Raw genomic sequence first — 144,179 nt, forward strand, 5'->3', positions numbered from 1 at the left:
TAATTAGACTTTTCTCTGCTACAGTGAAGGAAATAAGTATTTGATCCCTTGCTGATTTTGTAAGTTTGCCCACTGTCAAAGTCATGAACAGTCTAGAATTTTTAGGCTAGGTTAATTTTACCAGTGAGAGATAGATTATATATATATAAAAATAAAAAAAAAATCACATATTCAAAATTATATATATTTATTTGCATTGTGCACAGAGAAATAAGTATTTGATCCCCTACCAACCATTAAGAGTTCAGCCTCCTCCAGACCAGTTACACGCTCCAAATCAACTTGGTGCCTGCATTAAAGACAGCTGTCTTAAATGGTCACCTGTATAAAGGACTCCTATCCACAGACTCAATTAATCAGTCTGACTCTAACCTCTACAACATGGGCAAGACCAAAGAGCTTTCTAAGGATGTCAGGGACAAGATCATAGACCTGCACAAGGCTGGAATGGGCTACAAAACTATAAGTAAGACGCTGGGTGAGAAGGAGACAACTGTTGGTGCTATAGTAAGAAAATGGAAGACATACAAAATGACTGTCAATCGACATCGATCTGGGGCTCCATGCAAAATCTCTCCTCGTGGGGTATCCTTGATCCTGAGGAAGGTGAGAGCTCAGCCGAAAACTACACGGGGGGAACTTGTTAATGATCTCAAGGCAGCTGGGACCACAGTCACCAAGAAAACCATTGGTAACACATTACGCCGTAATGGATTAAAATCCTGCAGTGCCCACAAGGTCCCCCTGCTCAAGAAGGCACATGTACAGGCCCATCTGAAGTTTGCAAATGAACATCTGGATGATTCTGAGAGTGATTGGGAGAAGGTGCTGTGGTCAGATGAGACTAAAATTGAGTACTTTGGCATTAACTCAACTCGCCGTGTTTGGAGGAAGAGAAATGCTGCCTATGACCCATAGAACATCGTCCCCACTGTCAAGCATGGAGGTGGAAACATTATGTTTTGGGGGTGTTTCTCTGCTAATGGCACAGGACTACTTCACCGCATCAATAAGGAGAATGGATGGAGCCATGTACCGTCAAATCCTGAGTGACAACCTCCTTCCCTCCATCAGGACATTAAAAATGGCTCGTGGCTGGGCCTTCCAGCACGACAATGACCCGAAACATACAGCCAAGGCAACAAAGGAGTGGCTCAAAAAGAAGCACATTAAGGTCATGGAGTGGCCTAGCCAGTCTCCAGACCTTAATCCCATCGAAAACTTATGGAGGGAGCTGAAGATCCGAGTTGCCAAGCGACAGCCTCGAAATCTTAATGATTTACAGATGATCTGCAAAGAGGAGTGGGCCAAAATTCCATCTAACATGTGTGCAAACCTCATCATCAACTACAAAAAACGTCTGACTGCTGTGCTTGCCAACAAGGGTTTTGCCACCAAGTATTAAGTCTTGTTTGCCAAACGGATCAAATACTTATTTCTCTGTGCACAATGCAAATAAATATATATAATTTTGACAATGTGATTTTCTGTTTTTTTTTTTTTTATATATAATCTATCTCTCACTTGTAAAATTAACCTAGCCTAAAAATTCTAGACTGTTCATGTCTTTGACAGTGGGCAAACTTACAAAATCAGCAAGGGATCAAATACTTATTTCCTTCACTGTATATACTTTTGCAGTTCATCTCTTAGAATACCTTCAAATGTTTTACATACCACAGATGTCAAACTTACTGGACGGTAGTTACTCAGTTCAATCTTCTTAAATATTGGTACAACATCAGCCATCCTCCAATCCTGTGGCATTGATCTTGTTACAAAAGAGTCTAAGAAGATAATACAATGGTCTGTCCATCACTGAGCTAAATTCCCTTAAAACGTAAGGTGTCATGAATTTTTTTTTTTATCATATTGCTTTTAATATGATATTAACATAAATTTTATTTATTTGCGTTCTCGTGTTCTACTTTTTACTTTATTTTACTTCTCTATGGGGCCTGCCATTTTTTTTTCATCTCTGTATATGTCGATTAACGACACATACAGAGATGGAATACGGCACATACAACCCCATAGAGAATGCGAACGGGAGCCGTTCCATTCTCTGCAGCGTAAGCTGTCTGTGTGGGAATGGCGCATGTGCCGCTCCCACACAGACCAAAATGAAGCTCGTTCGCAGAGCGAAATCCGGCGCCATTTTCTTGTGGACCGGAAGCCGCTGCCGGACAGTAAGATGACGACTTCCGGCCGCGGCTTCCGGCCATATGTTCAAGGAAGCGAAGGCGCAAGGAATAGGAGCGGAGGCGGCAGGAGCATGTAATTTATGTTCGTGTATGTGATGTGTGTATTATGTTCGTGTATGTTCGTGCTATACTGTCTGCTGAACACTGTATCTAATCCTCCTACACTGTGCAGCCGCTTAGAAAATGGCGGCACTAGCCAGAATGAGGGAGGGGGGATTGTGTGAGGACACTAGAGAGCATAAAGCAATGAGGTTGCTTTACCACATTGACCATGCTGCAATTTTGGGAACTGCTCCCTCTAGTGGCCAGCACATGGAAATGTTATAAATTAGAATCCAATTTATAATATTTCCTGACTTGTGAAAAAATAAAAAAAATTAAAACAATGAACTAAAAAAATAAAAATTTCTAGCGATGCATTCCCTTTAAAGAGGCTCTGTTACCACATTATAAGTGCCCTACCTTCTACATAAGGAGATGGGCGCTGTAATGTAGATTGCATCAGAATTTTTTATTTAGAAATACTATCTATTTTCACCAAGTTATGAACGATTTTAGCTTTATGCTAATGACTTTCTTATGGACAACTGGGCGTGTTTTTAATTTTGACCAAGTGGGCGTTGTGGAGAGAAGTGTATGATGCTGACCAATCAGCATCATACACTTCTATCCATTCATGTAATTATTGCACAGTGACCCTGCGTTGTTCACTATGTGCTGTCACATACTCACATATTAACGTTACTGAAGTGTCTTGACAGTGAATAGACATTCCTTCCAGCCAGGACGGGATGTCTATTCACAATCCCGAGACTTCGGAAACTTTTGTGTGGTACTTACAGCACAGCAAGCGTGATCTCGCTGTAAGCTGTAATTTTTTCCAGATCCTATGACTCATCAGAGGCATGTCAGTCAAGTTTTGCTGCGGTTAAGGGAGAATCGCTGTACGCCAAGTTGGAGAAGTGCGTGTTTGAGGAAGATGTTCTACCCTTCCTGGGCTACATCGTCTCCAATAGAATTCTCAAGATGGATCCTGAAAAGGTAAAGTTCGTCCTGGAATGGCCACGCCCTCAAGGCTTGAGGGCTATACAGCACTTTCTGGGATGCGCCAATTTTTACAGACAGTTCATCCCAGACTTCTCCTCACTGACATCTCCTATCTCTAACCTCACCAAGAAGAGCATGAACGCCAAGGTGTGGACTCCTGAGGCTGAGTCCGCATTCAATAGATTGAAGAGTGCCTCCACATCAGCCTCTATCCTCCATCATCCAGATGTTTCTCTACAGTTCTCATTCCTCTGTCGGTGCTGGTCCTGTTCCAGAGAGGTTCCAAGGGCAAGTAAATGGTATGTGGATATTTCCAAAGCTCTTCTAAGCTCCTCGCAGAACGCAACTACTCGATTGGGGATCGGGAGTTACTGGCCATCAAATTGGCTCTGGAGGAGTGGAGACATCTACTAGAGGGCGCAGCTCATCCCATCCTAATTTTTATGGACCACAAGACTCTCACCTACCTCCAGACGGCCCAACGGCTGAATCCTCGTCAGGCCAAGTGGTTCTCTACCAGGTTCCAGTTTGAGCTCCATTATCGCCCAGCTGACAAAAATGTGAGGGCCTATGCCTTGTCCAGGTCTTTCGAGACAGAAGACACCATGGAAATTAACATTATTGATCAGTCTTGCATTGTCTCTGTCAACCCCCTGCAAGTTGGGGGCATTCCTCCAGGGAGGACTTTTGTGTGCCTGGCTGACAGCGGGAGAATCCTCCGCTGGGGACACTCCTCTAGACTGGCCGGTCACGAGGGGACCCGTAAGACCCAAACTCTGATTGCCCGTTATTTCTGGTGGCCCGCATTGCCCAAAGACATTATGGACTTTTTTTCTTCCTGCTCAGTGTGTGCAGCTAACAAGGTCGCTCACTCCAGACCTGCTGGCCTGCTCCAGCCATTGCCTGTACCCGTTGCTACATGGCAGCATATAGCTATGGACTTTATTACTGACCTGCCTCTCCCTGCTGGATGCAGTACTGTCTGGGTGGTGGTGGATCGATTTTCGAAGATGGCCCACTTAGTTCATCTGACCGGTCTTCCTTCTGCTCTACAACTGGCCAAGCTTTTCATCAAACACATCTTACGCCTGCACGGCTTGCCACAGCATATTGTGTCTGATTGGAGGTTCAGTTCACCTCGAAGTTCTGGAGAGCCCTCTGCGGACTCCTAGGTGTAAAGTTTGACTTTTCCTCGGCCTACCATCCTCAGCCCAATGGTCAGGTCGAGAGGATCAATCAGATCTTGGAGAACTACCTACGCCACTTCATCTCCAAGCAGCATGATGACTGGGTGCAGTTGCTCCCGTGGGCTGACTTCTCATAAAATAATCACACCAGCGAGTCCACAATGAATACACCGTTCTTTATTGTCTATGGCCAACACCCTTGAATTCCTCTCCCGGTGCATGATACGTCCGAGGTACCAGCAGCTGACACTGCTTTAAGGGACTTTCTGCGGATCTGGCAGCAGACTCGATCCTCGATCCTGCAGGTGGTCGACCGCATGAAATGGACGGCGGAAACAAGGAGAAGAGAACCTCAATGCTCCTACCCTTCTGAAGAAGTTTCCCTCTCGCTCTGGATCCAAGAAGAGGGGGCGTAAGAGGGGGGATACTGTCATGTCCATGGCCGCGGACCGTCAGGCTCACTCACCTCCTGACGGCCGCAGCCATGGGTCTGCGAGAGCTAGCCCCAGGCTCACCTCGGCCGGGTCCCGTATGGTGCGTGCGCACGCTCGTGCCCGCTCTTAAAAGGGGCAGCGAGCGCACCGGACTTTAATGTAAAATTAGCCCATGAGTACCCTGGACTATAAGAAGGGCCCAGCGCCTTCCTCCCATGCCTGAACATTGTTGTCGTACCCAAAGTCTGTCTATGCAAATGGTCTCGTAGTGTTTTCCAGTTCCCAGTGTTCCCCGTACCTGTATCCTGTACTATACTGGTCAAGTGCCGTGCTGTGCTGCATACCACGCCAGTCCTGCTACACCATGCCTATTGTCTGCCTGCTGCCTAGTCCCAGCTGAGCCTGCCTTGCTACTGTCCAAGCTGCCACAGGTACCCTATACGCACTGTAGACTGTTACCTGCGCCCTATTGGCCAGCTGCCATACCGCCAAGGCGGTACAGCCCAGTGGGTCCACGAACCCAGTGTGACAACCATTACATGATCCCAGTCTACGAGACTATGTGCTTTACTCAGCCGACTGAATTTTGCTTTCCTAAAGTTCCCGATTTTTGTAGCTCCCCTTCGTACTGTTTTATTAAACATTGTAGTGCCGACAGCATCTCCCCCATCCCCCAGGATACCGACTGTGTCAGTTACCAGTCGGTATCCTGTAACCTGTGTCCGTTACCAGTCGGTATCCTGTATACGTGACCAGTCGGTATCCTGCATCACATGTCCTGTGTCTGTGACCAGTTGGTGTCCTGTATCCTGTGTCCACTTCCAGTAATCCGGCACCAGCCTGTTTCCAATAATCCGGCACCAGCCTGCTTCTAGTTATCCGGCACCAGCCTGCTTCCAGTAATCTGGCACCAGCCTGCTTCCAGTAATCCGGCACCAGCTTGCTTCCAGTAATCCAACACCAGCCTGCTTCCAGTAATCCGGCACCAGCCTGCTACAAGTAATACTGTAATGGCAGGAAGGAGGTGAAGGGAAAGTGAGCCCTAATCTACCCACCGCCCTGTCCCTGCCTACTTGCAACGACCCGCCCTAGGCGACGGGGTACAACTGGGCGGCGGTCCCTACGCTGTCTAAGTGCACGGGAGAACAAACAGGGAACACGCAAGGGAAGGGGCAGTAGCCCACGGAACGCTGCGAGGAAACGGAGCGGTGAATGAATAGTCAGGACCAGGATGAAGTGGAGTATACCAACGTGAGCACGGAGAAGGAAGCAAGCCAGGGGCAAAGCGAAGCAGGATAAGCGGAACTGCAGCAAGGCAGAAGCACGGCAGAAGCAGGCTGGAGCAAGCAGCAGCGGGGCCAGGAATCCAGAAGAATTACAAGCACTGAGGAAGAGAACACGGCAGGTAATAAAGGACAGGTGGCGGAGCTAACTCCGACTGACCAGGCCGCGATAGGCTCTCCCACTCCTGAGCCTGCCACCCTGGTTGGTGGGAGACGGTGTCAGTCTAACAGGTCTGGCCTCAGGTGTGGATTGATTACTCCCAGGAGTATACCTAGACGTAGTACCTGGCAGATCCCTAACAAATACAATTCCTCCTTCCCTGGGATGCAGGCACACTCCACCTGCTGCTCCTGGGACCCATAGGGTGCGCGGGCACTCTGGCTGTCTCCTAAAGGGCCAGCGTGCAAAGTAATCCGGCACCAGCCTGCTTCTAGTAATCCAGCATCAGCTTGTATCCACTATCTGCTATCTGCCTGTATCCAGCTGCCACCAAGGTTCCATCTACCTGTCACTGTTTGACACCTGTCTGGCCAGCAGTTATTCCGTTCCGGTGGAGTAGCCCAGTGGATCTACAACCCCATTGGACATTACAAATATTATTTTGAAATTTACCATATTATGGTCACGGTTGCCCAATTGCTCCACAACCTCCACATCTAATATTGTATCTGGTCTATTAGACAAGACCAAATCTAGCACATTATCCCCTTAAATGTCTTGAATGGTGGTTAAGACTTACAGCTTTTAGCATATCTAGCGAACTGTATGTCCCAATCAATGTCAGGATAGTTAAAATCCCCCATAATAAGGACCCTATTATTATTTTCGGCCTTTTCTTTTTATTGCACTATTTCATCCTCAGCCTGTTCATCTTTGTTCAGTGACTTTTAACAAACTCCAAAAATCAGTTGACCGTAATTGCCTGCTCAATGAATATTTACCCATAAAGACTCCACACTGTCACAGTCTCCCTCAATGTCTTCATTTAGTACGGTTTTTAGGCTGGATTTTACAAATAGACAAAACCCTCCACCTTTTTTCACTTTCTATCCCTTCTAAACACAGTGGAACACTCCACATTAGTTACCTAGTCATGGTTTATGTAGCTAGGTTTCTGTTATGCCCACTACATCATAACCCATGTCGGTCATTAGAATCTAGCCAGGTTTCTGTTATGCCCACTACATTATTAGCCTTGTCGGTCATTAGAATCCCTAATTCAAGATTTCTTGCATTTGCCACCAGACATTTGATCTTACCAACACCTTTATTTTTCTTAGGTCCATATTTATTCCTAGTCACCTCCCTACTTGGCTTGCTAACCCCAGCCTCAATTAAATCCCCATTAACCCCTGCTGTATCCTACTCCCTACGTACTCTATCTGAACCCACTTTGTATCTCTACCCTCCCCCAATAAAGCTCCTGGGCCCAATACAAAATCTTTTTCATGACCCCTAGCTGTTATGTGCAATTTATAGTACTGCTGTCCTTGTATCTAGCAGAAAAACCTTTTGACAATTTCAAGCACATGGGTGCAAGTGCAAGTGACACCTGTATCTGTGCATCCCAATAGCTACTGTGTGCCACTGAGTACCAATGTGCCTCACCCCATTGTCATATACATTTTTAAAAGTGACATTTTAATTTGCATTCATTTGTTTTTAAATTATTGTGGAATTATAAAGAAACACCACTACACCTTGGCACTGCTTATTTATTTAGGCCACATTCAGAATTGCTGTTGAATTCCGTTGCGGAGAGTTTTCAGTGGAATTCTGCAGCAGTCTTTTTTTTATATTTGTTTCTATACATTTTTAGGAAACTTATTTAAGACGTAGTCAAAAATAACTGTGCGGAAATTAGGCTGTGGTGCAGAATTTCCCCTCCGCAGCATGCATATTATGTTGCAGCGGAATTTCACTCCGGATTTCAGCCTTTGCAATACAAAAACTGAAATTTATGGCAAGTCCGCTTTGATATCTACAACGTCTGAATTACCTGTCAAGTATGCAAATGTTGGTGGAGATTCGTTGCGTAATTGCCCTGAATCTGCACCATTTGTAGCGGAAAAATTCTGCCACGTGTGAACGTGGCATTACTGTCATCCTCTTATTCAACTGTGATTTTTGGAATTTTCAGACACAAGGTCACTTTCTCTCAGTGAATAGCAATAGTAGGCACATCTCCCTGTATGCAGTGGAGTATTAAAACACTGTTAGGATTCAAACCCAGAAAGTCCAGTCTCTCAGGCAGTAAACCTTCTCATTGAGCTACTGGTTATGCTAGACACCTCTAATGCTGTAATGACGGGGTAGGGAGACAGACAGGTGAGCCATAATCTATCTGCCACTCAGTCCCTGCCTATTTGTACGGCCCATCCTAGGCGACGGCGTACAACTGGGCGACGGTCCCTACGCTCAATATGTGCACGACAGACAAACAGACAAGGGTACACAGAAGCTAAGGGAAATGGGGCAGTTGCGAGCAACAGGCGTAGTGAACGAGCCGAGTCAAACCAGGAGTGTATGAGGTACCATACGCAGAGCAGGAGCGTAGTCAGTAAAGCCAGGATCAAAATGAAGCAAGGTCAATAATAATAGCAGGAGCAGCAGAGCCAGGAAATGGGAAAGAATCACAGGCAGAGACAAGCAGGAAATTAAGGTATAAATAGACTGAGGGCGGGAGCTAGAACCGTCTGGCCAGGCTGTGATAGGTTCTCCCACTCAGCCTACCAGCCTGAGTGGTAGCAGATCGAGTCACTCTATCAGACTTAGGAGCAGGTGCAGACTGATTAACCACGGGCGTCAACACAGAAGCTGTGTCTGGCAGATCCTTTACAGTACCCCCCCTTTTATGAGGGGCCACTGGACCCTTTCTAGGTGGACCTGACTTATTGGGGAACCGAAGATGGAACCTCCGGAGCAATACCCCAGCGTGAACATCCCGGGCGGGTACCCAAGTCCTCTCCTCAGGCCCGTATCCTCTCCAATGGACCAGGTACTGGAGGGAGCCTTGTACCATCCTGCTGTCCACAATCTTTGCCACCTCGAATTCTACCCCTAGGGAGCTTAGCTCCTGGTACCAAATCGATTGCGCAATCGTATTCTCTATGAGGAGGTAACACTTCGGAGGCCTTTTTAGAAAAAACATCAGCGAAGTCCTGAATAAACTCAGGTAGAGTGTTCACCTCCTCAGGGAGAGAAATAGAATTAACAGAAAAACATGACGTCATGCATTCATTACCCCATTTGGTAAGATCCCCAGTATTCCAGTTAAACGTGGGATTATGCATCTGCAACCAGGGAAGGCCTAAAACCAAATTGGACCATAATCCCTGCATCACCAGTACAGAGCACTGCTCCAAATGCATGGAGCCAACAAGGAGTTCAAAAACAGGGGTATGCTGCGTAAAATAACCATTAGCAAGTGGAGTGGAGTCGATACCCACTACCGGGACAGGTTTAGGCAAATCAATCAATTGCATAGCTAGAGACATAGCAAATTCCACAGACATAATATTAGCAGAAGACCCTGAATCCACGAAGGCACTGCCAGTAGCAGACCTACTCTCAAAAGAGACCTGAAAGGGAAGCAAGATCTTATTAGGTTTCATATTTACGGGAAATACCTGTGCGCCCAAGTGACCTCCCCGATGGTCACTTAGGCGCGGAAGTTCTTCCGGCTGCTTATTCTTACGCCTAGGACAGTTGTTCACTTGATGCTTGTCATCCCCACAGTAGAAGCAGAGACCATTCTTCCTACGGAGCTCTCTACGTATTTGGGGAGACACGGAGGCCCCGAGTTGCATTGGTTCATCCGAGTTTTCCGTGGAAGAACGAAGCAACAGAACCTCGGGAGCCATCATGGGGGAGCCAGAGGAAAAAGCACAAAAACGTTCAAGTCGTCGTTCCCTGAGACGTCGGTCAAGACGTACCGCTAAAGCCATAACCTGATCTAGAGAGTCTGAAGAGGGATAGCTAACTAACAGGTCTTTCAGGGTGTTCGACAGACCCAATCTAAACTGGCACCTCAAGGCAGGGTAATTCCACCAAGAAGCTACACACCACTTCCTAAAGTCAGAACAGTACTCCTCAACGGGTCTCTTACCCTGACGTAAGTTCACCAGCTGACTCTCGGCAAAGGCAGTCTTGTCAGTCTCGTCATATATGAGCCCGAGAGCAGAAAAAAAAAGATCAACAGAGGAAAGTTCAGGGGCGTCAGGAGTCAAGGAGAAGGCCCATTCTTGGGGCCTGTCCTGAAGCCGGGACATAATTATACCCACTCGCTGGCTCTCAGTACCTGAGGAGTGGGGCCTTAGACAGAAATAGAGCCTACAACTCTCTCGAAAGGAGAAAAAAGTCTTCCGGTCCTCTGAGAACCGGTCAGGCACCTTCAAGAGGTGAGGTGGGGGGCACTACCAGGGTAGCATCACACTGGTTGCCCCTCTGAGCCAGGGCTTGGACCTGTAGGGAGAAGCCCTGCATTTGCTGATCCAGGGTCTCAAGGGGGTCCATAGTTGTGTCAGGGACCAGGGTAGAAAAGGTATATGGGCTTGTGATTATGTAATGACGGGGTAGGGAGACAGACAGGTGAGCCCTAATCTACCCGCCACTCAGTCCCTGCCTACTTGCACGGCCCATCCTAGGCGATGGCGTACAACTGGGCGACGGTCCCTATGCTCAATATGTGCACGACAGACAAACAGAAGCTAAGGGAAATGTACAGGGTACACAGAAGCTAAGGGAAATGGGGCAGTTGCGAGCAACAGGCGTAGTGAACGAGCCAAGTCAAACCAGGAGTGTACGAGGTACCAAACGCAGAGCAGGAGCGTAGTCAGTAAAGCCAGGGTCAAAATGAAGCAAGGTCAATAATAATAGCAGGAGCAGCAGAGCCAGGAAACAGGAAAGAATCACAGGCAGAGACAAGCAGGAAATGAAGGTATAAATAGACCGAGGGCGGGAGCTAGAACCGTCTGGCCAAGCTGTGATAGGTTCTCCCACTCCTCAGCCTACCAGCCTGAGTGGTAGCAGATCGAGTAACTCTATCAGACTTAGGGGAGATTCACACGAACGTTGCGTTTCTGCGCGCGCAAACAACGCAGCGTTTTGCGCGCGTGTCAGCAGCGTGTGCAATGCGTTTTTTAACGATGTATGCGTGTAATACGCGCGTAAGACATGCGTTTTTCCCGCGCGTGTAAAAAACGCACTCAGCTGTTCTGTTTACGCCAGGCTTCAAAAGGGCCATGAATGCAATACCCCTGCTTCATGTGTGCACCTGTGTTAATTCATTTGTGTGCTTTGGATGCAACCCACTGTTTCTACCAGTATTTTAGGGAAGTTTGTCTGCCACACTGCATTGATGCCACCTAGCTCTCTGGCCCGTGTGCTATTAGCATGGATGCTATCCCGGAGGTTTGGGCAACGAGGTAGCCTTCTACGGCCACACCGGCGGAGATCAGGTAGGATGTGGGTTCACCCAATAGTGGCCCAACGCACCTCTAAAGGGCATTTTCATACCCTCTTTGCTGACCTCCGTCGTCACCCTGAGAAATTTCGGGCCTTTTGCCGCCTGTCTGTGCATGCCTTTGATATGCTGCTGGAGCTGGTTCGGCCTGGAATAACCTATCAGAACACAAACATGCGACGCTGTATTTCCCCCGAGGAGCGTCTCCTTCTGACGTTACGGTATGTGCAGTTTTGTGATCCAGGTTACACATTATTTTATGTCCTTAATGTCCTAACTAACATGTTTGCTTTGTGGTTTGCTTGTATGATTTCCTGTAGATTTTTGGCGACCGGCAATAGCTACCATGCCCTTCATTTTGAATTCCTAATTGGAGTCTCCACTATTTCCGGCATTGTCCCAGCAACCTGTGTGGTCCTGTGGCAGAGATTGAAGAGCAGCGTGATCCCTCAGCCTACGGCCCAACACTGGCTTCGCATAGCGCAGCAGTTTGAACGCGACACCCAATTTCCTAACTGTATTGGTGCACTCGATGGGAAGCACATCCGTGTGCAGAAACCGCCCCACTCTGGCTCTCGCTACTTCAATTACAAGCAGTATTTTTCAATAGTCTTGCTTGCCTTGTCGGACTGTAATTTCTGCTTTACCATCGTGGACATCGGGTCCTATGGCAGCTCGGCGGATGCACGCATTTTTCGCTCATCTAGAATGGCCCAGCGTCTAATGTCCAACCAACTTGATGTCCCCGAGCCTAACATCCTCCCTGGCACCAGCGGGCCACCCGTTCCTTATGTTATGGTTGCAGATGAAGGTTTTGCCCTCAGCAGACACGTAATGCGGCCATTTGCGCGGAGGGGCTTGGATAACCGTAGGCGCATTTTCAATCAGCGACTATGCAGAGCACGGAAAGTCGTGGAATGTGCCTTTGGCATCATGACCAGCAAGTGGAGGGTCATGATGACATCAATGCAATTGTCGCCGTCAAATGTCACATGTGTGATCAAAGCCTGTGTTGTGCTGCACAACTTTACCCGCATCCATGATGCCGCTCATGATGGGGAATATATGGGAACATCTGCACCCACCACCAGCCTGGGCCAGGCTGCTCGGCCTGGCCGGGCACCGACATGTGGGCAGCGAGTGCGCCACCAATTTGCAGAGTATTTTGACAGGCAGGCTTGAGATGTAACCTGCCAGAACGCTGCCATTTGAGGTGTGGTGAAGTTAATATTCTTTGAGAGAACGTCTGTTTATCCCTCAAGGCCTTTTTTTTTTGGGGGGTGTGGGGGAGGGTTAGGGACTCGCAAAACTTGAGGCCCCTTGACGTGGGTTGCGAGCTTAAAGCTCGGTAGGTGCTTGGAATACCCTTTTTAGACGGCAAGAATGCATGGACATCACATCCTCTTGTGGAAACTATGTATTTCCTGCTCTATATGTATGTGAGCCTTTCGGGGTGAGTAAAGTTAGTTATGGCCAAACACTAACTATACTAATTACAGCTGAGTTCCTGGTATTCCAAACCCCTTCCGAACAACGAAGACCTCAAAGATGTGGTGGAGAAATATAATACCGTCACAACCTCTAAGGCAACAGCACCTCATAGCGGTAGAGGCAGTAGAAATGGTGCGCAAGGTAACAAAAGGATTGTCCACACAGAAGTTCAAAATATCTAACTTTAGCAGTCATGTTTGTGGCACATACACGCCATATCAGCAAAATACAGAGGCGGGAAAACATACCCGAACTAAAAAGTGCACCAACATGATGCATATACAACAAATACATGTAGGGATTCCTAGCATGTCATCGCTTTCTAACATGTGCCCGTAAAAAAAAAAAGCCCCTAAAGATTATCATAGGCATGGGTCGGCGAGCTGTAACCAGACCGTTCCGCACCACTATGCTGTCCCCGGCCCTGAGGAGCCTGTTCCTGCACAGCATATTGGGGTTGATACTGCGGTGGGTAACCCTGAGGCTGCATGTGAGCCTGTAAACTTGGCCCAGGTATGGAGTATGGAGGAAAGTGATGGACTGGCCCAGGCATTGGGGCAGGGGAGAGGTATCTTGGGGCAGGAGGGTATTGCGCCATCTGCGAGAAGACGGGGGCAGGTTGGGAGGGCCTTGGCACATGGGCACGCGCTGAGGGCATATAGACACTACGCCAGTGCTCAATAGAAGTAAAGCACCGGCCTGGACTTAGCGGGGGTGTCGCACAGTCGATTAGCGACAGCATATTTATTTGCAGCCGCACCAACCTATCCTCTGGTACCCGCCGCATCAAAGGTGCCATGCTCCGACAAAAAAAATCATGCTGGTCCTCATCAGCTGCACGGCGCAGGTACTCAAGAACACGGGCGTCCACCTGTGCAGCTGCGGGTGGGTTAACAGGACGTCTGCGGCGGGGTGCTGCTTGACTAGGTGCCACTTGGTCCGGTTGTCCTGCTTCAGGCGCTGAGGCGACTGGACCAGGATCCTCTCTAGTGGCCTCCGGGGTTAGGGCGACCAGGGGAGCAGCGGATTCTGACGCCTGGCTACACTGGGGCCGTGCCTCCACTTCTGACGCATCCAGAGTGTCGCTAGTTCTATAATATAGGGGACACGTCAGTTGAGGAACCAAATGTCATGTGCAAACACAAAGGTGTTTTGGCGTATGTAACATGTTTGGAAGGTGACGTGGCCACAAAGGGACAACAACGAGTACTTACGGTCGCATGTCCATTATTTCCCGCAGGAACAACAGCTGGTCGTAGTAAATGTAGCGCCGTTTTTGGGGACCACCATCTCCGCTACGGGCGCCGGATCCATGTTCTCGACGGAACTGGTCCCTCGAGCTGCGCCACCGTCTCTTTACATCGTCCACTGTATGATGAATAAAGAACACATCATTGAATAACTCAGCAGATGTGAGTGCGCACACAGACAGTGCATATAAACTGGTGTAAAACACACGTCTACACAAGAACAAACCTAAGTTGATGATACTATATAAAGATGGCACTGAACCGAAACGTTGGCAATGACAGGCAATTATTCAGCAGGGACGCAATATCCAATATGGATGTCATTATACACATCAATGGCGACACACAGATATCCACTCACCAATTTGTTGCCGGTCACGGGTGCGGCTGTCGGCCCACTCCTGCTCAAATAGCGCCTCTGCTATCTGCTCCCATGCTGCCTCCTTCAATGTGCGGTCATGGTACGACTCCGCATGGGTGTTCCAGACCTCCGGCCGCTCCTGAACTAACCTAATGAGCTTCGCCACATCCATCTGCCGAGGCATGCCTGCAAGGTGCTTGTGGTGCTTTTGCAAACGGTGTGGCCTCTTTTGCAAAACCTGCTGTCTAACCAACTTCCTGCTTTTCTGCTGGTTTCAACTAGTTAGTTCAAACTCATTTGCATTGAGACAACGTGTCCTGCGTGAAAAACGCGCGTTCGCAGCTGCTGCCAGCGTATGACATGCGTGATTTTCACGCACCCATTGACTTCAATGGGTGCGTGATGCGTGAAATACGCAGAGTTATTGAACCTGTCGCGTATAGTACGCAGCGAACAAACGCTGCGCAAGAATCACGCACTGTTTGAACTGCCTCATTGACTTCTATAGTGCTGTGCGTGACGCGCAGAAAATACGCGGCCTGCACGCGCGCAAATCGCGCTCGTCTGAATCCCCCCTTAGGAGCAGGTGCAGACTGATTAACCACGGGCATCGACACAGAAGCTGTGTCTGGCAGATCCTTTACAAATGCTGAATCTATTGTCTATGTTCTTCTGCTTCCTGTTTCTTGAGATTCCTTGCCATGGTTACCTATTTAGTCTCACCCTTTTAACTTCCTATATAAACTTCGCCCTTGCTCTCTTTCTCCTTTCCAGACTATTTAGCTTGCTGCCTCTTTTCTAGTTCATTGCTGGCTTACTCTACAAACTATTGATGCTTATTTGTGTAGCAAACTTGGATTGTTCCTTGACTAAATCTCTACCTTACACTACAAACTGTTGCTACTTATCTGTGTACTAAACCTGTACTGTTACTTCACTACTCTTGCTAATATCACCCACATTCCAGATTTTTTTTAGCCACTGTACTCCAACTTTGCATGCGTGAACTTTGAAAACAGTCATATACCCTATATAGACAAAAATATTGGGACACACCTCTTAATTTCATTGAATTCAGGTGTTTGATTCAGTCTCATTGCCACAGGTGTATAAAATCAAGCACATAGGCATGCAGTCTGCTTTTACAAACATTTGTGAAACAATGAGTCATTCTAAGGAGCTCATTGAATTTGAGCGAGGTATTATAATAGAACACCACCATTGCAACCAATCTGTTCGTGAAAATTTCTTCCCTCTTAGATATTCCACAAAAAATGTAAGTGATATTATCAAAAAGTGAAAGCGTTTAGGAACTGTAATGATCTGTGGGTATGCAAACCCACTAGGCTGCACCACCATAGCAGAGTAGCAGCTGGCCAAACAACAGTGTACCAAGTCTATACAAAGTACAAGCACAAGGGTACCTGTGATAGTCCAGACAATAGCAGAGGCTTAGGCTAGAAGGTACTTTGACGGCAAGTGATGCAAAACGTGGCAGGAAGTACCAGACGTGGCAGATGACACCAGACATGGTGTACGACAACAGGCATAGCGGACGGCACAACATGACTCCAACACTAAAGAGGGCACAGGAACAAATACAGCACAGAATACAGGGTACAGGTAGCAGGGCACGGGAAAACTGGGAACAGGATACGACTAAGGGACCATTTTCTAAGAGTAACATAGGAATACAGACAACACTCAGGCAAGGAGTGAAAGGGCAGAGCCCCTTTTATAGTCCAGAATGATTAGTGCACCCTAGAGGCCACAGCAGAGCGAAGCGGAAGTGAGTGCTGGTGTCTCCTAGGAAGGAGATGCCGGCTGGCACTCGGGAGTCTGCAGTCGCGGCCGTCGGTGGTTGAGTAGGCATGACGGGCCGCAGATGTTACAGGAACCACAGCAACTTAGTCTTCCCGAGTTTTTCAAAGACCCTATAAAAGTGTTGGGTCTACTAACTGCTTCCATAGAGGCAGTACCCTGGGTCAAAGCCCATCACAGACCCTTGCAGACAGAGATTTTAAAAGCTTGGAGCAGAGAGTCGGCTGGTCTACTTAAGAAGATTTCTGTATCTCCCAGGACATGAAGTTTGCCCTCAGATGATGGGTGAAGAACAAACATCTTAAGACAGGGAGATCAATTGCTCCTAAAGAATGGATCATGTTAGCCACGGATGCCTCCGACCAAGACTGTGGAGCTCACTTAAACACTTGTGGGATAAACTAGAACGGAGATTACGAGACAGGGTCTCTCACCCATCATCAGTGTCTGACCTCACAAATGCTCTTTTGGATAAATGGGCAAAAATTTCCACATACACATTCCAAAAACTTGTAGAAAGTCACCCCAGAAGAGTGGAAGCTGTTTTAGCTGTAATGGGGGGGGGGGGCGGGGGGCGGGGACTCCACATTATTGCCTATGGATTTAGAATGGGATGTCATAAAAGCTCCTGTAGGTGTAATGTCTAGGTGTCCCACTATTTTTTCCTTATAGTGTACATTTATTCCACTGACTAGGTAGGAATATATAATTCATGGAAGTTAAAAGGAAAACTTCAGTGAAAACTATAGTTTACTATGTAAATTCCCAATTCCCAATCTGTAATCAAGATGTCTGATGCCACTGCTGTCTCTTATAGGTTTCTGAAGAATAAAATACTAGGCAGAATGTGTCTGGGCCGATGAATAGCAACAATGCCTTGGATGACTATTGCAAATCTTCTAAACTCTGTGTGTTCTATGAATTGTAGTAACTAAATCTCCTCCAGGTTGCTTCCTGAAGATAATATATGCATGATGCTACATAGGAGATTATCTGTATCCTCTCCTATCTATTATGCTGTGTTTTAGAGCTGATTTTGTGACTCTTCAGCATCCTACTCACTATTTGCAATGTTTTATATAACTAGTTTTCTTTAGATGTGATCTGGTAGAGGTGGCATGGGAGAAAATAGAAGAATGCTGTTATAATGTGGGCTTGTGGTGGGAATGATTTGGGTATGTTCACATGCAAACTCAAAAACGTCTCAAAATACGGAGCTGTTTTCAAGGGAAAACAGCTCCTGATTTTCAGAAGTTTTTTAAGCCACTCGCGATTTTCGCTGCGTTTTTTACGGCTGTTTTTGGAGCTTTTTTCGAGCACTTCTTTTTCGTGGCCGTTTTTTTACGCATAAAAAAAACGCAGCGAAAAACTCTCCGTCGGAACAGAACACCGTTTTCCCATTGAAATCAATGGGCAGATGTTTGAAGGCGTTCTACTTCTCATTTTTCAGCCGTTTTTCGGGCGTTTACGGCTCGAAAAACTTCAGAAAATAGGCCGTGTGAACATACCCTGATAGGTTGCTTGCTGCTGCACCTACCTGTGGAGCTAATCTCCCTCTCTTTTTTTCACCGATGTTGGGCTTTCGGCACATGCATGACGACCATCATCTTAAAGGGAGAGGCATATGTCAGCTGGTTGGTACTCAGAGAGTAGCTGACCAGCTCTAAATATTTAAATCTGCTCAGGACTGCCACGTCTTGCCTAAGAAATCAGGTTCCTTGGCTCTTGTTGATTGGCAAAGTTACTTGTTGTTTGCTGTTTTGAATGTTTCCATACCTAATCTCAGATTTGTACAACCACACTTCTGTTTTTTTATTCTGGTACCATGTATTTGAAATATTATCTGCTAGAAGTCAGTGGTTGTTATTAGATAGTATGCCAGGTGCACAACCTGGGGTTTCACTGTGCGAAGTCTATACCCCCTTAATCTAAACCCAATCGTGACTTGTGTCTGATGGTAATTCGATTTAATATTTAAGTATTTAATTTTAGGTGCGAAATTCCCCAGTAAATCTAAATATTGATTGCTGTTTTAAATTTTTCCTGGACTGCTTCTTGACTGCACTTGATCGCTCGCAGTGGTGACGTGTCACCGCTGTGCAAAGTTTATACTCTGATAAGGAGCGTTTTAAGGTGACAATCACTACGACACCCCCCCCCCCCCCAGTTTAGCTCTCTATTATATCGACATAGTTGGTCCTTGCTCCTTTCCAGAGACCTAATTGTGACATGTCTCTGATGGAGTTTTTCTTTAGTATTAACATTTTCTACACAGGGCACACCCTATTATTTTACCCCAGTAAATGTACGCAAAAGTGGGCAAGCAGGGAAACAGCAGGTACATTTTTTGTTATATTGACCACAGCATCATTTCCTTGAATTTCTTTTTGTTAATGAGAAATTTCTCAAAAAGAGCATGAAGTGAAAATGTAAATGAATGTAAAAAGTTTGAGACACTGCATTTTGTTCTAAGCAATGATGAGCATTTTATATGCCACTATGAATTTAATTACAGCGAGCTAGTCTCCTTGTTTGACTTCAAGATCTGTTCCGCTAAAACCTAATGCACTGATCAAAGACAATTTAACATTTCAAAAGATTCTGTCACCATCAAATGGACCTCACCTTGCTTCTAGGTGCAATCCAGTTTTTTCAGCTCATATATTAATTCCTTGATAGATCTGACCAATAACAGTTACTCATAATCTCTGCTTTGGTTTATGCCCCACATGTCAAGAAGGTAATATGACAGCTGTTTGTGTGCCTACAAATATGTGGCCTGAGATTTCTGCATCATATGATGTACAACAAAGAGATCTAGTTCTTGAAAAGTTGTAATTAATGTCTACCTACTAAGCTTACGTTCCTTTAACCCATGCAATCAGAAACCATATGGAATGTCATGTCAACAGAGTATTTTTCTATAATTATATTGATCTAAAAATCCCTTTACATGCAATCACTTGCAAAAGACTGACCATGAGGTAACTGTACTCTAGGATTATAGCTCAATTTACACGACAGTTTAGTAAGTAAGTAGAAGCAAGGGCATATGTATGATAAAAGCCGACTATGTGACTTTTATGTGGTCCTTGGAGATGGGGGCCATGCCCTGGTTAGTTCTGTATACTTTGTTAATAAGTATTTGAGCAGAACTCCTCTTTCCACAGGAACTGCATAGTTACCAAACAATAGGGTGGAGAATTGACTCAAAAAGGGTTGAGGGAAAAACAAACGTCTGGCACCATTAGGGCATGGCCAGACGTGGCCGATTTCCTCTTGTATTCCGCAGCGGACACTCCGCAGCGTTAATCTGCAGCGGAGCCGTTTCTCCATTGACTTCCACTTTTACTTAGCAGTGTTCATTTAGACGAGGCTGAAAATTCCGCTGCGGAGCATAGGCTGCGGTGCGGAATTTGGTGTCCGCAGCATGCAATGGATGTTGCGGAGTTGTGGCGGACTGGTTGCGGACTCATGGCGGAATTTCTCCATTGACTTCAATGGAGATTCTAAATTCCGCAATGAAGTCGGCAGCTGTCATGAAAATGTTATATGTGCTGCGGATGCGTCTTGCTTTTTTGACATGACATTTCTTCATTCTGGCTGGACCTATGTATTTCTAGGTCTACAGCCAGACTGAGGAAGTCAATGGGGCTCCCGTAATTACGGGAGCGTTGCTAGGCGACGTCAGTAAATAGTCACTGTCCAGGGTGCTGAAAGAGTTAAGCGATCGGCAGTAACTGTTTCTGCACCCTGGACAGTGACTACCGATCCCAATATACAGCAACCTGTCAAAAAAATAGAAGTTCATACTTACCGAGAACTCCCTGCTTCTGTCTCCAGTCCGGCTTCCCAGGATGACGTTTCAGTCTAAGTGACGGCTGCAGCCAATCACAGGCTGCAGCGGTCACATGGACTGCCGCGTCATTCAGGGAGGTCGGGCTGGATGCCGAAAGAGGGACGCGTCACCAAGACAACGGCCGGTAAGTATGAAATTCGTTTACTTTCACTACTGAAAGTGCTGTCCCTTCTCTCCATCCTGCACTGATAAAGAGAAGGGAAGCACTTTTACCGCAGTCCGCAGCAGCTAGTCCGCATCAATTTACTGCACATTTTGGGCAGATCCGCCGCAGAATCTGCAACGCAGATTCTGTGCGGCATTGATGCAGACAGTTGCGGAGGAAATCCGCCACGTGTGGGCATGCCCTTAAGGCGGACCTATTTATATCATTGCTATGGGGCCCCCTCTCTTCATAAGTACGGTATGCAACATGTCTGAGGGATTTTCGAATTAATGTTTTCACTGGCGTTTTCCCGTAACTGATGAAAAAGGAAATACAAATATATATATATATATATATATATCAAGAAGAAATTCAGCAGCACTCCAACGTAAGCAAAAATAAAGTGATTTATTCAATCAAATGCAGAGATACGACGTTTCTGTCCAGCCTTAGGACCTTTCTCAAGCATTGGTCCTAAGGTTGGACAGAAACGTTACATCTCTGCATTTTATTGAATAAATCACTTTGTTTTTGCTTACATTGGAGTGCTGCTGAATTTCTTCTTGATATACTATACAATCCTTGGTTCGGGATTATCTGCTGTGCACCCGTCTCTATTGTGGGATTTGCTACAGAGTGCTGCTGTTTTCTATCAATATATATATATATATATATATATATATATATATATATATATATATATATATATATATATATATATATATATATATATAAAATCAAGTTTTTATCATATTATGTAGCTATGGTTTTTAAAGGGATCCTGTCATCAACATCTTACCTGTTAAACTCGCCTGACCCCTCAATGGCCGCAGCTGTCCAGAGTGCGTTCCTGTTCTCTTCTTTCCTGAAGTCCTCCTCTGTCTGTAAATATCGTCGTTTAAACTCTTCCCGCCTTTTATGGTAATTATTTTTCCCTCTGGGATGCAGCTTCTTAACCCCGCCCACCGTTGCCACCTGTCTGGCCCTGACTGGCTAAGGAGCTGTCAATCAAAAAGAAGGAGGTGGAGTCCACTCTGAGATGCTGGAGGAATGAAAATCTGACTCTTTTCAGATGAAGATTTGACTCTTTTCTGCTCATTTGCATACGGTGTGGGACCACTGAAAAACGGAATACTAAAGCTACAGAGCTTACTTAGAACATATTTATAGCTTAGATGACAATGATTTTTCACCCACTTTCACCAGGTATTGCTGGCTTTATAGCTAAAATGCTGGTGACAGGTTCCCTTTAACCCCTTCAGGACTGAGCCTGTTTTGGCATTCAGGACGAAGCCGATTTTTCAAATCTGACATGTGTCACTTTATGTGGTAATAACTCCGGAATGCTTTTACCTATCCAAGCGATTCTGAGATTGTTTTCTCGTGACATATTGTACTTTATGTTAGTGAAAAAATTTGGTTGATAAATTCAATATTTATTTGTAAAAAACACCAAGATTTGGAGAAAATTTGCAAAAATTAGCATTTTTCTCAATTTAAATGTATCTGCTTGTGAAACAGATAGTAATACCACACAAAATAGTCACTAGTTAACATCACCCATATGTCTACTTTATGTTTGCATCGTTTTTTGAACATTGTTTTATTTTTCTAGGACGTTACAAGACTTAGAACTTTAGCAGCGATTTCTCATATTTTCAAGAAAATTTCAAAAGGTGATTTTTACAAGGACCAGTTCAGTTCTGAAGTGGCTTTGAGGACCTTATATATTAGAAAGTCCCCATAAATCACCCCATTTTGAAAACTGGACCCCTCAAAGTATTCAAAACAGCATTCAGAAAGTGTATTAACCCTTTAGGCGTTTCACAGGAATTAAAGCAAAGTAGAGGTGAAAGTTACAAATTTCATTTTTTTTTTACAAAATTCATTTGTAATACATTTTTTTCTATACCACAGGAGGTTTTACCCGAGAAATTTAACTTATTATTTATTGCCCAGATTCTGCAGTTTTTAGAAATACCCCACATGTGGCCCTAGTGCGGTCATGGACTGAAACACCGGCCTCAGAAGCAAAGGAGCACCTAGTGGATTTTGGGGCCTCCTTTTTTTTAGCATATATTTTAGGTACCATGTCAGGTTTGAAGAGGTCTTGTGGGGCCAAAACAATAAAGACCCCCAAAAGTGACCTCATTTTGGAAACTACACCCCTCAGGGAATTTATCTAGGGGTATAATTAGCATTTTGAACCCACAGTTTTTTTTGCTAAATTTATTTGAATTAGTTTGTGAAGGTGAAAATCTACTTTTTTTCTGAAAAAACGTAGAAATTTGTAATTTTTTCAAGGAATAAAAGAGAAAAAACACCCCAACATAAGTAAAGCAATTTCTCCTGATTATAGCAATACCCCATATGTGGTAATAAACTGCTGTTTGGACCCACAGCAGGACTCAGAAGGGAAGGAGCACCATTTGGATTTTGAAATTCTGATTTTGCTGGTATAGTTTTCAGTGCCATGTCGCGTTTGAATTGCACTGGAGGGAACAAAATAGTGGAATCCCCCGGAAAGTGACCCCATTTTGGAAACTACACTCATCAAGGAATTTTTCTAGGGGTAAAGTTAGCATTTTGACCACACGGTTGTTTTGCTGAATTCATTGGAATTATTCTGTAAAGGTAAAAAGGCGAAAAAGCACCCAAACATTTCTAAAACCATTTCTCCCGATTATGTAAATACGCCATATGTGGTAATAAAGTGCTGTTTGGACCCACAGCGGGGCTTAGAAGGCAAGGAGCGCTATTTGGCTTTGGGAGCTCAAATTTAGCTGAAATGGTTTTTGGGTGCCATGTCGCATTTGCAAAGCCCCTGAGAGGCCAAAACAGTGGAAACCCACCAAAAGTGAAAATTACACCACTTAAAGAATCTATCTAGGGGTATAGTGGGCATTTAGACCCCACAAGTCTTTTGCAGGATTTATTAGAATTGGGCCATGAAAATGAATATCAACATTTCTTCCACTAAAATGTTGCATTTTTTTCAATTTTACAAAGGATAAAGGGGGTAAAAGCTGCCCAACATTTGTAAAGCAATTTCTCCCGAGTACGGCTATACCCCACGTGTGGTCATAAATGGTTTTTCATTAGAAAGTAATTAACCCTTTCTGGACTGATCCATTTTTTTCTTTTCCTTTTTAGTTTTTTCCTCCCCGCGTTCGAAGAGCCACAACTTTTTTATTTTTCAGTCAATAGAGCGGTATGAGGGCTTATTTATTGAGGGACGAGCGGTCGTTTTTATTGGTACCATTTTTTGGTACATACAACTGTTTGAGCACTTTTTATTACATTTTTAGCTAGAGCGAAGGTGACCAAAAAAAACGATTTTGCCGTTTTAAATTCTTTATTTTTCACGTGAGACGCTCCATACATCACCCCCCACACTAAGACATGCTATGTCGTGGTGCGCGAAGGGGTTAATGCGCAGCGCATGGTGCGGAGTGAAAATTACAATTTTCCACTCATATGCCACTTTAGTGCACTATATGTTATGCCCAGTTTGTGCCACTGAAGACAAATACCTCATAAAATATTAACCGGGTTCTCCCGGGTATGGCGATGCCATATCTGTGGACGTAAACTGGTGTTTGGGCACGCTGCAGGGCTCAGAAGGGAGGGAGCGTCATTTGGCTTTTGGGGCACAGATGTAGCTTGGTAGTTGTTCTGTTTGGGGTTTTACTGGTGTTTCAGTTTGGAATGTGGGGGCGTATGTAATCTGTGCGGGGTACATCAGGGTACATGTTATCTGTGCGGGGTACATCAGGGTACATGTTATCTGTGCGGAGTACATCAGGGTATATGTTATCTGTGCGGGGTACATCAGGGTATAATAAGAGGGTATAATAATGCAGTAAATAAATAATAATCCGCAGATATGTGACCGGTGTCGCACTGGTAAATGGCGCCCAATCTTATCTGCTTTTGGAACACTCCGCACATTTTGCATCGCCATATTCTGAGAGCCAGAACGGTTTTATTTTTTCTCCACCGGAGCTGTGTGAGGGTTTATTCTTTGCGGGACAATCTGTAGTTTTCATTGGTACCATTTTGGGGTACCAGAAATTTTTTTGATCACGTTTTATTCCATTTTTTGGCAAGCAAGGTGACCAAAAACCATCAATTCTGACAATGTTTTTTATTCGTTTTTTTATGGCCTTCACCCTGGGCTATAAATGACCATTATACTTTATTCTGCGGGTCGATACGATTACAGCGATACCAGATGTATATAATTTTGTTATGTTTTGCAGCGTTTGTGCAATAAAATCACTTATTTATAAAATAAATACATTTTTGTGTCACCCTATTCTGAGAGCCATAACGTTTTTATTTTTCAGTCAAAAAAGCGATGTAAGGGCTTGTTTTTTGCGGGACGGGATGTAGTTTGTATTGGTACCATTTTGGCGTACGTGCGACTTTTTGATCACTTTTTATTGTATATTTTGGGAGGGTTGGTAACCAAAAAATTGTGATTCGGGCACTGTTTTTTGTTTATTTTTTTTGCGGTGTTCACCGTGCGGGAAAAATAATATTACAGTTTTATAGTTGGGGTCGTTACGAACGCGGCGATACCAAATATGTGTACTTTTTTTAACGTGTTAATTTTTTTCCTATAATAAAAGACTTATTATAGGAAAAAAAGCATTCTTTGTTTATGTCACTTCTAACTTTTATTTTTACACTTTTTAAAAACATTTTTATTATCTTTTTTTTACTTTTTTTACTTGTCCCACTAGGGGACACTTAGACTGGCAGCTCTGATCGCTGCTGGAACACATTACACTACACACGTAGTGTAATGTGTTCTAACTGTCATTGTGACGTGACAGTCACACTGACAGGAAGCATCGGAGGACCGGCCGGGGGCTGATCCTCCGAGGCTTCCGTACATGGCAACCCGGAGGTCATTGTCTGGCCTCTGGTTGCCATGATAAGGATCGCCAGCCCCCGCAAATACATGTGGGGGGCTGCCGATCCGCTGTAAACCTCTTCGATGTGGTGATCGCAATCGACCACCGCATCGAAGGGGTTAATTGCCGATTTCAGCGGCGACAGGCCGCTGATCGGCAACGGGGAGAGCAGGGCTGACACCCTGCACAGTTAACCGCCGCTGCGGTGTAGCGCCGCGCGGCGGTTAACTGTTAAAGCGCGGACGTAACTGTACGCCAAGGTGCGCAAAGTTACTGCTCACCTGGACGTACAGTTACGTCCAGGTGCGGGAAGGGGTTAAAGCCCTATGCCCTCTGCTAATAGTGCTGTGAGAACTGCACATAATTCTTTAAAATGAAAAAATACTAAACAGCAATTTACTAGAAAAAAATGAGGCAAATTTACTAATTCTGTCTACGAGTTAGACATTTTGGTTGGCTTAATTTGCAACAGTTTATTGCACCAAATTTTCAGCCACCGCCTTCTCGATATACCTTTAAAAAGTGTCTAGTGAGGCACAAAATCTTTTCTTTTTGCCACATTTGCTTCATAAATAGGTCTAAAACTTGATGCAACATTATGCGCCAGACGTTTTATGACAGGGTCTAGGCACAATCACATTAGTAAATCTACCCCAATGTAAATGACTAAACACTTGTCAGATATTTATCAGCAATTGCAGTTGGCTGTAACCGTTGCAACACACTATTATTACCTTACAGCTGCGTGCCAAAAAAAGTGAGTTTACATTTTGCTCATAAAAGTTGGACATTGGTTGTGCAACATTTGAGCTAACTTCTGTTAACGTATAATGCATGAAAGTAAAATCTGTATTGCACAACTTAATTTGCACTACATTCTTATGCTACGTATCATACGACAGAGGTCGCCACCTTGATTTTTAACACTTTTGATTTGCAGCAAATTTTCTAAAGAATTAATAAATTTCTCGATTTTTCTTTTTGTTAGTCTTTCTTGTAATATTCACTATATAAGGTACATATAGTCTAAGGATTACACATACTGGTGAGTAGTGATTCATTTTTATTGTACTCTCTAAGGTCGTTCATTCTAAAAAGCACATTAGTATCCAGGAAGGTTAAGCGCAATCACGTTTTCTTCATATAAATTGTAAATATTTCACAGTTCCCTAACTCCTGACTCTTTCTTACTTTAACTCCCTCAATGCTGGTGCTACATCTTTAAACACTGAAAGAGTGGATTAAGTCGGCAGGGAAGCATCGAGCTCTAATGATGTTTGAGTTGACCCAGTGGCTTTGCAATCAACCCTCTACATGAGTCTTTGGGTTCAATCAGATGCCCACTGGGGAGTCCAAGTGGCTTTCTTTTTGATAATTATATCTAATGGAAAAATAAAATATTGAACTGACAGTTTGAGCTTAGCAGGTTAATTCAATCACTTATCAGGAAAATATGCAGAAGCTTATGAGATAGAATTTAATTTCATAAAACTGTACAGTTCTGTTGGTATGTACTTTGCCTTGTACATTTGCATGTTAAATAAAAGATGCAAATAATACAAATAAACACCTAATGTTACTTATAAACTATGTGTTTTATACTTTCAGAAAAATATTTATATTAACAACAAGCTTTTGTAAAGTTTACATAGAGAGTGGAACGTAACCTTCAGATACTCAACCCTGTCCTCTGCTGAAATAGAACAATAAGTTGAACAGCTTTCAGCATAGCTCTGAGTCCCAGTACAGCTTCAGTAATGTTTCCTGTCACATTGTATCATTCTCTCCCTCTGTCACATGCAGCGAGGAACAATCACATGTACAAACTCAATCCTGAATGTGTTAGGGAGTCGAGAGCAGAACACTTCCAGGGCCAAGTCCTTCTTGTGAAACAGAAGAGTCTTTCCACCCAATTTATCACTGAGATCAATCCCCACCTGAGGCACTAACTTGTGCATGCTATAACATTAACTCAGAAAGATGGCACTGGAAAAAAAGACAGTGATCTGCTATGACATACTGTATATCAGGCCATTTAAGGAATTTGGTCCACAATTACAGTGAAAATGGTTCAGTATAGAAAATTGGATATTTTAATTAAAATAATATATAATTCCGCAGCGTTTCCTGCCTGTGGTAGCGTACCCTTAGGCTAGGATCACACATGGAGTTAATTATGTTTTTGGCTCCGATTTTTTTGCCAAAGCCTGAAGTGAGTCCAATAGGAAGAAATGGTACAAAGAAAAGACTGATGCATGTCTATTCTTTTGTGTACACTTCTGTTTTTGGCTCAAAAAAAAAACTGAGCCAAAAACAGCACCAAAAACTGCATCAAAATTGTGTGTAAGTAATTCTGGCTTTAGGCCTTGTTCACATAGTGCAGATTTCCTGCAGATTTTGCATGCATTTTTTTAAGCCAAAACCAGAATTGGATCCAAAAGAGCAGAAGTAAATGGCCTTCCTTTATATATTCCTTCTGTTTAGCTTCCGTTCCTGGGTTTAGAATAAAAATACATGCAAAATCTCTAGAAAATCAGCACTGTGTGAACAAGGTCTTAGGGTGCCGGCATACCCGGCAAATTTTATTGCAGAAATTTCCTGCGACTGAAAATATGTTCCATTCATGTGAATGGAACATGCAGAAATCCATGTACTTGCTGCCTAAACACTATTCAGATGAATTGAATACATTTTCAGTCAGAAATTTCTACAATAAAATCTGCCATGTGTGACTGCACCCTTATGTTTCTATTGTATGTTTGATTTTGATTAAGGGATTTAGTGGTGCAAATTTTGAAGTTTCTGATTTGAGGTGTTCATTAGATTAGAGCATATTGGCTCATGAAGACAACTCCTTTATAATTGGGCAATCAGTGGATCACCAGCTTCTCTAACCCCTGGCAATCAGCTGTCATCGCTGGTAGAACCTGTGTCTGGCTACACACTTCCCTGCAGTAATCTCTCATAAAAGAGACCTGGTTTAGGTCTACCTGATCGAGTGGGATTATCTGATTCAGTGTGAAGAATCCAAATTAAGGAACAAACCTGAGGCATTCATAGCAGAGAGCAAAGTTCACTGACTGAGAGGTCAAGTAGTGTGTTTCCCCTACAGCTTCTATCAGGATCACCATCTGGTCATCTGTCTTATACATCAGAAAGTTCTGTCTAGTGGAAAGACCTATGCTGCTGCTGTTATTGTTGGCTGCTACAGCAATTTGGGAGGCGCAGTTTCATTAGATAAAGAAAAGATGATTGAGGATTGAATATTTTGGGTTTTCTTGTGATTATGAGATAACACACCATAGATTCAGAAATAACTATGGTATCTTAGCTGTACCCATTAATGTACAGGGTGGGCCATTTATATGGATACACCTAAATAAAATGGGAATGGTTGGTGATATTAACTTCCTGTTTGTGGCACATTAGAATATGGGAGGGGGGAAACTTTTCAAGCTGGGTGTTGACCATGGCGGCCATTTTGAAGTCGGCCATTTTGTATCCAACATTAGTTTTTTCAATGGGAAGAGGGTCATGTGACACATCAAACTTATTGAGAATTTCACAAGAAAAACATTGGTGTGCTTGGTTTTAACGTTACTTTATTCTTTCATGAGTTATTTACAAGTTTATGACCACTTATAAAATGTGTTCAAAGTGCTGCCCATTGTGTTGGATTGTAAATGCAACCCTCTTCTACCACTCTTCACACACTGATAGCAACACCGCAGAAGAAATGCCTCCCGATCTGACCCCCTTAGACTTTTATCTTTGGGGTCATCTGAAGGCAATTGTCTATGCTGTGAAGATACGAGATGTGCAGCAACTGAAACTACGGATACTGGAAGCCTGTGCTAGCATTTCTTCTGCGGTGTTGCTATCAGTGTGTGAAGAGTGGTAGAAGAGGTTTGCATTGACAATCCAACACAATGGGCAGCACTTTGAACACATTTTATAAGTGGTCAGAAACTTGTAAATAACTCATGAAAGAATAAAGTAACGTTAAAACCAAGCACATCATTGTTTTTCTTGTGAAATTATCGATAAGTTTGATGTGTCACATGACCCTCTTCCCATTGAAAAAACTAAAGTTGGATACAAAATGGCCGACTTCAAAATGGCCGCCATGGTCAACACCCAGCTTGAAAAGTTTCCCCCCTCCCATATACTAATGTGTCACAAACAGGAAGTTAATATCACCAACCATTCCCATTTTATTTAGGTGTATCTATATAAATGGCCACCCTGTAGTATCAAATCTAATATTATTAGTTGAAGCTCATGAGTTTAAACTTTATGTTTTGCAGGTAGTTCCTCCCTCAATCAGACATACTTGAGCAACAGAGGCGGACAAACCATGAACAACCTGTGAACTTAAACAGGGGTCCAGCAGGTAGGGGGGCATACTGCCAACAGTGAGGAGGATATTGAATGGAACAGCGGCCCATCATGTCCCCGCCCCACGCTCCATTCAATGTCTATGGGACTAATGGAAACAGTCGACCATTGTAATCGGCTGTTTCCGTCATGTCCATAGACTTTGATTGGAGCAGCAGTGAACATGCTCAACCGAAGCACCATTTAATATCCTCCTCTCTGCAGGGGGTGCAGTGAGGAGGAAAAGAGGGTTCTCGTGATCGGTGGTGTCCTAGCAGTAGGACCCCATTAATCAGACAATTATCACCTATCCAAAGGATAGGTGATAATTGTCGATTCTGGGATTACCCTTATCAAAGCAACCAGAAGAATCCTACGCAGGGCCAGCCTTTGGGGTGTGCGACCTTGGCGCATCACCCCAGCATGAGGAAGGGGGTGCTGCGCTGGCTCCCCTCCCTTTGTGTTTCTGAAGCGCCTGGCAGTTCCGCGGCACCGTAGCTGCTGCTACCGGGCCAGTGGCATAAGGGGCCCCCTAGCCCGGCACATAACATGTATGGGCCGGGTGGACCGATGGCATCAATAGCACTGGAGGGGACCCGGTGCTAGTGACTGCCACATTCACTCGTATCTGCGTCTCCAGGACGCAGATACAATTGAATAGTATAGGTATTGAGTCACTATGTGGTTATGATGTGGAGGTATTATTCAGTAACAGTATGGGGGTATTATTCAGTCACTATGTGGCTATGGTGTGGAGGTGTTATTCAGTAACAGTATGGGGGTATTATTGAGTCACTATGTGGGTATGGTGTGGCAGTATTATTCAGTAACAGTATGGGGGGTATTATTCAATAACTGTATGGGGGTATTATTTAGTCACTATGTGGCTATGGTGTGGAGGTATTCAGTAACAGTATGGGAGTATTATTCAGTCACTATGTGGCTATGGTGTGGAGGTATTATTCAGTAACAGTATGAGAGTATTATTCAGTCACTATGTGGCTATGGTGTAATGGTATTATTCAGTCACTATGTGGCTATGGGTGGTGGTATTATTCAGTAACAGCATGGGGGTATTATTCAGTCACTATGTGGCTATGGTGTGGCAGTATTATTCAGTATCAGTATAGGGGTATTATTCAGTCACTATGTGGTTATGGTGTGGTGGTTTTATTCAGTAACAGTATGGGGGTATTATTCAGTCACTATGTGGTTATGTGTGGGGGTATTATTCAGTAACAGTATGGGGGTATTATTCAGTCACTATGTGCTTATGGTGTGGGGGTATTATTCAGTAACAGTATGGGGGTATTATTCAGTCACTATGTGGTTATGGTGTGGGGGTATTATTCAGTAACAGTATGGGGGTATTATTCAGTCACTATGTGGTTATGGTGTGTGGGTATTATTCAGTAACAGTATGGGGGTATTATTCAGTCACTATGTGGTTATGGTGTGGGGGTATTATTCAGTAACAGTATGGGGGTATTATTCAGTCACTATGTGGTTATGGTGTGGGGGTATTATTCAGTAACAGTATGGGGGTATTATTCAGTCACTATGTGGTTATGGTGTGGGGGTATTATTCAGTAACAGTATGGGGGTATTATGCAGTCACTATGTGATTATGGTGTGGTGGTATTATTCAGTAACAGTATGGGGGTATTATTCAGTCACTATGTGGCTATGGTGTGGCAGTATTATTCAGTATCAGTATGGAGGTATTATTCAGTCACTATGTGGCTATGGTGTGGTGGTATTATTCAGTAACAGTATAGGGGGTATTATGCAGTCACTATGTGGTTATGGTGTGGCAGTATTATTCAGTAACAGTATGGGGGTATTATTCAGTCACTATGTGGCTATGGTGTGGCAGTATTTTTCAGTAATTACAAACACAGGGAAACAACTGTATCACACAAGTGATCAAGCTTTATCACTTACTTACCACCCCTTGTTAATCAGGGGGATTCAATAGGAGACTGAATAGTAATGAGGCAGCATCATGGAACCAACAGCTGAAGAATACCACAATCCCTTTTATCCTAGCTTTGGTATTCAGTCAATTAGTTATCTGATTACCATTAGTATAATCCAACTTCAAGCAAAAACTGGAAATTCATCTTATGGACAGACTAATGAAGCTTTACTTGGGCCCAAAGTTTAATTTACCTAAACAGAGCTGTGTTTGAAATTCTCTGCTGTCCTCTTCTAGACCACAGCTAAACCTGAGCTAACAAGGACAATGATAATTGTTCTTAGTACCGTAGGTGTAAATGCAAAGAAGAGAAAATCCACCTTCTTCCCCTCATGTAAATGTTTTTCATTTGTCTGCTAATCAGTGTGAATTTCTTTGCAATGACATTTTTAGGAGAGAGAAAGATATCAAAAGAGTTAAAAATACCTGTTGGAATAACACTTAAATTTCCCATACTTGATTGTCGGGTAATGTGCTATTAATCAAGAACAATTCTTTAGCATTTACCTTGAGCAGGAAATAACAGTAACACTGAAAACATTGTGATAATAGGGACATTTTATTGCATTTTCTGCCATTCTATGACCTCTGCCGATACCATACTGTTCAAGAACACAGTATCCACAGATTTTTTACCTGAGTAGTTCTAAAGAGCCTTGGTGTTTTCAAATTCAAGGAGTCTATTTGAGCCCTACCCTTCCATTTTCTAATAACAACAATCAGAATAATTAGAATAGGTGATTAAAAATAACTACTATATGCTACAGATGACCGTGATAAGCTGCCACCTTCCTGTGACCACCTCCATTTTAATAAAGAGGTACTACTATGTTTTTCAGTTATTGGTCATACTGTAATTAGTTCTGTGCACAAGCCCCCCCCCCCCCATATAAAATACACTCATAGCTAATGGCCAGGCCTAGAAGGTAAAATGAAGGTTCTTCTAGGTGCATTTAATTTCCAATTTTCATCCCAAGAGTATACTGTTGTTGTCCACTAAGGATGTTTTAATCCTATAAAATAATAGAGGAACCCACATCAACTTTTTCATTTAGACAATAAGGGTATGTTCACACGGCCTATTTACGGACGTAATTCGGGCGTTTTTGCCCCGAATTACGTCTGAAAATAGCGCCTCAATAGCGCTGACAAACATCTGCCCATTGAAAGCAATGGGCAGACGTTTGTCTGTTCACACGAGGCGTATATTTACGCGCCGCTGTCAAATGACGGCGCGTAAATAGACGCCCGCGTAGAAGAAGTGACCGGTCACTTCTTTGGCCGTAATTGGAGCCGCTATTCATTGACTCCAATGAATAGCAGCGCTAATTACGGCCGTAATTGACGCGGCGTTCAAGCGCCTGCACATGCCGGTACGGCTGAATTTACGGGGATGTTTTCAGGCTGAAACATCCACCTAATTTCAGCCGTTACGGACCCCCGCCGTGTGAACATACCCTAACAAATATTTTGATTTCACATATTAAAATGAATTCATTAAAAAAAAAAAAAAGTCACAATTGATGCAAGATGAAGAAGCTATAGTACGAGGGTTACAAGGTATAATACCCAAATTCATATATAATACATACTACCAAAACCATAAACAACCATGTACATTGATTTAAACACCACAAATACGTGATAAAGTGCAAGTTTAGGCCATTGTACAAAACAAAATCCTAAATGCAATCCATATAATATAAATTCTAGCAAATGCTTTTAGCTGAAAGGAACCATTTAACAGTAAAGTGCATAGTGCAAAACCAGCATATATCAGGATATTAAATCACCTGAAGCCCAGGCTGACTCTGAAAACCCAACGCACGTATCGTGTAAGCTTTTTCAAGGGGGATAGGCAAAGATGGTGAGGATTAAACTATAAACACCTTACGAAGTGGTGTCATCACCAGAATTTGTAATTCTAAAGTGGTAACAGTAAGGGTATGTGCACACACACTAATTACGGAATCACGGAAAAAAAAGACCTCCTATAGGATAATCCTAAATGTGAAAAAAGTACAACAGGTGAGATTTATATCTACTTTTCATTTTAGTTTAAAAGAAATTAGGAGATCCCTAGAATAATTTTTCCCGGTAATACTGATGGATAGCACACCCAAGAAATGTTTGACTTCATATCCATCTATTGTATATCTAAGATCAAAAAATGTAAGAGACATGCTTGTACCTAGTCATCATGAAAGTACAACAGTAAGAAATGTATTTGGATCAAGATGGCCAAAAAGGGGTTTCTTTCACTCTGGCCGCTTTATTGCATGTCTAAACATGTAAAGAGGAACCACATTTCACTCTGTTGACACGCAAAGTGAATTTAAGATCACACAACATATCCCCTGCGATACGATAGGAGTGATTTAATGCCCCTGTAAAAAAAATATTTGTCAGTCTGACGATTAGGATTTTAATGGAAAGACTAAGGGAACATGTCAGGGATATTATGAAGGCTCAGGAGATTGAGGTTTGGTCAAACCTAAAACCCATCCCTCAACATTTTAAATTGGCAAACAACTGTGTTGCAAGCGGACTAAGAGTGAGAGGGATTGATAGAGTGCTTATCAGCAATAGAGGAGGGGATTGGGAAAAAAACTAGTACTAGTGAAGTGGATTATGAAGATTGGTTGTCTTACCCCAAAACGTCTCAACAAAGTACTTACATTTTTTTCCATTCCTACGAAGTGATATATGCCCCGTAGTTGAAGATTATATTATTTATATTGTGTATGTAATTATGTAATGTATTTTTTTTTTTTTTAAATATATTGTCTTTAAGATCTGTATACATTTATTTAATGGAGATGGTAATTCTTGTCGGGATGGGATCAATAACGAAAAAAGTGGCTGTATAAAAATATTTTGGAGTTAAAGAGAACAAAGATTTGGAAAAGATAACAAAAAAAAGAAAAAAACTGCTTTTGATTTATCTAAACACATTGTAACATGACTTTGATATGTTGCTATATCTTCTCTTTACTTGCCTTCTACTATGTTCTTGCACCTACCCACTACCTATGACTCACAACGTCATTATGATGATTATAACCATCTCTGTCCCAACAGGAAATTGTTTACTTTATGTTTATTTGCTTTCAAAATCCCCTTTCAAACTCTCCTCCTACCACCCCTCTCACACTTCTATGAGATACAGACATGTAAATCAAACCCATTTCCAAATACCCATGGATGATTGCTCACCATCTTAGTCCTTAATCACATACAATGTAAGGGGCCTGAATTCCCCAGTCAAGAGGACGCAAGTACTTGCCTTCCTGAAAAAAGCGAAAGCTGATATAATCCTACTACAAGAAACACACTTCCTAGCCCACAAATCACCCAGGTTTATTAATGCGTTCTATAACCAATGGTTCCAGGGGTACAATCACCACTGTGAAAAGCCCAACCGTGTATTTAAAAACGTATTAAACAGAATACTCCCAGTCCTAGTTCGTTTGCGAACCCTTAATGACTGGGTATGTAAACAGAGATATCAAAATATGGAATCAGCGTATAACATTGGTAAAGCAATGGTTTGGACCCTCGTTCACACAGGAGCCTGCGTTAACCGCACCAGATTCTCCCAATGTACAGATGCACAACAATGCCACTGCCCCCTACGCAAAATTCCCTCACTTCACCCGACCCTACGCGTTTCTATACTTATCATCAGGGGTCTGTCAGTCTGGCCAGGATGCCAGCGATATATCTTCAGCAGCAGATATTCTACTGCACAACACGGAAGCATGCACGCATAGATGTCAGCGGCATGCTTCACTCTGGGACTCTGAGTCACTATGAACTGAATACTCCGCCCCCTGGCTCCGGCAGCATACATCAAACAGCCAATCACACTGGCCCAGCACATCCATGATGCTAAACCATGTGACTCCCGGCTGTCAGCTGACATACCCGGAAGTAACAATGTAAACAACACAGAGCATGCGGACTCAATGGGAGGCTGTAGAAGTATCTATTTACTACACAAAGCCTCATGCTATTCAAGGATGGAGTATAACACTATAAGGTTGGATATATGTTGCGGATCAGCTCAGGGCCGCAATTGGACTACCACGAAAGGAGCACCTACCCTGAAAATATATAATATATGGATAGAAGAACGACATAATTGTAAACCTCACTTAAAACATTTGACACACTCCTGGACTCAATTGCCATACCTGCTACTTATTGATTGATATATTACAAGTGACTACACTGGGACTAGGAATGCATTACCATACCCCCACCCAGAGGACCAAAAAAGCCCTATGACTTGATATGGATAGTATATTAAATAAAACAGGTATAATTTGTTTGCTCGTTTAAACCTTCAGGATGTACGCAAGCCAGTCTGTAAATCCATTGGGCCTCTTTTTTGATCCAATAATCCAAAAGGGTACTTGGTTAGACAGGCAGATACCGGGTACACACAGATGTGGTAGTTGTAGAGCCTGTGATTTCATTCAAAGTGGAAAAAAATTCAAAAGTGTTACCACCAAGGTTGAGTATGATATCCGAGATTTTGTGAACTGCAAAACGGCTGGAGTTGTCTATTTAATCACATGTCCGTGCCCACTGAATTACGTGGGCAAGACGATATGGCAGTTTCGGCGCCGGATTAGGGAACATGTTGGAGATGTTACAAATGAAAGAGATACTTCCATATCAAAACATGTGCATGCAAAACATCAAGGCAGGGCAGAATGTTTAAAATTTCAGGCAATTGAATTGGTACGTCCTCCTAAACGGGGAGGGGATTGGGATAACCTCATTCTGCGTAAAGAGGCCCAATGGATTTACAGACTGGCTTGCGTACATCCTGAAGGTTTAAACGAGAAAACAAATTATACCAGTTTTATTTAATATACTATCCATATCAAGTCATAGGGCTTTTTTGGTCCTCTGGGTGGGGGTATGGTAATGCATTCCTAGTCCCAGTGTAGTCACTTGTAATATATCAATCAATAAGTAGCAGGTATGGCAATTGAGTCCAGGAGTGTGTCAAATGTTTTAAGTGAGGTTTACAATTACGTCGTTCTTCTATCCATATATTATGTATTTTCAGGGTAGGTGCTCCTATCGTGGTAGTCCAATTGCGGCCCTGAGCTGATCCGCAACATATATCCAACCTTATAGTGTTATACTCCATCCTTGAATAGCATGAGGCTTTGTGTAGTAAATAGATACTTCTACAGCCTCCCATTGAGTCCGCATGCTCTGTGTTGTTTACATTGTTACTTCCGGGTATGTCAGCTGACAGCCGGGAGTCACATGGTTTAGCATCATGGATGTGCTGGGCCAGTGTGATTGCCTGTTTGATGTATGCTGCCGGAGCCAGGGGGCGGAGTATTCAGTTCATAGTGACTCAGAGTCCCAGAGTGAAGCATGCCGCTGACATCTATGCGTGCATGCTTCCGTGTTGTGCAGTAGAATATCTGCTGCTGAAGATATATCGCTGGCATCCTGGCCAGACTGACAGACCCCTGATGATAAGTATAGAAACGCGTAGGGTCGGGTGAAGTGAGGGAATTTTGCATAAGGGGCAGTGGCATTGTTGTGCATCTGTACATTGGGAGAATCTGGTGCGGTTAACGCAGGCTCCTGTGTGAACGAGGGTCCAAACCACTGCTTTACCAATGTTATACGCTGATTCCATATTTTGATATCTCTGTTTACATACCCAGTCATTAAGGGTTCGCAAACGAACTAGGACTGTGAGTATTCTGTTTAATACGTTTTTAAATACACGGTTGGGCTTTTCACAGTGGTGATTGTACCCCTGTTTTTAGATAGCTATGAAATAAAAATTATACATTTTACTCATTTATCACTTCAGTGAATTTCCAAATGTTCATATTTGTGGGAGCACAATATATATCGTTAAAATACAGTGAATTATTACGAATTAGTACAGTTCATTATACAATTTAATATATCTGGGTATGGCAGCCTTTGCACTCTCTGACCTAAATACAGAAGGATGGATGAGTGAGGCAAAAAGCGTCTTCTCTGAGTGTGAACTGGCGTATACAACGCAGGGTGTGTCCCTTAAATCCACTTTTAAAAACCTCACTAGATTACACAAGGATTATACAAGAAGTTGGTGGGAAATCCAGAGTCTAGAGAACTATCTTAAGAACAAAATAGTGCCTAGAGGCCTCAGAGTCCCTATTACCCCAGCCCCCAGATTAAAGACACCTAACATTAAAGAGAGGTGGGAGCAGGAGATTACAGGGAGTTCACTGAGATTTATGCAAATTTTGGTTGAGGAAGAGATTATTCAGTTTGATCACATCAGTGTGGAACTGAAAAAAGAGATTGAGACAGTCAAGACTCTGGTTGATACCCCAGGTTTTGATAAAAAGGATAAAACCTTGCAACAATCCTTAGAGAGGTTTACTTGTCATCTAAAAGAGCGTAAGCACTTCCAGTTCCAGAGAGATCTGCAGGAATTTAGGGAGAAAAAAGCTTATGATTTTGTTAATCAGCAACAACAACAACATCAGCAGCAGGGAAATAGGGGTCAAAGAGAATCTGACCCCTCTACATCTGAGAGTGAAACAACAGACTCTGAAAGAGTAGGCCCATTCTCTGGGACTGGTGGGGGTAGACAAAAATTTAGGGGAGGTGCCAGAGGTAGGAATAGAGGCCGAGCCAGAGCTTCTTCCAACAGTGGCAGTAATAATTTTTTATCCAACAATCCCCCCATTTCCCGCTACATGCTGAGGGGACAAAAGGATTTATAAAGGGAATAGGAACGGATAAGTTACAAATAATTAATTTATCGGAACATATTCTGAGTCCATCTGAGATCATGCTTTTAGAGAAGGGACTTTCATTTGTCCCCACAGTAAAATTTGATTCATTTACCTGGATCAAGGATTTGAATTTGTTTGCTCGTAAATTAAAATGGATTAAGTTTTTCAAACATTACAACAGGAAAAAATGTCTGAAAATGGGTCTAGAGGAATCTGATTTAGAAGGACTAGAAGCACTGGAAGGGTTACTTGAAGAATCAGGTAGAACCCCAGGACTGGGTCCTTTTACTAATCTAAAAACTAGAAGTAGGAAGTTGCCGCCATTGGGAGATTTTACCAACGTAGATCTGTTCGTAGATTTGGTGGGTGAAGAGATCAAAGCTTTGAGTCAGGATATGAGGGGCATTGATAACAATCTGTCTTGGTCTGAACGTGTAGCTCTTACCACTTTGGAAAAAAGACGTAATATCATTCTAAAAGCATCCGATAAGGGTGGGAACATTGTGGTCATGAGTCGAGAAGACTATAAGAAAATGTGTGAGGACATTTTGCTCAATCCTGACTGTTACACCATTCTAAAAGATAACCCCACAGCAGTGTTCAAGAAGGAGCTTTTAGGTATACTGCGGGATGCAAAGAGCAGGTCTTTGATCAGTGCTAGCGAATTCAACTTTCTATTTCCTCAATTTCCTATTATGGCATGCTTTTATAGCCTGCCAAAAATCCAAAAGGGCTATCCTCCCCTACGTGGTAGACCCATTGTATCAGGTATTAATAATCTTACCCAGAATGTGAGTACATATATAGACCAGGTGCTGCGTCCGTTTGTGCTAGGTCTCACATCATATGTACGTGATACCATGGATGTTTTAAAACAAATTGAGGGTATCACTTTGGAACAAAATACATTTCTGGCGAGTTTGGATGTGGAGGCTTTGTATTCCTCCATTCCACATAGACTTGGCTGTGAAGCAGTGGAATACTTTCTAAAATCTAGGGGCACTCAATATGTGGCTCATAACCAGCTTGTTTTGCAATTATTACACTTTGTGTTAGAAAGGAATGTTTTTATCTTTGAAGACCGTATTTTTCATCAGCAACGTGGTACAGCAATGGGGAGTCCCACTGCTCCCACTTATGCAAACTTGTTTCTTGGTTGGTGGGAAGAGACAGTTGTCTTTGGGGATAAATTTGTCAAATGGACTTCATCAATAGGTATCTGGATTAGATATATTGATGACGTGTTGTTGCTCTGGAATTCCACAGTGGAGGAATTCAATAATTTTGTGGCAGCCCTTAATACAAACGATCTAGGGCTCAGGTTCACATGTGAAATCAGTGATCAGGAATTATCTTTTTTAGATCTTAAGATAATTAAAACTAAGGAAGGCACAATACGTACTAAAGTACACCGAAAGGAGACAGCAACCAATAGTTTCCTACAATGGAACAGTTGTCACCCCTATCCCCTCAAACGTGGGATTCCCAGAGGCCAATTCATGAGAGTACGCCGAAATTGTAGTTCAATGGACGATTTTGAGTCACAGGCACATGACCTCACAAACAGATTGAAGGAGAGGGGCTTCCCTAAGGGGGTAATTAGAAAGGCCTATGAGGGAGCGAGGGATGCAGATAGGCAGAGCCTTTTAGTCCCTAGACAACGTCAAGAGGAAAGGGTCACTAGGCTCATAGGTACTTTTGACTCCAAACAATCTGAGATCATGGAAATCCTCAAGAGGTATTGGCGTATCCTTGGAGCCGATGCGGACTTGGCGGATCAGATAACACAATGGCCTTCAGTCACGTTCCGTAGAGGTAAAAACATCAGGGATAGGGTGATGAAGAGCTGTTTTGATCCAATAATCCAAAAGGGTACTTGGTTAGACAGGCAGATACCGGGTACACACAGATGTGGTAGTTGTAGAGCCTGTGATTTCATTCAAAGTGGAAAAAAATTCAAAAGTGTTACCACCAAGGTTGAGTATGATATCCGAGATTTTGTGAACTGCAAAACGGCTGGAGTTGTCTATTTAATCACATGTCCGTGCCCACTCAATTACGTGGGCAAGACGATATGGCAGTTTCGGCGCCGGATTAGGGAACATGTTGGAGATGTTACAAATGAAAGAGATACTTCCATATCAAAACATGTGCATGCAAAACATCAAGGCAGGGCAGAATGTTTAAAATTTCAGGCAATTGAATTGGTACGTCCTCCTAAACGGGGAGGGGATTGGGATAACCTCATTCTGCGTAAAGAGGCCCAATGGATTTACAGACTGGCTTGCGTACATCCTGAAGGTTTAAACGAGAAAACAAATTATACCAGTTTTATTTAATATACTATCCATATCAAGTCATAGGGCTTTTTTGGTCCTCTGGGTGGGGGTATGGTAATGCATTCCTAGTCCCAGTGTAGTCACTTGTAATATATCAATCAATAAGTAGCAGGTATGGCAATTGAGTCCAGGAGTGTGTCAAATGTTTTAAGTGAGGTTTACAATTACGTCGTTCTTCTATCCATATATTATGTATTTTCAGGGTAGGTGCTCCTATCGTGGTAGTCCAATTGCGGCCCTGAGCTGATCCGCAACATATATCCAACCTTATAGTGTTATACTCCATCCTTGAATAGCATGAGGCTTTGTGTAGTAAATAGATACTTCTACAGCCTCCCATTGAGTCCGCATGCTCTGTGTTGTTTACATTGTTACTTCCGGGTATGTCAGCTGACAGCCGGGAGTCACATGGTTTAGCATCATGGATGTGCTGGGCCAGTGTGATTGCCTGTTTGATGTATGCTGCCGGAGCCAGGGGGCGGAGTATTCAGTTCATAGTGACTCAGAGTCCCAGAGTGAAGCATGCCGCTGACATCTATGCGTGCATGCTTCCGTGTTGTGCAGTAGAATATCTGCTGCTGAAGATATATCGCTGGCATCCTGGCCAGACTGACAGACCCCTGATGATAAGTATAGAAACGCGTAGGGTCGGGTGAAGTGAGGGAATTTTGCGTAAGGGGCAGTGGCATTGTTGTGCATCTGTACATTGGGAGAATCTGGTGCGGTTAACGCAGGCTCCTGTGTGAACGAGGGTCCAAACCACTGCTTTACCAATGTTATACGCTGATTCCATATTTTGATATCTCTGTTTACATACCCAGTCATTAAGGGTTCGCAAACGAACTAGGACTGTGAGTATTCTGTTTAATACGTTTTTAAATACACGGTTGGGCTTTTCACAGTGGTGATTGTACCCCTGTTTTTAGATAGCTATGAAATAAAAATTATACATTTTACTCATTTATCACTTCAGTGAATTTCCAAATGTTCATATTTGTGGGAGCACAATATATATCGTTAAAATACAGTGAATTATAACCAATGGTTCCACTCTAAGGGTATGTTAACACATGCACATCCGTTACGGCTGAAATTACGGAGCTGTTTTCAGGCGAAAACAGCTCCTGAATTTCAGACGTAATGGCATGTGCAGGATTTTTTCGCAGCGTCCATTACGGACGTAATTGGAGCTGTTTTTCTATGGAGTCAATGGAAAACGGCTCCAATTAAGTCCCAAGAAGTGACATGCACTTCTTTGACGCGGGCATCTTTTTTACGCGCCGTCTTTTGACAGCGGCGCGTAAAAAAAATGACCGTCTGCACAGTACATCGTAAAACCCATTCAAATGAATGGGCAGATGTTTGCCGACGCTTTCAAGCAGTATTTTCGGCTGTAATTCCAGGCGTAAAACGCCTGAATTACGTCCGTAAATAGTGCGTGTGAACATACCCTTACTCTTCAAACAAGAACTCTAGAGGTGTTGCTATATCTATATCCAAATACGTACCATTGACACTACAAGACTCACTTAAAAATAATGAGGGAAGATATGTCTTTATCAAGGGATTGTTTACTGGGTCCATGGTAAATATTGGAAATTTATATGCACAGAATTCAAACCAGGCCTCCGGGATACATTTAGTTCTACAAGCACATATATGAAAGGACCCTGGGTAGTTGGCGGGCCCTGTATAATAACTAACAACTAATTGCCAGCAGGCAAGAAAGCCCTATTTCCCAAATACCATGTGACTGAATAAATATAAAATTAAATTCTTTAGTAGGCTATATTAAGCAAAAAGACCACACATATAAAATTTAAATTGTCAATGAGTGACGCTAGCTAAAGATCGTAGGTGATTGCTACAATGTGCAGAGGTATATTACACCTATTGATCGGAACAGTACGAGTGCAGTGTGCAGCAGTCAATTCATGGATTAATCCAAGAATGTGCCAAGCAGCCAAGCATAAAATTAAAATTAGAAACCACCCCCCCCCCTCCCGACATGTTTCGCTACTGCTGTAGCGTCCTCAGGGGTTATCTGGACTAATGACGGCGCGCCAAAAAAATCTCCCTATTGTAAGGACTTCAGATGACGTACGTGGGAGGTGTATCGCTGCAGCTGACCAATGACAGCAGGCACGGCAAAACCAGCCCTCATTTACAAAGAGAGACAAGTGAGGCTACGAATGAAATAACGTCAGAGTAAGCCAATAGGAAAAGAAAGTCAGCGCATGCGCATACGCCCAATAAGGGACATAGCGCAAGATCTCATCCGAGCCGGAGAGAAAGGTAAACTTGGCTGAAAAAAAGAGAATCCGCGTATGCGCATACGCCTAATCAGGGACATAGCGCAAGATCTCATCGGAAAAGGGGAAATGTGCATGCTCAGGGACTTAGCCTGAGATTCAACGGATAAGGCAAACTTTTTACTAGTCTCCCTTACCTATCCCTTACCTATGCATCAATGAGATCCCCAGATATATGAAAAGTATACTATCCTAGGTAACTATGAATGTGCCATAGAGATTTCTAAATGATGGATGATAAAATAAGGGAGAAAATGGGGCCGTCAAATATGAGGGGTACTGAAATTAAGTACTGAAATTAAGTATACTATAATATTTGTGATATTAATAAAAGTTAAAATTTATAGCAAGGACAGGACTAAAGTCCAACCTGGTATATTGTAAGGCGGAAAACTTAGAGAAAAGCTGCAAAAGTGAATCCCTCATTTAGACCCAAGGGATTCAGAGTGCTCAGGCGATGAATCTACCGTGCTTCTTCCTGTAGAAGTTTACAGTCTAGATTACTAGCCCTGGGGCCCAATTTGATTTGGGCAACACCCCAAAATTGGAGTGAATGAGTGTTGCCACCATGTAGACCAGGGGTCTCAAGCACACGGCCCCTGGGGCTGTCATCTGCAGCCCGCGGGACACAGAGCCGCTAGTACAGACTCTGCTCTGGGACTCTGGAATTCCCTCACATCGCTTTCTACATATGGATAGCGATGTCTGGGGCTTCCCCAGAGCCGGCGTCCCATGCAGAGCGCTAGTTTAGGCTCTGCTACGGGACTCTGTGGAATTCCCTGACAGACATCGCTGTCCATATATGGACAGTGTGTCAGAGACTTCCCCAGAGCGGAGTCCCGGGCAGAGCGCTAGTATCGGCTCTGCTACGGGACTCTGTGGAATTCCCTGACATCGCTGTCCATATATGGTTAGTGTGTCGGGGTCTTCCCCAGAGCGGAGTCCCGGGCAGAGCGCTAGTATCGGCTCTACTCCGGGACTCTGTGGAATTCCCTGACATCAGTGTCCATGTATGGACAGTAATGTCTGGGGCTTCCCCAGAGCTGGAGTGCCGAGCAGAGCGCTAGTATAGGCTCTGCTCTGGTACTCGGGGGAAGCCTCTGACATCGTTGTCCATACATCGACAGTGATGTCAGGGGTTTCCCCAGAGCAGGAGACCCAGTGATGGTAGAAGCACAGCGGGAGTCCCAGGCAGAGCCTACTAGTGCTCTGCCCGGGAATCCAGCTCTGGGGTTGCCCCTGACATCCATGTCCATATATGGACAGTGATGTCAGGAGCAGAGCTGAAATCCCAGGCAGAGTGCTAGAAGCGGCTCTGCTCCAGGACTCCAGGTCTGGGCAAGCCCCTGACATCACCATCACTGTCCATATATGGACACTGATGTCAATGCCTTCCCCAGAGTTCCGGCGCAGAGCCTATACTAGTGCTCTTCTCCAGAACTCTGACTTTGGGGTTGCCCCTGATATCCCATTCCGGTCCAGGAGGATCCCATTATGTCACTGTGTATGGACAGTGACATCAGGTTCTCCAACAGTAGAGGAATTCCCAGCCAAAGCGTCGGCAATGCTCCGGCTGGGGATTCCACTCCTAGAGGGAGCCCCAATGGAGCTATCTACTTTGGGTGTGTGTGGAATTATCTGCAGTGGCCACTGTGGCAGCATCTGCGGAGGGCACTGTGGCAGCATCTGCGGAGGGCACTGTGGCAGCATCTGCGGAGGGCACTGTGGCAGCATCTGCGGAGGGTACTGTGGCAGAATCTACAGAGGGCACTGTGGCAGCATCCACAGAGGGCACTGTGGCACTATCTAAAAAGGGGCTGCCCAATCTTGACATGTGTGTCTGCCAAACACTGCTAACTGAGCCGCCGGACTGCATTTAGCGAAACTTAAACGGGAAAACTGGATTGTTGAAATAGGCACGTGGAGAAATATCTCAAATTTTAAACCTAGCGCTATTATTATAGTAATGTAGTATTGTTATAGTAATGTAATATTGTTATAGTAATGTAGTATTGTTATATTAATGTAGTATTATTATTATTATAGTAATATAGTGTTATAGTACAGTAGATCAAATAACTAATTGATTAATAATAATTTTGTATTTTATAAAATTTTAAAGTAATGCGGCCCATCAACTTCCCATTTTTCTATATGTGGCCCACTTACCCGGCCGAGTTTGATACCCCTGATGTAGACTATGCATATGTCTCGCTAGAACGGTGTCTTCTTTTTTGTTGATTGTGCTTAGATGTTTGGAAATTCTTCTCCTCAGCTCTTGAATCGTCTTGCCCACGTAAAATTTAGGGCACAGGCATTTGGCTATATAAACCACTCCACTACTTTGACAATTAATAAATTGTTTGATCTTATATGATTTACCATCTACTGGGTTTGTGAAATTCTTGACCGTTGACATAAAGGGGCAGATAGAACATCTGCCACAGAGATGAAATCCCTTGATTGGCGATTTAAGCCAAGTGTGTGGTGGAACAGATTGTGTAGAGTAGTGACTATGCACCAAAAATTCCCGCAGATTTTTCCCCCTCCGGTAAGTAACACTTGGAGCCGCTGAAATCGCGTCATTCTGGTCAGGGTCAGCGGTAAGTATAGGCCAATATTTTTGTAAAATATCAACTACCTGGAAAGAACATACGTCAAAGGTGCCAATACAACAGATGGCACTGGATGCCCAAAAAAAAAAAATGTCCCCAAAAAAATGACCAAATAATGACAAATCACATTTCTGATAATAAAAGTGAAAAACTGAAAGGCAAGTTAAAGTGTATGTTCACAAATGCCAGAAGTCTAGCAAGCAAAATGGGGGAGCTGGAGGCCTTGGTACTGGAAGAAAATATAGATATAGTTGGTGTTGCTGAAACATGGCTGGACTCTTCACATGACTGGGCTGTAAATCTACAGGGTTTTACACTGTTTCGGAAAGACAGGACAAATAGGAAAGGCGGTGGTGTATGTCTGTATGTGAGAAGTGATATGAAGGCGAGTGTGAAAGAGACAATAGTGGGTGAATACTGTGAGGAGGTTGAAACCTTGTGGGTGGAACTAGAAAGGGAGGTAAACACTGAAAAACTTACTTTTGGTGTAATCTATAGACCCCCCAATATAACTGAGGAGATGGAGCTATATAAACAGATGGAGCGGGCTGCACAGGCGGGTACAGTAGTGATAATTGGAGATTTTAATTTCCGAGATATTAATTGGTGTCATGATTCGGCTTCAACTGCAAAGGGGAGACATTTCCTCAACCTGTTGCAGGAAAATTTTATGGGCCAGTTTGTGGAAGACCCGACTAGAGGTGAAGCTCTGTTGGATCTGGTCATTTCTAATAATGCAGATCTTGTTGGGAATGTCAATGTTCGTGAAAACCTTGGTAACAGTGATCACAATATAGTTACATTTTACCTATACTGTAAAAAACAAACACAGGCTGGGGGGGGGGGCAAAAACATTTAATTTTAAGAAAGCCAATTTCCCCAGGATGAAGGCTGCAATTCAGGATATAGACTGGGAAGAACTAATGTCAAATAATGGGACAAATGATAAATGGGAGATTTTCAAATCTACTTTGGGTAATTATAGTGCAAAATTGATTCCTATAGGTAACAAGTATAAACGACTAAAATTAAATCCCACATGGCTTACACCGTCTGTAACAAGGGCAATACATGACAAAAAAAGGGCATTTAGAAAATACAAATCTGAGGGTACATCTGCAACCTTTGTAAAATATAAAGAGCTTAATAAAATCTGTAAAAATTTTATAAAATTAGCAAAAATACAAAATGAAAGGCAGGTGGCCAAGGATCGAAAAACAAATCCACAAAAATTCTTCAAGTATATAAATGCTAAAAAGCCAAGGTCTGAACATGTAGGACGCCTAGATAGTGGTAATGGGGAGTTGGACACAGGGGATCAAGAGAAGGCAGAGTTACTAAATGGGTTCTTTAGCTCTGTATATACAACTGAAGAAAGAGCAGCTGATGTAGCCGGTGCCAGTGTTGTTAATATATGAGTTGATATACTGAATTGGATGAATGTAGATATGGTCCAAGCTAAATTAAATAAAATAGATTTGCATAAGGCCCCGGGACCAGATGGGTTACACCCTAGAATTCTTAAAGAGCTTAGTTCAGTTATTTCTGTCCCCCTTTTCATAATATTCAGAGAATCTCTAGTGACTGGTATAGTGCCAAGGGACTGGCGCAGGGCAAATGTGGTGCCTATTTTCAAAAAGGGCTCTAAGTCTTCCCCAGGTAATTATAGACCAGTAAGCTTAACATCCATCGTGGGGAAAATGTTTGAGGGGCTATTGAGGGACTATATACAGGATTATGTGACAAAAAATAGTATTATAAGTGACAGCCAGCACGGTTTTACTAAGGACAGAAGTTGTCAAACTAACCTAATCTGTGCTGTCACTTTCACTTTCCGTTGCGGGGTTCACCCGACAGAAACCTCAGACGGAACCCCGGAGCGGAAGCGAACGGTGATGTGAACAGGCCCTAACACAAAAGTTTTGTATTTTTTTAAGCTGGTTCACAAAAAAAAATAATTCCAAATTCTACTGGACCAATTGCCTATTTAGAGACCGGCAGCAGCTCCAGGAGCGACATCATAAGGAACACACTAGGCGGATATGCTGAGTAAAAATACACAGCTTATCCGCCCCGGTAGCCGCAGGGAATTCTGCCAGCAAAACCGCACCAAATAGTGGCGCAGGTTTCGTGAGGCGTGTCCGCTGCGGGAATCCTGCAGGGAAAAAAAGTTTAGACTTGCCCCGGCCGTAGTCCTGGTGACGCATCTCTCTCTTCTGAACGTAGCCCCGCCTCCTGGGGTGACGCTGTAGATCATGTGACCACTGCAGCAGTCACATGGGATGAAACGTCATGACAGGAGGCTGGGTTGCGCGAAGAATAGAGGATCACATCACTAGGACTACGGCCGGGGTAAGTCTAAACTTTTTTATAAATTTAAAAAAGTGCTTTTTTTTTTTCTCATTTGTGATTTTTGCGGCAGAACCGCAGCATTTCCGCAACAGAGGAGCAGCGATTCCACAGAATACATTGACATGCTGCGGCTTAAAAAGCCACACTCCATTTTTTTTACAGCGTGTGGATGACATTTGTTCAAATCCCATCCACTCTGCTGCGACTGTAATACGCTGCGGATTATCCACAATAAAATGTGTTGCATAAAATCCGCAGTGTTCATGCCTAGTGTGTTCCTACCCTAAGGCCGGATTTACACGAGCGTGTGCTTTTTGCGCGCGCAAAAACGTGGCGTTTTGCGCATGCAAAAGGTCCATAACAGCTCCGTGTGGCAGCAGCGTATGATGCGTGGCTGCGTGATTTTCGCGCAGCCGCCATCATTATGACACTCTGTTTGTATGTTTGTAGCACGTGGTGCTTCTCTGTTTTCATTCATAGTTTATACGGCTGCGGAAGTGCTGGGCGTGATTTTCATGCACCCATTGACTTCAATGGGTGCGTGATGCGCGAACAATGCACAAATATCGGACATGTCGTGAGTTTTACGCAGCGGACTCACGCTGCGTGAAAATCACTGACAGTCTGCACGGCCCCATAGAGTAACATAGGTCCGTGCGAGGTGCGTGAAAATCACGCGCGTTGCACGGACGTATTACACGTTCGTCTGAATAAGCCCTAACAATAAGGCCCAGTTCACAGAGTTTTTGGGCCTTGATATTGACTCGGACACTGCGTCAGAATCCGCACCAAAAAACTTCCAAAACCGCCTCCCATTGATTTAATCTGAAATCAATGGGAGCCAGTCGCGGAAAAAATAAAAAGCAGGACGTCCTTTCTTGCCGCGGTTCTGCCTCTGGCCTCCCATCTAAATCAATGGGAGGCAGAAAATGCATTTTTCGCTGCGTTTTTTGTCTGCTGTCCTCAATCGCAGCGGGCAAAAAAACGCAGCAAAAAAACGCAGCAAAAAAACGATTTTTTTTTTCTGCCTGCAAAATACTCTGTGTGAACAGCACTTTCAACACTTTACTCACTGTGTCTGAAGAGCTGCTGGCTCCCACTCCAGTCCCACTCCACTCCCACTCCAGTCCTCTTCAGGCGATGTCTTCGGTCCAGACGTCCAGTCCTTCACCTCCAGCCAGGCTCCAGGTAAGTTGTGTCCATGTGTGTGTCCGCGGCTGCGCGCGCTTCGTTCGCAGGTGCGCGCGCTGGCGATCACGGGTGCGCGCTTCCGTGCTTTTGCGGGTGCGCGTGCGGGTGGTCTCGAGTGCGGGCTTTCGTGGGTGCGTGCTCGTGGACGCTCGCGAGTGCGCACGCACGGGAGTTTCCTTGTGCGCGCGGGCGGGCGGTTTGACGGCCCCCATGACGAGAGGGGGGCCCGCAGCTCACGACATTCTGTGGTGAAAAAAACGGGCCCCATTGCAGGAGCCCGTTTTTTTCTACCAATGGCAAGTCGCGGCAGTTGCCGGGCCCCCCTTTCAATTAGGTTTGGCCGGGCCCCTCACACCAGCACCCCTAATACCCCCCTGATGGCGGCCCTGTCCACAGTACCTCGCATTATCGAGTCCCACATCCTTACATCTATGTACTCAGACCATTCCCCACTGATGCTGTGAACTACTTTGGCTGCAACAATTTAAAACGTGGAAGCTTAATGAAAGTCTCCTAACCTCTAAGGATTCAAAATACTGCATCTCTAGAGCCCTTACGACTTATTTTTAGACTAACACAATAGCTGACAGTTCTATCCCCATATTTGGGAAGCACGCAAGCTGGTCATTAGGGGAGAACTAATCTCCATTGGCTCTTACCTAAACAAATCTAAGAAGCTTCAAATATCAGAATTGTACAGGGAATTATACAGGGAAATACGTGAGCTTGAACAATGCCATAAGAGACAACAAACACCTGATGTTCTTGCTACTCTGATTGCTAAAAGACAAAAATGTAAAGCTATACTGAACTCGCAATCTGCCAAGTTCTATATGAACTGGAAGAATCAGATTTTTGTACACAGGGACAAGGTCTCTAAACCCATGATCTCCCTAATAAAAAGAGGAAGTCTAAATCCTACTTTAAAAAGCAAAAGATTCCACAGCACTGGACCACAGAAGGGGTGCACGCCTTCACAGGACCTGGTCCACGGTCCTCAATATCCGGCAAAGAAATAGACAGCGAGGCAGCACTTCCAAAAAGATAAGCTTTTAATCACCCGTGCGACGTTTCTGTCCAGCAGGACCTTTCTCAAGCATAGTGCACACATGAAGTCACAGATATTTAAGGACTCGCAGAGTCAATTTGTAATAAAACAGTGATTAATACAAAAACATTTAAAAAATGTATCAAAATGTTACAAATAGTACAATCTAAAATTACAAACCATAAACATAGGACATAATGTGCATATACATACAATATTTAGGGGACTGGTACAGCAATATGCAGTCCAAATATTCATAATGTGTTAATCATTAATAACTCACCCAGGTGTGTATAGTGAAATAAATTGCAGAATATCATCTGCAGGGGGCGGATGGACATGCCCCTCATGTATTTCGGCGCCCGTGTGTGCACACTGCGCATGTCACACACATGAATGGAGGGACACGTGTGACATGCGCAGTGTGCACACACGGGCGCCGAAATACATGAGGGGCATGTCCATCCGCCCCCTGCAGATGATATTCTGCAATTTATTTCACTATACACACCTGGGTGAGTTATTAATGATTAACACATTATGAATATTTGGACTGCATATTGCTGTACCAGTCCCCTAAATATTGTATGTATATGCACATTATGCCCTATGTTTATGGTTTGTGATTTTAGATTGTACTATTGGTACAATTTTGTTAAATGTTTTAAATGTTTTTGTATTAATCACTGTTTTATTACCAATTGGCTCTGCGAGTCCTTAAATATCTGTGACTTGATGTGTGCACTATGCTTGAGAAGGGTCCTGCTGGACTGAAACGTTGCACGGGTGAATAAAAGCTTATATTTTTGGAAGTGCTGCCTCGCTGTCTATTTCTTTGCCAAATCCTACATCATCTCACTTAAACTCCCCAATGGCTCCAAAACATTCAATACAAAACGATATCAGAAGAATTCCTGAAATACTACACATCTTTATATCAACTACGATCGATCGCAGGAATCTCTCAATGCAAGGGATACATGTTGCCAAACTATTAACTCCTTCCTGTCAGATTTACAACTGCCACAACTATCCCTAAAGGAACAACAAACCTTAACTGACCCGTTCTCTGAGCAGGATTTTCTGTCTTTTCTGTCTCAATGCCCCGCTGAAAAAAGTCCAGACCCTAACAGCTTTACCATTCAATACTATAAAGTATTTCGACAAGAGCTACAACACCACCTGCTTCCGTATGCAACAATATTTTGACAGGATCTGTGATCCCTAACTAGGCCCTAGAGGACCACATAAAGCTTTTACACAAAAAGGGTAAAGATCCAAAAATTGCAGGAATTATAGGCCTATCTCACTTCTCAATGTGGATCTAAAAACTTTTGCAAAGCTTTTGGCTCTCCGCCTCAACCCTCTTCTTTCAAACTTGATAGCGCCCGAACACGTGGCAGGGAGGGTAGGGATAACTACTTACGTATTCTACATTTGATGAAACTTGCTAAAGAAAAACCCCAACCTTTGGCACTTGTGCTGCTCATAGGCGTAATGTTATAGACTGAGATTTGTGACGTTATTTTCTATGCAAGTAATTAGTGCTCCAGGTGCCATCTAGTGGCCAGTGTTAGTAATTTCCTCCTTTGTGTAATTTCTTGTTTTCCCCACCCATGAGAAGGTGAAAAGCATTCTGGGAAGAAGGATGGCAGTCTCTTCTATATCTGCTCAGAGAGAGGACCATTTTGATTCATTCCATCCTTCTTGTCCAAGTATAGTCGGTAAGCAGATAGATGGTTTATATTACTGGCTGTCAGCAGCCACAGGAATACTGTTAGGACAGTACTCACTCTGTTACATGGGACTGTAATATATCAGTTGGTGTAGTTGTGAAGCTCGGCCTAGCCTCATGGTCAGCCATGTATGGTTCTATACTGTATTTGTACTGCCATACACTGTTCATACTGTACTATAACTGTTATTTCTACTGTTTATTTGTATATAGGCTTAATATATATCAGCCTGTTACCTGTATATGTAGTACATATATTCAATGTGCCTTGTTCTTATGTATTGCTGTAATCTAATGGCATGTATATTCTTGTTTGTTCCTCAGTTTTACCCTAATCCTACGACCAGTTAATAAAGCTACAGACTTTCAACCAGTCTCATTTATTGGCTAGTAGGAAGGTGTTTAGCTGCCTGTCGAGCTCCACATAGACCCTGGGTGTGCGTGAAGTGGGGGCAGGACAGCCATACTGGGCACAGATGCGGAAAAGGCCTTTAGCAGAATAGACTGGGTCTTTATGGAAGAAACACTAGCTAGATTCAACCCCCCCAAACTTTTTATTTTGGCTGTATTGCAAATGTACAACCAACAAATAGCTAGACTCCGCATTAACGGTACCTTATCCTCCCATTTTCACATTTGTAACGGAACCAGACAAGGATGTACCCTCTCTTATTTGTCCTGGTCATGGAAACACTTATACAAGAAATACGGCAATGTCCCAGCATCGCAGGCATTGCGATTAAGAATACACACCACAAAACAGCTGCTTTGGCAGACAACTTGCTCATTATTATGTCTGATCCCTCGCTAGGATTCCCAGCCATAGTAAGCATATTTGAGAATTTTGGCTCCTTATCTAATTTTAAAATTAATTCAGGTAAATCAGAGATTCTAGGGTTGAATATTCCGAATTCAGTAAGGGATCATTTAGAGTCGCATTATCCCTTTCAATGGGCACCCAAATATATCACATTTCTATGTATTAAATTATGTAAACAATGGTCAGATCACTTTGCCCTTAACCCCTTCCCGACATCCGCTGTATATATATATATATATATATATATATATATTTATATATATATCTATCTATATATATATATATGTCGCTGTCAGGCAGGGGTTCCCGCAAACCACAGTAAAGTTACATCGCAGTGATAGTGCGGGCTCAGGAGCTGAGCCTGCACCATCACTGCCAGGTGTCAGCTGTATGTTACAGCTGACACCCTGCTGTGACTGCTAGGACTGGAGCTAGCCTCCAATCCGGCTGTTTAACCCCTCAGATGCTGCGCTCAATAGAGATCGCAGCATCTGAGGGATTTTTAGCCACCGTCACCCCAGCAACGTGATCACTAGGTTGCCGATGGCTGCAACGGCAACCAGAGGCCTAATACTGGCCTCCCGGTGTGACAGCTATGGAAGCCTTCTACGCCCCGATTGGAGGCGGGGCCTACAAGGCTTCCAGTACCGATGGCAATATGGTGCCGGCCCAGCTTCCGGCTCAGAAGCTGAGCCGGCCTCATTAGCGGTTGGTGGCCGCTGTATGTTACAACGGACACCCTTCTGTAATGGCAGGAACCGGAGCTAGCTCTGATACCTGCCATAGACTCCTTAGATGCAGCAATCGAAAACGATCACTGCATCTTAGTGGTTTGTAGCAAATCGGCAGCCCTGCCATGCGATCGCAGGGCTGCCAAATGCTACTATGGCAACAGGAGGCCTTACCATGGCTTCCTGGTCTGTAATTACGGAAGCCAATTAGGCCCCTGACAGTTCTAATACATTGCACTACATAAGTAGTAAAATGTAATAGAACAGCAATCAAGCAGTTGTACCTTCAAGTCCCCTGGTGGGACTAAAAAAAAAGGTGTTAAAAAGTGTAAAAAAGTAATAATAAAAGTTATACAAAAAAAATAAAAGTTTCAAGTAATAAAATAAAACATAATCGCCCTTTTTCCTTTATCAAGTCATTTATTATTGAAAAAAAAAATAAACCATACATATTTGGTATCGCCATATCCTGTTATTTATCCCACACAGTGAACACCGTAAAAAAAAACAACTAAAAAATATTGACAGAATTTATGTTTTTTGGTCACTTTGCTTTACAAAAATTGAAATAAAAAATGATCAAAAAGTCGCAAGTATCCCAAAATGGTATCTATAAAAATTACAGATCACCTCGCAAAAAACAAGCCATCATACAGCTCCGCCAACAAAAAATTTAACCGTTATGGCTCTTACACCATGGCGACAGAAAAAATACATATTTTTACAAAAGTAATTTTATTGTGCAAAAAGTTGTAAAACATAAAAAAGTGCTATAAATTTGGTATCGCTGGAATCGTACTGACCCGCAGAATAAAGTTAACATGTAATTTATTACGTATGGTGAACGCTATGTAAAAAAAACGATGACAGAATTGGTATTTTTTGTCCCCTTGCCTCCCCAAAAAAAAAGGATAAAAAGTGATCAAAATGTTGCATGTATCCCAAAATGGTACCAATAAAAACTACAGCTCGTCCCGCAAAAAAACAGCCCTCATACCACTAGGTCTATGAAAAAATTAAATAAGTTAAAGCTCCCATTCAGGAAAGAAAAATATGCAGTTGTGCAGGCCCGAGGGCAACATTTCTTCTGTTTCCAACGGCAATTTATGAAGGCCCTAAAATTAAGAAACCAGGAAGGGGAGGGGACTCAAACATATCTGCTGGAAGCAATAGTGCCTGTATTATACCAGGTCAACACTTTCCCAGCAAAATTCCCCAAACTGCAAAGGTGTAGAGTGTGTACCAAAAGGGGGATAAGAAAGGACATCATTTATCAGTGCGACACTGGCCTGTGCAGAAAGGATTGCTTCACAGAGTAAGGCCTCATGCACACATTTTTGGGGCCGTTCTTACGTGCAAAGTATGGGAGAACGGCCTGTAAAATATGAAAAGTAAGACATGGTCCATAATTCTCTGCACGGTTCTACGGCACGTACACCTATCCATAGCAATATGGAAAGGTGTCCGTGCACAATAGAACCGAACGGGTCTGTAATTGCGGACCGTATTACGGTCCGCAATTACGGATATGTTTAACTGTCATGTGCATGGAGGCTTACACACACTGGAATGGATTGTTTAATTCTTTTTTTTTTTACTCCATTATTATACCACCTGACTATGCCCCTGAAGCTTACATATATCTCCACATTATAAACTAAATACCAGTAAAATTCCAAACAAAACTACTACCAAGCAAAATCCACGCTCCAAAAGCGAAATGGCGCTCCCTCCCTTCTGAACCCTACAGCGTGCCAAAACAGCAGTTTACTTCCACATATATGGCATTGCCAAATCAGGGAGAACCCTGTAAACAAATTTTGGGGTGTGTGTCTCCAGTGACACCAACTGGGCAAAACATATTTGCCACTGAAATGTAATTTAATTTTTTATTTTTACTTCCCAATTCTAATACAATCTATGAAACACCTGTGCAGTCAATATGCTCACTACTCCCCTAGATGAATTCCTCAAGGGGTGTTTCCCACATGGAGTCACTTTTGGGGGGTTTCCACTGTTTTGGTGCCAGAGGGGCTTTACAAAAGTGACATGGTGCCAAGAAACCCATTCAGCAAAATCTGTGCTCCAAAAGCCAAATGACGCTCCTTCTCTTCTGAGCTCTGCTGTGTGTCCCGACTGTATTTCCGTCCTCTGGAGAAGTTGCTTTACAAATGTTGTTTTTTTTTCCCTTTATTTGTGAAGAAAATTCAAAACTTTGAGCTAAAGCTACATCTTATTTAAAAGAATGATCTATATATATATATATATATATATATATATATATATATATATATATATATATTTCTTTTTTTTTTTTTTTTTTTTTTTTTTTCAATGCCCAATTCTAATAAAAACTATGAAACACATGTGGGGTCAAAAAATAAAATGATGCCCAAAAATTAATGCCAATCTAAAGTAGACATGGGAAATGTTAATTAGCAACTATTTTGTGTGGTATAACTATTTGTCTTACAATCAGAAACATTTAAATGAATAAAAATGCAAATTTTTGCAATTTTTCGCTAAATTTTGTTGTTTTTCACAATTAAATATTGAATATATCGACCAAATTTTGCCAGTATCATAAAGTCCAATGTGTCACGAGAAAATCTAAGAATCGCTTGGATAGGTAAAAGCATTCTAAAGTTATTACCACATAAAATGACACGTCAGATTTGAAAAATAAGGCTGTCAGGAAGGTCAAAAGTGGCCACAACGGGAAGGGGTTAACTGCACACCTCTATTACAAACTGTAAAATCCACTATAGATTCCTGGTTCGCTCCCTTTATATCCTGGATAGGATGGAAGAATCTGGTCAAAGGACTAATTCTGCCTGAGTTCACTTATATTTTTCAAATGTTACCCATTCTCATTCCCCTTGCTTTCTTTGCAAAACTTAAGTATTTACTATTCTACTATATCTGGAATGACAAACATCCAAAAATTAGCTCTACTACACACTCCCTCCCCATGTCAATATGTGGAATCGGCCCCCCTAACTTCAAATTATGCTACCACTCAGCTTCTCTAACTAGAACGATAGACTGGTTCCGTAATCCGAGCAACAAACTGTGGATCCATATAGAGGAGGAACTTGCACCAAATCCTTTGAGAAATATACTGCTCGCCTACCCTACAAGTCTAAATAAATTCTCTTTTAAGAACGCTCTCACAAAAGTGACGATAATCACTATACAGGTCTACTCTGGCCCCTACCAGCTTGCCCCTGATCCGGGTGACAGACCTCATTGATCTATACTGTGAAGGATTGGGAGGCCACTCTATTAACCCCATGATCAGAGTGACCGATTCTATTGACTCTCCCTTGAAGGATGGAGCCCTCCTCTCCTATCAAGAATGGACCAATGACCCAAATCACACAACATTACATCTCCTCCACTATGCATCCCTAAAAACAGCCGCCGCCCCATACCACATCAGTGGGCCTCTACATAGGCCTATAAATGAGTTTGAGACCCTATTAGCACAAACAAGATACCCTGCATTTTCTTGCACTTGTATAGGCTCCTTATCTCCAGAGATATACCAATGAGGAGGTCCTTCCTATACCTGTGGGAAAAAGATTTGGGCTTGACCCTCTCAACAGAAAGACATTAAGAAGGTTTACAAACACTCACATGTTCCTTCACATTGTATTAGGATCCAAGAGAACTCGTACAAGATTATATCTTAGTGTTACACTACCCCCGATAAAACGCACATATGGTACCCTTCCATTCCGAATACCTGTTGGAGGTGCAACATAGACAACGGCTCCTATATTCATATATGGTGGTCATGCCAATTGTTGTACAACTACTGGGAGTCTGTACTTCCCCTCATAGCTGATATATGTATTATTTCCCAGCCAATATCTGCCCCTACGATGTTCCTAAACCTGCCAATCAAAGGCATCACCTCCGATGCAAACCGACTAATGTCTTTTCTCCTGGAGGGTGCCAAATTAATGATTCCACCCCTATAGAGATCCTCCAGTGTCCCTACAGTGCCGCAGTGGTTGAGGAAAGTTAATCAAATTTTCAATATAAAAGCAATTGCAGCCATTGTCAATCGGTCTACCTGCCATTTCACGAGATCTTGGCAGCCCTGGCTTACCTATAGGGATATATTTCAATTCAGAGATCTCATAACGAACTCTGAGTAGTTGTCATTACTACATCACGGGCCTTTCTTTCTTTCTTTCTTTCTTTCTTTCTTTCTTTCTTTCTTTCTTTCTTTCTTTCTTTCTTTCTTTCTTTCTTTCTTTCTTTCTTTCTTTCTTTCTTTCTCTCTCTCTCATGTTTCGCTATTTATTTTGAAACTAACAGACTCGCATATTTACTTACTTGTCACTTACCCATTATATTGTGTCTAATTTCCTTCCTTCTCCTTTGTTTTTTCTCTCTATCTTCACATTCATATAAATATTTACATATGTTGAATTATCTATTTACAATACTATGTTAATTTAGCAAAGCTTGCTGGATTTATGTACTTCCTTGCTGTATTGATATTTTACTATATCTGTTGTTCAATTTTATTAATGAAAAACGTTTTCAATAAAAAAAAATTTGAAAAGAAAATGAGACACCCCCCCCCCCCCACTTCCTACAGTCTGTCTACTCTGCACTGCAAATGGAGACGGGTTTTGCTTTACAACAGGGGGTGGACAGCGGATTACAGGAAGGAACACACCTAGTGGCAGTAACAGAATTTGCATGGATAAAACAACTAAATTCTAACAGTTAGTAAACTACAAAGTTGATATAAATCAAGTATACTGTTCAATTTGAATAAGTTGTTGGAAAAGTTAGTGACCATTTAACATGTACACAGGGAATTATGAATACCTAGTGATGCACTTTGGGCTCTGTAAGACCACAGCTGTAGGACCTTATTAACAATATTTTTAGTGAATTCTTGTGTCAGTTTGTGGTTCTGTACTTGAACGAAATTTTGATATTTTCCTCATCCTTGGAACAACATCGTTCCAATGCTAAAAGAGTTCTGTCTAAGTTAAGAGAGACACCTTTTTGCTAAGATGGAGAAGTATGAGTGTTGAGATTGAGAGCACTGTTTTTCTGGATTATAATATTTTATATTCTTAAGGATCCAGTTAAGGTGCAGGCTATCCAGGATAGAGCACTCTCCACTAATCTCAAGCTGGTAAAAATGGTGTATTTTTGAGATACAGTTTCTATGTATCCTAGATACATAGATTCTGTATCAAGTGCTCAAACTCCAATCCGTCAGGTCAGCGGGACTGATGGCTTCAGTGACAGCGGGTCCTGCATGTCTCTGACACGCAGAATCCACCTGAAATCGATCACATCTAAGTACACCAAAAGCCGTCAGTCCCGCTGACTTGACGGATTTGGGTTTGAGCACAAGATACAGCATCTATGTATTTGGGATACAAAGACATTGTATCTCAAAAAGACACAATTTTTATTTAAAACCAATTTAAAAAGTAGTTTAAAATGCCATTATATTGTTTTATTTTAAAAAAAAATATGCAAAGGTTTACAGCGCTGGCTTCAGCATTCGGGTGTTGGTTATTGTAGCGCCCATGGCCGCGGGACGTCGGGTTCACTCACCTCCCGACGCCCGCAGCAATGGATCTGTGAGCGCTGGCCTCCGTCTCCCTCCTAGGAGATGCCAGCGCTCACTTCCGCTCCATCCGTAGGGTGCGCGCGCACGCTCGCGCCCGCTCTTATAGGGCCAGCGCGCGCACATGAAAACAATGATCATTAACCCACATGATTTCCTGCTCTATAAGAATGCCCCAGCCCTTCTGATCCTTGCCTGAGCGTTGTTAGTCTTTCCCAGTCTGTCTCGCAAATGGTCCCTTAGTGTCTCCCGTTCCAGCTGTTACCCGTGCCCTGTTACCGTTCCTGTATTCCGTATTGTTCCTGTGCCTACCCGTGTTCAAGTGTCATCTGCCACGTCGAGTGCCATCTGCCACGTAAAGTGTCATCTGCCACGTCGAGTGCCATCTGCCACGTCGAGTGCCATCTGCCACGTCGAGTGCCATCTGCCACGTCGAGTGCCATCTGCCACGTCGAGTGCCATCTGCCACGTCGAGTGCCATCTGCCCCGTCAAGTGTCTTCTGCCACGTCAAGTGCCATCTGCTCATCGGATACTGCCTGTGACGTCTGGCGCCACTTTCCGCACCTGCCTCCATCCGTGCTGAAGCGGACTATTTCAGGTACCTAAGCATTACTGTCTGCCATCTTACTTTCACATAGACTGTGACCTGGTCAGCTGCCTCCCCGCTACGGCGGAGCGGCCTAGTGGGTCCACAAACCCAGTGTCCGTGACAGTACGCTCAGGCCATGGAACCCGCTGGCCAGCCCAAGACCCCAGTACAGAAGATTCAGACAGAGATGCATGACCTACGCACTCGTCAGGATCAACTCCTTGAGGCGGTGAATTCTATTCTGGTCCGCCTGGATTTACTCGCTGTTCCACAGCCGGTTCTTCCTCCAGAGGCTGTTGCCGTGCCACTGCCTGTTGCTCCCCCTGTTTGTTCCGGATCTTCAGTTCCTCTGCCTCTTCCTCCTCGCTACGACGGTGACCCCAGAGCATGCAGAGGATTTCTTAATCAATGCACGGTGCATTTTAGGCTACGGCCTCATCTCTTCCCCTCCTAGGAAGCTAAAGTAGCGTTCATTATCTCCCTCCTCGCTGGCAAGGCCCTCGCATGGGCGAACCCAATCTTGGAGCAACAGGGACCTGTATCCTCGGACCTAGCCTTGTTCCTGCAGTCCTTTCGTGCCGTGTTCGAGGAGCCGAGTCGAACATCCTCTGCCGCAGCCACTCTGTTGACCCTCAAGCAAGAAGGCTCCACAGTAGGGGAGTATGCGATCTCCTTCCGTACCCTAGCAGCCGAGCTGGCATGGAACAATGAGGCACTGGTGGCGACCTTCAGGCAGGGACTGTCCTCTCACATCAAGGACGAACTGGCAGCCCGCGACCTTCCTTCTACCTTGGATGCCCTCATCCTGTTAGCCACCCGGGTTGATATGAGAATCCGGGAGCGCTCTCAAGAGGTTCGTCAGGAGAGCCGGGCCCACAGACCAGCACCCCCTGCCCAGAGACCACAATTGTCCACTCCTAGTGCGCTACCTGAGGAACCCATGCAGGTAGACAGAGTCCGGTTATCTGAACAGGAGAAGCAGCGCAGACGCTCCTCTGGACTTTGCATGTATTGCGGCCTCAAGGGTCATTTTGTGCGTCAATGCCCACAGAAACCGGGAAACTCCAGTACCTAGGGTTGGTTGGAGAGGCAACTCTAGGTGGAAAGTCTCCAAACGTTAAAACCTCTTCCAAATTATCGATACCTGTGGCCATCGTCACCGGACAGACTTCACATCCTTCCTCCGCCTATCTTGACTCTGGAGCGGCTGCTAATTTTATCCACCAAGATCTAGTGGATCGGTTTCAACTACCCACAGTCCGTCTGGAGAGACCCCTGGCAGTTGCCTCTGTGAACGGTCTACTGCTGCTTGATCCAATCAAGCTCATCACTGAGCCGGTGACATTACGGGTCTGAGCTCTTCACTCAGAACAGATCTCCTTCCTGGTACTACCCAAGGCTATCAATCCTATCCTGCTGGGTCTGCCATGGCTCCGTCTACATGCCCCGACACTCGACTGGAGTTCTGGAGAGGTTCTTCAATGGGGCTCCAGATGCCATAGCCATTGCCTGTCACAAGTCCGTCCTGTTGTGCCCCCTCTGCCTCAGTCACTCTCCGATCTACCTTCTCAGTATACCAGTTTTGCGGATGTCTTCTGCAAACGAGAGGCTGAGACGTTGCCTCCACATCGGAATTACGACTGACCCATTGAACTGGTTCCCAATGCTTCTCTTCCCCGTGGACGAGTATATCCTCTCTCCTTGCCAGAGACTTTATCGATGTCAGCCTATATCAAGGAGAACATGGAGAGGGGTTTTATTCGAAAATCCTCCTCCCCGGCCGGGGCAGGATTCTTCTTCGTTAAAAAGAAAGATGGATCTCTCCGACCCTGCATTGACTACCGTGGTCTCAATCAGATCACGGTCAAGAACAAATACCCGTTGCCACTCATTTCCGAGCTGTTTGATCGCATACGAGGAGCCAACATTTTTTCCAAGCTAGATCTGCGGGGGGCCTGTAATCTAATCCGGATTCGCCGGTGTGACGAATGGAAGACGGCATTTAACACCCGCGATGGGCACTACGAATACCGAGTGATGCCCTTCGGACTGTGTAACGCTCCCGCAGTATTTCAGGAGTTCGTTAATGACATCTTCCGAGATCTCCTCTATACGTGTGTTGTAGTTTATCTCGATGATATTCTAATCTTCTCCCCAGATCTGATGACCCATCGGAGGCACGTTCGTCAAGTTCTTCTGCGACTAAGAGAGAATCGCTTGTATGCCAAGTTAGAGAAATGCACCTTTGAAAAGAGGTCTCTGCCCTTCCTGGGCTATGTCATCTCGGATCAAGGCCTTAAGATGGACCCTGAGAAGTTAAAGTCTGTCCTGGAATGGCCACGTCCTCAAGGCCTAAGGGCCATACAGCGGTTCCTGGGTTTCGCCAATTTCTACCGGCAGTTTATTCCGAACTTTTCTTCTCTGACGGCCCCCATCTCTACCCTTACCAAGAAGGGTGTGAACGCCAAGGTGTGGACTCCGGAGGCAGAGTCCGCATTCATTAGCCTCAAGAAAGCCTTCACTTCAGCTTCGATCCTCCATCACCCTGACATATCTCGGCAGTTCTCACTGGAAGTGGACGCTTCCTCTGTTGGTGCAGGCGCACTTCTGTTCCAGAGGAGCTCCAAAGGAAAGGCAGTAGTATGTGGCTACTACTCAAGACTGTTTTCCTCTGCTGAGCAAAATTATTCCATTGGAGATCGGGAGCTACTGGCTATCAAATTGGCCCTGGAGGAGTGGAGACATCTTCTGGAGGGCGCTGCTCACCCCATCCTGATCTTCACCGACCACAAAAATCTCACTTACCTTCAGTCCGCTCAAAGACTGAATCCTCGTCAAGCCAGGTGGTCACTGTTCTTCACCCGTTTCCAATTTCTGCTCCACTACCGTCCCGCTGACAAGAACGTGAGGGCCGATGCCCTGTCCAGATCATTCAAAACGGAAGACATGGTGGAGTCCCTTCAGACGATCATAGACCCATCCTGCGTTGTCACCGCCAATCCTCTGCAGCTTAGAAATATCCCTCCAGGGAGAACTTTTGTTCGTTTGGCAGACAGAAAAAGAATTCTCCGCTGGGGACACAGTTCTAAACTAGCTGGGCACGCCGGTGTTCGTAAGACCCAAGACCTGATCGCTCGTCACTTCTGGTGGCCCACGCTACCTAAGGATGTTCTGGATTTTGTCTCTGCTTGCACGGTGTGTGCCTCTAACAAGGTGGCTCACAGCAAGCCTGCCGGCCTGCTTCAACCCCTGCCTGCACCCAGTGCCCCCTGGCAGCACATCGCTATGGACTTCGTCACGGACCTTCCTCTCTCAGCATGATGCAACACCATCTGGGTGGTGGTGGACCGGTTCTCTAAGATGGCACATTTTATCCCGCTGACCGGCCTACCCTCTGTTCCTCGACTGGCAAGCTTCTTCATTCAGCACATCTTCTGCTTGCATGGCTTGCCTCTTCACATTGTGTCCGACCGGGGGGTTCAGTTTACCTCCAAGTTCTGGAGAGCCCTCTGTAAACTCCTGGATGTGAGTTTGGACTTTTCCTCTGCCTATCACCCCCAGTCCAATGGGCAAGTTGAGAGGATCAACCAGATCATGGAGAATTATCTCCGCCACTTCATCTCTTCACAGCAAGATAACTGGGTACAGCTTCTACCATGGGCGGAGTTTTCATATAATAACCACACAAGTGAGTCCACCACCTCCACTCCGTTTCACATCGTGTACAGTAAACATCCCAGAGTTCCTTTTCCAGTGTCGACTTCATCTCAGGTACCCGCTGCTGACTCTGCATATGGGGACTTCCTGCAAATCTGGCAACAGACCCGGTCCTCTATTTTGCTGGCGGTAGATCGCATGAAGCGTAAGGCAGATACCAAAAGAAGTATCTTCCTGGGACTAAAGTCTGGCTGTCCTCTCGAAACATTCGCTTGAGGGTGCCTTCATACAAGTTTGCTCCCAGGTTCCTTGGTCCCTTCGAGATCCTGCAACAAATTAACCCTGTTTCCTATAAGCTGCGGCTGCCCCCTACCCTCAGAATCCCTAACTCCTTCCATGTGTCCCTCCTGAAACCAGTGGTCCTGAACCGCTACAGCAAGACCTCTAGTTCCACAGTTGCTTCCAGCGGTCCTTCTGATGTATTCGTGGTAAAGGAGATCCTGGACCGCAAGAGGGTAGGAGGAAGGACTTTCTATCTGGTGGACTGGAGAGGGTTTGGTCCTGAGGAGAGGTCCTGGGAGCCAGAGGAGAACCTCAGCGCCCCTACTCTTATTAAAAAGTTCCTCTCTCACTCTGGTCCCAAGAAGCGGGGGCGTAAGAGGGGGGATACTGTAGCGCCCATGGCCACGGGCCGTCGGGTTCACTCACCTCCCAACGCCCGCAGCCATGGATCTGTGAGCGCTGGCCTCCGTCTCCCTCCTAGGAGATGCCAGCGCTCACTTCCGCTCCATCCGGCTGGGTCCCGTAGGGTGCGCGCACACGCTCGCGCCCGCTCTTAAAGGGCCAGCGCGCGCACATGAAAACAATGATCATTAACCCACATGATTTCCTGCTCTATAAGAATGCCCCAGCCCTTCTGATCCTTGCCTGATCGTTGTTAGTCTTTCCCAGTCTGTCTCGCAAATGGTCCCTTAGTGTCTCCCGTTCCAGCTGTTACCCGTGCCCTGTTACCGTTCCTGTATTCCGCATTGTTCCTGTGCCTACCCGTGTTCAAGTGTCATCTGCCACGTCGAGTGCCATCTGCCACGTCAAGTGTCATCTGCCACGTTGAGTGCCATTTGCCACGTCGAGTGCCATCTGCCACGTGGAGTGTCATCTGCCACGTTGAGTGCCATCTGCCACGTCGAGTGCCATCTGCCACGTCGAGTGCCATCTGCCACGTCGAGTACCATCTGCCACGTCAAGTGTCTTCTGCCACGTCAAGTGCCATCTGCTCATTGGATACTGCCCGCCACGTCTGGCGCCACTTTCCGCACCTGCCTCCATTCGTGCTGAAGCCACAGTCACCGCCCGGACTATTTCAGGTACCTAAGCATTACTGTCTGCCATCTTACTTTCACATAGACTGTGACCTGGTCAGCTGTCTCCCCGCTACGGCGGAGCGGCCTAGTGGGTCCACAAACCCAGTGTCCGTGACAGTTATAGAGTTTGCTAGGTGTGTTTGCTTGTGCTACTCTGATTGTGTAATTCCTGCTAAGTCTTGTGTTTTTCCAGCTCTGTCTTGTTGTCACGATCTAGGGGTATGTGGACCCACTAGACCAATCCACCGTAGAGGAGAGGCAGCTAGCCAAGACACAGTCAATGCACAAGTCTACACATAGAGTTCGTAGTACGAAAGTACCTGAGATAGTCCAGACAATGGCAGGGGCTTTGGCACGGATGGGACTGTATGTGGCAGGTTGCGCCAGACATGGCGGATGACAGTAGATTCAGCAGGTTGCGCCAGACGTGGTGGATGACACCGTGTGCAGCAGGTTGCGCCAGACGTGGTGGATGACTCCATTGAGGAAATTATCTAGGTGTATAATGAGCATTTTGACCCCCACAGGTTTTTTGGACACACGGCAGGGCTTAGAAGGGATGGAGCGCCATTTGGCTTTTGGAGTTCACATTTAGCAGGAATGGTTTGCGGAGGCCATGTCACATTTACAAAGCCCCTGAGGGGGCAAAACAGTGGAAACCCCCCACAAGTGACAATATTTTGGAAACGACACACATTGAGGAAATATTCTAGGGGTATAGTGAGCGTTTTGACCCCACAGGTTTTTTGCAGAAATGATTGAAAGTAGGCCCTGAAAATAAAAATCTAAATTTTTTTCAAAGAAAATGTAGGTTTAGCTAATTTTTTCTAATTTCAACAAGGACCGGAGGAGAAAAAGCACCATCATTATAAAGCAACTTCTCCCGAGTAAAACAATACCCCACATGTGGTAATAAACGGCTGTTTGGACACACGGCAGGGCTTATAAGGTAAAGAGCGCTATTTGGCTTTTAGAGATTACATTTAGAAGGAATGGTTTGCGGAGGCCATGTCGCATTTGCAAAGCCCCTGAGGGGACAAAACAATGAAAACGCCCAAAAAGTGACTCCATTTAGGAAACTTCACCCCTTGAGGCATTTATCTAGGGGTGTAGTAAGCATTTTGACCTCACACGTGTTTCATAGAATTTATTAGAATTGGGCAGTGAAAATAAAAACTTTTATTTTTCTCAACAAATAAAGGAAAAAAAGAACCCAACATTTGTAAAGCTATTTCTCCCGAGTACGGCAATACCCCATATGTGGTTATAAACTGCTGTTTGGGCACACGGCAAAGCTCAGAAGGGAAGGAGAGCCATTTGGAGTGCAGATTTTGCTGGATTGGTTTCTGGGTGCCTGTGGGACCAAAACAGTCGATACCACCCAGAAGTGACCACATTTTGGAAACTACACCCCCCAATGCACTTACCTAGGGGTGTACTGAGCATGTTAACCCTGCAGGTGTTTTGTAGAAATTAGTGTGCACTCCATCTTGCAGAGTAAAAATTAGATTATTTTTTTTATAGATATGCCAATATGTGGTGCCCAGCTTGTGCCACCATAACAAGACAAACTCTCTAATTATTATGCGGTGTTTCCTGGTTTTAGAAACACCCTACATGTGACCCTAATCTTTTGCCTGGACATTCGACCAGGTTCAGGAGTGAAAGAGTAACTTGTAAAATTGAGGCCTAATTTGGCGATTTACAAAGTATTGGTTCACAATTGCAGGACTCAGATGTGAAATAATAAAAAGAAAGTGACCCCATTTTGGAAGCTACGCCCCTCAAGGCATTTATTAAGGGGTGTAGTGAGCATTTTTACCCCATAGGTCTTTTAATAAATGAATGCGCTGCGGATGGTGCAAACTAAAAATGTATATTTTTCCCTAGATATGCCATTTCAATGGCAAATATGTTGTGCCCAGCTTATGCCACTGGAGACACACACCCCAAAAATTGTTAAAAGGGTTCTCCTGGGTATGACGATGCCATATATGTGGAAGGAAACTGCTTTTTGGGCACGCTGTAGGGTTCAGAGCGAAGGGAGCGCCATTTGGCTTGTGGAGAGCAGATTTTGCTTGGTAGTAGTTTTGTTTGAGTATTGCTGTAAGCTGGGCAGAATATATCAGGGGCATAGTCAGGTGGTATAATAATGGGGTAAAAAACAAAACAATACAATTATCCAAAGATGTGTGTTACACTGTGAAGCAATCCTTTGTGCACAGGTCAGTGTCGCACTGATATATGGCGTCCTTTCTTATGCCCCTTTTGCTCCACACTCCGCACCTTTGCAGTTTGGGGAATTTTGCTGGGAAATGTTGTCCTGGTATTACCTATCATAGCAGCGCTACTACGGAGTATATTTTTGCAGCGATCCAGTCCCCAGTACGGCTCAGGTAAGGAACACATCATCTGAGGATATGGAGGTTTCTACACCCCTTCTGTATATTCATGTTATTACACTTGTACTACTAATCTTCTCTTGTCTTCTGGTCATATTTATATTGCATGCCTATGCCTATACCTAGTTCTAGGATATGTTCTTACTTGCATTGTATTTGCCTGATGTATACTTACACTATATACCTCCGTAGTGTCCGTTTAAAGGGGCCACCACCTAAAGAGACACTCTACACTAATTGTGGGTTACGTAATAGACATACACACCCTCTGCTGCCAGTACTATTCCACCACAACAAAGCTCACCTCCACCTTCTCACTACATCCGTATTTATGCCTTAAACAGTGACATGGCCAGATGGTATTCTTCCTTACCATATGTTCACGAAATTATCCATACTGGAAAATATAAGAATATCCAAGACACAAGTTATCTCCCCATGGTCATCTGGCGTTCCCCCTGATGTGGTGATTGTACCTAGGATTTATGTGTCTGTTTGCCTCCCATTGTTGTTTTTTAACCCCTATGTCAATTTCATAGTCCTATCTGTGTAAGGAAATACTATGTTAAAATTGACCCATTTATATGCCCTATATTGCATCTAGAACCTATATGACATATTTTGTGATGTTATGATGTGATTGAAGTGACAATTCTCCCAAATCATGATATGCCCTAATCATGTGTGTATATATTTCTCTAGTGCCCGACGAAGGTCTTCTCGACCGAAACGTCGACGTCGCACATGTAGCCTCTGGCATCCATCCTGAGAATAAAAATTGTATATATTTTTGATTGAAACACAAGCAAGGTGTGCCGACTACAATTCTTAACCTATATCCGGGTTGGGACCCTACCTCGAGCACCCAAAGAAACCGGTGCTATCTGAACACAACCATATATAATACGGGCACCGTCACTTCCAGCAGATATGTTGGGGCCCTTCCCTTCCTGGTTCCCTAATTTTAGGGCCTTGATAAATCGCCTCTTAAAACAGAAGAAATGTTCCCCTCGGGCTGCACAACTGCATATTTTTTATTTCCTGACTTATTGGAGCCTTAACTAACTTTATTTTTTCATAGACGTAGTGGTATGAGGGCTTTTTTTTTTTGTTTTTTTGCAGAATGAGCTGTAGTTATTATTGGTACCGTTTTGGGATACATGCGACTTTTTGATCGCCTTTTATTCTATTTTTTGGGAGGCCAGGTAACCAAGAAAAACGCAATTCTGGCACTGTTTTTTAAGGTTTTTTTAAACAGCGTTCACCATGCATTATAAATTACATGTTAACTTTATTCTGCGGGTCAGTACGATTCCGGCGATACCTAATTTAGGGCACTTTTTTTATGTTTTACAATGTTTTGTACAATAAAATTACTTTTACAAAAATAATGTATTTTTTCTGTCGCCAAGTTGTGAGAACCATAACTTTTTAACTTTTTTGTCGACGGAGCTGTATGAGGGCTTGTTTTTTGCGAGATGAGCTATAGTTTTTATAGGTACAATTTTTGCGTATGTGCAACTTTTGATCGCTTTTTATTTCAATATTTGTAGGGCAAAGTGACCAAAAAACAGAAACTCTGGTATAGTTTTTTTACGTTTTTTTTTTTTACGATGTTCACCGTGTGCAATAAATAGTATTATATTTTTATACCTCAGGTTGTTACGGTCGCGGCAATACCAAATACGTATGGTTTATTTATTTTTTTCCAATAATAAAGAACTTGATAAGAGAACAGGGCGATTGCGTTTTATTTTATTACTTGAAACTTTTATTATGTTTTCAAACTTTTATTTTTTTCATTTTTTTTTACACTTTTTTACACTTTTTTTCAAGTCCCACTGGGGTACTTGAAGGTCCAACTTCTGATGTTTTTTTTCTAATACATTGCACTACCTACGTAGTGCAATGTATTAGATCTGTCAGTTGTTCACTGACAGCAAGCCGATTAGGCTTCGCCTCCCAGCCGGGCCTAATCGGCTTCCGTAATGGCAGAGCAGGAGGCTATTGTGTCTCCTATTGCCATAGCAGCAGTCGCCAGTCCTGATTGCCTTTCAGGGCTGGCAATCTGATAGCAACCGCTAAGATGCAGTGATCGCTTTCGATTGCTGTATCGAAGGAGTTAATGGCAGGGATCAGAGCTACCTCTGGTTCCTGCCGTTACAGGTGGATGTCAGCTGTAACATACAGCTGACTTCCACCGCTCCTGAGCCGGCGCCATCTTGCCGGCGGCTACGGAAGCCTATCAGGCTCCGCCGCCGGGCGGGTCCTGACCGGCTTCCATGCTAGGCAGACCGGGAGGCCAGTATTAGGCCTCCGGTTGCCATTGCAGCCACCGGAACCCCCGGCAATTTCATTGCTGGGGTTCTGATGAGCTGCAAACACCTTAAGTGCAATTTCGGTCCCCGCTATTACAACCGGATGTTAGCTGTAAGATACCGCTGAGATCCGGCGATGATGGCACCGGCTCAGCTTCTGAGCCGGTGCCAAACATTTGGCGTATGGATACGGCAATTTGCGGGAAGTCATGGCTTTCCATGGCGTACCCATATGGCAAATGTCGGGAAGGGGTTGACATTGAAATCAATGGCAGTTCAAATGGAAGCTATCCAGTTGATTCGCAATTTGGCCCTACTGTAGTCCTGGGGATTGCTATAGGTGAAGCATCATTCTGCCCTCTTGTAGTCAGCTGGCGTCGTTATAACAATCCTTGTTTTGTGATACACCTGTAAAAATCATTCCTGTATAGTGACATCATTGTCTGCATTTTCAGGGGCGTAAGTATATGAGGCGAGGTTGCCGTTGCACCTGGAAGCTAGTGCCTGAGGTGTCCCATTGCTTTCCCTGCCACATAAGAAGATAACAGTATAAAAAATTACATGTAAAGTTTGGGTGACCAGTTATAGATTTTGAATTTGGGCCCAGAAATGTCAATTTATGCATTTAAAAAAGCAGTAAGGCTGTAGAGCGTTCTGACACAAGATTTGTAATGGCTAATTTAAAAAATGAATACAAAAGTTTTGGCTGACTTTCTTGAAAGACGAGACAATCACAAGTTACCCGAACTTGATTTCTTGAGATGGGTAATTGATCCCGGAGTTTATACTGACACAAATTACAGTCAGACCAAATACATTTCTTAATACACTCTTACCTAAAAACTGTTAAAACACCAATGCATTTCAGCTTTTAAGCAGCAAAATTATTTGCCAATAACAATAAGGGGTGTGTGGTCCTAACCTAAATACAATTCATCTTCAGAAGGGCATGGACAATGTTTTCTCTTAAAGAGAACATATTTGATAAGAACATTGACAAAATCAAATCTACTAAGTAGGAGAACTAAAATAATAACATATTGTCCACTCAGTTAGGATTATTGTGCTACATGACAGTGAAATAGTGTTTCAGCACAAAAGAGGTTAATCCATGTGTAGTAGAAATCTCCACAAATAACACAGCAATCGAATTACAGGCCTTGCAATTTAATTGCCTGCCCTCTTTCTGCTTCCCCTCGCCATCTACTCAGAAAGAAGAAAAGAAATTATGAAACATGTTTAGCACGAATGAAAGGCACTTGAAAATGAAGGGAGAAACTCTCAGTTAATCTGCAGATAGCAGAGTTTTATTTTTTTCTTCCATCAAGATCTCCTATCAAGACGGGATTGTGTGCAGAAAGGCAATGACGTGGCTTTCGTTTTAATCCAACTTTAACAAACAACTCCGATCTACATCGCCATCATACGGTACTTGTGATGTTGAGCTAAACAGGCAAGGAATTTCAAGACGCCACAGTTGTTACCTCTTAAGTCATACAACACAGTTAAAATGTCTTAAAATGATCAATACACTGTATTAAAATATACTGTGAGTATAAATTAATAGAAATAATTCTATTACAGAAGGTATATAGTATAATGCCTAAAACTTCAATCACTTTATTGTTTCCCCTGAGGTAACATTAGACCAGATCTGACTTCCAATAAAACTAAAAAAGAAAAAAATAAGCTACAAAAAATCAGGTTAGTTCTACAGTTTTAGGAAAACACTAACAGTATGGCCAAACTAATAATATTCTCTTCTTTTTTTTGTTGACAAGGTACAAAGTACTGGGCCATAACTTAGTGATGAGTGGGGGTCCGCAACGTGATCACCTTGATAGAACGCCACAGTTCTTTTGACATCTCCTCTATACAGCACTGCACGTGATACAACACTGTGCAGAGCACAGTTACCCTGCACTATTCAAGTAAATGGTGATGAACTGGAGTACCTGCATTGCATTGGGTCGCGAGTGGCCCCATGTAGAGTGAATACTCCATGAGGCCACAGTGCATTACTATCCCTGTGTTCTAGTGATCGATGGAAGTGCCAGAGGTCGGACCCCACAGATCAGGGAGTTATGGTATATCCTAGCAATATTCCATAATTCACTCAAATATAAATGTAAACCATATTCTACATAGATAATTCACTGTTTAAAGGAATGAGAAACGCATGCAGTAAAACGCGCGCTGAGTGGATAACTAGTGGGCCTTCCCTTAGGCTCTATTCACATGACAATACACAAACAGAAAAAATGGGACATAAAGATCATCAAAACCACAAAAAAGGCCATACTCACTAGGTAGGTGGGTGGGTGAAAACCCGTTCCCATCAGGACGCAGACGGGTCAAAGAATGCTGCAGAAGGAGTATGCACACTCCTTCTGCAGCATTCTTTGACCCGTCTGCGTCCTGATGGGAACGGGTTTTCACCCACCCACCTACCTAGTGAGTATGGCCTTTTTTGTGGTTTTGATGATCTTTATGTCCCATTTTTTCTGTTTGTGTTTTTAAATTAGGAACGAAAAGTTCTGGTTAGGGACTCGCAAGGCACTGGGGACCCTTGACGTTGGGTTGCGAGCTTTGCGTATTTTGGCCAAAATAACAACTAATACCCCATGTTTCATGGATATTTCTTACTACGTATACTACACTTTTTTTCAGGACGCAGCCGGGTCTTATATGCTGGGAGGGCATGATGTGCTGGCGTTTGGTTTGGAATGCAGAGCAGCCCGCTTTAGCTAACACTAGCGGCGTTACAAATAGGCTGTTATTCGGCAAGATACGCCATGCCTGACGACCAGCACATTATCCCTCCACGTATTACACATAGTACTGACACCCCATGTACTATTCACAGCACTGACCCCTATTCATCACATTTATTTATTTATTTATTTATTTATTTTTATTACATTATTACACACTTTCATACATACATATTTATTTTTTACCATCCATTCACACCCTAGCACTACACTGACACTCATTTATCGCACACCTTTGAGCACTTAGTCCGCCACTCCCCTCAAGACTAGTGGGAGGGGCTATCACTACTTAATGCACACTCCTTCTGCAGCATTCTTTGACCCGTCTGCGTCCTGATGGGAACGGGTTTTCACCCACCCACCTACCTAGTGAGTATGGCCTTTTTTGTGGTTTTCTATTCACATGACAATGTCTGAGTGTCGGCCGATAAAAACGTCCATTTTGGGCTGTTTCTCAGCCGTTTTGCATCCAAGAGGGATTCCGCTCCTACAGAGAGCTACACTGCCTCTATCTACGAACGGACGGATGGGGGGGTGTCATCTACGGGGGGGGGGTGCTTTCTACAAGAGGGTTGTGGCAGCAAAAAAAATCTCCTCCTGACTTGCACTTTGCACTGTGAGGAGGAGGAGGAGAGAGAGCAAGTGGCAGTAGACATGGCTGTCACTCGGAGCACATTCAAGTGACAGGCCATGCTTTACACGGCCCCATAGACCCCCTACGGCCGAAAATAAAGCATAATCCATTTTTTGATGGCCGTCAAATATTCGGCCATGTGAATAGCCCCGTTTGGGGTCTATTGTTCTTACTGCAGCCGTGTGACCGCCGTTAAATAAACGATCGCCATGCGGCCGAGTTTCACTGTCGTCTGAATAGGGCCTTCGGCTCTATTCACACGACAGGGTCCCAGTGTTGGCCGATAAATACAGCCATTTTGGTCAGTTTTTCTTGTCTATTTTGCATCCGTTTTGCCTCCCGTTTCTGTTCTGGGCAGTGTTTCCATTTTGACCCGTTTTGCATCCTTTTTTTTACCTGTCCGTTTTAAATACCGGATGAATTACATCTGTCAATTGTTTGCCACACACTTCCCTCTGTAGATAATGCCACACACTTCCCTCTGTAGATAGTGCCACACACAGCCCTCTGTAGATAATGCCACACACTTCCCGCTGTAGATAGTGCCGCACACTTCCCGCTGTAGATAGTGTCGCACAGGGGTGGGCTGTGGCCGGGGTGAAACCAGAAACGATCCACTGCACGCAATTGCATCCTTAGGACACGGATACAATTGGATTGTCTAGCGCTGCCATGGTGGAACACATGCCTCGTCATTCTGCACTTTAACGATGATGAAGTCGGCGTGATGACTTAATCGCGCCGCTCATCATCGCGCCACTGCGTCGTTCCACTGGAGGAGGACTGGCATCGCTGTGGGACGGTGCGGGAACGGGACAGGTAAGCATATAAATATTTTTTTTCCCCTTTTACTCTATGCAGTGTTGGGGACAGTAACTACAGGGGACTATATAGGGGGCACTAACTACAGGGGACTATATAGGAGGCACTAACTACAGGGAACTATATAGGGGGCACTAACTACAGGGGACTATATAGGGGCCACTAACTACAGGGGACTATATAGGGGCACTAACACTAACTACAGGCGACTATATAGGGGGCATGCCGCAGGGTGCACTATCTACAGGAAATGCCACAAGGGGCACTATCTACAGGGAATGCCTCAGGGGGCACTATCTACAGGGAACGCCTCAGGGGGCACTATTTACAGGGAACAGCTCAGGGGGCACTATTTACAGGGAACAGCTCAGGGGGCACTATCTACAGGGAATGCTTCAGGGGGCACTATCTACAGGGAAAACTACAGGGGATGCTGCAGGGGGCCCTATCGACAGCGAACGTTACAGGGGGCCCTATCTACAGGGAACACCACAGGGGGCTCTACTTACAGGGAATGCTACAGGGGGCACTATACAGGGAACACCACATGGGGCCCTACCTAAAGGGAATGCCACAGGGGGCCCTATCTACAGGGAATGCCACAAGGGGCCCTATCTACAGGGAATGCTACAGGGGCACTATGCAGGGAACGCCACAGGGGGCTCTATCTACGGGGTACGCTATAGGGGGCACTATATTGGGAACGCTACCGGGAAACTATACAGGGGGCACTATACAGGACACGCTACAGGCAGCACTATACAGGGAATGCTATAGGGGGCACTTAACAGGGAACGCTACAGAGAGCACTATACAGGGAACGCTACCAGGGACACTATACAGGGAACGCTACAGGGGCACTATACAGGGAAATCTACAGGGGCAATATACAGGGAATGCTACAGGGGGCACTATCTACAGGGAATGCTACAGGGGCACTACAGGGGCTGCCATAGGGGGCTCTATCTACAGGGAATGCTACAGGGGGCATAATATACAGGGAATGCTACAGGGGGCCCTATCTACAGGGGACGGTACAGGGGGCACTATCTACAGGGAACGCTACTATCTACAGAGGGCTCTATGGGGAGCACTATCTACAGAGGGCTGTGTGAGAGGCACTATCTACAGGGGGCTCAATGAGGGGCACTATCTTGACACAATTTTAATCATGGGCACAATGTATAGTACTATTATATTCATGGGCACAGGCACAGTGTATAGTACTATTATATTCAGGGGCACAATGTATAGTAATATTATATTCAGGGGCACAGTGTATGGTACTATTATATTCAGGGGCACAGTGTATGATATTATTATATTTAGTGGCATAGAGTGTGGCACCATGAGAATTTCAACTTCTTTATAGGTGTAGAAATGTTGCAAAAGTGAGCTTCCGAAGACATCTGAGCTACAAACTCTGCAGAAATGGGTCGTGGCCAGGAGGCGTCATCATAGAGGTCTTAACCAAATGGAAAAGAAAAGAGAAAAATAATTACTCCAATCTGAGAAGATGTCCTTGATGAATCACTAAATGTATTATTCTCCCTGTGACTGGTCAGTACTGTAGTCACTGTATGATCTGCAGCGAGATGATGGGTGTATCGTTCTTTTTTGTGAAACAGCAACTCCCAGCATATCCTTACCATCTTTCTGGCTATACTTGGAGCTGTAGTTTTATGCCGTATAAACTTATATGACTTGGGTTGAACTGAATTTGCAAATGATCTCTGTACTGAGCTGTATTTATGCTTGTGCTGTATTTATGTACTGAGCTTGGTTCTGGAGTTATATACATCATAACAACTACCCTCAGTACATATATACAGCACCAAAGAGAAGCTCAGAACATATATACAACTCCAGAACCAAGCTCCGCATATAAATACAGCACCAGAACCAAGCTCAGTACTAGAGATGAGCGAACCGGGACAACCGAACCCGGTTTCGGTCCGAACATCCGGAAAAGTTCGGTTCGCAGCGAATCCGAACTTCACCGGGTTCGGCTGAACCCATTTTGAATGAACCCGGTCAAAAATATTATACAAATCGGCAGCCACTTATCTCTATCAATCACTGATAGAGAAAAAGGCTGCTGATTAAAAATAAGATAAAAAGCATTTCATACATACTGTAAAGGATCTGCCAGGCACAGCTTCGGGGTTAACGCCCATAGATAATCAGTCTGCACCTGCTTCTATGTCTGTGAGACTGACTCCATCTTCCACCACTCAGGGTGGCAGGCTTAGGAGTGGGAGAACCTATCACAGCCTGGCCAGACAGAGCTTGCTCCCGCCCTCTGTCTATTTATACCTGCCTTTCCTGTTCCTCCTTTGCTTGTGATTCTTCTCGTTTGGCACTTGTGCTTGCCGTCTATAGCGGCAGACAGGCAGAGTCTGGAGGCCGTTGATATCAACAAAGGACTCCTAGGCAGTTCGATTGTTAAATTATTAAACCTTAAGTTCCAGCATGTATTAAAATTGGATAGAGAGCCCCCCCCCCCCGACATGTTTCGCTACGTATGTAGCGTCCTCAGGGGTTCATGGGTCCAATTTCTTTCAATTTTGCAAGGTTCCCAGGGGGCCCATGGCAGCCCAAACCGCACATAACTTCAAAAAACTATCCAGGACTGCTGCCTGCCGCATTCTCGTGGTCATCGGTCCCACCTGCTGATGAAGAGGTGGGGGGGGGGGATGTGCAGGAGAAATCAATAGCGGCCAGAGAACAGGGGGCATATGACAAAGCACATCACATCAGCTGTCGAGAGCAGACTCTCAGAGATAGTGATGGGCAGGTGCTGGAGTCACTCTACCTGACAGTTGGCTCCTCTGTGCTGCTGTGCACTGTCCTGTCTGTCTAAACCTCCAGCAGCTGCATGATAACGGCAAGACTGTAACTAGGAAGTGAAGGACCTGTAGTGACATCACAGTCACATTATTAAAGTCCTGTCGGCTCTACCCAAGCACAAGCACCACAGAGGAAGATGCTCTGTTAAGTGTGGTGTGTATATAGCAAACATAATGTAAATCTATATAGTGTCTGCTGTGTATATAATGTGTATAATGTAAGTCTATATATTGTGTGGTGTGTATATAGTGTGTATAATATGAGTCTATATAGTGTGTGGTGTGTATAATGTAAGTCTATATAGTGTGTGGTGTGTGTGTATAATTTAAGTCTATATAGGGTGTGTTGTGTGTATATACTGTATATAATGTAAGTCTGTGTGTGTATATAGTGTAAGTCTATATAGTGTTTGTGTGTGTGTGTGTGTGTGTGTGTGTGTGTGTGTGTGTGTGTGTGTGTGTGTGTGTGTGTGTGTGTGTGTGTGTATAGTGTATATAATATAAGTATATATAGTGTGTGCTGTGTGTGTATATAGTGTAAGTCTATATAGTGTGTATATAGTGTGTATAATGTAAATCTATATAGTGTGTGGCGTGTGTGTATATAGTGTGTATAATGTAAGTCTATATAGTGTGTGCTATGTATATAGTGTGTATAATGTAAGTCTATATAGTGTGTGCTGTGTATAATGTAAGTCTATATAGTGTGTGCTGTGTATAATGTAAGTCTATATAGTGTGTGGTGTGTATATAGTGTGTATAATATTACATAGTTACATAGGTTGAAAAAATACATAGGTTCAGCAAGTTCAACCTTTCTCAATAAATTACCCGTCATTCATTGCTTGATTAATTATGACCCTCAATGCCATTTGTCAGTAAATAATCTTCTAGCCTTTTTTAAATACTGATATAGTATCTGCCATCACTAACTCTTGGGGAAGGGCATTCCATAACTTGACCACTCTAACTGTAAAGAACCCTTTTCTATATTTATGTCTGAAATGTCTTTCTTCCACACGCAATGAGTGTTCCCTTGTCCTTTGTAGAGTCCTTGGAAGGAACAGATCATGTGCTAGTTCTCTGTATTGACCACACATATACTTATAAATATTAATAAGATCCCCTCTAAGACATCTTTTTTCCAAGCTGAACAAGTCCAATTTTTTTAGCCTTTCATTGTAAGCGACACCTCCCATTCCATTTAATAATCTCGTTTCCCGCCTTTGAACCCTCTCCAGTTCTCCTATGTCCTATATTCCATATTCTAGATGTGGCCTTACAAGGGATTTATAGAGTGGTAATATTACATTTGAATCCCGGGTTTTTATCTCTCTTTTTATACATCCCAAAATCCTATTGGCTTTTGCAGCTGCTGCCTGACATTGAGTGCTGCTGCTCAGCTTATTTGTTACCAGAATACCGAGGTTCTTCTCTTGTTCCATTATCCCCAGTTTTATTCCATTTAATGTATACGAATTAATGCTATTATTGCGTCCTAAGTGCATTACTTTACATTTATCAACATTAAATGTAATCTGCCAAGTTTTTGCCAATGCTGTCAGCTTATCTAGGTCTTTTTGTAATATTTTATCGTCAAGCTGAGTTTTAAGCATCCAACAAAGTTTTGTATCATCAGCAAAAACTGACACCTTGCTATCAATCCCATTCACAAGGTCATTAATAAAGAGATTAAAAAGAATTGGGCCTAAAACCAATCCCTGTGGTACCCCGCTGTTGACTTCAACCCATTTTGGGTAAGTTCCATTTATAACAACTCTTGTTTTCCGTCTCTTAACCAATTCATTACCCACTTGCATACATGTCCCCCAGTCCCTGTGTCTGTAGCTTCAGAACAAGACTGTTGTGTGGAACAGTGTCAAAAGCTTTTGCAAAATCCAAGTAAATAACATCAGTCGCATGACCAACATCCAGATTTGCACTTAGTTCCTCATAGAAACCGAGCATGTTGGTTAGGCTTGACCTGTTTTTCATGAATCCATGCTGGATATCAGTAATTAGACTTTTATCTGCTGTATACTTTTGTAGTTTATCTCTTAGAATACCCTCAGATACTTTACATACCACAGATGTCAAACTTACTGGATGGTAGTTACTACTCAGTTCCACCTTTTTACCCTTCTTAAATATTGGTACAACATCAGTCGTCCTCCAATCCTGTGGCACTGAACTTGTTAAAAGAGAGTCTAAGAAGATGAGAGACAATGGTCTGTCCAATACTGATCTTAATTCCCTTAATGCTCGTGGATGTATGGGCCAGGGGATTTATTAATATTTAATTTGCTCAGACGTAGCTCTACTTTGTCCTGTGTTAAGCAGGTAATATTGGGTGGGGAACCTTTATCACTGTCCCCCTGAATATCTGGTACTGGCATCTCATCAGTGAACACAGAGGAAAAGTACATGTTTAATATCTCAGCCCCCCCCCCCCTTTGTCCTCTACAATTGTATTCCCATGCTCATCTTTAAGAGGGCCAATATTATCAGATTTGTTTTTTTGGGCATTTATATATTTATAAAAAAATTTGGGATTTATTTTAATGTCTTTAGCGATTTATTTTTCTATAGATAACTTTGCTAACTTGATTTCATTTTTACATTTTCTATTGAGATCTTTGTAAGTCTGGAATGCTTTTTCTGAACCCTCAGTCTTCAATGTTTTGAATGCTTTTTGTTTTTGTCTTATTATATTCAGTAATTCCCTATTCATCCACATTGGTCTCCTTTTAATCCTAGACATTTTGTTACCAGTGGGTATAAACTTACTACACAATTCATGTAATATATATTTAAAAGCTCCCCATTTAGCGTGAGTATACCTATTTGCCAATACATGATCCCAGTCAACAAGACTAAGTGTTTATCTCAGTCAATTGAATTTTGCTTTCTTAAAATTCCAGGTTTTTGTTGTGCCCCTTCGTATTGCTTTATTGAAAATTATATTAAAACTCACAATAATGTGGTCACTATTGCCCATGTGCTCCCGGAACTCCACATCTGATATTGTGTCTGGTCTATTACATAAGACCAGATCCAGCACATTATCCCCTCCGTTTATTAACCAACGAGTGAAATAATTGTCTTGAATTGTGTATAAAAATCTACAGATTTTAGCGCATCCAGCAGTCTCTGTGTCCCAATTAATGTCAGGATAGTTAAAATCCCCCATAATAAGGACCCCATTATTATTTGCTGCCTTTTGTATTTGTTGCACCATTTCATCCTCAGCCTGTTCCGCTATGTTCGGTAGCTTATAACAAACTCCAATTAGTAGTTTACCATTATTAACCGTTCCATGAATATTTACCCATAAACACTCCACAGTGTCACAGTCTCCCCCAATGTCTTCATTCTGAACTGGTGTTAGGCTGGATTTTACAAACAGAAAAACCCCTCCACCTTTTTTCTTTTCTATCCCTTCTGAATAGGATGTAGCCCCCCACATTTGTTACCCAGTTATGGTTCTCATTCAGCCAGGTCTCTGTTATGCCCAACAGATCATAATCCATGTCGATCATAAGAGGCCGAAACTCGTCAATTTTACTTCTTGCATTCGCCAGCATACATTTAATCTTAACGGCACCTTTAATATTCTTAGGTCTGTATTTATTCCTAGTAACCTCCCTACTCGGCTTGCTATCCCCAGCCCCCAATGAATCCCCATTAACACCTTCTGTATCCCACTCCCTATGTACTCTATCAAACACCACTTGTGTATCCCCACCTTCCCTCCCCCAGATCGTAGTTTAAAAGCTCCTCCAGCCATCTAACCATTCTTTCCCCCAGCACAGCTGCACCCTCCCCCATTTAGATGCACCCCATCCCTACCATAGAGCCTGGAGCCTGTAGCCGACAGAGAAGTCAGCCCAGTTCTCCATGAACCCAAACCCTTCCTTCCTGCACCTATTTCTAAGCCACTTATTTAACTCCCTAATCTCCCACTGTCTTTCTAGTGGAGCTCGTGGCACTGGTAGTATTTCTGAAAACACTACCTTGGAGGTCCTGGATTTTTGCTTCTCTCCTAGTTCCCTAAAATCACTTTTAAGGACCTTCCTTCTCCCACTGACTTTGTCATTGGTACCGATGTGTACCATGACTGCTGGGTCTTTCCCAGCCCCACCCAGCACTATTTCAATATGTAAGTTTATTTAGTGTGTGGTGTGTGTATAGTGTGTATATAGTGTAAGTCTTTATAGTGTTTTTGTGTGTGTAAAGTGTATATAATGTAAGTGTATATAGTGTGTAATGTATGTTTAGTGTGTATAGTGTAAGTCTATATAGTCTGTATATAGTGTGTATAATGTAAGTCTATATAGTGTGTGATGTATATATATATAGTGTGTATAATATAAGTCTATATAGTGTGTGCTGTGTATATAGTATATAATATAAGTCTATATAGTGTGTGGTGTGTATAATGTAAGTCTATATAGTGTGTGGTGTGTATATAGTGTGTATAATGTAAGTCTATATAGTGTGTGGTGTGTGTGTGTGTGTGTGTGTGTGTGTGTATATAGTGTGTATACTGTAAGTCTATATAGTGTGTGGTTTGTATATAGTCTGTATAATGTAAGTCTATATAGTGTGCATTGTATGTATAGTGTATATAATGTAACCTATATAGTGTGTGGTGTGTGTGTGTGTGTGTGTGTGTGTGTGTGTGTGTGTGTATAGTGTATATAATATAGGTGTATATATTGTGTGGTGTGTATAGTGTATATAGTGTAAGTCTATATAGTGTGTGCTATGTATATAGTGTATATAATGTAAGTCTATATAGTGTGTGCTGTGTATAATGTAAGTCTATATAGTGTGTGTGATGTATATATAGTGTGTATAATGTAAGTCTATATAGTGTGTGGTGTGTATATAATGTGTATAATGTAAGTCTATATAGTGTGTGATGTGTATATAGTGTGTATAATGTGAGTCTATATAGTGTGTGGTGTGTATATCGTGTGTATAATGTAAGTCCATATAGTGTGTGCTGTGTACATAGTGTGTATAATGTAAGTCTATATAGTGTGTGATGTGTATAATGTAAGTCTCTATAGTGTGTGGTGTGTGTGTATATAGTGTGTATAATGTAAGTCTATTTAGTGTGTGGTGTGTATATAGTGTGTATAATGTAAGTCTTTATAGTGTGTGGTGTGCATATAGTCTGTATAATGTAAGTCTATATAGTGTGTGGTGTGTTTGTGTATAGTGTATATAGAGTAAGTCTATATAGTGTTTGGTGTGTGAGTATAGTGTATAATATACGTGTACATGGTGTGTGGTGTGTATAGTGTATATAGTGTAAGTCTGTATAGTGTGTATATAGTGTGTATAATGTAAGTCTATATAGTGTTTGGTGTGTGTATATAGTGTGTATAATGTAAGTCTATAGAGTGTGTGGTGTGTTTAATGTTTATAATGTAAGTCTATATAGTGTGTGTGTATATAGTGAACATAGTGTAAATCTATACAGTGTGCATAATGTAAGTCTATATAGTGTGTGGCATGTTTATAGTGTGTATAATGTAAGTCTATATAGTGTGTGGTGTGTATAGATTTTGTGGTGTATTAAATGTAAGTCTATATAGTGTATCAAGTGTAAGTGTGTGTATATTGCATATAATATGTGTGTATAGTGTATATAGAGTAAGTCTATATAGTGTTTGGTGTGTGAGTATAGTGTATAATGTAAGTGTATATGGTGTGTGGTGTGTATAGTGTATATAGTGTAAGTCTGTATAGTGTGTATATAGTGTGTATAATGTAAGTCTATATAGTGTTTGGTGTGTGTGTATATAGTGTGTATAATGTAAGTCTATAGAGTGTGTGGTGTATTTAGTGTATATAATGTAAGTCTATATAGTGTGTGTGTATATAGTGAACACAGTGTAAATCTATACAGTGTGCATAATGTAAGTCTATATAGTGTGTGGCATGTTTATAGTGTGTATAATGTAAGTCTATATAGTGTGTGGTATGTATAGAGTTCATGGTGTATTAAATGTAAGTCTATATAGTGTATCAAGTGTAAGTGTGTGTATATTTCATATAATATGTGTGTATAGCGTATAAAATGTATAGTGTGCATATAGTGTGTATAGTGTATATAGTGTATAGAGTGTGTATAATGTAAGTCTATATAGTTTGTATAGCGTATACAATGTGTCTTTATAATATGTTCTGTGTGTATAGAGTTTATAATGTTTATAATGTAAGTCTTAAAGTGTGTGTGTGTGTGTGTGTGTGTGTGTGTGTGTGTGTGTGTGTGTGTGTGTGTGTGTGTGTGTGTGTGTGTGTGTGTGTGTGTATGTGTGTGTGTGTCAAGAATATATAGTGTGTGGTGTTTAGTTTTTAAATTTCTTTTGTGTGAAATTATTTCCCACCCATAGAGCCCTCTGCAGTCAGATGCTCAGAACCCCCTTGCAGTATAATCTCCCCCATAGACCCCTCAGTAGTTATTATACTGCAAGGGGGGAACAGAGCATCTGAATCACTGCTGAGGTCTCTATGGGGGGTTTACTCCTTCCCCCCCCAGAGCCATAAGAGTCAGATGCTCAGACCCTCCTCCCATAGAGCAATTAGCAGTCAGTCAGACGCACTGACCCCCCACCTTGCAGTATAATTCCCCAATATAGCCCTCAGGAGTTATTTTACTGCAAGGGGAGGGGTGTCTGACTGCTTAAAGGGTTACTAAAAGTTAGAAAAAAAAAATTGATATGTCATAGGGACATGTCAAAGGTTCTGATCGGTGGGAGTCTGAGCACTGAGACCCCCACCGATCGCTAAAACAAAGTGGCAGAAGTGCTCAGGTGAGTTATGTGCCACTTTGTTTCTGACCGTCTTTCCTATGATGGCCGAGCAAGCGGTGTACGGGCTCGATAGAAAGTCTATGAGTACGTACACTGCTCCAAGGAAAGACAATCAGAAATGAAGTGGAACAGTGCTCACCCGTGCGTTTCTGCCACATTGTTTTAGCGATTGGTGGGGGGGTCTCAGTGCTCGGACCCCCATCAATAAAAACTTCTGACATACCACTGTTACACGCCAAACCTTTTTAAAACGTTTTGTTACCCCTTGGGGACTGAATTTATTAGTCTGAGTTAATGTATGGGCCTGGGGTCTTAATTTGCTTAGTGATTTGGTCTGGGGTAAAAAAATGAGGGTGTTTCGTTTCTGAATTTTAGTGTTGCTATAGACGCTGGAAATGGCTGCAGAATCGAGGAGCAAAGATTTCTCAACAGGAAACTTCAGTCATCAGGAGAAGTCGCCATAATGGCCTGTGTCAGATGGAGAAGAAAAGAAAAGAGAACGACTTCCGTCAGAGAAGAAATCACTTGTGAGTCATTGGATTTATAGAAGATTTGTCCCCTCTCCTGACATGTCTGTTATAGGAAATCCTTGTATTCTATAAAAGTCCTTGTGTACCCAGGACTAATAGACAAATGCGTGTTACCATTCCCATTGTCAAGAGGATGTGTGATACATCGCGTGATACTGTCAGCGATGGTTGGAAACTGTCAGTATGTAGGAGAGAGAAAAAGCACTATGCACACCAAAGTGGAAATTCTTTTGCAGATAAATAATTTATTATATTTATAGCCAATGACAGTGTAGTGCGACATTTCGGTCAATACCATGACCTTCCTCAGGCACTATATAATTCTATAGTGTCTGAGGAAGGTCATGGTATTGACCGAAACGTCGCACTACACTGTCATTGGCTATAAATATAATAAATTAAATATCTGCAAAAGAATTTCCACTCTGGTGTGCATAGTGCTTTTTCTCTATTGGATCGGGTTGGGACCCTACTTATGCACCCACGCCTTAATCTAGTGCTATCCGAACCTTGCTACACTGTCAGTATGTAGGGACACAGCCCTTTGACCAGGGGAAACGTAACACTCATTTGTCAATGCTCACACAGAAAGGTGGTGGTTAATATAGACACGACGTGGCAGGGCGGTGGTGGAGAGAGGGGCCAAGGTTGGGGAACTATGGTCTACTTAATCCGCCACTGCTCATCAGCGATGGAAACAAATTGTATATAATTCTAAGTACAAAGTAAAATTTCAAATTTGGCACTCTGAATTCCTGCTTTGTATCATCTTTTTCCACGACATCCCTGCAGGCTGACTTCCCCCATAATGTCCCATCCTCTCCCACTTTTCATGAGAAAAGAACACGGATGAGAAAAAAATAAAGCTATTAGGCTAGGAAAAAAAGACCAGTCGCAGGGAGGTGTCATTAGGGGAGGTTTATATAAGGACATTCTGCTACATAAAAATTCCACCTGTACTATTAAAGTGCAGGGGAGAACTACCTATATGTTGTGCTATATCTATCTATCTATCTATCTATCTATCTATCTATCTATCTATCTATCTATCTATCTAAGAGCGTAACTAGGAAAGACTGGGCCCCATAGCAAACTTTTGGCTGGGCCCCCCTCCCCTCTGTGCCACACACAGCCCCCCTTGTAGATAGTGCCCCCTGTAGATTGTGCCATACAGCCCCCCTGCAGATAGTGCCATACGCCCCCCCCCTGTAGATAATGCCATAAAACCCCCCCCCCTGGTAGAATAGGCCATACAGCCCCCTAAGATTCTGCCATACAGCCCTCTTGTAGATAGTGCTATACAGCCCCCTTTATATAGTGTCACACCCCTTTTAGATAGTGCCTGTGAAGGGAAGTGTCCCTATTTATGTATATATATATATATATATATATATATATATATATATATATATATGTGTGTGTGTGTGTATGTATAATACATATAATGTATCATGTGCCAGGGCTGTAGCAACACAGCCCTGGTCATGAATACAGTTGTAAACAAAGCAGGACAATTAGCATTGCCCTGCTTTGTTTGGAAACCATGGAGACAGGGGATATTTATCCCCTGTCTCCATTTCAAGTCTCCCGCGCGCATGGACGGTCTCGTGCGGGCGCTCATAAGTCGGCTGGTGATGCATTAGGCTGGGTTCACACGACCTATTTTCAGGCGTAAACGAGGCATATTATGCCTCGATTTACGCCTGAAAATACGGCTCCAATACGTCGGCAAACATCTGCCCATTCATTTGAATGGGTTTGCCGACATACTGTGCTGACGACCTGTAATTTACGCATCGTCGTTTGACAGCTGTCAAACGACGACGCGTAAAATGACTGCCTCGTCAAAGAAGTGCAGGACACTTCTTTGGACGTTTTCGGAGCCGTTTTCTCATTTCCTCCAATGAAAACAGCTCCAAAAACGGCCGTAGAAAACGCAGCGAAAAACGCGAGTTGCTCAAAAAACGTCTGGAAATCAGGGGCTGTTTTCCCTTGAAAACAGCTCCGTATTTTCAGACGTAATTGCAGTTATTGTGTGCACATACCCTTATCACCATGCCGACCCATGCTAGCCGGGGGCGAGCGCCACACATCCCCCGCTGCGAGCGTACCGGCAGGGTTAAATAGCCCTGCGTCAGTATGCTCAGTAGCCGAAGCTAGCTGGAGCTAGCAGAAGACGACCTCACCACTACAGCTGGGACCTGCCTGCCTCCCACACCACCACGAACCGGCTCACCTGTCCTGTCTCTCTCTCCTCCAACGACCTGCTGCTGCCTCCTGCTACGGCTCCTGCTTCTGCCTCTGCTTCACCAACGAGTCACGCTAAGTATCAAGTGTAGCAATAGCTGCACTTAACCCTGTCTCTCCCTGTCCTCCTGCTTTAATCCTTGCTTCCCTGAGTTAACCCCTTGCTCCCCCTGAGTAGTGTCCCTACTCTCCCTGAGTACTGTCAAGTTAATCCTTGAGTCCCTAAGTTAACCCTTGCTGTCCCAGACTCCCTGAGTTAACCCTTGCTGTCCCAGAGTCCCTGAGTTAACCCTTGCTGTCCCAGAGTCCCTGAGTTAACCCTTGCTTCCCTGAGTAACCCTGTGTTCCCTAAGTTAACCCTTGATTCCCTGAGTAACCCTTGGTGCAAGTTAACCCCTTGCAGTCCCTGAGTTAACCCCTTGCTGAACCCTGTTTACCTTTGCTGTCCTAAGTACCCTGCAGTGACCCTTGACCTGCACATCCCAAGGTACACAGTAACCCATTCCCCTTGTTCCTCCTTATCCCGTATTAACCCTTAGTGTATAGGGAAAGTAATATTAGGAGGGAGTGGGACAGAGCTAGTGAGCGTGTGAGAATTACAAGTAACTTATGTGTATTGAGTTGTAAAGTAACTGTATTCATATGTATGTTTAGGTAAGTGGGTGGCGGTATAATTTAGGATTGTGATACCGTGTTTATACTGTACTGTGATTAGTTACTGTATTTTATAATGAGTGATTACTGTATGTTAATAAATATTACCTTTATTTACTATACGGTCTTATTCCCTTGAGTAGCAGCAAAAGCAATTAGATCGATGTTAGTATAAGGAAAAGGTAGGGGAACTAGGCATAACCCTAGTGACCCTGATAATAAAGGAGGTAGTAATAGTGGGTGACACTAACCAGTGAATCCCGCTCTTACCCCACCCCCTTTAACAGTGCCACACAGCCTCCCTGTAGATAGGGCCATACAGTCCCTCCAAACTTGTAGACAGTGCCACCCACCTCCTCCTTGTAGATTGTGACACACGGCCCCGCATAGAATGAGCCCCCCACCTCCCTCTTGTAGATTCTGTCCCCACCTCCCTCTTTTATATAGTGCCATACAGCCACTCACCTCCTCCTTGTAGATAGTGCCATACAGCCACCCACCTCCCTTTTGTAGATACTTGTAGACAGTGCCCCACCTCCCCCTTTTAGATAGTGCCATACAGCTCCCACCTCCCTTTTGTAGATACTGCCCCCTACCTCCCTCTTGTAGACAGTGCCCCCACCTCTCGCTTGTAGACAGTGCCATACAGCCCCCCAACTTCCCCCTTGTAGACAGTGCCATACAGCCCCCACCTCCCCCTTGTAGCATGTGCCGCCATCTCCTCCTTATAGACAGTGCCATACAGCCCCCAACTCTCCCTTTTAGATAGTGCTCTACAGCCCCCGACCTCCCCCTTGTAGACAGTGCCCCCAAAAAAATAAAACAAAACATTATACTCACCTAGGCCCTGTTCCCATGTCTAATGAAGCTGCTGCATAAAGCCAACGGGATCCTTGCATAGGGTGGCGTGATCCAGTGACGTCATCATGTCGGCCTGCACAGGGATCCAGTCCCTAGCCTGTAGCCTTGTAGATGGCAGACCGGGGAGATACCTCCCTGCTCTGCCATAGTGTTCAATAGTATTTATGTCCGAAGGACGCAGATACTATTGATTGTGGCGTCATAACTGCTGTAGCAAACATAGTGGCTGCTACGGGGTTCGCGGCATGAGAGGTAGTTACGCCACTGTATCTATCTATCTACCTATATATCTATCTATCTATCTATCTATCCAATCTTAGTATAAAATCATATATATTTTAGTCTATTCATCAAGCATACATTTTTTGTACCTCTTAGTTGGGTAAATAGTGGTTTCTTCAATAATCTTCAATGGATGCTGTTGCCTTCCTCTTGCTTGTATATTGACTGACCATAAATAATGCGTACATCCTATTAACAGGAAGGTTGAATAAACTTGGAGTGCTGCTTGACATTTTATTTGACATGTTTCTTGATGTCACAAATAACTCATTAGAGTTTATGTGCATAGCTGTAGCCATTGGGTTAAAAGATTTGTTAATGCTTTCCAATGTAATGAAGGTTTTTTGCACTGTCTTTGAAGTGATCTCATCCTTTTCACACCAGGTGCATAAAATAAAATTTTAAAATGCACTTCAAAAATTACTATTAAAAGAAGAAATATATAAGGTATAAAGAAGAAAAAGACATAAAAGTAGGTTAATGGTTTCTCTAATATTTGGAACAGTCTGCGCTGTCTTTCTCACATGGCAATTACTTGCCAGATCAGTACTGTAATGTTAGAAAAATGATCAATGGCTCTTCTCTGCATTGAGACACGTGGCACCATAATTGTAGGGGTTTAAAATAATATTCTGGCATCATCTCATCTGACACTAGCTCTATTCCTTCTACTATCTGATACCTATAGGGGCACAGGGTTTAATACACTGCACAAAAAATTTACTTTAGTACTCAGGAGTCATGAGGAGTCAGATTGCATTGAAGTTAATAGCCTAAATATAAAAGTAGCAATGATGAGAATTTGGATTAGTCTGTGAAAAATCGATAAGCAACATGCAAATGCTACATATGGACTTTGGTACTTTTATATACCCTATTAGTCTATCTAGAGCCTTCACTCCCCCCCCCCCCCCCATGATTATCCCGAGCTGTGTTCGTTCAACAGGGACAGCACTGTTTTGAACGGGCACAGCTCGGGCAGCAGTGTGTCTAACTAGATGTAAGAATAGCAATGACGGAAATTATTTGCCTCTGAAAAATCAATAGGTGATGTGCGAATACTACATATGGGGTACTTTTAGGTACCCTATTGGTCTATCTAAAGCCTTCACCCCGGAACCCCACTGATTATCCCAAGCTGTGTTTGTTCAACAGGGATAGGCCAATACTGTTTTGAACGAGCACAGCTAAGGGCAGCAGCGTGACTGCAGAGGGAGCATAGGAAAGGCTCTAGTTTAGGATAGGTCGTGGCTAAAGTCGCAATCTTGTTTATATTTTAAAGCAAAAAATCTTCAAGATCTAGCGCAAACTAGAGAAGATTGAAGTGGGGGCTGCATTGCAACTCTCACTTCTACCTGTGTGAAGGACAGAGGAGGGCCACTAAAAGACGGGCTGACTGCCTGTTAGTGACCCAGATCTGTTTTACCGCACTGACCAGGTATTGGTGACTATCCTGAGGACCACGGCCTGGGAATCCAACGGGCAAATTTTACAATGATACCAATAGAAACTACAGCTCGCTCCCTGATAATTGAGCAGTATGGGGCTTATTTAACAGAAAAATAAAAAAGTTATGGCTCTTAGAATATGGCGATACAAAACAAATTTTATTCTTAACGGTTAGTTTTTTCTTTGTAATAGTAGTAAAACATCTGAAAAATAACTATATATATTTGATATTGCCATAATCGTATTGACCCGCAGAATAAAGTGCTGGTGCGGTTGTTGGCTGCGTCTCGACTGTGTCAAGGCTGCTCCGTGTGATCTTACCCTTAGAAATATATACATAAATTGACAACTGGGTGTTACCATTCTGTTGTCAAAGGGCTGTATCCCTATACATTATGACACTGTTCAATCCTTGCTAACAGTATCACACTGTGAAGGGACACATCCTATTGTCAAGGAATGGATACAGTCAGTTGTCAATTAGGTCTGGCCAATACGGAGACTTTTTGTAGCACTACTGATTGACAGCTTCAGTCTACAAGATTGCATGCAACTCAATGTATTGCCTCGTACTGCAGCTGCAGCTCCCCAGTTAAAATCAATTATTTGCATTACAAAAAGTCTCCATGTAGGCCAGGCCTTATTCATACATTTTCAGGAGGAATAACAGAGAAACGTCACAAGTCAGATTTCTCAGTAAAGATGCTACAGAATAGTTATCTCATGGGGAATACAAGAATTTACAATAACAGACAGTAGAGATGTCAGGAGATGTGACAGCTCCTCTATAGAGATAAGCAAATTTCCAGAAATTCGCTTTGGGGCGAATTCTGTAAAACTGGACGTCAGATTCGATTCGGTCCGAATAAATTAGTCACAAACTTAAAGTGCCCCGATTGCCTTGAAAAGTCATGTATGACACTCTGAAGTTGTCTAGGGCTGTATCAAACCCCTTTCAAGCTCTTTAACACTAAGACAGCATAAGTAATGTCAAAGTGACAGCAGCATATATGGCTATGGGTAAACAGATAGTAAGAACCTATTTAAAAACACACCGCACTGTCAGATTTTTTATGTTTATTTTAAATAAAAAAACGGTACAAAAACTATCTCTATTGGGGCAGATGCCTGCAGGTGTTTATACACACAATCTGGTATCGGAAGAAGCAATGGCTTTTTAAAAAAACGGTCCAAAAATGATTCCTTTTTGGGAAAAAGCAACAGGTTTGGTGGTATTTTAAAGAGAAAAATAAATAAAAATAAAATATATGCATATATATTATCCACCACTTTCATTGCCGCAACTACATGTAATAGTGACAGTGTGCCGGATTATCTAGGAAAGTGAAGAAGCAATGGCTTTCTAAAAAGCCCAAAAAAAACATATGCCCTTTTTTGGTAATGGACTAGGGAGGAGGTGTGCAGATGTTTAGGGCAGTAGGAGTATGGAACATGATGGACAATGCAAGTGATATGCGGCTGCTTAGGGCAGCGGCAACAAGGGGAGTAGTAGCTTAAAGAGGCTCTGTCACCAGATTTTGCAACCCCTATCTGCTATTGCAGCAGATAGGCGCTGCAATGTAGATTACAGTAACGTTTTTATTTTTACAAAAACGAGCATTTTTGGCCAAGTTATGACCATTTTCGTATTTATGCAAATGAGGCTTGCAAAAGTACAACTGGGCGTGTTGAAAAGTAAAAGTACAACTGGGCGTGTATTATGTGCGTACATCGGGGCGTGTTTACTACTTTTACTAGCTGGGCGCTCTGATGAGAAGTATCATCCACTTCTCTTCAGAACGCCCAGCTTCTGGCAGTGCAGATCTGTGACGTCACTCACAGGTCCTGCATCGTGTCGGCACCAGAGGCTACAGTTGATTCTGCAGCAGCATCAGCATTTGCAGGTAAGTAGCTACATCGACTTACCTGCAAACGCCGATGCTGCTGCAGAATCATCTGTAGCCTCTGGTGCCGGTGTCCTCGCTCGTCTGACACGATGCAGGACCTGTGAGTGACGTCACAGCGTGATCTCTCGAGAACACGGCTGTGTCTGCACTGCCAGAAGCTGGGCGTTGTGAAGAGAAGTGGATGATACTTCTATACACAACGCCCAGCTAGTAAAAGTAGTAAACACGCCCCGATGTACGCACACAATACACGCCCAGTTGTACTTTTACTTTTCAACACGCCCAGTTGTACTTTTGCAAGCCTCATTTGCATAAATACGAAAATGGTCATAACTTGGCCAAAAATGCTCGTTTTTTAAAAATAAAAATGTTACTGTAATCTACATTGCAGCGCCTATCTGCTGCAATAGCAGATAGGGCTTGCAAAATCTGGTGACAGAGCCTCTTTAAGCAATGGCAGCAAGAGCAGTAGCATTACAGTATGGAACCTGATGGACAGGCAGACAGCTGCAGTGGCATAATTGGGACACTCCTCACTATCTGCAATATCAGATCTATTACTTTTCATCAGGCAAAAGTGTGTAAAAACATTTATGGATCCATGCCCTATTCATTTTCACAAATGTAATGTTTTTCACACCTGTGGAGGACAGTTTTGTCCACTTCGGTATGAAAATTCCACCTGCCACACTGAATACCGTCTCTGACAGTACACTGGAGGGTGGACAAGACCGTACCTGAATGGCAAACTGGGCCAGTTCCTACCACTGGTCCAATCTGTTGGTCAACATCCATGTGGTTAGGGCTCAGGGTATCTGCCATAGAAAAGACCCAGTCCAGGTATGACTTGACCTGGTTGTTCAGGCAATGTATATCCATGTGCTGATATGCGTCAGGTTGACATGACAGATAAAAAAAACTGTTAGGCCTCATGCACACATCAGTATTCTGGTCAGTATTTTGCTTCAGTATTTGGAAGCCAAAACCAGTAGTGGAACATAAACAAAGAAAACCTATGGAAAGATGTGCACCTCTTTTGTGTTTTGGACCCGCTCCTGGTTTTGGTTTCCAAATACTGAAGCAAAATACTGACGTGTGTGCATGTTTTGACAACATGTTCTGACAAATACTGTCAAACCGTATGGGCTTCTTCTGGTGGTGCTGCTGCTTCTGCCACTTGTTGTAGCAGTAGCGCTGGCAGAGGCATTGGAGTAGCGACTCACCGGGCATCGAAGAGGGGCCATCAGATCAGACATGTGGCCGGTGACAGCTACAGCAAGCTGGATATGTAGCATTTCCTGGTAATTTGCCAATTTTACCTCTCTTTCAGAAGCAGATAAAAAAGCCCCCATTTTGCTTTCATAGCGAGGGTTTAATTGCATGGCTGTCTAATAGTCATCCCTTTGCTTGATGTTAACAATACGTGTTATGAAATCACTGGTTGAGCAATTCCCAGGGTGGAAGTTTTATGGAATTGCTATGTGAGCAATTCCCTAACGGCTGCTGGACACTGTCGGGACTGAGCGTGCAAATAAATCTGCAGCCCCAGTGTCTAAGGCTACCATGGTTTTCCACCAGAGCCCACCGCAAGGCAGGATGGTTTATGCTGCATAGAACCCAGGTTGTTTTAACAGAGTTCGGTGTTGGATAAAAGGTGCAATGCAGGCAATACCAGACAGGTAACAAGACAGCCAGAGGGTAAACAGAAAGTCCAAATCACAAATCTAGGGGATGTGAGAAATAGCAGAGGTCAGTACTAGCCAGGAGCAGAAAGTCCAAATCCGTAAGCAAAGGGTAATGCAGAGATGAGCCAAGGTCCAGTTCCCAAAAGTCCAAATAATCAAAGGTACAGGGTTTAGTCAGAAGCTTGAGCAAACAGATGCAGCAAGGAAAATCACAAGCAAAGAACACAGAAGCAACCCAGGTTTAAGTACTCCACCCTTACACCTGATAGGAAGACAGACAGTGTAACATCCATGGCCGCGGACCGTCAGGTTTACTCACCCCTTGATGGCCGCAGCCATGCGCTCACTTCCATTCTACTCTGCGGTGTCCTGTAGGGTGTGTGCGCATGCTCGCACCCGGCCTTAACGAGCCAGTGCGCGCACATGTAAAACATCATTAATTAGCCCATGATCGTCCTGGACTATAAGAAGGGCTCTGCCCTTTTACTCCTTGCCTGAGCATTGTTCGTATACCTCCTTTAGTCTTGCAAATGGTCCCTTAGTGTTATCCTGTTCCCGTCGTTCCCATGCCCTGCTACTTGTTTCCTGTATCCGGTGTTGTAGTTGTTCCTTTGCCCGCTATAGTGTCGGAGTTGAGTTCTGCCATCAGCCACATCTGTTGTGTTACACCACGTCTGGTGTCATCTGTCTCGTATGCATTACCTGCCATCAAGATCCCACCTGTGCCTAGCTTTTGCTACTGTCTGGACTATCACAGGTACCCTTGTGCTTGGAATATACAAATATTCACTTGGTACACTGTAGTTTGGCCAGCTGCCATCCCATTACTGCGGACCCTTAAACTTCGGCCTAGGTTTTAAAGGAAACGTCAAAGATTTTAACTAAAAGATTAACATGTACTGAAAAAGCAGGAACCCAAGTTCGTTCTTCTGGTCAATACACCTTCCAGTGCACCAAGTACTGGAGTGTGCCCCTTACCCTTACGGAAACCACAATTCGCTGGGCCTCAAATTCCATATCTCCTTCTACCTGAACTGGAGGAGGAGGTTTCTTGAGTGGATTAGATGGTGGAAAAAAAAATTTAAGGAGGGATTTGTGAAAAACATTATACATTTTAAAAGAAGGAGGAAGAGCCAGACGAAAAGACACAGGGTTAATAACTTTAACAGTTTCATATGGCCCAATAAACATAGGAGCAAATTTACGAGACGGTACTTTCAGTTGCAGATTTTTAGTAGAAAGCCACACATTTTGACCAAATTCAAATTACAGGACCCACAGTACATTTTTTGTCAACATTTTTCTTTTGAATAACTTGGGAGTTCTTCAGGTTCACTTGAACCTGAGCCCAAACTATGCACAGTTTATTTGATTCAACTTCTACCTCAGGGTTATCGAAGAGGCGGAAAATGAACCAAAACGAGGATGAAAACCGTAATTACAGAAAAGCTGCGAGGTATCAAGAGAAACGTGTTGACAATTATTTATAGCAAATTCCGCTAATGGAAGATATGAGACCCATACAGCCTGGTTAGGAAGAAAGACAGAGAGAAGGGATTGGCTGAACAACTAAAACCAAAACCGCCCAGAAGCTAGACTAGTAGTCATGGTAATCCTAAACGGACAGACGTTTCCTAACAATATGCTTGTCAGCATGTAAGAAACCAAGCATGCAGCTTTCTATGCTCGCCAGCGTGCTTGAGGACCCTGTTATTTTGTTCTCCACCCCGCACTGCGATTGGTCATGGCCAGCGTCGCCATCATCATCATTATCGTCATCATCATGACTACCACAATGAGTGCCAGCCTTGTCCCCTATTTGTGCCTGTGAAATCTCCATGTCCCTCTCCACCACTAAATCCTCCTCTTCCTCCACTTCCTCAAGGCCTAGCTTCTCATCCTCCACTTCGTCCTGTTTGCTCCAATATAAATATCAGGAAGACAACATCGTTGATGCCGCTGTTGTCTCTACTCACAAATTTGGTTGCCTCTTCGAAGGGCCTGAGTAGGTGGCACGCATCACTGATGAGCTGCCAATACCTGATCTCAAAATAGCACATGTTCCCTGCATTAGTAATCATTGACCTATTTTGCGCATCTCATACAGATGGTCCAGAATATGAAAGGTGAAATTCCAGCAAATTGGAATGTTTTTAGATCAAGCGGTGTAAAGGCAGAATATTATATCGCTGGAAGTCCAGGAGAGCATTCTTAGACACATTAGAATGGCTGAAATTCACCTTCTTCAAGCCACAATACATTAAAAAAAATATTGGACCACCGAATTTATGACATGCGCCATGCAGGGAGAATATGTTATATTCCAAAAATCCAGTGCAGCCACAGAGTTCCTGCAATTGTAACTGACTACGTTGCCCAGTTGAAGTTAACGGGTAGACATTCAGCAGGAAATTTACTGCTCGATGCACAACAGCAACTGACCTGCTGTGTGGCTTCTATCGCCCAGCCTCATCAGGTGTATGACAGCATGGCAGTGTGTCAGCTAACACATATAAAAGGAGTGAGGGGGAGTTGAAGAAATGCTTTACCCTGTTGCTGTTGGGTATGTGTGGATGTCCTTTGAAGGTGGAGGTGGATAAACGTCTGGTGTCGGTACCAGACCTAAATGACTTGTTGCGGTGGTGCATCGTCACCACTGCCATGCAAAACATTGGCTCTGTAGGCCATGAAAGATATGTACTGTCCCAGATCATAATTGCTGATTCACAAGTCGGTTGTGAGTGTACAAGGCAGGGACAGCTTTCATTGAGAAATAATGACAGCTATGTATCCTCCATCGAGGCTAATTGCACGCCATCAGTTGCCTAGAGGAAGTGGTATCCACTAAGTCAGGATTAATCCCAAAAGTTTGATTAGTGTAGAATCGACTACTCCTCTATAAATCCAGTGACTTACAGGTGACGTCTTCTCTGATTGTAGACGTTCTATTTCCTTTTCTTCTTCTTCCAGCCCAGACGTCCATGATGACTTCTCCTGACCACTGCAGAGTTTTCTGCTAAGACATTTTTGGCCTCTTCCTTCTGCAGCCCATCCTCAGCCACTGTTACAACATAAATCAATGCAGACCCCAGTCCAGACCCCTAAATTAATTAGACCCCCAAAACTATTTAAAACCCAGATCAGACCCTGTAAATTAATCAGACCCCAGATCAAATGAAAATTTTAATTAAGCATACCTCAGATTACAACCCTTTAACAAATCAGAGCCCAGATTAAACCCGCTAAAGTATTTACACCCCCAGCCAGACCCCATAAATGAAGCAGACCCCAGATCAGACTCCCTAAATTATTTAGACCCCATCCAGATCCCATAAATTAAACATTCCCCTTATCACACCCCCTAAACCTCCCAAACGAATCGGACCCCAGATCAGACTCTTATACTGACTGAAGAGGAGCGAGGAAGCTAAGTATAATTAATATAGAAGCAGTGGTCTAGGCCCCCCAACAAAATAAGTAGTTTAGCAAGATAATTTAGCTAGGGTGTAGTAACATAGCTATATGGCCTCATTCACGTGGCAGTATTTTGGTCAGTATTTTACATCAGCATTAGTAAGCCAGAAACAAAAGTGAAAAATAAACCACTATAATGGAAAGATTTGCACCTCTTCTGTGTTTTGAATCCTCTTCTGGTTTTGGCTTACAGATAATGATGCAAAATATTGATCACAATACTGCCCTATGAAAGTGGCCTAGGACTAGGTTCACACATTGAGTAAAGATTACACTGAGGAACCAGACTAAAAATTATTACCAAAATCCACAAACAAATCTTTGCGAATTTCACTTATTGCATTGCAATGAATGAAATCTGCAGTGAAAATCTGTGCCATTTAAAGAGACTCTGTCACCAAATTATAAGTGCCCTATCGCCTACATAATATGATTGGTGCTGTAATATAGATCACAGCAGTAGTTTTTCTTTCGATTTATGCTAATGACTTTCTTAATAGACAACTGGGTGTGGTTTTACTTTTTGACCAAGCAGACTTGGTCAGAAGAGACCAGACCTGCGTTGCTAGAGGACAGCGCAGGAACGGGATTAGGTGAGTATGTAAAGTTTTGGGGTATTTTCAGTTACCAGTGTGAGTAGCATTATCTACAGGGGGGCTTTATATACAGGGCTCTATATACAGGGGGACTCCGGGGGGTTAGCATCTACAGGTCGATCTATGGAGGCCACTATCTATTTAGCGCACTATCTTCAGGGGGCTCTATGGGGGGTATTATTTCCGGGTGCTCTATGGGGTGCTTATCTACAGGGGCTCTATGGTGAGCACTATCTACAGGGTGTTCTTTGGGGAGCAGTATCTACAAGATGCTCTATGGGGGCACTATCTACATGAGGCTCTATAGGGGGCACTATGTATGGGGGTACTGTCTACAGGGGCACTGTCTACAGGGGGCTCCATGAGGAGCATTGTCTACAGGAGGCTCTATGAGGGACACTATCTACAGGGGGCTGTGTGTGTCGCTATCTACAGGGGGCTGTGTGTGGTGCTATCTACAGGGGGCTGTGTGTGTCGCTATCTACAGGGGGCTGTGTGTGGTGCTATCTACAGGGGGCTGTGTGTGGCACTATCTATAGGGGGCTGTGTGTAGAGCTATCTACAGGGGAGCTGTGTAGAGCTATCTACAGGGGGGCTGCGTGTGGCATTATCGACAGGGGGCTGTGTGTGGCACTATCTACTGGGGGCTGTGGCTGGAGCTATCTACAGGGGGATGTGTGTGATGCTATCTACAGGGGGTGTGTGTGGCGCTATCTACAGGTGGGCTTTGTGGTGCTATCTACAGGGGTGTGTGTGGCGCTATCTACAAGGAGGCTGTGTGGCGCTTTCTACAGGTGGTGTGTGTGATGCTATCTACAGGGGGTGGCGCTACCTACAGGGGATGTGGTGCTATCTCTAGGGGATGTGTGATGCTATCTACAGGGGCTGTGTGTGGCGGTATCTACAGGGGGCTGTATGTGGTGTTATCTACAGGGGTGGTGCTATGTACAGGTGGCACTGTGTATGTGGTGCTTTATGTTACAGTGTTTGACACAATTATATTCAGGGGCACAGTGTTTGGTACTATTTTATTGAGGGGCGCAGTGTATGGTGTTATTATAATTAGAGGTGCAGTGTATGGTGCTTTTATAATTAGGGGCACAGCATGTGGCACCATGATCATTTTATCTTCGTTTATAGGTGTGGAAATCTTGGAAAACTGAGGAGCCGCAGACATCCGAGTGCCACATTCTGCAGAAATGTGGGTCATGGCCGAGAGAAGTGGACCGGATGGAGAAGAAAAGTGGAAAATACTACTAGAATCTGAGACATCGTCACCTGTGAGTCACTAGATTTATAGGGAATCTGTCACCTGACATGTTTATTATAAGAAATCCTTGTATTCCACAAAACGTCTTTGTGCAGTCCAGGACTGATAGACAAATGCATGTTATCATTCCACTTGTCAGGAGGATGTGTCCCTGCACAGTATGATACTGTCAGCGATGGTTGGAGACTGTCAGTATGTAGGGACACAGCCCTGTGACAAGGGGAATCGTAACACCCAATTGTTAATGCTTGCACAAAAAAGTAGTGTTAACAATAGTTACGGCATGGCAGCGGTGGAGAAGGGGGACCCAAGTTTGGGTAACAGCCCAGGGCCTATGGTCTACGTAATCCGCCACTGTGTGCAGGATGCCATTTGTTGTGTATTGTGATGCAGATTTTACCCCACCTACATTGGAAAGGGTGAAATACACAGTGAACATCCAGAACAGAATGAGCATGCTGTAGATTTGAAAATGTTCAGCAGCAGATGAATGCCATTTTTTATTGACATCCACTTGCCTGCAGCAGTCTTCCGTGGCGGATTAACTGCCAATAAATTTGGACCAGAAATCTGCAACAATTCCGCTTAGTGCACAAGGGGCCCTTGATAAAGCTAACCACGAGAAAGGCGCATCAGGACACCTCCTGGGCATACAAGACACATGATCAGTATGGGTAAGCTATTTTATTCATAATTGTCTATACATTTATTCTTAGAAAATACTTTCTTTTTTGAAGTGTGAGGGGTCACTCCCTCTATATGATATATGATTACTTTTTGAAGTACTGGTAATAGTATATGACTCCTTTCTTTGTGTATGTAAACAATTCCGCTTAGTGCACAAGGGGCATAATTGACCACTCTAGTCATAACTGATACAATGTGTTATGCCGAGTGCGGGGCATGAGTGCATTACTACTTTTTTTGGTGTTCTTTGGATTCTTGAGTTGTGTTCCTTTAAAAATAAGTAGGATTTTGTCATCCTGTATTCTGCGCATACCGTGTGACATGACATATTTGAATATATTTATTTAATTACATTCCAAGCACCTCACCAGCCACTATCACTAATTAGTCCAGCTTAGTAAGCAAAAGTGGAAAGGTGAGGGAGTTTTAAAAGCACATTATTAAAACTGCTCAGTTATAAAATGTGATGCCAGTATTTATCGATATAATCAAGTTTCAGTAATAAAATATTTTTGCAGTGATAACATAATGATGATTAAATAGTTTTATAGCAGTGCAATATTTTTGGTGAGCGTACACTGCCTTTAAAAAGTATTTTCCCCTCACAAACTTTTTAATCACTATTAATTTAATTAGGCCTCATTTTAGAAATCAATTTTTCTTGTCCATTGTTTTTTTGTTTTTTTTTATTAAGAACAGGAACATGCTCAAATATTTTATGTTCTGCCCTGTGCTGCGATGCAGAGGAGACTGTTACTCTTGAATCAACTGAATGTTCAAATTGGTTTACATATAGTTTAAAATCTATGCCCACCATCGCAACTAAATATGTTGCAATGCATCTATAAATTAATTTTAAACTTTGTAAATGGTCTTGATTAAAAATATTCTACTATTTTGGGTCTACTGTGCAGCTCTATGTGTTTACATAATAATAGACAACAGAAACACAAACAAACCCTGCTTCATTTGATACTGCAGTCATGCTTGTCGCCATCCGAAGAAGTAGGGAACAGGTAGAGAGTATAACTATAGGATCAGACTACACAGGGTTTGTTGTCTGTTGCCATGGAGATGCATAGATCTGCATATGAGCTGTAGGCACAAAATGGTAGGATTTTTTCATGAAGACTGTTTGCAAATTTGCTTAATTTTTTCATCTAGATACATTGGTGCAATTATTTTTTGTTGTTGTGATGGTGGACATGAGCTTTAAATCTACATAGAAGTGTTAGTTTGTAAGTACATTGCTTCATTTGTCTTGTCCTGATCCTGAGCAATAGCATATATTATAGCTTAGGGCTTCCTTCACAATTTCAAAAGCTCCTGAGCTCAAGTCGTCCAGAATTCCTACTGGGTTCAGTGTTTGCACAGAGCTTGCACTCTTTACACTAGATACTGTACAGTAATCTGATGTAGGGAAAAAAAACCTCTCTCTACCACTATATTAAAGTAACTCGGTTAAAGAAGTTTTTGTTTCCAAAAAAAACCTACATTGTTTCTTGTGGCACATGAATCTGTAAATGTCCTTATACTTTACCCCTGTTGCTTAGTAGAACACCCCTGTGTATCAGCTTTGTAAAGAACCGCGGTCCCCATGTCCGTGGGAAGCAAGATGGCTGTGGTTACAAGATTTACCCACGTGACTGCTTTCTCAGCTGTCCCTAGCTGCATCCTCTTCTGAACAGGCTCACCCCGCCTCTCCCTACCCCTCTAAGCGGTGATTGACAGGCCGCTATGTATATACACATCAGTCAGCCATCAATCACTGTGAGGATAGGTGGAGGTTTGGCGTGAAAACAGGGGGGGGGGGAGTTAAATGCATGAATACATCCCACTCATAACTTTTAGTCTGGTGTATTCTTTGAGCATATTAAGCTGACAAATCTGCTTGAACAAATCCTTTAAACCCTTAAGGATCGGGCCAATTTTTGCCTTGAGGACAGAAATGTTTTTTGATTTTTCCCTCTTTGCATCCTGGCGCTCATAACTTTTTTTATTTTTTATTCGACATAGCTGTATGAGACTTTGATTTTTGCAGTTGTAGTTTATGTAGGTACCATTTTTTGGTACATTTACATTTTTGTTTAGTTTATAAAACATTTTATTTGGACAAAAATGCAGAAAAAAAGCAGTTTTTGTAGCATACACTGATCAACATAAATTACACTATAAACGTTTTGTGCATGTTGTCTAACTGATCAGGATGCGGCAACATCCAGCCGCTCATGAAGAGCATAGACGTGAAGCATCGCTACCTATTTAATCCATGATAATGTCAATGAAAAATTACAATATTATTGAAAACAAATGATAATGGACTCAATATCAATAGCAATAGCAATATTCGGCTACTTGACCTTTTCAAATGCTACCGTGGATGTGCTGTTTTAGGGTTCCCTCTGTGTTGTCTCAAATTGGTCACAGCGCTTCTCAGACTGAATCTAATACACTCTCTGCACGAATTGAACAAAACTGCTCACGTGAGCAGCTCTGGCCAATCCGAAAACAGTGGAAGCGTCTCAGACTCAGTCTAAGAAGCGCTGCAGCCATTTTGGGACAACACAGAGGGGACCCTAAAAGGGCGGATCCAGGGGCACAACTGGAGGGCACCAGGTATTATTATTCCATATACACCATCATATTTAAAATGTCCCAAACGCCTCTTAATAAATGTGTCGCATCTGTTGGCCAGCTGCGTGCCATCCATTTCCCCCATCGTCTCCTGTCTCCACTATCCATTCCCCCCTCTTCTCCACTTCAGGTCCCCTCAGCGTGCCGCACAGATCATACAAGATCCTGATGCCGAGCAGTGTTAGGGTCTTATATGCGATGCAGCACTCAATGTCATCAGTGCTGCGTCACATACAACATCGTGACGCTTTCCCGCCATGCGGAGGGAATCCGGAGACGAGAAGAGGAGCAGTGATGTTAGCATTCATTTAAATGTATTTTTAATCATTTTTTGAGTAGTGGGGTTGGCCCGATTGGGAGAGGGCAATGTACGAGGCCCAGCATGGGCATCTACCTTGCTACGCCCCACAGAGTTGGCGTCGATTTTCACTGTAATTTACACAAGTTTTCTGGCGTAAATGTAAATAAATTTGTCGGCCCGATGTGACCTCTCATCCTTTTTCAAAGCCACACCCATTTTCCATAAAAGTGGCAAGGGCGGCTTAAAGAAGCAATTTTGTGACTTTTCTACGCCAGAAAAGTGGTGTAGAAAGGTTGATAAATTCCTGTCATAGTGCGTACATCAAATTAAAATTCACATTTTTGGGAATGTTATGAATTCCGTGTGAAAAATGTCTTATATTACTATGATAGATTTCTTTTTGTTTTTATGGTGTAACGTCTTGAATTACTTTTGAATTTGGGATGATCCCTTTCACCTACCACAGGGTAGTTAAAGGTTTAGGTCTACCTTTCCAAGAATTTTTTTTTATTGCTTCAATGCATCTGAAATGAAAAATGAAGAAACTTTACAAGTAGCCTTATTCAAAAATATCCTATTGTTTTACATCTGCTATGCAGACCTGTGTCTCCTTGATAACCAGTGGTGGATCATCATAAGGGCGGTTTGGGCAGCTGGTATTAGTTAGGGGCTGGAAAATTGCTTAGGACCCCCATCCTCTTAGGGCCCAATGCTGCTACGGGGCCTGATGGGGCTTGCGCCGCCCAGCCCATAACATTTTTGGGGCCCCGATGCTAGCGACAGCCACATTGACTTGTATCTGCATCCTGAGGATGCAGATATAAATGAAAACTATAGGCCGCTGGGAAGACTCCCCATGTGTGTGGTGTTATCTACAGGGGCTGTGTGTGACGCTATCTACAGGGTGCTGTGTGTATGTGGTGCTTTACTTTACAGTGTTTGACACCATTATATTCAGGGACACAGTGTTTGGTACTATTTTATTGAGGGGCGATGGTGCTATTATCTTTAGAGGTGCAGTGTGTGGCACCATGATAATTTTAACTTTATTTATAGGTGTGGAAATGTTAGAAAGTGAGGAGCCTAAGACGTCTGAGTGGAAAATTCGGCAGAAATGGGTCATGGCCGGGAGAAATCGTCATGAAGTCTGGACCGGATGGAGAAGAAAAGAGGGGAAAAACTACTAGAATCTGAGAAGTCGTCACCTGTGAGTCACTGGATTTATAGAGAATCTATCACCTCTCCCTTCCCTTTTCCAATTTTTCCTTTCCCTTTTCCAATTTGTCCCTTCCCTTTTCCCATCCCTAGGTTGAACTTGATGGACATGTGTCTTTTTCCAACCGTACTAACTAACTATGTTTATTATAGGAAATACTTGGATTTCACAAAAGTCTTTGTGCAGTCCAGGACTGATAGACAAATGGGTATTACCATTCCCCTTGTAAGAAGGATGTGTCTCTGCACAGTGTGATACTGTCAGTATGTAGGGACACAGCCCTTTGACAAGGGGAATCGTAACACCCATTTGTTAATGCTTGCACAAAAAGGTTGCGTTAACAATAGTTACGTTATGGCAGGGTGGCGGTGGAGAAGGGGGGCCCAAGTCTGGGTAACAGCCCAGGGCCTATGGACTACTTAAACCGCCACTGTTGATAACAGACTACAAACAAACCTTGTGAAGTCTTATCTTGCAGTCATACCCCTTCTATCTGTGCCATACTCCTCGCTAACATACATTTGGTAGTTCAGAAAAAAGTAGTGGAAAGATGGATTGCAATATGACTGCATGATCAAACTACACAGGGTTTGTTTGTAGTCTGTTACCATAGAGACATACGTCTGAATAGGAAATGTAGACACAAAACAATAGGAGATTTTTAATTAGCAATATTGGAAAAGTTGCTTTATTTTACATTTTAGATGCGCTGTAGCAATATGGTTGTGAAGGTGGTCCTGGCCTTTAAAATGAGTCCTTCCTAACTTGCCTGCAACGTGAAAATTGTGTAATTTTCCTTGCTGCCAAATAAGCACTGTTTATTAATGTTCCTCAAAATATGTTTTGATCGATCTTTTTTTTTCTACATTGTAAAGTCTTGCATATTCTTTCTACAGGCTGTACTTAGCCTGTCCCCAGATGAATCCGTTTCTCAGTCTGACACAGCGGATTCATTTGGATTTAATATGTATTAATGAGAGCTATTTATTTTCTTTTAGAGGGATGTCTGCGGTAGAAGAGGAGTCTGGTGTTTAAAGCAGCTTGGAGATGCTCTACCCTATTTTTACTGCAAACAGGGTTTAAAATTCAATTACATTAACCATAAGATTCCCTTAATATTAATATAATCTTTCTTTTTACATGATGCATTTTTTACTAACCTGCTTCACATCTTTCTGCAATTTCTGTTCACAAAAGGTTTATTAAAACCCTTAAAATTCTCTTAGTGTTTGGATTTTCTCATAGCCATCTGCTCTGCTACAACATTCCCTGTGTTTCAAAAGTACTTCTCAGGCACTCGGAGAAATGTGGATGTCATGGTAACACAAGGTACTCAGTTTTGTTAGTGAAACTGTGGTTGATAATAAAAAAAAAATTGACACGCTTACAGGAATAGAAGAGGAAACTAGAAGAGCACTGATAGAGCCAAACGTGGAGTCATGCAAAAAAGCAGATACACTCGGATGAAAAGAATGATTGACAAGCAAGCTCTGTGTATTTGTGGACTGAATTCACACATAGCAGCAGTTTGTTTGCCAGAATATAAGTGAAGAGCAGGAGCGCCGTATACTATAATTAAAATCAAGCACTGCTGAATGATAATTAATAAATGAATGGGGGATAAATGTCTGCGCTACTGAATCCATATATCCCGAATTTATGTGGAATGTGTAGCTGGACCCCTCATGAAACTGCATGAACAAAACTAGTGATAAGGCTACATCTCCTTTACTGTATTTGGCAGGGAAAATGTCACGTAGGATGAAAGTTATTGACTTAGAAAATTGTTTCTCTTTTAAAAGGCCATGTAAAATATCGGTTGCTATGGTAACAAAAGAGGGCATCCTTGCATTAAAGTGAGACTGTCATGGGACTTATACACTTTCAAAAGGGCAATCACTTTCAGGATGGCCATAAAGGGTTAAACATGTGCCCTCATGAAGTAGAGTTTGGGAGATATACATTGATACTGCATATCTGTAAACTGGTCAGGTGGGTGGTATAATGTGAGGGAAATGCTGACAGTCATTGGAGTGTCATCATCGCTGTAAGGACTTTCATCTAAAATGATTTGCTGAGAGCCTGTAGATTGGCAGGAATTCCCTCACATTACAATGTCATGCAGAAGCAGTTTGCAGTCTTTCCAAATTCTAGTTCAGGAGGGTTTATAATGGGCATACTTATTGCCCACTGGTTTAACAACATCTAGTCAAGAATGAAAAATTGGCTATTACATAGTGACCTTTACATTGTAGGCTTTGTGCTTCCTGTTATTTGTGGTTACTGCATATTCTCTACATTGTAGCTATGTTATTTCCACGATACAGCCGCATGATGATTACTTAGGCCTCGTGCACACATCCATCACCGTTTTCACGGCCAGTTTTGACGGATCCGTGTGCCCGTTTTAGCGTCCGTGTGATTTCCGTGTGCACTCCGTGTTTCCGTTTCCGAGCATGGTACTGTCCAGGGTGCTGAAAGAGCAGGGTTGTTCAGCACTAGTCACTGTACAGGGTGCTGAAAGAGTTAATGGGCTGCACTGATCGGCGGTAACTCTATCAGCACCCTGGACAGTGACTAGCACTGAAGAATGACCATGCTCGGCACTCGCAAAATACAATTTTAATGAAATAAAAAATAAAAAAACAAGTTCATACTTACCCAGAACTCCCTGCATTTTCCTACTGTCCGGCCTCCTGGGATGACATTTCATCCCATGTCACCGCTGCAGCCAATCACAGGCCGTAGTGGCGGTCACGCAAGTCTGGATGAGGTCAGAAGGCCAGCCTCCAGGGATGACGCCTCATCCCACGTGACCGCCTCTGCAGCCAATCACAGGCTGCAGCGGCCACATGGACTGCCGCGTCATACAGGAGGGTCGGACTGGAGTAAGAAGAGGGACTCGTCACCAAGACAATGACCGGGGTACGTATGTACTGCTTTTTATTTTTTTTGTATCAGCAGTCTCTTCTCTCTTCTGGATAGAGACAAGTGGCTGCCGATTAGTGTAATATATCTGTAATGTACTTCTGCCCGCCCGGCCGTTGCTAGGCAACGGTTCCGTGACACACGGACGGCACACGGATGCCTTCTGTGTGCCATCAGTTTTTTGACGGCCCCATTGACTTGCATGGGCCTCACAGTTACGGAATCTCGGACCAAAGTAGGACATGCTCTACTTTTGTCGGAACAGAGCAACAGGACTGTCAAAAAAACTGAAGTGTGCATGGCCCCATTGAAATGAATGGGTCAGGGTGCCAGCCGTCAGAAAAACGGCTAGCACCCTGAAGAAAAAGTCTGAAGTGTGCACTAGGCCTTATCTCACACAGATGTCAGTTGGCAGCAGCGTTGGGCCCACCATAGGGAATGATTCTAAAGGCCCACCCACCATCTCTACAGAATATGTGCACATCCACTTGTTATCTTTGTACATATCATCAATAATGTCTAATAGGTGATTTGTTAATCGCGCTGCGTCAGAGTCTGGGCCCACCGGACGACCGTATGGTACTCCGGCGGGTCAGTCCAACCCTGGTTGGCAGCTGCACAAACCTTGGCACCTTCCAATGTGGCAGCAACATATAATAAGGTGCAACTAACATATTATATTCCTAGTCCAATCACCACTGCTGTCCTGTCAGTTTTCTGAAATAAGAGACGGTTGTCATTTCAAAATTATGTGACGGCTAACTTTCCCTTTAACCCCTTATGGACGTATTGAAGTTTTACCTATTTAAGGTGCATATGATGACAATCCACCAGAGAAATTGACAAGCCGTTTGGGGACTTGCTAGAGAGCCATAAGGAAAGTGCCCTATGCACTCAGCAAATTTGCTGTTTGAGAACAAGCAGCCCAAATACTGTTCATAGGTATCCTCTGCCCTTTTCTAATGCAGTATAATTGGCACAGACAATAAAGAAGAATGTTGTCCATACGTACGTGAATGGTTTTTCAGTTTTACTTACTCCATAGAGAGCTAGGTCAAGTTTGTAACCCTACAAGTCTTGCAGAGTGGCTTACAAGTTCTGATAATGGTTGAGCTACACTGACAGAATGAATGAAAATGAACTAAAGGGCAGCGATAAAGGGGCAGTGACAAAGCTGCATGCGGATAAAGCTCAAACACTCGACATCTTTGTATTCAGGAGTTACACAGAGACATTGTAGCAAAAACAAGAATTTAAAAAAGCGAGAAATAAAAATGTCCCAGCCATTTCCGCCCACATCTCCTGTCACTGTGACTCAGTCGATGTCCCCACACTGCAGCTTAGCTAGCATCCAACTTAAAAAGATATAATGAGATTTTGTTAGCAGAGCTGGAAACCCTCTCCCTCTCCGAGCTTTGTCTCCTCCTCTGAAATAGTGCCCACTACTTACTACTCCTTCAGTTTTCCCTGTAGCAATGTGCAATAGCAAAGCACACAACTGCACCTGCACTGCAGCCTTCTCAATGATCTCTGCACAGAACACAAGACATACACAACATTATCACACCACCTTTCAACCTTCCATCACAACACCATCTGCTATTCCATCACTGGTTCCCAAGTCACCACACGTCTGTCCTGCAAAGTGGCACCCACACATAGCTCGCTGGCACTGCACCAATCTTTGCAGAGTTCATATGCTCTCTGCATCATTGTCATTGCTCAACGTCTTAACATTGGTAACATTCTGCCATCTAGTGGGGCACAAGAGAACCAGGTCAAACTACAGAAAAAATCAATTACTGACTATAATTTATTTCATAATAATTTAGGGCATAAATATTTGCATGAATGTATTTGCACAAACATGTAATCCTCCATCTATGAAATTGGCAGGTACCAGATTATCAAATATTCTGGATTTAATACATTCATAGAGAAGTCTATCAAACTTTCCTCGGTGCAGGATAAAATGGTAACATAAAATATGCTTTTACTTTCTCATAATGGTTTATCTTTGCTCAGCTTTCTGGTGCCAGTCTTGCAAGGGTATGTTCACATGTGGCAAATTTGTTTCAGAAATTTCCGCGACTGAAAATCCGATCAATGCATCTGAATAAGCGCTCTTCCATACGGCAGTATTTAGGTCAGTATTTTTCATCAGTATTTGTAAACCAGAACCAGGAGTGGTACCTACACAGAGAAAAAGTATACTGGAAAGGTTTGTACCTCTTCCATGTTTTGTAACCACTCCATTCTATTTTTTTGTTGCTGAAGCTTTGCCAATATATTTAAATGGTTTTATTTACATTTACATTTTCTTTTATATGCACTTTTTTTATGCATTTGTTTTTGTTTTTTTTCCCAATACACAGTATTTTCCTTATGCATTTTTAGCCCATTGAGTTCCATGGTTTGAATTTAAAAACGCATGTACCGTGTCTGTATGCTTCACATGTGTTTCTGTTTTTCCATCACTTGTATGTCTTAAACATAAGCTGGAATCACACATGCAGTTTTCGTGGCAGTTTTTGATGCTGTTTTTTTGGGCTAAACACAGGAGTAAATACAAAAGAGAAGAGACATATCCATACCTCCCAAGCGTCACGGATTCAGCGGGACAGTCCAGGATTCCAGGCGGTGTCCCGCTGTCCCGGGCGGCCTGGGGGTATGTCCCGATGTCAACCTAATTATGAAGCGGGGAACCATCAGTTCCCTGCAGGGGCGTAACTAGGAAACACTGGGACCCATAGCAAACTTTTGACTGGGGCCCCCTCCCCTGGGTGCCACACACAGCCCGCCCATGTAGATAGTGCCCCCCTGTAAATAGTACTATACAGCCCCCTCCTGTAGACTGCTATACAGTCCCCTCCTGTAGATAGTGCTATAAAGACCCTCTGTAGACAGTGCTATATAGCCCCCCTGTAGACAGTGATATACAGCGCCCCCTGTAGACAGGGCTATACAGCCTCCCCATACAGTGCTATACAGCCCTCACTGTGGACAATGCTATACTTTCAAGTATCACAAAGAGGGTCAATCGATGCGGCGAGTAGCAGCAATTTGTTTTTCCCCGCCCATACAGTATAATGCCCACACAGATGCCCCATACAGTATAATGCCCACACAGCTGCCCCCATAGAGTATTATGCCCACACAGATGCCCCCATACAGTATAATGCCCACACAGATGCCCCCATACAGTATAATGCCCACACATGCCCCCATGCAGTACAATGCCCAAACAAATTCCCCATTACAGCATAATGCCCCATAGCTGCCACCATGCAGCAGAATACCTCATAGCTGCCCCCACACAGTATAATTTTCTCCATAGCTGTCCCCACACAGTATAATGCCTCCCATAGCTGCCCCCACAGTATATTGCCCCCATAGCAGCCCCACAGTATAATGCCCCATGCAGTATAATGCCCCCATAGCTGCCCCCACAGTATAATGCCCCACACAGTATAGTTCCCCTCATAGCTGCCCCCAAAATATAATGCCCCCCATAGCTGCCCCCACAGTATAATGCCCCCAATAGCTGCCCACACACAGTATAATGCCCCCCATAGCAGCCCCCACAGTACAATGCCCCAAACAGTATAATGCCCCCATAGCTGCCCCCACAATATAATGCCCCCTATACAGTATAATGCCACTCATATAGTATAATGCCCCCCTAGCTGTACCCACAGTATGCCACCACAGAATAATGCCGCCCATACAGTATAATGCCCCTCATATAGTAAAACACTCCTATAGCAGCCACCATATCAGCCACCCTTCCCTACCCAGTATAATGCCCCATAGTGCCTAATAGAAAAATAACAACATAATTACTTACCTATCCCTGTTCCCACGACGGATGGAGGATCCTTCTCCTCCGGTCTGTGCTGTGAGTAACTTGGCGCAGACAAGCGCGATGACGTCACTACATCACACCTGCATGCGCCGAGCCGCTCACGGCAGAGTGAATGCTGGAGCAAGGAGTCGTCAGCTCCTTACTCCAGCAATCAGGAAGCGGGACAAGCGCGGTCAGCGCTGTGTGGCTACGGGGGCCCCCCAGGCTTATGGGCCCGGTCGCAATTGCGACCCCTAGAGCTATGCCAATACAGTAACCTATGGCAGAGAAGGGAGATACCTCCCTGCTCAGTCAAAGTGCTCAATAGCATCTGCGTCCGAAGGACACAGACACTATTGAATGTGGCGTCGCTTAGCGGCACCCCCTGGCATGGGGGGGCCGTGACGGCTGGCGCCACAGGCCCCCTCATGCTGCGGGCTCCGTAGCAGCCGCTATGGTTGCTACAGCGGTAGTTACGCCACTGGCTCCCTGCTTCAGAATAAGTTCATAGTGGAGGAGCAGAGGGAGCTCCTCCGCCCGCCGAGGACTCCCCGGCACAGAGCTACAGAGTTGCCGACTCTGGCCTGGCAATCTGCTCCAGGAATATTCACTGACATCACTGTCCATATATGGACAGTACCGTCAAAGGCTTCCCCGAGCACAGTGCTTAAAGTAGCGCTGTGCCCGGGGAGTCCTCTCTGATCCTCCGCTCTAAACTAATTCTGAAGCAGGGAGCTGATGGTTCCCTGCTTCAGAATTAGTGGCTACTCCTTGAGCGGATTCCCCGTTGCCAATAGTCTGGCCGGGCATTCCACTCCTAGGGGAAACCCCTGAAGTCACTGTCAATATATGGACATTGACATCAGGGGCTCCTACTGGAGTGGAATCCCCGTCCTATGCTCTGGCTGGGGACACTATGGCACTATCTACAGGGGGTGGCGCTAGCTTCAAGGGGGGTGTGGCATTATCTACATGGACACTGGGGCACTATCTACAGGGGACACTGTGGCGCTATGTACATGGGCACTATGTACATGGGCACTGGCACTAGGGGCAGCTAAGGGGTCATTATACTGTATGGGGGAATTTGGTCATTATACTGCATGGGGCACCTTTATGGGCATTATACTGCATGGGAGAATCTGTGTGGGCATTGTACTGTATGGGGCTAGTCGTCAGCTCCTTGCTCCAGCATTCAGGAAGCGGGACCAGCACGGTCAACACTGTGTGGCTATGGGGGCCCCCCAGGCTTAGGTGCCCGGTCGCAATTGCGGCCGTTGCGACCCCTAGAGATATGCCAACACAGTAGCCTATGGCAGAGCAGGGAGATACCTCTCTGCTCTGTCATAGTGCTCAATAGCATCTGCGTCCGAATGACCCAGACACTATTGAATGTGGCGTAGCTACCACCACAAAACCCTTCTACTCACCTAGCCACCTAGAACCTCGTTCCCGCAATGGATGGAGCTGCTCCACAGCCTTGGAACGCCGAGACGGGACCCTTGAGTAGGCCAGCGTGATCTGTTCAGTTCTATCTTACCGATGTTTTTATTGGTTCTTCCGTTCTACTCTTGTATAATCAGATTTATGTTTTGAATTTGATTTGTTTTTTCCCACGATGGTTTCTGACGAGTCTAGTTGTCTAATTATCACCAAGTGCATAGTATGTGCATTTTTGCAGCCTATAGATATAACATAGCAGTCAAGAGTGAAACGGAGATTACCCATGAAAAATAGAGACGGCGAGGACCTTACTTATTTTCCGATCATTAGACCGAGAGGCAGCGTTTCTACTAATTACCAAACTGTCTGTCTTTCTAATCAATCTGGAGAAGTGCAAAACAACATGTTAGCTTGTCTAGTGGCAAACACATGTATAATGGCCAATTCTATACATTATCTCACACATAAAGACATAGTCAGCTCTGCTGTGACATGCAGCTTTTGCTTTTATGCTGAAATGTTGAAGCTCCGGTCTTAGAGTTAATAAATGGTAATTATTAAGTGACTTCGATAAATATGGGTAACATATTTATGATATGCAAAGTTATTGCAAGGAAGCATTTGAAGTAGCAGGAAAAACTTGGATCAGTTAGGGTGGATCTAAATTTGTAGACTTTATTCAACAATACAGCAATGCTAGTTAAAGGAACGACCTGGCCCAGAACATTGCGGACACTATGTATTAAACATCCTCAGAATAGTTTCAGAATGACTGTCACTGTGTCCTGGATCGTCTCCCCTACAAGTACTGCTTTGTATTCTCAACAGCTGTATCATAAGGACTAACCAAGCGCACCCTCTAGTGGCCACACTGAATCATAGTAATAAGAATGCTAAAAAGCAGAGTACACCATTCCAATTAGCTAGAAGGGCAAGTGAAAGATCCTATAATGAACAGCACAAAAATGGTTGTTCAGCTAAAACAAAATTATAATGAGCAGCTGCATGTGCTAAATGCTAAAATAACAAAAAAGCCCATACCCACTTGCTAAATCCTCTGCTTCTCCAGGGCCAATGATTGTGTATTCCCCCACCAGTCTCTATCACTGGAATAGTGTATCCACTAACATTAGTAAATAACTTTTATTTTACATGCTTTAAAATAAACAAAAAATGTGACTTAAAAGATAGTGCACACTTCGTTGGATTAGGTCCCTGATAAATGGGATTCACTCGTATTCACGATTCCCACATTAGTGGGTAAGTTAGTTATAGGTAACTATTGCAGGTAGACTAGTATCTCTATAAGCACCATTGTAGTCATCTAATACGTGCTTATTTTGTACAGGTAGTCAAAACCCCCTGTCTTTTTAAGGAAGCCTGATCGGATGCAGGTGACTATTATGTGTACTGTTGTTACTTGAGCACCATTCTAGTCATTTGTTAGGTGCTATTTCCATATAAAACCAGTCCTATACACTGTCCCTTTAAACACAGCCTAATCTCAATTGTCTCTATTAAATTACTTAGCCCTAAATTATGATTAAGGACCCTAGTGGTCTGAAACGCGTAAGCGTGGTCCCGGGATTTTTGTTTTATCCCTCTTTTTAAAATGACCTAATAAAATTGAATATTTTATATCCGAGTGCTGGATCTGCCTTTTCTACAAATCATTTTTTGCTTCAATAGCCTGCAGTCGACACAGGATTAGTTCAGGAGGATCTGCGAGCACCCACAGCTTTTGGATTAAACATATACATTTTCCATCAGTCAAGCATTTTGAAAAACGCATTGGAAAACGCAAATACAGCGTGGTGGTTATGAGGTGAGCAAAACTTTTGGTAAAATATTTTTCATTTAGCCCTAAATTATCCCTGCTGATATTACTCTAGCATTCCTAGCCTCTCCAACATATTTCACCCTGCATTCAGGGATCATCAGGGAGCGTTTGGCTATACAGTTCTAGTTTTATTACATTACAGGTACAGAGAAGAGGCCGAGTGCGCTCCTGAACGCAGAGCTTATGAACCCTAAGTACCGCCCACAGAGTAAAACAGCCAATCGGCGGAGGGGCTCGTCTGTGACGACATTGAGCCACGCCTTCCGCTCGTCGGCTTTCGAATCTCTGGCGTCTGCTCCCTTAGTTCCTTGTTCGTTGTCATGGGGACCTGTAGCGCGTCCCCGGCCGCAATAATGCCGCGGTACATAGTATATATAATAACCAACCGCCTCCCTCAGAACCTTTTTATATACTTGGCATCACATCACTTATTTACAACTAAACAAAAGCATTTAGACGTCTAGTATGTCGATGTGGATGGAAACCAGGAGAAGGTAGGCTCAAATAGATTTATTGCTTCCCTAAGGGTATGTTCACACGGCAGCGTCCGTAACGGCTGAAATTACAGGGCTGTTTTCAGGAGAAAACAGCTCCGTAATTTCAGCCGTAATGGCATGTTGAGGCGCTTTTTGATGCGTCCATTACGGACGTTAAATGGAGCTGTTTTTCCATGGAGTCAATGGAAAACGGCTCCATTTATGTCCGAAGAAGTGACAGGCACTTCTTTGACGCGGGCGTCTTTTTTACGCACCGTCTTTTGACAGCGGCGCGTAAAAAAAATGACCGTGTGCACAGAACATCGTAAGACCCATTCTAATGAATGGGCAGATGTTTGCCAACGCTATCGAGGCACATTTTTGGACGTAAATCGAGGCGTAAAACGCCCGAATTACATCCGTAAATAAGCCGTGTGAACATACCCTAAGGCTGGATTCACACAACCATGTTACGTCCGTAATGGACGGAACGTATTTCGGCCGGAAGCCCCGGACCGAACACACTGCAGGAAGCCGGGCTCCTAGCATCATAGTTATGTACGATGCTAGGAGTCCCTGCCTCGCTGCAGGACAACTGTCCCGTACTCAAAACATGATTACAGTACGGGACAGTTGTCCTGCAACGAGGCAGGGACTCCTAGCGTCGTACATAACTATGATGCTAGGAGCCCGGCTCCCTGCAGTGTGTTCGGTCCGGGGCTTACGGCCGAAATACGTTCCGTCCATTACGGACGTAACATGGTCGTGTGAATCCAGCCTTATATAGGTTATCTTCACTAGGACTTCACATAGTGTATAGAGAGGCTTAACACTTTGTGGATTTTCATATACCGTATTTTTCGGACTATTAGGGTATGTTCACACGGCAGCCTCCATTACGGCTGAAATGACGGAGCTGTTTTCAGGAGAAAACAGCTCCGGAATTACAGCCGTAATGGCATGTGCAGGCGCTTAGCTTTTCGCTGCGTCCATTACGGACGTAATTGGAGCTGTTTTTCCATGGAGTCAATGGAAAGCGGCTCCAATTATGTCTCAAGAAGTGACATGCACTTCTTTGACGCGGGCGTCTTTTTTACGCACCGTCTTTTGACAGCGGCGCGTAAAAAAAATGACCGTCGGCACAGTACATCGTAAAACCCATTCAAATGAATGGGCAGATGTGTGCCGACGCTTTGGAGCCGTATTTTCAGACGTAATCCGGGGCTAAAACGCCCGAATTACGTCCGTAAATAGGGTGTGTGAACCCAGCCTAAGACATACCCAGGTTTTAGACAACAGAAAATAGGAAAAAAATTCATATTTTACTACTTTTACAAAGCAAACACTATTTGTTAAAAAAAAAATTCTTCCGTTTCACCACATTCTGAGGGCCATAACTTTTATATTTTTTCATCGTTTGAGCGGTGTGAGAGCTTATTTTTCATGGGACGAGCTGTAGTTTTTATTGGCACCATTTTTGGTACATACCATTTTTTTATCACTTATTTCATTCTTTTGGTCTAAGGTGACCAAAAAAAAAACGACGATTCTGCGGTTTAAAATAATTTTTTTTTACGCCGTTCACCTTGCAAGTCAAATAATGCTATATTGTAATAGTTCTGACTTTCACGCATGCAGCGATACAAATTTTTTTTTTTTTTACAGTGTGCTTAGGGAAATATAGGAAAAGTTTTCTTTTTTAACTTTTAATATTTTTTTTACACTCTATTTTATTAGTTCCCCTAGTGGACTTGAACCAGCGATTATTAGATCGTTGGTACAATACACTGCAATACACTGGCGTAGCTATAGGGGTCGCAGCGGTCGCAGTTGCGACCGGGCCCCTAAGCCTGGGGGGCCCACGGGCCCCCATTGCCAAACGTAGTAGAACAGATTTTTTAAAACAATTACTTCTGGTGAGCGCACTAGGAAGGGCCCTCACGTGATATCACGATCACATGGTACACTTAGTGTACCATGTGACATCACGTGAGGGGCGTTCCATGCATTCAGGAAAAGGACGCAGCGTGTTGCGTACGGAGCAAGAGAGCCTGGACGCAAGTTGGAGCCGATCACCAGAAAACAACGAGACTTGGTGAGGAGGTGTGTGTGTGTATATGTAATGTATTGTATTGTATCGTATCGTATTGTGCTTTCTGTGTTTAAAATTGTGGGTCGCAACTCCCTTGGGGCATCGTGTGAAGACCTCTGGGGGGGTCGCGAGCCACTAAACGATGTTCATGTTCCAAGTACTGTATCTGTGCAGGACACAGATACAATTTAATTCAATGCTGGAGCAAGGAGATGACGGCCGCTTGCTCCAGAATTCACTGTGCCGTGCCCGTGAGCCATGAACACCGCAGCTATGGGGGCCATTATACTGTGCGGAGGCAGCTATGGGGGCCATTATACTGTGTGCAGGCAGCTATGGGGGCCATTATACTGTGTGCAGGCAGCTATGGGCCATTATACTGTGTGGAGGCAGCTATGGGCCATTATACTGTGTGGAAGCAGCTATGGGGGCCATTATACTGTGTGCAGGCAGCTATGGGCCATTATACTGTGTGCAGGCAGCTATGGGCCATTATACTGTGTGGAAGCAGCTATGGGGGCCATTATACTGTGTGCAGGCAGCTATGGGCCATTATACTGTGTGCAGGCAGCTATGGGCCATTATACTGTATGCAGGCAGCTATGGGCCATTATACTGTGTGCAGGCAGCTATGGGCCATTATACTGTGTGCAGGCAGCTATGGGCCATTATACTGTGTGGAGGCAGCTATGGGGGCCATTATACTGTGTGGAGGCAGCTATGGGGGCCATTATACTGTGTGGGGGCAGTTATAGGGCCATTATACTGTGTAGCAGCTATGGGGGCATTATACTGTGTGCAGGCAGCTATGGGCCATTATACTGTGTGCAGGCAGCTATGTACCATTATACTGTGTGGAGGCAGCTATGGGCCATTATACTGTGTGGAAGCAGCTATGGGGGCCATTATACTGTGTGCAGGCAGCTATGGGCCATTATACTGTGTGCAGGCAGCTATGGGCCATTATACTGTATGCAGGCAGCTATGGGCCATTATACTGTGTGCAGGCAGCTATGGGCCATTATACTGTGTGCAGGCAGCTATGGGCCATTATACTGTGTGGAGGCAGCTATGGGGGCCATTATACTGTGTGGAGGCAGCTATGGGGGCCATTATACTGTGTGGGGGCAGTTATAGGGCCATTATACTGTGTAGCAGCTATGGGGGCATTATACTGTGTGCAGGCAGCTATGGGCCATTATACTGTGTGCAGGCAGCTATGGGCCATTATACTGTGTGCAGGCAGCTATGGGCCACTATACTGTGTGGAGGCAGCTATGGGCCATTATACTGTGTGGAGGCAGCTATGGGCCATTATACTGTGTGGAGGCAGCTATGGGGGCATTATACTGTGTGCAGGCAGGTATGGGCCATTATACTGTGTGCAGGCAGCTATGGGGGCATTATACTGTGTGCAGGCAGCTATGGGCCATTATACTGTGTGCAGGCAGCTATGGGGGCATTATACTGTGTGGAGGCAGCTATGGGCCATTATACTGTGTGCAGGCAGCTATGGGCCATTATACTGTGTGGAGGCAGCTATGGGCCATTATACTGTGTGGAGGCAGCTATGGGCCATTATACTGTGTGCAGGCAGCTAACGACCATTATACTGAGTGGAGGCAGCTATGGGCCATTATACTGTGTGGAGGCAGCTATGGGCCATTATACTGTGTGGGGGCAGCTATGGGAGCATTATACTGTGTGGGGGCATTATACTATGGGGGCTGTTGGGCAAGGCGTCTGGGCATAGGCGCGCGCAGGGGTCTGATGATGATGGTGGTGTTGGGGAGTGGTAGGGGGGCCCAAGCTGAATTCTTGCACCTGGGTCCATGAGCCTTTAGCTACGCCCCTGCTGCAAAAGATGGATGAGTTACGGTAACAGCGTAAATCGCTGAGCTACGCTGTTTCTGTAACTCCCATAGTAGTGAATGGCAGTTACAGAAGCAGCCGTAGCATGCTACGCTGTTTCCGTAACTACTATTCAGTTCTATGGGAGTTACGAAAACAGCATAGCTCAGCAAGTTATGCTGTTTCCGTAACTCGACCATGTACTCTGTTTTTGTAGCTACCGAGTTCCGGAAACAGCATAGCTCGCGGTCCTACACTGTTTCTATAACTTTTATTGGAGTTCTATGGGAGTTATGGAAACCGCGTAGCTCAGCGAGCACTCGGCTGTTACCGTAACTCCTGACCACCTAACCAGTGGCTGGGAGACAGTGCAGCTGAGTAAGATAGAACAGAGGCAATAGTACAAGGTGGATTCCAGCGCAAAATGATTCTTGGAAGGTAAATAGTTTAAAATGGAAACATGTTCCAATTTTATTGTAGAAATAGTAAAACAGGGGGACAATATCCCACAAAGAAAGGTGCTACTTCCATACATCGTGTGCCGACACGAGGACCCGGGCGCAGCTAGCAGCGGGATTCTGCTGAAGGTGAGCTGGAGGTTTTCCTTCCATATATATTTTCTAAGATAGAACAGAGTTTAGGGGCCCATTCTAGAGTTAGGTGCGCGTCCCCGAGGTGGGACTCGCATATATCTAAAATTTATGACATGTCCTGTGGATATGTCATAAATTTCCTCCAAACATCATCCCCTCCCCGCTCCATGATGTGCCGACACATCAAGGGTCTGGAAGGGGTTAAGTAAGAAGTGGTCCCTTGACTGCTAGGCTGGGTCCCTTGACTGCCGACTATAAGACGCAGGGACTTTTTAGCAAGATTTATTCTTGCTAAAAACTACTTCTTATAGTCCGAAAAATATGTTAGATCTTAATTGAGCTCCACAAAAATAAAATTGACCACAGGGTACTGGTGGTATTCCCATGTAAAGGTTATTAGACCTTGCACATTATTCAGATGAAACATGCGAAGCTGTACGGTTCATTTAGACCTATAGGGGAAAGAGTCTTCAATCTGTGGATCTACATGCATTCTTTCTAGTATCCCCTCTCCTCATACTTTCATATATCTTTTCAATTCCCATAAAAGATATACTCTTGGGGTCCCCTTTGTGGCACATATTCACGTGACGTGCTACTGGAGTGTCTCTCTTATGCTTTTTATCTCCAAGATGGTCACATATCCTCCTCCTGAGTTCCCGCTATAGTTTTGCCCACATAGGCTAGCGGACAACTACAGGTCATCAAATATACTGGGCCCTTGGTTTTGCAGTTGAAAAAAATCCTGAATCTTATATGTTTTACCAGTTACAAGATTCGAGAACGTCTTGCTGACATGTACTGTATATGCCTGCAAGCTATGCATCCTCCACATCTGTAATTACCCACAGTGCGTGTAGTTAACCATGTTTGGACACTGTTTGTCAGATGTGAAGTGACTTTTCACCAGGCGATCTCTTAACCCCATAAGGATGCAGCCTTGTTTTGGCTCAGAGCCCATTTTTTAAATCTGACATATTTCACTTTATGTGGTAATAACTTCGGAATGCTTAAACCTATCCAAGCGATTCTGAGATTGTTTTCTCTTGAGACATTGGGCTTTATGTTAGTGGTAAAATTTGGTCGATATATTCAGTGTTTATTTGTGAAAAATTGCAAAATGTAGAGATTTTTTTTTTTTTTTAAATAGAATTTTTCTGAATTTAAATGCATCTGCTTGTAAAACAGATGGTTATACCACCCAAAATAGTTACTAGTTCACATTTCCCATATGTCTACTTTAGATTGGCATCATTTTTTGAACATTCTTTTATTTTTCTTGGACGTTACAAGGCTTAGAACATAAACAGCAATTTCTCATATTTTTAAGAAAATGTCAAAAGCCTTTTTTTTAAGGTACCTGTTCAGTTCTGAAGTGGCTTTGAGGGGCCGATGTATTAGAAACCCCCCATAAACACACCATTTTAAAAACTAGACCCCTCGAAGTATTCAAAACAGCATTTAGATATTTTTTTTTAACCCTTTAGGCATTTCATATTAAAGCAAAGTGGAGGTGAAATTTGCAAATTTCATTTGTCTTGCTGAATTTCAATTTTATTCAATTTTTTTCTGTAACACAGAAGGTTTTACCAGAGAAACACTACTAAACATGTATTGTCCAGATTCTGCAGTTTTTAGAAATGTCCCACATGTGGATCTAGTGTGCTCGTGGACTAAATCATAAGCCCCAGAAGCAAAGAAGCAACTAGTGCATTTTGGGGCCTCTTTTTTTATTAGAATATATTTTGGGCAGCATGCCAGGTTTGAAGAGGTGTTGAGATGCCAAAACAGTAGGAATACCCCAAAATTGACCCCATTTTGGAAACTACACCCCTCAAGGAATCCATGTATGGTTGTTGTTACTATTTTGACGACGCAGTTTTTACACAGCACGTATTTGAATTGGGCTGTGAAATTTAAAAAGTTAAATTTTTTCCAATAAGATGTCATTTTTTATAAAAGTTTCTTATTTTCACAAGAAATAAAATACCCCATTTTGTTGCCCAATTTGTCATGAGTGTGGCAATACCTCATTTGTGGTGATAAACTGCCTTTTGAGCCCATGGGAGGTCTCAGAAGGAAAGGAGCGCTATGTGTTCTTTGGAGTCCAGATTTTGCTGGATTGGTTTTCGGGTGCCATGTCGCATTTGCAGAGCCCCAGAGGTATCAAAGCAATGGAAACCCACCAGAAGTGACCCCATTTTGGAAACTACACCCCTCAAGGAATTCAATTATAGGTGTTGTGACCATTTAGACGCCACCATTTTTTCACAGAACTTATTTGCATTGGGCTTTGAATTACAAAAATATATATTTTTTCCAATAATATGTCGTTTTGGCTCAAAATTTCTTATTTTCACAAGAAATAAAAGACCCTATTTTGTTTCCCAATTTGTCCTGAGTGCGGCAATACCCAATTTGTGGTGATAAACTGCCGTTTGGGCCCATCGGAGGGCTCAGAAGGAAAGGAGCGCTATGTGTTATTTGGAGTCCAGATTTTGCTGGATTGGTTTTCGGGTGCCATGTCGCATTTGCAGAGCCCCAGGAGTATCAAAGCAATAGAAACCCACCAGAAGTGACCCCATTTTGGAAACTACACCCCTTAAGACATTCATCTAGAGGTGTAGTGAGCATTTTGATCCCACAGGTATTGTCTAAAAGGTAATGCGCATCAGATGGTGCATTGTGAGATTTGCAATTTTCTATATATGTATGCCATTTCAGTATCCAATATATTGTGACCAGCATGCGCCACCGGAGATATACACCCAATAAATTGTAATGTTGGTTTTCCTGGGTATGGCAGTACCCTACATGTGGCTGTTATCTGCTGCCTGGGCACACGGCAGGGCTTAGAAGGGAAGGACCACCATTTGGCCTACTGGAGCTTTTTTGGTGCTAAGTCGTGAATGCAGAAGCCCCTGAGGTACCAGTACAGTTGAAACCCCCAAGAAGTGACCCCATTTTAAAATCAACACCCCTTAAGGCATACATCTAGAGGTGTAGTGAGCATTTTGATCCCACAGGTATTGTCTAAAAGGTAATGTGCATCAGATGGTGCAGTGTGAGATTTGCAATTTTCTATATATGTATGCCAATTCAGTGTCCAATATATTGTGCCCAGCATGCGCCACCGGAGATATACACCCAATAAATTGTAATGTTGGTTCTCCTGGGTACGGCACTACCCTACATGTGGCTGTTATCTGCTGCCTGGGCACACGGCAGGGCTTAGAAGGGAAGGACCACCATTTGGCCTACTGGAGCTTTTTTGGTGCTAAGTCGTGAATGCAGAAGCCCCTGAGGTACCAGTACAGTTGAAACCCCCCAAGAAGTGACACCATTTTAAAATCAACACCCCTTAAGGCATTCATCTAGAGGTGTAGTGAGCATTTTGATCCCACAGGTATTGTGTAAAAGATAATGCACAGCAGATGGTGCAGAGTGAGATTTGCAATTTTATATGCATATATGTCATTTCAGTGTCCAATATATTGTGCCCAGCATGCGCCACCGGAGACATACACCCCATAAACTGTAATGTGGGTTCTCCTGGGTACGACAATACCCTACAAGTGGCTGTTATCAGCTGCCTGGGTACCCAGCAGGACCCAGAGGGGAAAGATGAGGAGGATAACCTGTGCGGAGTGCGTCAGGGTAGATGAAAAATCTAAGGGATCTATGATAAATTTTAAAACACTCTTTTTCGGGACACGTGTCACATTGATATATTGTGTCCTTCCTTATCCCCCTCTTATAGCAGACTTTGCACCTCTTTTGACTTTTTCCCTTCTTGCCAGTTTGGGGAACTTCTCCTGGAAAGTGTTGCCCAGGTACAATGCGTGTGGCCTTGCTTCCAGAAGTACTGGGTACCCCCCCTTCTTAGTTCCTAAAGATTAGGTTCTTGATAACCACCTCTTGAAATTCCAGGAAAGTTCCCCTCTGGCCTGCACATAGATGTAGCACGTACGCATTGTACAATTCCATCTGTATGATGTGCACGGCCAGCTTCTTATACCACACTGCATGGCACTGTAGGGCTTCAGGACTTGATCTGACAAGTCCACCCCTCCCATGTACCTATTGTAGTCCAGGATGCAGTCTGGTTTGGCGGTCTCTGTACTGGTACCTCGTACGGGTACATGGGTACTGGTGTGGCATCTCTCTTGTCCTCGTACTTGACACACAATATGTGTCCTGCTCTCACCCCTTCTTGTTTGCCCAAGCAGAGTCTTAGGGAGTCTTCTCACATTTCTTCTAGCAGTGCCGCATGCCGCAGGACTTCTGGAAGCGAGGCACTTGAAGAGTGGGACGCTCGTATAAAAATTATCCAGGTAGAGGTGGTAACCCTGGTCCAGCAGTGGGTGCACCAAATCCCACACAATTTTTGCATTACCTTCCAGTAATGGGTGGGGGCATTCTGGGGGCTGAATACTGCTGTTCTTCCCTTCATATATCCTAAATCTGTAGGTATACCCTGATGCACTCTCGCACAGCTTATACATCTTCACGCCATACCTTGCCCTCTTACTCGGCAGGTACTGGCGGAATTGAAGCCTCCCTTTAAAATGTACCAAGGACTCATCAACAGAAATACACTTCTCGGGGGTGTATGCTTGGGAAAACCGGGCACTGAAACGGTCTAATAGTATTTTGTAAGAAGCAAAGTATTGCCTAATAATTTTTTTTAGGTTACAGTTCTGAAGTTGCTTTGAAGGGCCTATATATTAGTAACCTCTATCAAACACCCCATTTTAGAATCTAGACCCCTCAAAGTATTCACAACAGCATTTAGAAATTTTATTAACCCTTTAGGTGTTTCACAGGAATTTAGAGCAAAGTAGAGGTGAAATTGACATTTCTTTTTTGTTTGTCAGAGAATCCTTTTTATTCCATTTTTTTCTGTAAAACAGAAGGTATTACCAGAGAAACGCAACTCAATACTTATTGCCCAGATTCTACAGTTTTGAGAAATATCCCACATGTGGCCGTAGTGCGGTAATGGACTGAAACACTGGCCTCCGAATCAAAGGAGCACCTAGTGGATTTTGAGGCCTCCTTTTTATTAGGCACCATGTCCGGTTTGAAGAGGTCTTGTTGTGCCAAAACAGTGGAAACCTCCCAAAAGTGACCCTATTTCGGAAACTAGACACCTTGAGGAATTCATTGCAGTCATGGGGTGCATGCGACTTTTTGATCAGTTTTTATTCTATTTTTAAGTGGCGTGGTGACTAAAAACAGCAATTCTACTGTTGACATATTCACTTTATTCTGTGGGGCGATACGATTATGGCGATACCAGATGTTTATAGTTATTTTTTTTATGTCTTATGGCGTTTTCACAATAAAATACGTTTTGTAAAAAAAAAAAATTCTTGTGTTGCCATATTCTAAGAGCCATAACTTTTTTACTTTTCCATCAAGAAAGCCGTGCAAGGACTTGTTTTTTTGCGTAACAAACTGTAGTTTCGATCAGGACCATTTTTAGATACATGCGACTTTTTGATCTCTTTTTATTCCATTTTTTTGGGAAGTGAAGTGACCAAACAATTGTGATTCTGGTATTGTTTATTGTTATTTTCTTTTATAGCGTTCACCGCACGGGATAAATAATGAAATAATTTATCGCCGTATTACCGCGTTACGGACGCGGCGATACAAATTATGTATTGTTTATTTTTTTATTTTTAATAATAATAAAGAACTGATAAGGGAAAAAGGGGGATTTTTACTTTTATTACTTTTAAAACTTTTATTTTCTTATTTTTACACAACTTTTTGTAATTTTCTTTTTACTTTATTACTTTGTCCCACTAGGGGACTTGAGGGCAAGAGGCCCTGATCGATATTCTAATACACTGCACTACATGCGTAGTGTAGTGTATTAGAGCTGTCAGCTAGTCACTGACAGCAAGCATAGTGGGTCCTGACTTTGTCAGGACCCACTAGGCTTCCGTAGATGGCATAGCCAGACGCCATTATTAGGCGTCCGGTTGCCATAGTTGATGGTGGTTTAACCCCTAAAAAGCCACAATCGCTATTGAACGGAGCTTTTAAGGGGTTAATTAGCGGGGACACAGCGATCGGTCCCCGCGATAGGAGCTGCGGCAACTGCAGTACGAGACAGCAGCTGTCATAGCTCCTGCATGTGTCGGGAAGACGTCCTGTGACGTACTATTAGGTCATGGAGCGCGAATTATACAGTTACTATGACCTAATAGTACGTCCCCAGGAGCGGGAAGGGGTTAAGGGTCTCCCTCTCCGATAGGTAATTTGTGGGGTGGCCTTTAAAACTTTCTTTAGATCAGGGTCCTCAAGTGGGACATTCCAGTATTTGGAGATAATGTCACATACTTAATTGTGTGCCTGATCAAAGGTATCATATATCCGAAAAGTATGAATTTTCTCTTTAGCATCCTTCTCCACCAGCACATCCAGAAATGCCAAGTGTCATTTTACACTCATAAGTGAACCGTAAGTTCAAATCCAATTTACATTGAGTTGTTGTACAAACTTGCCAAAGTCTACGTACCTAGTCTACGTACCTTAGATCACTGCCACAATATAAAAATATCATCTATGAATCTATACCATCATAGCATCCTAGAGCATCACACTTGGTTTCCCCCAGCAGTCTCTACCGGCGCATGACCGCTGCAGTCAACCACTGTATGGCATGTATTCACTGTGTCCAGTGGTTACAGCATTATTTTAGCATACAGATGTGTCCACACTTAACTTTTCTTGAATTGCGTTAAATCAAACAATTTGTCATGATACCAATTCAATACAATCTCGTGCCATCTAGTAAAAAAAAACATCCCATTTAAAATAAGAGTCTATGGGCGACGGATGGCACCCACCACAGCCATCCAAAAATAAATGTATACGTTAAATGTATATGTTTTTTAACATGGGAGTCTATGAGCAATAGATGGTTGACGGATGGTATCCGTAAGAGGCATCCGTCAAAAGTATACATTTTTTTTACATGTTGGTTTAACATCTCACACCACACATCTTGGGATATGTCAGATTTAGAGATAAGTTAACGGAAGACACATTTGTACATGCAGCTGGCCACATTTTTTTTTTAAAATAGCTGATCACCCCTTCAAGTTGTGCTGTTTGTTAAGCAGTGGCCTGAATAAGGAGCAATAGTAGTAACAGTGGACAAGACTGGAGGTTTATAACTCAGGATCCCAACAATCTTTTGAAGGTCTGACCTTTTTCACTCACATTGAAAAGAAGGAACGTGACATGTATTGGCACATTCTCCAGCACTTGTATGATAGTGAAATGGCTAGAGTTTTTAGGCCTCATGTACATGTCAGGGAACCTGTACTCCAGCACATGGTGTCCCATATGGGACATATGGAGGTACAGTAAGAACCCATACATTACAGCTCAAGGGTTCTATTGAACCGTAACATGGCCGTGAGCAGGAGTCCTATTGAAAATCATATATAACACATGAAGCAAGATTTGTCAATGTAATAATGCCAGTTTTATAGTACAATTGTACTGGAAAGAATAACGTTCATTATCACACCAACTCCATACTTATGTAGCCAATAAAAATGTAATTTATAATTTGTCTGTGTTCAAGAGGCATGGCTTCTAAGTTGCACAGATCTCCAACACTTTTTTATTGAAATGACGCCATATTTCATAACCGGGGCACTCCATGTTGAGGTATATAACACACTATACAGTGCAAAACTACGCTCCAAGCATTATCTCATTATCTCAAGAGAAAATAATGATACATAAGACTGTTAAATGACAAACTGATGACTAATATATGAAATTTAATTAAACTTAAATTTTTTTGTTTGTGTTTTTTTTTAATGAATTGCCTATTGCTATTATAGAAATGAGAATAGCTTTATTTCTATTTGTGAATTTCTATTAACTTTGAACAAAAAAATGCAAACACTAACATCTTTGTTGCAGTGCTACATCTTTACTATTGTATTCATTATAATAAAACAGTTCTACATTTGTTTCCTCACACGTGTGATTAAAGGCTATGTAAACCTTTAAAACCTTTAAACAATTTTTTTTAAATAAAACAATGTATCATGGTGTTTTAAGCAACCTTTTAATTGTTTTTTATTAAAAAAGTTTTTTTACTTTTTGAGATACAGCTTCTATGTATCCTGGATACATAGAAGCTTTATCTTGCGCTCAAACCCAAATCCGTAAGGTCAGCAGGATTGAAGGCTTCGGTGACAGCGGGTCCTGCGAGTCACGTAGAGCTATTATCGATCACATCCGATTCACCCGCTAAAGTGAATGGGTCCATGAAAACTTTCAGGTGCCACACAAATGCCATGAAAAATGGCCCGAGTGACACTTGGTCGCGTGCAACTGTCATGAACTTAGATGTGATCGATAACAGGTGGATCCTGCGTGTCAGAGACAAGTAAAAAAAAAAACTTTTTCATAAAAACAATTAAAAAGTTGCTTAAAACACTTAGAATACATTGAATTATTTTAAAAAATAAAGTGTTCAAAGGTTTACATAGCCTTGAAGCCGGAAAAATCCAAGCCATTATCTTGTCACACATGCCCCATAAGTATCCCATTGTGGTACCTGTCTCATTTTAATCATTTATACGCATTTTATGTCACCAGCATAGGTCACATTGGGGCTAATGTCACAGCATTCCATTACTGTCATTCAGAAAACAAGGGGCAGTTTTTGTGCATAGGGAGTAACCTCTAGAAGGTCTCCAGTTGTGACAAAGGAAACCGTGAGATGTCGTATTGATGTTCCCATTACAAGCTACAATAAACATGTGAACACTCAGGGAAACTGGGAGAGAATGAGGCCAGAGGTGAAGCACATAGAAAGGTAAGATATGGTACACATTAATGTTAGAACGTGATGGGACTGTGATGATGCCATTAAGTCACTTTGTCTACTGCATCCGTGACAGTTATGTCCTAGTCTGGCTTAGAGAACAACTCAGTGACTGTAAAAGCAAATCATTTAAAATTATTATATGTACGACATGGACTTTTCCTAGCGTGAGGATATTTCAAGGTATTCTGCATTTTCAAACAATATATTCTCATTTTGGTTTGTATATGTTTCCATTTCCATCCATATCCTCATTATAGTAATCCAAGAAATATTATCCTGTCTTTCAGTTTATCTGTAGTTTAGCTTTTTATCACCATCTACTGCTTTTTCAATGCCACCGTCTATATGAAATTTCAGAATTAATAAATGATAACTGCTATTCGCTAGCATCACATACTCACCTGACATGTCTATAGACTACACTTTCTCATTACAAATCCTCTATCCCCTCCACCCCCTTCTCTCTTCCCAGGCCTATAGTTTTGATCGTATCCTGAAATAAGCTGCGTAGGAGGCAAGGGAGTGATACTGTGAGATACTGTCATATATTTCACTTTAAACCTTCCCTCCTGCTGCTCTTCTGGTTTTACTTTGAATTCTGAAACTTAAAAATGCGCAAAAATAAATCATTTGTTAGAGCACTTTGCAGCACGAACTGTGACAACCTACATGAAACTTATATGCAGTCTCTTCCAGCCAAGTAAAAATGCATGACCCCCAACCTGTCCCGCTGTGACTTCTGTAACCTAATACTTGCTGCCCTCTTGGCGATCACCTCAGTTTGCTATTTAAATATATGCCACATATCATTATTGTACGTGCTGATGGGTTGTGTTCGTCTTCAGATGTAAGGGAGTTAAGCAAACTATCCCCTCTGTATTCCCACTGTGTCCTACTAAGCAATAAATAAATTAACAGCAAGCATACATCAGCCCGTAGCTTTGTTTATGCTCTGATAAAAGTCTCTATATTCTGTCTAACATGCCAAGTTTGGAAAAATAAATGCTGCACTGAGCTGGAAAACGAATAGTCTGCTGACGCTTCTAGGGACATGCCTTAAAGAGGCTCTGTCACCAGATTTTGCAACCCCTATCTCTTATTGCAGCAGATCGGCGCTGCAATGTAGATAAGAGTAAAGTTTTTTTTGTTTTTTTTAAAACAATCATTTTGGCCAAGTTATGACCGTTTTTATATTTATGTAAATGAGGCTTTCTAAAGTACAACTGGGCGTGTATTGTGTTCGTTACATCTGGGCGTTTTTACTTCTTTTACTAGCTGGGCGTTGTGTATAGAAGTATCATCCACTTCTCTTCTCAACACCCAGCTTCTGGCAGTGCAAAGACACAGCGTGTTTTCGAGAGATCACGCTGTGACGTCACTCACTTCCTGCCCCAGGTCCTGCATCGTGTCGGACGAGCGAGGACACATCGGCACCAGAGGCTACAGTTTATTCTGCAGCAGCATCAGCGTTTGCAGGTAAGTAGCTACATCGACTTACCTGCTAACGCCGATGCTGCTGCAGAATCATCTGTAGCCTCTGGTGCCGATGTGTCCTCGCTGGTCCGACACGATGCAGGACCTGGGGCAGGAAGTGAGTGACGTCACAGCGTGATTTCTCGAGAACACGCTGTGTGTCTGTGCACTGCCAGAAGCTGGGCGTTGTGAAGAGTAGCCTGGTGGCCACTCTTTTTTTTATGCCCTACACGTATTTCATGGATGTGTGTTGCCAAATCTCTTCCTGCTGTTTTACTTCTGTTAAGATTGATCCATGAAAAGGAAGCTACATGCAGAACAGGGTGCATTGCGGGAGCGTGCTGAAAGTTAGCATTTTTGGAAAGGGGCTTTGCTGGGTTTGCTTTGGGTAGAGAAAGCATCCTGCTATAAATTAATGGTACAAGAGTGGCCTTGGTGTGACGGAAAAAGGGGCTTGTTGTGACTATAGTATTGCAGTAAAGAGGTAGCCCTACTGGTCTTTATAGCAGGAAGGTTCAGCCATCAGCTTTGGCAACTAAGGGTAAGGGAGAAGGGACTGCTGTGATCACTAAAGGAAGGTATGGAGGTTTCAATAGAAACTGCAATGTGCCAGTTCTCTCCCATTCATATTCTCCTGAATGGTGAAGTTCCTAGTGGTGGAACCCCCACACTAATCAGATATTTATGAAGTATCCTATGGGAATGTCATACCTGGCAGTCATCCGAATACACCTTTTAACATTTCCTTTATGGCCTGTCCTCTTCTAAATCTTATTTGATCCTAGAGGTACGCTTGACAAAATAAACTACAATTCGTCTAGCAAAACTACTCATATATGTATATATATATATATATATATATATATATATATATATATATATATATATATATATATATATATATATATATATATATGTTTTTCTACAGATGTATCCTCCCTTACATTTGCTTGAATTTAGTTAAGGACACAGATTTCTCATAGAACAAATTCAAAAAAATATCGCAACATGCTAGCAAAACCCTTGACAGGCTTCAATTCACATCACAACCATAAGTGTAAGTATATAAATGGCCCATAGAAAAAAATATGGTGAAAAGCTGTTCCATGTAAAATCAACAAGCCTTCTTTACTGTGAAGACAATGAATCTATGGAATGGTCTACCGCAAGAGCTGGTCACAGTAGGAACAGTAGATGGCTTTAAAAAAGGCTTAGATAATTTCCTAGAACAAAATACTATCAGCGCCTAAGTAAACGTACAGAATTTTTGTTCGAATGTTGATCCAATCTGATCGCCACTTCGGCTCAGAAGGGAAATTTTTCCTTTTTTTGGGCAGATTGTCTTATTAAATTAAGTTCTATAGCTTACCCATATCCCTTCCCTTTCTCCCATCCCTTGGTTGAACTTGATGGGCATATGTCTTTTTTCAACCATACTAACATTGTTACTATGTAAATATTAAGTATAGCATAGACATCTCGTGACAAAGTATTGCAAAATAATGTTGTTTTTTTCAAAGCTGGTCTTTTCACGCCACACATCTCTGGATATGTTGTGCCAAGAGCAAAGGTAAGGAAGGACACATCTGTATAATCTTTAGTACACTTTAAATACTTTGATGAAGTAATTGGCTGTGATAGAACCTGGCCCTAGAACTGAGGAAAGCAATGACATTTTAATTCAGAGTTCATTTTAATGATAATTTTAATTCATGGAATAAATGGTAAATTTATAAATACAAGTTTTTCAAAAAATAAATTACTTTCTTGTAACAGGAAACCAGTCTCACTGGCACACATTTATCAATATGTTTGGGAGTAGAATGCAACTTTTTAAAAGTCTCATTAGAACGTGTACCAAATTTGCACCATTTTTTTACGACTTTTCTCCTTACTTGTCAAATTTTAATGTAAGTGTGGTCTCACAGGAGACGTAGTTTAGGCCAAAATTATAGTCAATATATTTTTATTGAGAAATACAAACAGAAATATAAACAAGTCAGGCGATTTGTACATGTCGGCTCGCAGGCCTGCTGTAAACTTACTCATTTACATAGGTATATCAATCTTAGCAGACCTAGCCAGTTGAGTGCATCAACCATAAGTAACAGTACAAACATGCTACGGGTTTATGCAAAGAAGATGCCCGCTTGGTCATGCCTTCCGTTAATCACCAGGAACATTTCCCTAAAGCATTGAAGAAACATCAACAATAACAATAACAGGTGACTGTCACGAGACTCTTGTGAAAGTAGTTGAAAGTACAAGGTTGCTCTGCAGTTTTATTTGAGGTATTAATATTAGTTCGGAGGGGAGGAGGTCGAGAAATGACCGTATAATGAGATTTTAGTAAAGTCTATCCAATTCTGCCACATTTTTAAGAACTTAAAGGGAATGTGTTGCCAGCAAAACATTTTTTTTTTTTTTAGTTAAACAATTAGTGTGTAGGTGATTAAACATTGTTCTAATTTTTTTAATTTTTTTCACGAGTCAGGAAATATTATAAATTGGATTCAATTTATAATATTTCCCAGCACTGGTCACTAGATGGAGCAATTCCCAAAATTGCAGCATTGCATGTGGTAAAGCAACCATGCTTTATGCTGCCAAATTGGGAAAAAAATCCCTCGCTCTAGTGAGCTCTCAGAATCCCCCCCTCCTTTATCCTGGCTAGTGCCGGGAGAAACGAGGGGTTTGAACGGTCTAACCTCTTACACTGTGTGTCGCCATTTTTTGAGCTAACACACAGTGTAGAAGGTTTACATACACTAGTAAACACACACTGAAACACGAACATACATAGAAATCACTTACCTGCTCCAGTCGCCGCCGCTCCCTCCGGTCCGTCCGCTCCGTCTGCTGCCGCTGCTCCATGTGCACAAGTCCGGAAGCCGCGACCGGAAGTAGTAATCTTACTGTCCGGCCGCGACTTCCGGTCCACAGGAAAATGGCGCCGGACGGCGCGCATTTCAAATTGGACTGTGTGGGAGAGGCGCATGCGCCATTCCCACACACACGGCGTACACCATAGTGGATGGAACGGGCCCCGTTCGCATTCCCTATGGGACTGGAGCTGCCGTATTCCATGTCTGTATGTGTCGTTAATCGACAAATACAGAAATGGAAAAAAAAATGGCAGCCCCCATAGGGAAGAAAAAGTGTAAAAATAGAAAAAAGTAACACACAAACACACAAATAAATATAAACGTTTTTAATAAAACCCTAACATAAAACTGATATAAAAAAAAAAATTTTGGTGACACTGTTCCTTTAACATGAGTTCCACTCTCCCAGCCAGCCAGTTCCTTCATTCTAAAAATCTGTCTAATCTTATCCAACCATTGAGGTATGGAAGGTGGGGTCGTGGATTTCCATTTCAGAGGGATGAGTAGTTTAGCTGCTGTCAACAGATGAGTTACCAATGAATGCTTAGCTGGCCGAACTGAGGAATTAGGTAGCCACAACACTACAAGTTCAGGAGTGATACGTAAATCTATCTTACATATTCCATTTATATGTTTCGTTACCTCAGACCAAAAGGTCTTTAGGACTGAACAGTGATACCATATATGTGAGATAGACCCCCACCTCCGATCTGCATCTCCAGCATAACTCATCAGCGGTAAACCGCCATTTATAGAATAGCTGGGGAGTTTTATACCATCTCATAAGTGTCTTGGGGATATAAGGCCTTTGGGGAGTTTTGGGAACAACAAATAATGTTCTAGCCAATTAATGTCCCGCAGGGGTTGTGTATATTTCGTACAAAACTCTTTGCATACCGAAGTGAATGCAAGTTCGTGTATGAATGAAAGGGAGGCAGACTCTAGTGGAGGCAGTAAACCAGCCAGCTTCGGCGGGCTCTAGACATTTTGCAGAGTAGGATAGATCGCTGTATGCAGTAGGTACGACCAAGGATATTGAGTCGAAATGGCAGCCGCTTTGAAAAAGGCTGGGAGAACACTAATTGGTATCAGTGGAGAGGGCCCCCTATCTGCTTTCGGTTTTTGGAAAAAGTTCTGCCACACCTCCACTGTGCCTTTTAATGTATTACTAGAATGGACACCCTTAATTGGTACATCAGACCAACGGTGTATGACCCCCTCATCTCCAAGAATCTGTCGCTCAATGTGTACGTGAGGCCACTCAGTCTGCTGCAACATGTACCAAGTTCAACCATCTAGCTAATTGATTAGCTCTATAATATGCCTGAACATCTGGCAATCCGCATCCCCTCTATAGTCTACCGAGTCGTAATTGAGCGTATGCAATTCTAGGGTGAGCAGAGTTCCATATAAACTTTGAAAATAAGCGGTGTATTTGGACGAAAAAGGATTGCGGAAGCCATATAGGAATTGTGTGCATCACATACAAAATTTGCGGCATTATACAACATTTGAGTATATTCTTCCTGCCCATCCAAGAGACATACAGGATTTTTAAGTCTGAGAGATGCGAGCTAATTTTCTTAATTAGCGTTTTATAGTTATACTCGAACAGCTTAGTAGGATCTGAGGAGATGCGGACACCCAGGTACGTTATATCAGTAGAGTTCCAGGTAAAAGGTGTGGACAATTTAAGTTGTTGGATCACTGTTTTGGCACTGTAATATTTAAACCCACCGATTTTCCTAGATTGATCTTGAAATTTGAAACTTTTCCAAATTCGTCAAGTATCGAGAAAATCACTGGAAAAGCTTGAAGGGGGTTTGATATAAATAAAAGTAAGTCGTCGGCAAATGCAGCCATTGAGTGAGTAACCTCCCCTATCTTGAGGCCATGAACATTTTGGGATTGTATACATTTCTGGATTAGGGGTTCTATTGTGAGCACAAAGATGGAGGGGGATAACGGGCAACCCTATCTCGTACCATTGTGAATATCAAAGGATGGGGAAAGGGTGCCATTTCTTCTAATCCTACCAGATGGCTTATTATAAAGCGTGAAGATGGCGTTGATAAAGGCGGGAGGGAATCCATATCTAACTAGGGCCGCTGCCATAAAGTCCCACGTAACTCGATCAAATGCCTTTTCTGCATCAGTGCTGAGGAGCACTAGTGGAATTATTTGTCTTTTGGCCCAAAGATATGACATTGATTACTCTAGTAGTGTTAAATTTCCCTTCCCTATGTGAGACAAATCCTGTCTGTTCCGGGTTTATCAGTTTGGGGAGCAATACATTTATACGGTGTGCCAGTAGCTTTGGCAACTAAGGGTAAGGGAGAAGGGACTGCTGTGATCACTAAAGGAAGGTATGGAGGTTTCAATAGAAACTGCAATGTGCCAGTTCTCTCCCATTCATATTCTCCTGAATGGTGAAGTTCCTAGTGGTGGAACCCCCACACTAATCAGATATTTATGAAGTATCCTATGGGAATGTCATACCTGGCAGTCATCCGAATACACCTTTTAACATTTCCTTTATGGCCTGTCCTCTTCTAAATCTTATTTGATCCTAGAGGTACGCTTGATAAAATAAACTACAATTCGTCTAGCAAAACTACTCATATATATATATATATATATATATATATATATATATATATATATATATATATATATACATATATATGTTTTTCTACAGATGTATCCTCCCTTACATTTGCTTGAATTTAGTTAAGGACACAGATTTCTCATAGAACAAATTCAAAAAAATATCGCAACATGCTAGCAAAACCCTTGACAGGCTTCAATTCACATCACAACCATAAGTGTAAGTATATAAATGGCCCATAGAAAAAAATATGGTGAAAAGCTGTTCCATGTAAAATCAACAAGCCTTCTTTACTGTGAAGACTATGAATCTATGGAATGGTCTACCGCAAGAGCTGGTCACAGTAGGAACAGTAGATGGCTTTAAAAAAAGGCTTAGATAATTTCCTAGAACAAAATACTATCAGCGCCTAAGTAAACGAACAGAATTTTTGTTTGAATGTTGATCCAATCTGATCGCCACTTGGGCTCAGAAGGGAAATTTTTCCTTTTTTTGGGCAGATTGTCTTATACTTTATGGGTGTTTTTTTAAAAATTTTCCTTTTTCTGCATCATTAAGGGTAAAATTAAGTTCTATAGCTTACCCATATCCCTTCCCTTTCTCCCATCCCTTGGTTGAACTTGATGGGCATATGTCTTTTTTCAACCATACTAACATTGTTACTATGTAAATATTAAGTATAGCATAGACATCTCGTGACAAAGTATTGCAAAATAATGTTGTTTTTTTCAAAGCTGGTCTTTTCACGCCACACATCTCTGGATATGTTGTGCCAAGAGCAAAGGTAAGGAAGGACACATCTGTATAATCTTTAGTACACTTTAAATACTTTGATGAAGTAATTGGCTGTGATAGAACCTGGCCCTAGAACTGAGGAAAGCAATGACATTTTAATTCAGAGTTCATTTTAATGATAATTTTAATTCATGGAATAAATGGTAAATTTATAAATACAAGTTTTTCAAAAAATAAATTACTTTCTTGTAACAGGAAACCAGTCTCACTGGCACACATTTATCAATATGTTTGGGAGTAGAATGCAACTTTTTAAAAGTCTCATTAGAACGTGTACCAAATTTGCACCATTTTTTTACGACTTTTCTCCTCACTTGTCAAATTTTAATGTAAGTGTGGTCTCACAGGAGACGTAGTTTAGGCCAAAATTATAGTCAATATATTTTTATTGAGAAATACAAACAGAAATATAAACAAGTCAGGCGATTTGTACATGTCGGCTCGCAGGCCTGCTGTAAACTTACTCATTTACATAGGTATATCAATCTTAGCAGACCTAGCCAGTTGAGTGCATCAACCATAAGTAACAGTACAAACATGCTACGGGTTTATGCAAAGAAGATGCCCGCTTGGTCATGCCTTCCGTTAATCACCAGGAACATTTCCCTAAAGCATTGAAGAAACATCAACAATAACAATAACAGGTGACTGTCACGAGACTCTTGTGAAAGTAGTTGAAAGTACAAGGTTGCTCTGCAGTTTTATTTGAGGTATTAATATTAGTTCGGAGGGGAGGAGGTCGAGAAATGACCGTATAATGAGATTTTAGTAAAGTCTATCCAATTCTGCCACATTTTTAAGAACTTAAAGGGAATGTGTTGCCAGCAAAACATGTTTTTTTTTTTTTTTAGTTAAACAATTAGTGTGTAGGTGATTAAACATTGTTCTAATTTTTTTAATTTTTTTCACGAGTCAGGAAATATTATAAATTGGATTCAATTTATAATATTTCCCAGCACTGGTCACTAGATGGCGCAATTCCCAAAATTGCAGCATTGCATGTGGTAAAGCAACCATGCTTTATGCTGCAAAATTGGTAAAAAATCCCTCGCTCTAGTGAGCTCTCAGAATCCCCCCCTCCTTTATCCTGGCTAGTGCCGGGAGAAACGAGGGGTTTGAACGGTCTAACCTCTTACACTGTGTGTCGCCATTTTTTGAGCTAACACACAGTGTAGAAGGTTTACATACACTAGTAAACACACACTGAAACACGAACATACATAGAAATCACTTACCTGCTCCAGTCGCCGCCGCTCCCTCCGGTCCGTCCGCTCCGTCTGCTGCCGCTGCTCCATGTGCACAAGTCCGGAAGCCGCGACCGGAAGTAGTAATCTTACTGTCCGGCCGCGACTTCCGGTCCACAGGAAAATGGCGCCGGACGGCGCGCATTTCAAATTGGACTGTGTGGGAGAGGCGCATGCGCCATTCCCACACACACGGCGTACACCATAGTGGATGGAACGGGCCCCGTTCGCATTCCCTATGAGACTGGAGCTGCCGTATTCCATGTCTGTATGTGTCGTTAATCGACAAATACAGAAATGGAAAAAAAAATGGCAGCCCCCATAGGGAAGAAAAAGTGTAAAAATAGAAAAAAGTGACACACAAACACACAAATAAATATAAACGTTTTTAATAAAACCCTAACATAAAACTGATATAAAAAAAAAAATTTTGGTGACACTGTTCCTTTAACATGAGTTCCACTCTCCCAGCCAGCCAGTTCCTTCATTCTAAAAATCTGTCTAATCTTATCCAACCATTGAGGTATGGAAGGTGGGGTCGTGGATTTCCATTTCAGAGGGATGAGTAGTTTAGCTGCTGTCAACAGATGAGTTACCAATGAATGCTTAGCTGGCCGAACTGAGGAATTAGGTAGCCACAACACTACAAGTTCAGGAGTGATACGTAAATCTATCTTACATATTCCATTTATATGTTTCGTTACCTCAGACCAAAAGGTCTTTAGGACTGAACAGTGATACCATATATGTGAGATAGACCCCCACCTCCGATCTGCATCTCCAGCATAACTCATCAGCGGTAAACCGCCATTTATAGAATAGCTGGGGAGTTTTATACCATCTCATAAGTGTCTTGGGGATATAAGGCCTTTGGGGAGTTTTGGGAACAACAAATAATGTTCTAGCCAATTAATGTCCCGCAGGGGTTGTGTATATTTCGTACAAAACTCTTTGCATACCGAAGTGAATGCAAGTTCGTGTATGAATGAAAGGGAGGCAGACTCTAGTGGAGGCAGTAAACCAGCCAGCTTCGGCGGGCTCTAGACATTTTGCAGAGTAGGATAGATCGCTGTATGCAGTAGGTACGACCAAGGATATTGAGTCGAAATGGCAGCCGCTTTGAAAAAGGCTGGGAGAACACTAATTGGTATCAGTGGAGAAGGCCCCCTATCTGCTTTCGGTTTTTGGAAAAAGTTCTGCCACACCTCCACTGTGCCTTTTAATGTATTACTAGAATGGACACCCTTAATTGGTACATCAGACCAACGGTGTATGACCCCCTAATCTCCAAGAATCTGTCGCTCAATGTGTACGTGAGGCCACTCAGTCTGCTGCAACATGTACCAAGTTCAACCATCTAGCTAATTGATTAGCTCTATAATATGCCTGAACATCTGGCAATCCGCATCCCCTCTATAGTCTACCGAGTCGTAATTGAGCGTATACAATTCTAGGGTGAGCAGAGTTCCATATAAACTTTGAAAATAAGCGGTGTATTTGGACGAAAAAGGATTGCGGAAGCCATATAGGAATTGTGTGCATCACATACAAAATTTGCGGCATTATACAACATTTGAGTATATTCTTCCTGCCCATCCAAGAGACATACAGGATTTTTAAGTCTGAGAGATGCGAGCTAATTTTCTTAATTAGCGTTTTATAGTTATACTCGAACAGCTTAGTAGGATCTGAGGCGATGCGGACACCCAGGTACGTTATATCAGTAGAGTTCCAGGTAAAAGGTGTGGACAATTTAAGTTGTTGGATCACTGTTTTGGCACTGTAATATTTAAACCCACCGATTTTCCTAGATTGATCTTGAAATTTGAAACTTTTCCAAATTCGTCAAGTATCGAGAAAATCACTGGAAAAGCTTGAAGGGGGTTTGATATAAATAAAAGTAAGTCGTCGGCAAATGCAGCCATTGAGTGAGTAACCTCCCCTATCTTGAGGCCATGAACATTTTGGGATTGTATACATTTCTGGATTAGGGGTTCTATTGTGAGCACAAAGATGGAGGGGGATAACGGGCAACCCTATCTCGTACCATTGTGAATATCAAAGGATGGGGAAAGGGTGCCATTTATTCTAATCCTAGCAGATGGCTTATTATAAAGCGTGAAGATGGCGTTGATAAAGGCGGGAGGGAATCCATATCTAACTAGGGCCGCTGCCATAAAGTCCCACGTAACTCGATCAAATGCCTTTTCTGCATCAGTGCTGAGGAGCACTAGTGGAATTATTTGTCTTTTGGCCCAAAGATATGACATTGATTACTCTAGTAGTGTTAAATTTCCCTTCCCTATGTGAGACAAATCCTGTCTGTTCCGGGTTTATCAGTTTGGGGAGCAATACATTTATATGGTGTGCCAGTAGCTTTGCCCACCATTTAATATCTGTATTCAAAAGGGAAATGGGCCTATAACTCCCACACACCATAGGATCCTTACCGTCCTTTGGGATGACTATTATATGTGTGTCAAGCATTTGTTTGGAAAGGGTGTCCCCCGCTAAAAGTTGTGGCAAATGTTTCGTAGTAAAATATAGGGAACCCATCCGGGCCAGGGCTTTTACGACTGGGTATGGAGGATAATACCTCCTTGACCTCTTGCTCAGTAAAACGGGACATTAGATCCTTAAAATCATCGTCATCTAATTTGGGTAAGGAGATGGAATTAAGGAGAGATTCAATGGGGACCGAACAACCCTCCGGTCCTCAAGCTGGATCATTAGACCGTATATTATAGAGAGAGGAATAAAATCTATGGAATTCCGTCGCAATATCCTCTGTAGATGAGACTACTTCTCCAGTGTCTGTTTTCATTTTGGTAATAAAGGATTTTTGTTTTTGTTTTTTGATAAGGCTCGACATAATTTTGGACCCCTTAGGCTGGGTTCACACGACCTATTTTCAGGCATAATAGAGGCGTTTTAAGCCTCGAATTACGCCTGAAAACAAGGCTCCAATAAGTCGGCAAACATCTGCCCATTCATTTCAATGGGTTTGCCGATGTACTGTGCCGACGACCTGTAATTTTACGCGTCGCTGTCAAAAGACGGCGCGTAAAATAACAGCCTCGTCAAAGAAGTGCAGGACACTTCTTGGGACGTAATTGGAGCCGTTTTTCATTGAATCCAATGAAGAACAGCTCCAAACTACGTCCGTAATGGACGCCCCGCAAAACGCGAGTACGAGCAATTACGTCTGAAATTCAGGAGCTGTTTTCTCCTGAAAACAGCTCCGTAATTTCAGACATAAATGCAGTTATCGTGTGCACATACCCTTAAGATCATTTCTCAATTTTGCCAGTTCAATTTGAGAATTCTGTATAGTAGATTGCTTTCTGAGCGTTTCTAAAGCTGAAATTTTGTTCAAATGGGAGTTCGCTTGGGCATCCCTAGCTTTTTTGACTCTAGAGCCCAAAGCAATAAACCCGCCTCTAATACAGGCCTTATGGGCCTCCCATATGATCGGCAAAGGTGTCTCCGGAATGTCATTGAAGCGAAAATAGTCCTGGAGTTTGCTTTCAATTTTTGAGATATGATCTGGAGAACCAAGTAGTGTCTCATTTAGTGACCAGGACAATGTTTTTCTGGGGAGAGAGGAAATGGACAACGACATTGAGATTACGCATGATCAGATATCAAGATGGACCCTATGTCTGAAGCAGTGACGTCGCTGAGATGTCTGCTAGAGATATAGATGTGGTCTAATCTGTGATTTGTCTTGTGTACTGTAGAAAAATATGTGAAGTCTTCTGTGTCAGGGTGGGCTGCTCTCCACGCGTCAACCAGCGAGAGATCCACCTGAGCCCTCTTCATTGTCCTGAGCGCACTGTTAGATATAGCCAGTGTTTTAGAAATAGTATCAAGGTTATGCTCTAATACACAGTTGAGATCTCCTCCCAGTACCAGGACTCTATTCTGAAAGTTTTGTAATTTATGCAAAGTACGAGTCAACCATTTATCTTGGTTTCCGTTAGGTGCATAAATGTTAGCTAGAGTAATTTTTGTGTTTCCTATTGTCCCTTTAACAAATACATATCTAGCAGCGGGATCAATTCGTTGGGCTAGCAGAGTGAAGGGGACAGATCTACCAATGGCAATACTAGCACCTCTCGAGGCAGAAGAATGCATGCTATGAAACCACATTGAGAATAAAGTGTGCGATAAGGAGGGAGTGTGTGAGTGTCTTAAATGGGTTTCTTGCAGGAAGAGTATGTCTGACCGGGCTTTCCTGGCAATAGCGAACATTTGGCTGCGTTTTTGAGGAGTGTTAAGTCCTCTCGCATTCAGCGATACAATATTTACCTCAGCCCTTGTTACATAGGTACACTGGGTTAGGGATAAGGGGAAGGTACTCAAGAGTCGTCACCACAACATCTAACTTATAACAAATTGCATAAGAAATAGAAACATTGCAAAAATTGCAGTACTTATCGCATTGAAATCGGACTAAAATGCCTGAGATTACATAAATCCAAGTTCCCATCAGGGGTAGTAAAGTAGTCCTGAAAACAAATATACATAACATAATGCACGTATACATAAGATTAGAAAAACACATCCAATCCATACGTGAGGAAGGAGAAGAAACGTACCTTCTGTTAGTAGCAAATTAACTGGTGGTACCATTATGGTATAGCTCTCAAAAATGATACATAGATTTCCAGCTGGAAAAGCCTCAACATCCAATAATAAGCCCTCTACAGCTGGAAAGCAGGAGCATATGTAAGCAATGTCACACCCTATAAACATTTCTTATATATAAAATTTCACGTCCCAAGAGTTCAGATGGGATTCCTTCTTGGATACTTAGCCTTGGTTTGTAGAGACCAGACATCTGGAGGTGGTAGAACCATATACGGAGCATGAAGGTGAACCTGCAGTCACGAGGGAATGTCTATTGGAGTTATGCGGAGCACAGTCCAGAGTTTATTCAAATCATCCGTTTGTCTAACCACAAGAGGTTTACCATTAGTCACCACAGAAAGTCCAAAGGTGTACAACCATCTGTAAGGGATACGGCAATCTCTAAGAATGTCTGTGATAGGCTTTAAGATGCGCCTTTTGGTTAGTGTACTGGCCGCCACGTCTTGAAAAAACAGGACTTTACAATTGGCATAGTAAATTCCCTGTGAATCTCTGGCCTTTTGCAGAAGGGCAGCCGTGTCCACAAAGCTAAGAAGCCCACAGACCACATCTCTCGGCGGTTCCTCCCGTGCAGGTTTAGGTCTTAGCGCTCTATGTATACGTTCGATAATGATCTGGGAGGCCCGTTAAGCTCCCAATAGGTCAGAAAAAATCAATAAGGCAGCTTCCCGCAATGCCTCCGGTGCAACTGTCTCCGGCACCCCTCTGAGCCGAATGTTCTTCCTCCTGTTGCGATTCTCTTTGTCCTCTAACTGAAGAAATGCTTGATTTAAGTGTTCTTGTTGGGAGATAACATTCTGTTGTGCCACTGTGCTGTGAGACAATAAAGCAGTGTGGACGTTTTCCAGCGCGTCTACTCTATGGCCAATGTGCTTGACATCCATCTTAATATCAGAAAGTTCTTTCAACACTAGTGACATTCTTGTGACAAACATTTCTTGAGAAAGGCTCTAGAGATATGGCAGGCATCAGATTCATCATATGAGGTAGTCTGGGCCGTACTGCTCTCTCTATCTGAGTCCCCATCCTGTGACAGATCAGCGTCTTCCTCATGTGCATAAGATTGGCTCCCAGCAGAGGAGGAGGCAGCATGTTTTTTATTAAAGAAACGGTCCATATCATGCTGATTTTTGTGCTTTTTAGGGGTGTTTTGTAGATCCTTGAGCTTATCTTTGCCCGTTTTCACCATCTTTTATTAGCTTGTGGTACCAGTGTGTGTCTTCACAGTGGTAGTTACATGTGCTTCATTTAGAACCATGCTTACAGATTCCCAGCAACCACCCTACACAATGGAGGGGAGGAGTGGGTCGCCTAGCAAAAATATAGAATGGAAGTCCAGATATCTGCAGTATATGGCAGAATGGTATTAGCACGTATACACTAGGTGCGGGCCCAGAGATAAAACATTAGAGCAGCGCTCTTTAAGGTAATAAGGAAGACAGGGGGGGGTATAGGTGGCACTTACTCCGAAGTCTGTGGACGCTTGTCTGCAGGTTCTCCTGGGCTGCAGACCCAGGTTCGTCTTCCCCAGACAGCACAGTGAGGCTCCAGTAAAAACCGGAACAGAAGATGTCTCTCTGGGCCTAAGGTGGTTGTAGTAGGCCAGCTGCCCTAATCCATTTATTGCTGCTTGATTTGCAGGCCTCAGCGGTACCTGTTTCAGTGCAGCTGCTGCTGGCGATCTGTCCCGCCGGAAATTTAGGCCCCGGTCTGACACGAGGAGAAGGCCTCACTCGCTACACACCAGCAAATCACCGGAAACTATGCCGAGCAGGTTCTCTTTCCACACCGAGTCCGCAAGGAGTAATGTCAGTACCCTTTTACTTGTTTTATGCCAATCAGGTAGGCAGATGGAGCAGGATTAGCGAAGCTCACCAGAGTTGCATCCGGTCACTCAAATTAGGCCAAAATTATACTTGGAGTAAGGAGAAATAGCGTAAATTTATAGCACAATTCTAGGTCTTCTCATAGCAGGCATAGATTTATCTTTTGCCTTTTAGGTAGCTTAAAATTTGGCAAATGTCTAATTGGCAAATGTCTAATTATTAGTGCAAAATATTATTCGGAAGTCAGCATCCAGAGTAATTATTCTCATACATCATATGATTAATCTGTTAAACTGTAGTACAGATATGTTTTTTTTTATTTTTTTTATTAAATAACACACAAAATCTGTGTCAAATAAACAATTCTACATTCTACATTAAAGAAATTTAACAGAGGTTGTTTCTCAATTGTGCAATAAAAGAGGTTATGTTAAGCTGAGAGTTTCCTTTTAGTTTATCACTCAATAAAATAAAAATAAATTATTGTTTAAAAAAATTTGGCAAATGTATTAAGAGGTGCAAATCTCACCCACTACGCTCAATTTTATTAGTAGATATAAATAACTTTTTGCCCATATCTTGACAATGTTTAAGTTGAGGAAACAGCTTTTAGAAAAACTATTAGGGTATGTTTACACAGGTTATTTTCAGCCGTTTTTCGGGCCATAAACGCCCCAAAAAACGGCTTAAAATACGGAGGCTGAACGCCTCCAAACATCTGCCCATTGATTTCAAAGGTAAAAACTGCGTTCCTTTCATTGACTCAATAGAAAAACAGTTCCAAAAATTGCCGTAAAAAACGCTGCAAAAAACGAACAGCTGAAAATCGGGATGTTTTCATCTCCATTTTTTCAGACGTTTTTTGTTAAGCGTGTGAACATAGCCTTAAAATTGACAGGCATTTCTGTTATATATACAGTAAGAAAATAAAAATATGGACTACAGTATCACAATTTCTATAAAGCCCAGAAGCTATGTGCAATGAAGAATTAGTAGCCAGGTGTGACCTTCTGAGCTTGTAAAGTAGCTCAGCTAGAGTGCGAGTTTCCAGCTATGACTGGTATTAATCACAGCTGCTTGACAAATAGCTTTCTCTGCAAGGAAGCTCCTAAAATTCCCACAGTCCAGTGTCTTAAATATACAGAAGTTAATGGACACTCTTAACTGTTTAGTGGAGATGAGCGAATCTTTAGGGCCGGGTTTCCACGTAGCGTAAACGCTGCTGAACTTCCGCAACAGAATCCTGTGCAGAAATTCTGCATCAATTACATTAGCAACTAAGTGAATGAGATTTAGCAAATCTCAGGCAGACGCTGCGGAAAGAAAATGCAGAAAAGTAGTGTTCTGCCGTACTAGGGGCGTAGCTAGGAGGGAA

At 43.2% G+C, this 144,179-nt stretch overlaps 2 long non-coding RNA genes across 3 annotated transcripts; both read left to right on the forward strand.

Moving 5' to 3' along the window:
* Positions 1–51,984: 51,984 nt before the first annotated feature.
* Positions 51,985–104,565, forward strand: LOC142741101 (uncharacterized). 2 transcript variants are annotated; one of them, XR_012881000.1, is made up of 4 exons: positions 75,302–75,472; positions 83,964–84,115; positions 103,222–103,372; positions 104,380–104,565. It is a non-coding gene; the product is annotated as an uncharacterized LOC142741101 (long non-coding RNA). The 2 variants fall into 2 exon arrangements; XR_012880999.1 differs by lacking the exons at positions 75,302–75,472; positions 83,964–84,115 and adding an exon at positions 51,985–52,181.
* A 22,550-nt stretch (positions 104,566–127,115) lies between these two features.
* Positions 127,116–128,041, forward strand: LOC142741102 (uncharacterized). Its single transcript, XR_012881001.1, has 2 exons — positions 127,116–127,308; positions 127,793–128,041. It is a non-coding gene; the product is annotated as an uncharacterized LOC142741102 (long non-coding RNA).
* Positions 128,042–144,179: the final 16,138 nt, after the last annotated feature.

This window comes from Rhinoderma darwinii, chromosome 2, assembly GCF_050947455.1.
Source record: "Rhinoderma darwinii isolate aRhiDar2 chromosome 2, aRhiDar2.hap1, whole genome shotgun sequence".
In the NCBI taxonomy this organism is placed as follows: domain Eukaryota; kingdom Metazoa; phylum Chordata; class Amphibia; order Anura; family Rhinodermatidae; genus Rhinoderma; species Rhinoderma darwinii.